The 143,056-nt window shown below is 46.9% G+C and overlaps 4 protein-coding genes and 1 non-coding gene across 12 annotated transcripts; 1 reads left to right on the top strand and 4 right to left on the bottom strand.

The window, feature by feature from the left end:
- Window positions 1–293: 293 nt before the first annotated feature.
- On the bottom strand, window positions 294–19,759 carry LOC119930968 (C4b-binding protein alpha chain-like). 3 transcript variants are annotated; one of them, XM_038749792.1, is made up of 7 exons: window positions 19,556–19,759; window positions 17,118–17,289; window positions 15,123–15,314; window positions 14,736–14,835; window positions 7,650–7,741; window positions 2,779–2,954; window positions 294–815 (listed from the first exon to the last, which is right to left on the bottom strand). In XM_038749792.1, exons 2-7 carry the CDS (start codon window positions 17,233–17,235, stop codon window positions 600–602), a joined length of 894 nt encoding a protein of 297 aa, XP_038605720.1. In that variant the 5' UTR covers window positions 17,236–17,289; window positions 19,556–19,759; the 3' UTR covers window positions 294–599. The 3 variants fall into 3 exon arrangements, with proteins under 3 accessions (XP_038605720.1, XP_038605719.1, XP_038605721.1); XM_038749791.1 differs by having other exon boundaries at window positions 19,551–19,759; XM_038749793.1 differs by lacking the exon at window positions 19,556–19,759 and having other exon boundaries at window positions 17,118–17,306.
- A 7,056-nt stretch (window positions 19,760–26,815) lies between these two features.
- Window positions 26,816–50,044, bottom strand: LOC119930661 (C4b-binding protein alpha chain-like). Of its 2 annotated transcripts, none has more exons than XM_038749214.1 (12): window positions 49,871–50,044; window positions 47,755–47,948; window positions 42,046–42,237; window positions 40,703–40,802; window positions 38,563–38,648; window positions 38,161–38,373; window positions 36,522–36,704; window positions 34,200–34,427; window positions 33,420–33,614; window positions 31,980–32,135; window positions 28,654–28,829; window positions 26,816–27,307 (listed from the first exon to the last, which is right to left on the bottom strand). In XM_038749214.1, exons 2-12 carry the CDS (start codon window positions 47,849–47,851, stop codon window positions 26,987–26,989), a joined length of 1,947 nt encoding a protein of 648 aa, XP_038605142.1. In that variant the 5' UTR covers window positions 47,852–47,948; window positions 49,871–50,044; the 3' UTR covers window positions 26,816–26,986. The 2 variants fall into 2 exon arrangements, with proteins under 2 accessions (XP_038605142.1, XP_038605141.1); XM_038749213.1 differs by having other exon boundaries at window positions 47,755–47,951.
- A 3,175-nt stretch (window positions 50,045–53,219) lies between these two features.
- On the bottom strand, window positions 53,220–60,477 carry C4BPB (complement component 4 binding protein beta). Of its 3 annotated transcripts, XM_038749387.1 has the most exons (7): window positions 60,017–60,467; window positions 58,823–59,042; window positions 57,988–58,158; window positions 56,358–56,540; window positions 56,035–56,128; window positions 54,330–54,438; window positions 53,220–53,440 (listed from the first exon to the last, which is right to left on the bottom strand). In XM_038749387.1, the coding sequence occupies exons 2-7, from the start codon at window positions 58,878–58,880 to the stop codon at window positions 53,300–53,302; spliced, it is 756 nt and encodes a 251-aa protein (XP_038605315.1). In that variant the 5' UTR covers window positions 58,881–59,042; window positions 60,017–60,467; the 3' UTR covers window positions 53,220–53,299. The 3 variants fall into 3 exon arrangements, with proteins under 3 accessions (XP_038605315.1, XP_038605316.1, XP_038605313.1); XM_038749388.1 differs by lacking the exon at window positions 58,823–59,042 and having other exon boundaries at window positions 54,363–54,438; window positions 60,017–60,477; XM_038749385.1 differs by lacking the exon at window positions 58,823–59,042 and having other exon boundaries at window positions 60,017–60,464.
- Window positions 60,478–73,255: 12,778 nt separating this feature from the next.
- PFKFB2 (6-phosphofructo-2-kinase/fructose-2,6-biphosphatase 2) lies at window positions 73,256–111,055 on the bottom strand. 3 transcript variants are annotated; one of them, XM_038748702.1, is made up of 15 exons: window positions 110,982–111,055; window positions 108,523–108,669; window positions 101,492–101,617; window positions 100,747–100,843; window positions 100,237–100,303; window positions 100,006–100,080; window positions 99,643–99,699; window positions 97,182–97,306; window positions 93,116–93,323; window positions 89,810–89,956; window positions 88,662–88,766; window positions 86,713–86,842; window positions 84,721–84,783; window positions 84,278–84,342; window positions 73,256–74,109 (listed from the first exon to the last, which is right to left on the bottom strand). In XM_038748702.1, the coding sequence occupies exons 2-15, from the start codon at window positions 108,611–108,613 to the stop codon at window positions 74,086–74,088; spliced, it is 1,380 nt and encodes a 459-aa protein (XP_038604630.1). In that variant the 5' UTR covers window positions 108,614–108,669; window positions 110,982–111,055; the 3' UTR covers window positions 73,256–74,085. The 3 variants fall into 3 exon arrangements, with proteins under 3 accessions (XP_038604630.1, XP_038604627.1, XP_038604628.1); XM_038748699.1 differs by lacking the exon at window positions 73,256–74,109 and adding an exon at window positions 82,041–83,647; XM_038748700.1 differs by lacking the exon at window positions 73,256–74,109 and adding an exon at window positions 83,401–83,652.
- A 13,785-nt stretch (window positions 111,056–124,840) lies between these two features.
- On the top strand, window positions 124,841–124,913 carry TRNAR-CCG. Its single transcript has one exon. It is a non-coding gene; the product is annotated as a tRNA-Arg (tRNA).
- Window positions 124,914–143,056: the final 18,143 nt, after the last annotated feature.

Below are 143,056 nucleotides of genomic sequence, written 5' to 3' on the forward strand. Positions count from 1 at the left end.
CAATAGAACAATGTAAAATTATCTGTCAGCTATTAGTGTGCTGCTTCTCTCTGGGATCCTTGGAGTTTGTGCCTGATTGATAGCTTGACTGAATGATTGCTAAACAGAGTGGGTTAAAGCAATAGAGTACGGGCCCGGGAGTCAGGACCTGGGTTCTAATCCCGGCTCGGCCACTTGTTTGCTGTGTGGCGAGTCAAGTCACAAGGCAAGTCAACTTCTCTGAGCCTCAGTTACCTCATCTGTAAAATGGGGATTAAGATTGTGAGCCCCATGTGGAACACGGTCCAATCTGATTGGCTTGACCCCAGCACTTGGTACGGTGCCTGGCGCATAGTAAGCTCTTAACAAATACCTTAAAAAAAAATTACATAGTGAGAAATAGCTACTCCTTCTCGGCCTTTGAGGCTGTACCCCCTGCAATAAGTAAGACTACGCCCGGGGAAACCGGAATGTATTTCTGATCCAGGGAATCTCCCAAATGATGTGAGTAATTGCCTCGAATCTTTGCTTTGTCTGTGGAGGCCTTGGTTAAAAAAGATCATGAAAATCCATCTCCAGCCCTCTGTTAGACAGTGCCCTCTGGCGGGAAAGAGAGGATATTACTGTTTTATTGGTCTGTCCCTCTCAGGATCAGGAATCTCAGCGCTTACATGTCCTTTGACATGATTTTTCTTCATACTTTCCAACTCCAATTCCAGTTTCTCAATCTCCAGTGACATCTTATACACTTCCAGAGCTGTTTTCACGCGTTGCCTGTCGGGATCACATTTCAAAATATCGCCACCGAGCTGTAGACTTTGGCAGCTCAAAAACTCCTAAGAGGCAAAATAGAAATAATAGCAATGATAATAATAGTATTTGCTAAGCACTAATTATGTTCCAAGCGCTGGGATGGATACAGTACAATCAGATCAGACAGTATCTATTCCACAAAGAGCTCACAGTTGCGGCGGGGGAAAAGAGAAAAGGTATTGGGGACTGCTAAACAGAGCGGCTTAGGGAATAGAGTATGGGCCTGGGAATCAGAAAGACCTGGGTTCTACAGATAAGGAACTTATCTGCTGGGGAGGCTGCTGAGGGCCCTCAGGAACACGGGACAAGAAGTCACATGTGATGTCATAGGCTTTTCACCTGGCACAGGGCAGACCGTGATAACAACACACCCACTACTTTTGTGGGAGGAGGATGATTTCTTGCAATCCCTGAACATTCCTCACTGATAAGGAAATTTAGATAAAGAGAAGCCAAGTGACTTGACCAAACACTTGCACCAGGCAAGTGGCAGAGCCGGGATTAGAAACCCAGGTCTCCTGACTCCCAGCCCTGGGCTCTTTCCACTACACCACACTATTTCTGCTAGAAATAATAATAATAATAATAATAATAATAATAATAATGGCATATTAAGCACTTACTATGTGCAAAGCACTGTTCTAAGAGCTGGGGAGGTTACAAGGTGATCAACTTGTCCCATGGGGGGCTCACAGTCCTAATCCCCATTTTACAGATGAGGTAACTGAGGCGAAGAGAAGTGACTTACCCAAAGTCACACAGCTGACAATTGGCAGAGCCGGAATTTGAACCCACGACCTCTGACTCCAAAGCCTGCACTCTTTCCACTGAGCCAACCGTGGATCTGGGCTTTCTACCCACAGTGCATATCTGCTCAGACTTTTTAAGTTTTCCTTCTGACAGTGACTTTATTTTCACTGCATCCAGACCTTCTAATGGTCCTTGAGTATTATAGTCTAGGTGAGGAGATAGGGCCTAGATTTAGGGGACAGGATACCTAGATCTGCCCCTGTCTTGCTGTGGGACTCTGGACAAGTCACTTGTATTGTTGTACTGTACTCTCCCAAGAGCTTAGCACTGTGCTCTGCACAAAGTAAGCCCAAAATTGTCTTAAGGCTCTTCCTGAAGAATCCTCCCTGTTCTTCCCTCCCTCAGCAAGAGGTTGAAGCTGCAATGAGAGACATGGGATTGGAGTCAGCGGAGAGATTTTTAATGATAATAATAATAATGATGGCATTTATTAAGCACTTACTATGTGCAAAGCACTGTTCTAAGTGCAGGGGAGGTTACAAGGTGATCAGCCCATGGGGGGATCACAGTCTTCACCCCCATTTCACAGATGAGGTAACTGAGGCCCAGAGAGGTGAATTAACTTGCCCAAAGTCACACAGCTGACAAGTGGTTGCGCCGGGATTTGAACCCAGGACCTCTGACTCCAAAGTCTGTGCTCTTTCCACTGAGCCACACTGCATCAGCTCCTAGGGATTAACTCTCCAAATGAACCATATATATTCTCCATTTCCCTGACTCAAGACTATAGTGCTCTCTTCTGATACCCTGACCACTCCTCCTTTGATCTCCTGAAGAAAACGGACAAGAGAAGCAATGTAAGAAGAAGCTTGGCCTAGTGGATAGAGCACAGGCATGTGCGCCAGAAGGACCTGGATTCCAATCCCGGCTCTGTCATGTGTCTGCTGTATGGCCTTGGGCAAGTCTATTAATTTATCTGTGCCTCAGATACTTCATCTGTAAAATGGGGATTAAGACCGTGAGCCCTATATGGGACGGACTATGTCCAACCTGATTACCTTGTATCTGTCCAGCACTCAGTGCTGGCACATAGTAAGCCCTTCACAAATACCACGATTATTATTATTACTATTTAGCTGCTCCTTGCCATAAGATGAAATGGATGGGAGCAGAGAGAAGAGAAGGGGAGAAGAAATAAGTTGGCGGAGTTTGGGTTTATTCTCCAGCTCTACTCACTTTCTTGCAGGTGGGTAACTCGGGCTCCCAAGAGCCTCTCTCTGAGCAAGTGACAGTCTGAGGTCCGGTCAGATGGAATCCAGGATTGCACTGGATGGTGACAGTGTCCCGAGGGGTGTAATGACTGCTTATCGTTGTTGGACTTCCATTTGACACAACTGGCTTTGCACAAGAGACTGAAGAGAAGGCAGAACATCAAAGTCGTATTAAGGTCACATCTCCTCCAAAAGGATTTCTCCAACTAAGCCCTCTTTTCACAGCTCCCTCTCCCTTCTGCATCACCTATGCACTTGGAACTGTACCCTGTGGGAGCTTGGTATTCACTCCACTTTCAGCTCCACAGCACTCATGTACATATCTGAAATTTATTTTTACAAATGTCTGTCTTCCCCCTAGACAGTAAGCTCCTTTAGGGTAAGGAAAGTATCTGCCGACTCTGGCATATTGTACTCTCCCAAGCGATTTTTAGTTTTCATTCATTCAATCGTATTTTTTTGAGCACTTACTGTGTGCAGAGCACTGTACTAAGCGCTTGGTAAATTCAAATCGGCAACATATAGTGACGGTCCCTACCCAACAGTTGGGACCATTGCTATATGTTGCCAACTTGTAGTTCCCAAGCACTTAGTACAGTGCTCTGCACACAGTAAGCGCTCAATAAATACAATTGATTGATTGATTGATTGATAGAAGGGGGGACAGACAACAAAACAAAACAAGTAGAGCGGTGTCAATGCCATCAGAATAAATAGAATTATAGCTATATACACATCATTAATAAGAGTAATGAATATGTACGAATAAAATAGAGTAATAAATATGTACAAATATATACAAGTGCTGTGGGGATGGGAAGGGGGTAGGGAAGAGGAAGGGAGGGGGAGTGATGGGGAGGGGAGGAGAGGAAAAGGGGGGGGCTCATCAGGGAAAGCCTTCTGGAAGAGGTGAGCTCTCAGTAGGGTTTTGAAGGGAGGAAGAGAGCTAGTTTGGAGGATGTGTGGAGGGAGGGCATTTCAGGGCAGAGGTAGGATGTGGGCCAGGGGTCAATGGAGGGACAGGCAAGATCGAGGCACAGTGAGGAGGTTAGCAGCAGAGGAGCAGAGTTTGCGGGCTGGGATGTAGAAGGAGAGAAGGGTGGTGAGGTAGGAGGGGGTGAGGTGTTGGAGAACTTGTCTGATTGATTTATCAAATGATGGAGGGTTAGTAGAGATCTCTGCACACAGTAAGTCCTTGATAAATACCCCAATTGACTGATTGATTGATCCCATCAATCAGTCCCCCCATCAGTAGTACTTATTTGGAAACTACTGTGTTAAGGATACTGTTCTGAATTCCTGTGATTTCAAAAGAGTAAGAGGACACAATTCCCGCCCTTCAGTAGTTTATAGACTAGTGGGTGGAAAAGAAACAAAATAACTGGCAGAAAGAAGAAAATAATGCACATGTAGATGAGTGAGTGCCCAGATGGAAGGAAGTGAAAGTTGCTGTGAACAGAAATGCTACCAGTGGATGTGAGTGTACTAAGAAAGTAGTTGGTACAGAAAGGTTGAGGGAATTTTCCTGGGGATGTCACCTGGGGAGAAGAAAAATCAATCAGAAAAGGTCTTCTGGAAGACAGGTGACCTTCACAGTTTGAACTTGGGAGTTCCAAGCAGAAAGAAGTGGGGGTGAGCAAGGGGTCGGATCAGGAGAGGCAAGGAGACAAGAAGGAGTAGGTTAACTTGAGAGGAAGCTGGGCAGCAGCATGGCCTAATGGAAGGAGCACGGGCCTGGGAACCAGAGGACTTGGATCTAATCCCAGCTCCACCACTTTTCAGCTGGGTGACTTTGGACACGTCATTCAACTTCCCTCTGGCTCAGTTTCCTCAACTGTAAAACAGGGATTTCTTTCCTATTCTCCCTCCTACTTAGAATGGGAGTCCCACGTAGGACAGGGACTGTGTCTGAGCTGATGAACTTGTATCTACCCCAGCGCTTAGTACAGAGCTTGACATGGTCAGTGCTTAACAAAAATGAGTGTCTTCGCCCTGGGGGTGGGGCTGGGTGATGAGGGATGTTCTAGACTGCGAGCCCGCTATTGGGTAGGGACCATCTCTATATTGTACTTCCCAAGCGCTTAGTACAGTGCTCTGCACACAGTAAGCGCTCAGTAAATATGATTGAATGAATGAATAAATACCATAAAAAATCATATTTATTGAGCACAATATACAATAGAACATCTTTTACCTCATCTGTAAAATGGAGATTGAGACTGTGAGCCCCACATGGGACATGGACTGTGTCCAACATGATTATCTTGTATCTACGCCAGCACTCAGTACAGTGCCTGGAACACAGTAAGTGTTTAACAAATATCATAAAAAAATAATGAGAGATGCTGCAGTGCCTTGAAGCCAGTGGTCAGAAGAGATCACCAGCTCCTGACTGGGACCTAAAGAAATCAGGCAAGTTCACCCCTCATTTTCTATTCCTCATTTACTCTACCATGAAACAGCTACCAGCACCCACGGCTCTTGAGCCACATGGAGCTCTTCTCTAGATTGTAAGCTCTCATTCATTCCTTCGATTGTATTTATTGAGTGCTTACTGTGTGCAGAGCACTGTACTAAGCGCTTAGCGGGCAGAGATCATGTCTACCATCTCTGTTGTCTTGTACTCTCCCAGGTGCTTTGTACATTCATTCATTCCTTCAATCGTATTTATTGAGCACTTACTGTGTGCAGAGCACTGCACTAAGTGCTTAGCGGTTAGAGATCATGTCTACCAACTCTGGTGTATTGTACTCTCCCAAATGCTTTGTACATTCATTCATTCCTTCGATCATATTTATTGAGCACTTACTGTGTGCAGAGCACTGTACTAAGCACTTAGTGGGCAGAGATCATGTCTACCAACTCTGGTGTATTGTACTCTCCCAAGAGCTTTGTACATTCATTCATTCATTCCTTCAATCATATTTACTGAGCATTTACTGTGTGCAGAACACTGTACTAAGCGTTTAAGTCAGCAACATATAGAGAAGGTCCTTACCCAACAACGGGTTCACAGTCTAGAAGGGGGAGACACACAGTAAGTGCTCCATAAATAATTGATTAATTGATTGACGGATGGATTCTTGAAGCCAAATATGACTCTGCAGCAGGGCCTTGGACTTGTAGAGAGGGAGGGGGAGATGCAGAGCTCACAACGTGTGGTGCAGCTATCAAACACAGCACCACAGCTGCAAGCTACTGTCTGACCCATTACAAACACACACACACACACACACACACACACACACACACACACACACACACCCCACCCCACACGCCCCCCCGTCCTTTGGATTCAAAGGTCACCTGCTAACATCCCACTGCCAGGTCCTGCTGTAGAGGGTCATTGAAGGCCAATGGAATTGCGGAGTATCACCGCATTTCCATCAGTTGAAAAGCATAAGCTCCTTGTGGGCAGGGAACGTGTCAAGCAACTCTGTTGTCCTCTCACAGGCACTCAGTTCAGTGCTCTGCACACAGTAAAGGCTCAATAAAGGCCACCAATTGATTGACTGACTAGGAAGATGCTCTAACTCAACAGCCCCGTTGACAGTGGGTTGCCCCAGATCCCAGATCATACGCCTTCGGTCAACTCAGCCAAACGAAATGATGGAGGTTTGAGGTGAAGAAGACCCCTGTTTCTCAAACTCATCCCAACTTGGTCTCAAAGTCCAGCATTTTTTCAGTATTCTCCACAGGGTTGTCATATTTCAGCCCAGAAAAGGGCAATTTTTCAAACTTTTAGAGGACTTGGATATTAAACAAGAAATCCCACAAAGTGAGACTTTCTTACTCACTTTAAGTGATCATCATCATCATAGGTATTTATTGAGCATTTACTATGTGCAGAGTACTGCTCTAAGCTTGGGAGAGCTCAATGTAACAGAGGTGGCAGACATAGTCCCTGCCCACAATGAGCTTACAGTCCAGTGCTGCCACTGATATTGAGGGCAATTTTTCAAACTTTTAGAAGACTTGGATATTAAACAAGAAATCTCACAAAGTGAGACTTTCTTACTCACTTTAAGTGACCAGCATCATCATCATCATCATCATCATCAAAAGTATTTATTGAGTGCTTACTATATGCAGAGTATTGCTCTAAGCTTGGGAGAGCTCAATATAACAGAGGTGGCAGACATATTCCCTGCCCACAATGAGATTACAGTCTAGTGCTGCCACTGATATTGAGGAAAGGGCTTTTCCCAAGTTTTGTGTGACCACCTCAAGCTCTTTGTGGGAAGAGAACATATTTAACAACTCTGTTTTATGGTACTCTCCCAAGCACTTAGTACACTACTTTGAGCACAGTAAGTGCTCAATAAATGCTACAGAGGTTGATTTGCCCTCCAGCCTCTTTACAAACCAATCTAAACTCTGAGAAAGGAAACTATCAGTGTTTCAAGGATGGCCAAAACTATAAAGTTTGGCTAAGAATCAGATTAAAATCAGCTTGGACCATTCTAGGAAGTCTATAAATCTTGCCCAAACTTACCTAAAAATGGTATTTATTAAGTGCTCATTATGTGCCAAGTAAGAGCTAGGATAATCAAGATAATCATTTTAGACACAGTCCCTGTCCCACACGGGATCATAGTCTAAGTAGGAGGGAGAACAGGTGTTTCATCCCCATTTTACAGGTGAGGAAACTGAGGCATAGAGAAGATAAGTGATTTGCCCAAAGTCACCCAACAGGCAAGTGGCAGGTCTTCTGACTCCTAGGCCCGTTCTCTTTTTTCTAAATCATGCTATTTCTCTCAAAAGAAGTCTCTTCCAGTAGAGAAGGGGGATAGAGCCGCCAAGTATTCTCTTTTTGGTACATAACCAACTACTTACCCACGCATTGTGGTTGTTCAGGACTCCAGTGAACAGTCTTCTGCAAAGGCACAACCTTGCACTGACTGGTCGATGAACCTATTAATTGAAAACTTCACAACAGAGAGAAAGGTTGAGATTTCTTTTTTTATGATATTTGTTAGCATTTATCATGTGCCAGGCACTGTTATAAGCGCTGAGGCGGGTACAAACTAATCAGGTTGGACACAGTCCATGCCCACTTGGGACTCACAGTCTTAATCCCCATTATACAGATGAGGCAACTGATGCACAGAGAAGTGAACTGACTTGCCGAGGTCACACAACAGACGAGTGGCAGAGCCGAAATTAGAACTCAGGTGCTTCTGACTCCAAGTTCTGTGCTCTAGCCAGTGGGCCATTGTGGAAACCAACTCTTAACCAGCCTTACTCCATTTTGTTTTCAGTCCCCATTTTGCGTTTATCTACCTTGTTTTCCTAAATCATGCTTCAGGCACACCCTTCCCCTGTCATCAATTTCAGCCATATCCTCCCTTCAGGCCAATTTCAGTCCCACCCTGTTGTCGGTTAAGAAAACGGGAATCATACTTGATTGGATTGTTGTTGGTGTGAAGGAATACCACGCCCACCATGGACTACAGCTGCCTCTCCCGCCTTTCAGTGATGAGGTTGAGCCCAGTTTTAGGGCAACATTTATTCATTCAGTTGTATTTACTGAGGGCTTACAGTGTGCAAAGCACTGTACTAAGTGTTTACAGACTCTGTCTTGTCCTTACCAATACAGATCTGTATTAATATTGCAATTTAGAAAAACTCCTGTTCTGTGTTTTTGCGACTTGATTTTTTTTTTTTTGGACTCGATATTTGGGGGCTCGTCCAGGGTCCACGTGAGTTCCTGGGAAAGACCTGTTTGGGATTTGCTGGACCGAGGACTCTCTCCGGCGCTCACCTACGTTAGGGAGCCTTTTGAAATCCCTTGGCAAACCTCTCCAGTCCACCAGACCCCTGGCTGGGCATGTCCCTGGGCACCCATGGATCCCATTCTGTCCAGCACAATGAGAAAAGGGGGAACAAATTTTTTTCTTTGGGGTGGACCCCATGAGAACTATTTTTTTTTCCTTGGGGGCAGGCCCCCGTAGGAATGGAAAAAGGGGTGGACCCCGAGACAACTGAAAAGGAGGCAGACCCCTAAAGAATCGAATAAGGTTCCTAGGGAATAGGGGGAGTATACTGAGCTGCTTGCCCTGACCCCACTTCAGTGTATATGTGAGTGTGAAAGCTTGTTGGCCAAGCACGTGAGTGGAAATGGGGGAATATGCTGGGCTGCTTGAACCCACCCCATTTAAGTGTGCAAGTATGAAAGTTGCCCTGAGTGTCTGAATATAAATCACCGCACCAGGTCTGGGACTATACCAGTGGTCAAGATGCCCAGATCCCGTCTGCTAGCTACAGCCGTGACCGGCGGGAACTCTAATGCAAGTGGGTCACTGTGAACCCCATGACTCCGGTGATTGTGTGGGGCTGTGAGAAGACCCAGTGGGTACCTTTCATCTGGCTTGCCCAGAGAAAGACTCCCAGCTGTCCCCTACATTAAGCTGCTAAAATCCCTTGATACCCCTAGACAATAAGCCCCTTTCCCTTCTTGACCATGTCTTGTCATGTGTGTGTGTGTCTGTGTGTGTGTGTGTAATGGGAGCAGGAAGCCCTGAAGAGATGCCCCCTAAGGGCTTACCAGCTCAGTTTATATAAACCCATTCGGGGCCTAAACAGTGTAGCCATCTAGAGAGTCGGCACCATTATACCAGGGATGATCCGGAGAAACAGTTTCCAGGAGAAGGATCCTTTGACATCAGGGTAATAGCGCACTTAAGAGGAGCGTTACAATGGCGAGGAAGTCGAGTGGTGCAGCCACAGTGGGATGTCGTCTTCGATTGTTATGAGGAAGCATCAAAATGAAATTAAAATTTAGTTTTAGGAGGCTCATAGATCCTAATTCAAAACTTAAAGAGAAATTAAAGGTAGTTAAAGATAAGGGGTCTTGACAGTCTTCTTACCCCTAGACTGTTGGCCCTCCCCAACAATCTTCAATTCCCAAACCTGAAGGACAGTGAGGCCCAAGACCAGGAAGATGCTCAGGACACTATCCTCCTGATTCCACCATCTCCTTATTATAAACCCATGTCCTCTTCCTCCTCCTCCTTGAGACCCAAAGGAGGCATTGTGTAGAAGGAGAACCAGAAGCCAGCCCTTCTCAGACTCCTCGCAGCTGCACTGGACTTGGCTGTGGGATACCAATAAAGGCAAGAGACAGAGGCTCTCAGGAAGAATGGAGAGATTACCGCAAAGCAAGGTGTATTCTTCTCAGAAAGAAAGCATTTTGGTCGTGTCACTGTGCTCTGCCTACTTTCCTACCTCTGTCCATCCGATTGGCAAGTCACCTCGAGCACCTAACATCCGTTTCAAATGGCCAGGCACAGGACCCTCCGTGTACCAGGTGCAAAACACTTGGATGGTGCATTTTATTCACACATTTGACTCTGCCCTAAACTTCTTTATCATTTATGCTAGATGTGTGCCTGAAAGAAACTCACAGCTCAGTATTAAGCTGCTTGCGAGGCAGCGTGGCTCAGTGGAAAGAGCATGGGATTTGGAGTCAGAGGTCATGGGTTCAAATCCCACGGGGCTCTGTCAACTGTCAGCTTTGTGACTTTGGTCAAGTCACAACTTCTCTGTGCCTCAGTTACCTTATCTGGAAAATGGGGATTAAAACTGTGAGCCCCCCATGGGACAACCTGATCACCTTGTAACCTCCCCAGTGCTTAGAACAGTGCTTTGCACATAATAAGTGCTTAATAAATACCATTATTATTATTATTATCATTATTATTAAGCCTACCAATTGGCTTAGATCAGTGTTAGGTGTCAGAAAGAAAGGGGCTCAGTGAAACCTCAGAGCAAATAACCAAACTCGTTGGGGAATCTTTCTTTGTATTTACCTCATCTGGACTCCTGTCTTCCCAGAGTGCAAGGCACAAAAGTTGTGAAATGGGAACCCCTGATATTGAAGTATATGGTTAAACCAGCACTAGCCAAGTTACCATAATCAGCCTCACATGAGACCAGTGTCTGAGAGCTGGGATGTCCCTTATGTCCCTTATGATGACCTGAGAACATCTCCCCATCCTGTTTTCTCAACTCATCATGCCCCACTTAGCCTCCATACCAAACTACCCTCCCTTGATGATCAAATAGACACTTTCAACACCACCCTCTCTACTGAACTCAACTGACTCGCTCCACTAACCCTCCATCGATCTCGTACCACTAACCCACAGACCTGGATCACCTGCACAGTCCCCACTCCTTCACTCTCATGTTCGAGCTACAGAGCACCACTGGAAGAAATCTAAATAACAGGTTGCCTTCATCCACTTCAAGTTTATCCGAGCATGCTTTAACTCTGCCTGTTCCTCTACCCAGCAAAATTATTTCTCCACCCTTATTGACATCCATGCCCATCACCCTCGCCGGTTGTTCCAGACACTTAACTCCCTCCTCAAGCCCCCTGACCCCCCACCTCCCCCACCCCTTGCCCCGAGTGAGCTGGCCACCTACTTTATTAAGAAAATTGACACTATCAGACGAGCTCCCTAGTATCGTGCCTGCCCCTCCTCAGTCCCTCCTGCTTCCAGCCTCCTCTTCAACTCTCCCATCCTTCCCAGCAGGATCTCTAGAGGAGAGCTCCTAACTCTTCACCCCTGCCTCCTGCACATCTGACCCCATTCCTTCGCATCTCATCAAAACTCTCACCCCCTTCCTCCTTCTCTCCCTAAAAGTCATCTTCAACCGTTCTCTCTCCAATGGCTTCTTCCCCACTGCCTTCAAACTTGCCCATGTCTCCCTGATCCTAAAAAAAAAAACCACCCTTAACTCCACAGCTCCCTCCAGTTATCACCCCATCTCCCTTCTAACCATTCCTCTCCAAACTCTGAGTCATCTACACCTACTATCTCAAATTCCTCTCCTCCAATTTTCTCCGGAATCCCTTCAATTTTGGCTTCCCTCACCTTCATTCCGCAGAAACCACCCTCTCAGAGGTCACCAGTGATCTACTTCTTGCCAAATCCAGTGGCCTATACTCCATCCTAATCCTCTCTCCCCTGCCTTCGACCCTGTGGACCACTCCCTTCTCCTGGAAACATTATACAACCTTGCCTTCACTGATTCTGTCCTCTCTTGGTTCTCCTCTTACCTTTCTGGCTGTTCATTCTCAGTATCCTTCGTGGGCTTCTCCTCTGCCTCCCACCTCCTAACTGTGGGGGTCCCTCAAGGTTCAGTTCTGGGTTCCCTTCTATTCTCCATTTACACCCATTCCCTTGGAGAACTCAATTGCTCCTATGACTTCAACTACCGCCTCTATGCAGATGATACCCAAATCTATATCTCCAGCCCTGATCTCTCTCCCTCTCTGCAGTCTTGCAATTCCTCTTGTCTTCAAGACATCTCTACCTGGATGTCCTCCCGTCATCTCAAATTTAACATGTCCGAAACAGAACTCATTCCCTTCCCTTCCAAATCCTGTCTTCTGCCCTGACTTTCCTGTCACCGTAGCTGGCACCACCATCCTTCCTGCCTCACAAATCCTTAACCTTGGCATTATCCTTGACTCCTCTCTCTCATTCAACGCACATATTCAATCCATCACTAAATCCTGTCTGTTCCACCTTCACAACATTGCTAAAATCCGCCCTTTCACCTCCATCCAAACTGCTACCACGTTAATATAGTCATCCTATCCCACTTGGATTACTGAATCAGCCTCTTTGCTAACCTCCCAGCCTCCTGTCTCTCTTGACTCCAGTCCACACTTCACCACTGCCCAGATCCTTTTTCTACAAAAACAATCAGGACACGTCACCCCGCTCCTCAAAAAACACCAGTGGTTGCCCATCCACCGCCACATCAAATAAAAACTCCTCACTATTGGCTTTAAAGCACTCCACCACCTTTCCCCCTCCTACCTCATTTGGCTACTCTCCTACTACAACCCAGCCCACACATTTCACTGCTCTAATGTCAACCTATTCAATGTGCCTCAATCTCACCTATCTCATTGCTGACCTCTTGCCCACATCCTGCCTCTGGCCTGGAATGCCCTCCTTCCTCAAATCTGACATTTACTCTCCCCCTCTTCAAAACCTTAGCGATGGCACATTTCCTCCAAGAGGCGTTTCCAAACTAAGTGCCCCCTTTCTTCTTCTCCCACTCCCTTCTGTGTCACCCAGACTTGCTCCCTTTGTTCTTCCCCCTCCCAGCCCCACAACACTTATGTACCCATCCGTCACATTTATTTGTACTGATTTCTGTCTCTTCCCCTCTAGACTGTAAACTCTTATAGGCAGGGTATGTGTCTGTTTATTGTAGTATTGTACTCTCCCAAGCATTTAGGTCACTGGTCTGCTCAGAGTAAGTGATCACTAAGTTCCACTGACTGATTAATTGATTGACTGATTATCCACTTTGCAATTCAATACCTGATGATTCGCCTGCCCTAATGTGGATTGTATTATTTCATATCCCTATAGACCTTAAACCCCTTCTCAGAGTCGCACCTGAAGAGTTTCCAGTCCTCTACCAGTCTCGATTACAGGAGGGAGAGTAAAGCAGAGGCATAACCATTCCATCCCTAGCTTGGCCAGTGGCTAGCGAGTGGAAGCAATCTCTTATAAGTCAAAACTCACCTGGGCTGGGCAGCAGTGGCATGGGAAAGAGTCGAGGGCAGAGACTTATTTACTGAGTGGAAGGAGGCGATGGTAAACCACTTCTATATTTTTACCAAGAAAACGCTATGGATGCACCACCAGAATGATTGCAGATGGAGGTGGGGCATTCTGGGAGAAATGTGTCCATGGCTTCACTATGGGTCGGGCATGACTCGACAGCATAAAACAACAACAACAACATAGCCTTTAAGACCTTTTGGGCAGGGGTCATGCCTACCAACTTTGTTGTACTGTACTTTCCCAAGTGCTTAGCACAGTGCTCTGCATCCAGTAAGTGCTCAATAAATATCACTGACAGATGGATTGAGTGATTTGCAGGATATCTCCTGGGAGGATTAGGGAATGGGAAAGAAATCAGAAGTAGGCAATATTTGGTGCTTATTCCCAAGGCTGGTTTCCCGACTGGATTACTGCATCAGCCTACTCTCTGATCTCCCATCCTCCTGTCTCTCCCCACTTCAGTCTATACTTCACACTGCTGCCCGGATCATCTCTGTGCAGAAACGCTCTGGGCATGTTACTCCTCTCCTCAAAAATCTCCAATGGCTACCTGTCAACCTACGCATCAAGCAAAAACTCCTCACTCTCGGCTTCAAGGCTGTCCATCACCTTGCCCCCTCCTACCTCACCTCCCTTCTTTCCTTCTCCAGCCCAGCCCGCACTCTCCGCTCCTCTGCCGCTAACCTCCTCACTGTGCCTCGTTCTCGCCTGTCCCGCTGTCGACCCCCGGCCCACGTCCTCCCCCTGGCCTGGAATACCCTCTCTCCACACATCTGCCAAGCTAGCTCTCTTCCTCCCTTCAAATCCCTTCTGAGAGCTCACCTCCTCCAAGAGGCCTTCCCAGACTGAGCCCCCTTTCTCCTCTCCTCCTCCCTATCCCCCCCACCCTACCTCCTTCCCCTCCCCACAGCACCTTTATATATGTTTGTACAGATTTATTATTCTATTTATTTTAATTGTACATATTTACTATTCTATTTATTTTGTTAATGATGTCCATTTAGCTTTAATTCTATTTGTTCTGATGACTTGACACCTCTCCACATGTTTTGTTTTGTTGTCAGTCTCCCCCTTCTAGACTGTGAGCCCGTTGTTGGGTAGGGACCGTCTCTATATGTTGTCAAGTTGTACTTCCCAAGCGCTTAGTACAGTGCTCTGCACACAGTAAGTGCTCAATAAATACGATTGAATGAATGAATGAATGAAAAGTTCTTGTGAAACTAGAAGTTTGGCAGATTCCTTCTAGGGGAAGAGAGAGAAGTGAAGGAAGAAGGAAACGCCAAACTGATCTGACACTCGTTGGCCTTTCCTTTGGAAAACATACCCTTCATCACAAACAAAACTCATTTCCGATCCAAACAGGTTTCCATCTGTTTGAAAAAATCTGCCATTGGCGAACTCTCCTGGATCCGGACATGACATTTCTAGACAGGAATGAGACTGACGTTAGTGCACTGTGTTCAAAATAGCAGCTGGAGAAGGGGCTTGTCTCAGATATCCCGTAAAGCTTGTCCCAGCCCTAAAGAGGGTTCTCCGGGGAAAATGTCATATTCCAACTTTGTAGGTTAAGGAAAAAGCTGGAAGAATGCCTCTCAGGGACAAGAAAATGAAACGGAAGCCCTGAAAGTGCCTAACAGCTTGTCTCATGGGCACTCATGGGCTCCAAAGGGACCATCGCTGGGTAGAGTCGGGGTGGGGGGCAACTACTCACGGGTACAATATTCCTCGACCAATGACCAGGTTCCAGTAGATCGGCAATTCGCATGGCGGATTTCATGCTGATTAACACTGTAGCCTGGACGACATTCATAGCTCACACTTTCTTTCCAAGAGAAAGTTTTCTTGTTTCTGAATTGCTCCAGGAGCTGAACAGTCCTAAGCTCTGGAGGGGGACGACAGTTACCTGGAATTGATGGAATGTTCACAATCACAAGGACTGCACACAGCTCTCACAGTCCGCTCCCTCTAATGCCAACATACTCACTGTACCTCCTTCTCTTCTATCTCACCACCAACCTCTCGCCCACATTTTGCCTCTGGCCTGGAATGCCCTTCCTCCTCAGATCCAACAAACAATTATCCTCCCCACCTTCAAAGTCATTTAGGATGGACTGATTGATTGTTACTGTTTTAATCCTATTAATAATAGCCCTAACACAAAATGGTTCCATCCAGACAGCTACCCCATTAATACAATCACTCAACCTAACCTGCCTTGATTACTGCATATCAACCTTCTTGCTGACCTCTCTGTCTCTTGCCTCTCCCCACTCCAGTCCATACTTCCCTCTGCTGCCCAGATCTTTTTTTTTACAAAAAATGGTCAGGACATGTCATCCCACTCCTCTGGCCTGGAATGCCCTCCTTCCTCAAACTAAGCCCTCCTTTTCTCTTCTCCTACTCCCTTCTGCATAACCCTGAATTGCTCCCATTGTTTTTCCCCACTCCCAGCACCTAAGCACTTAGGTACATATCTGTAATTTATTTATTTCTATTAATGTCTGTCTCCCCTTTTCTAGACTGCAAACTCATTGTGGGCAGGAAATGTATCTGCTTATTGTTGTATTGTACTCTCCCAAGTGCTTAGTGCAGTTTTCTGCCCCCAGTAAGTACTCAATAAATACAATTGAATGAAGTCTAATAAGAAACCAAGCCAGCAGCCTTTGGTCTCAACTTAGGGGAAAATTTCCTAAAATGCATCTATCCATCAATCAACCAATGGTATATAATGAGTGCTTACTGTGTGCAGAAAACTGTACTAAGCGCTTGGGAAAGTACAATACAATAGAGTTGGTAGATATGATACCTGCCCACAAGGAGCTTTCAGTCCACAGGTCAGACAGATCATCAGTTACGAACCCAGGGATTCAACCATTCACATTTGACAACTAGTTCATGTGGAGCATTGTGCTAAGGGTTGAGGGGAATTCTAAAGAAAGCCAATGACATGATCTCTTCCCTTAAGAGGCTTATAGTCTAAACGGGAGGGGGAAGATCATTTTATGCACAAATGATGGAACTATGCAAGCAGACATAATTAATTGCCGTTGCACAGAAATATATTGGGTGTCAGGAGGCTTGGCTCCTGGCTCCACTACTTTCGTGCTGTGTGACTGTGGGCAAGTAGCTTACCTGCTCTGTGCCTCAGTTTCCTCATCTAAAATAATAATAATAATTTTGGTATTTGTTAAGTGCTTACTAAATTAGGGAAGGAGGGAAGTCTCCCTCCTTCTTAGATCATGAGCACCATGTGAGACAGGGGCTGGGTTCAACCTGATTATCTTCTATCAGCCCCAGAATTTAATACAGTGCTTGGCACATATTAAATGCTTAAATACTATTATTATTATCTTTGTCATAATTATAATCATGATTACAGGAAATCATCAGGGAAGTACAAAGGATAAAAAGAGTTGAGGATGGAGTGGAAGTCACATGGGGTAAGGCAAGAAGGGATGACTGGAATGACTGAAGCCAGTGAGGTTAAACCAGGAAAGCTTCATGGAGGAGGTGAGTCATCAGGAGGAGGAGGAGGAGAAGGAAGGAGGAAAGGGCAGATTTGGTGTTCAGCTTGCTCTAAAATTAACTCTGAAATTCCCCAAGCTCAACCCAGGTGCCGTTTAGAAAGAAGGAGGATTGGAGATGAGATTTCCCTAACCACGCAAGCAGGCTCAGGCTGGTTAGACCCAATTTTCAGGTGACTCACCAGGAACAGAAGCCACCAGAGCAGGTAGTATGAACCCCAGGCTGAGCAGAACTGAGGGGCCGAGTCTTCCTAACCCAAGGCTGGACCAAGCCTCCAAGTGCCTTCTTCTGCAGGTCATCCTCTGTGCAGTCCCCAGAGGGGCAGAGTCCAGACTCCTTTGATGAATGCTTTACTGTCGGAGGAAGGAAAAGGCAAGGAAAAGACTTGCAAGGAATTCTGAGCACAGCCCTGTCTGAGAAGGGAAGAAACAGAAAAATCTCTGGAATAAAGCATTAATGACTTCACTTTAAATTCCAGGCAAACACTGGAAAAGGAAACACTTAAATACCATTATTACTATTATTGTGGTAATTAATAATAATAATTGTGGTATTTGTTAAGTGCTTACTATGTACCAGACACTATACTAAGCACTGGGGTGGTTCCAGCCCTGGCTCTACCACTTGTCTGCTGTGTGACCTTGGGCAAGTCACTTAATTTCTTGGTGCCTCAGTTACCTCCCCTGTAAAATGGGGATGAAGACTGTGAGCCCCAAGTGGGACAGGGACTGTGTCCAACATAATGAACTTGCCTCTATCCAGTGCTTAGAACAGTGCTTGACACATAGTAAGCGCTTAACAATTACCATTATTATTATTAATAATAATAATACCATTGATTGACTGAGTGATGGTGGGGAGTGGCCAAAAGCAGACTTCCCTGTGGGAGAAAGAAGGGTGGGGGGTGGTCGGTGAGTGGCAATGAGGTGGAAGAGAGAACTAGGGGTGAGCGGCTGGGGGTGAGGGGCCGGGGGTGAATAATCGGGGGTGAAGGGCCAGGAGTGAGAGGTGGGGGGATGAGGGGCAGGGAGTGAGGCGCTGGGAGTGAGAGACCCCGGGGGTGAGGGGCCGGAGGTGAAGGGTCAGCGGTGAGGAGCTTGGAGTGGGGGCCTGGGGTGAAAGGCCAGAAGCGAGGGGCCAGGGGTGAGGGTGGGAGTTGAGGGGCTGGTGGTGAGGGAATGGGGGTGAGGGGTGGGGGTGAGAAGCTGGGAGTCAAGGCCAGGGGGATGAGTGCTGCACCCCTTCTGCCCAGACTGAGCCCCTTCCTTCCTCTCCCCCACGCCCCCCTCTCCACCCCCCCATCTTACCTCTTTCCCTTCCCCACAGCACCTGCATATACGTATATATGTTTGTACATATTTATTACTCTATTTATTTATTTATCTTGTACATATCTATTCTATTTATTTTATTTTGTTATTTTGTTTGGTTTTGTTCTCTGTCTCCCCCTTCTAGACTGTGAGCCTGCTGTTGGGTAGGGACTGTCTCTGTATGTTGCCAACTTGTACTTCCCAAGCGCTTAGTACAGTGCTCTGCACACAGTAAGTGCTCAATAAATACGATTGATCGATTGATTGATGTAGGAGAAGGCACCGCTGATGTTGCCAGAACAGATGGAACATCAGGAAAATAAATCAGTAACAGAAGCTCAGTGCGTGAACCCCGCCCCCGGCCATTAAAAGAGAGCTGCGGCATGATTAAAGTCCCTTCCATTTCCCTTTCCTCTGCTCTCAACTCCTTTCTCACTGTTGTTACTTTTCTGAGCTTTCATAGTATATTAGGCTGAAGGCCACTGTACTGAATATAATAATGATGGCATTTATTAAGCGCCTACTATGTGCAAAGCACTGTTCTAAGCGCTGGGATACAAAAGAGTCAGCTCACTTACCTTTTTCAGCAATGACAAGACATACATCTATAACCTCAAGAAAAATTTAAAGAACAACTGAACAACAAATGTTGGAAACACTCGATTTTTAACTTGCTTAGCAGAATCAGAGTGGGTTGCAAAGGAAGACAATATGACTGGGAGCTAGAACTCCTGTGTTTCTGTCCCATAACTTAGCCATAATAATTACTATGGTATTTTTAATAATAATAATAATAATAATTCTGGTATTTGTTTAGCTCTTACTATGTGGCACGTACCGTTCTAAATGCTGAGGTAGATACAAGTTAATCAGGTTGGACACGGTCCCCATCCCATATGGAGCTCACTATCTGAGAGGGAGGACATTAAATCCCCATTTCACAGAAGAGGAAACTAAGGCACAAAGAAAGTGCAGAGACTTGCTCAAGGTCACACAGCAGGGAAGTGGAGGAGACGGAATTAGAACCCAGGTCCTCTGACTCACAGGCCTGTGCTCTCTCCATTAGGCCACAATACTTCCAAGAGTAGGACAGGGGGATGACAAATCCTCAGTCATTTGGATCTCCACTTCTCCCTGGGGAAAATGGCCAAACAATCCCTGAGGTACCCAACCCCCCCAGACACCGAACTCCTCCCTGGACCTGGGCTTAGGCAGGTCTGCCTCTCTCTCCAAATCATTTTCCCCAAATAGTGATTTCCTTCTTTTGTGCCTCTTGCCCAGAAGCTTTCCTAACCCTGGAATACCTTGCCTGTAATCCCTTGTCCAAACGCCTCTCCCTGGCTTTTTGCAGAGTTCCTCTTCACCTGCGGTGGCTACTTCAAAAATCAAGTTGGTGTCCAGCAGCAACAGGGAGGAAATCGAGCCGAGCTGATATTTCCCAACCTTGTCCCTCCTGACGCAGCGCTAAGAGGCCAGAAAACTTGGCCACAAGTATATGTACATACCCACTCCACCTCCCAAATCCTGGTTAACAGAGAAATGGAGAAGAGATTTCGTTTCTGAGAAAGTGGAGAGTGGATTTGCTTCTCTATAAATGATTAACTCCACAATCTGGCACTAATAAATTTTGTTAGAGGAGCTACCACCCTCCCCATCCCATCCTCATCTCCACCCACCAGTAGGGTGGCTGGGCACTACATGTCGCAATTGTATATTTTCTGTTTGGCTAGTTGTTTCCCCAAAGTGATAGGGTATGGAGGTTTTTTTGTTGTTGTTTTTTTAAAATGGCATTTGTTAAGCACTTACTAGATGTCTGGCACTGTACTGAGTGCTGCAGTAGACACAAGCTCTTCAGTTTGGACACAGTCCATGTCCCACAGAGGGCTCACAGTCTTAATCAGCGTGGCCTAGTAGGAATAAAGTGTGGTCTAGTGGATAGAGCATGGGCATGGCACTCAGAAGAACCTGGGTTCTAATCACAGCTCCTCCACTTGTCTGCTGTGTGACCTTGAGTAAGTCATTTCACTTCCCTGTGACTGATATTTCACCTGTGAAATGGGGATTAAAATTGCGAGCCCTATATGGGACAGGGACTATGTTCAACCTGGTTACCTTGTATCTACCCCATTGCTTAGAATGGAGCTTGGCACATAGTAAGCACTTAACACCATGAAAAAAAAATCCCCATTTTACTGATGAAGGAACTGAGGCACAGAGACATGGTGCTGAGCTGGTCGTTTGCCTCACAGGCCCTTGCTCTTGCCACTAAGCCAAGTGGCTTCTCCCATACACAGCTTTGAATTGGATGCGGCCATTTATTTGGCTTTGGAGGAAACACAGAGCGGGGACAGCTCAGAGAACAGCAGGCAAGGGAGTCTTCAGCCTGAATGGCCCAGAATCTTCACCTCTTCCTCTTCTTCCTCCCTAGTTGAGGTTTTCTGTAGAAATGCATCCATTTCTGGGGCATCTGATGCCCCAGTCATTAAGAATAAACATGTTAAGAAGCAGTGAGGCCTAGAGGAAAAAGGATAAGCTTGGGAGTCTTACGATCTGGGTTCTAATCTCCACTCTACCACTCTGAACTTCACTCTGCTGCCTGGCTTATCTTTCTACAGAAACAGAAATGATTGGACTAATCATTTAACTTCTGTGACTCAGTTTCCTCATCTGTAAAATGGGGATTCAGTACCTGTTCTTCCCCATACTTAGACCATGTCGTTCAGCGGCTGTGTCTGACCTTATTATCTTGTAACTATTCCAGTGTTTAGTTCAGTGCTTGGCACGCAGGAGCACAACAAATTCCACATTGATTATTGATTATTTTGCCGCTTTCCAGATAATTATGGTCATCGTTGCCTGGCCAGTCCATTTCTATAAGAAACAGCCTTTCCTTTCCTGCTGCTACTCTGCGTGCCTGTCACTTGCCACACTGAAGGTTCTTGAAGAAGCAGCAGAGTTTAGTGAATAGAAGCCGAGCCTGGGAGTCAGGAGGGCTTGGGTTCTAATCCCGGGTCTGCCACATGTCAGTCACATGTCTGCTGTGTGACCTTGGGAAAAGTACTAAACTTCTCTGGGCCTCAATTACCTCATCTGTAAAATGGGGATTAAGAATGGGAGCCCCTTGTGGAACAGGGACTATGTCTAACCTCCAGCCCCCTGTCCCTCCCCTTCCCCCATCCCTCACCCCCCATCGATCTGGCCGCCTATTCATTAGGAAAATTAACTCCCTCAGGTCTGAGCTCCCCAAAATCACCCGTCTCCCTCCTCCATTCCCCGCTCCTCTCGACCCCCTCTTTTACTTTCCCATCCTTCCCAGCAGTTTCTTCAGAGATCTCCACCCTCCTCTCAAGTGCCACCCCCTCCACATGCACATCAGACCCCATTCCCTCCCACCTTATAAAAACTCTCGCCCCTTTCCTCCTCCCCTCAACTTCCATCTTCAACTGTTCACTCTCCAATGGCTTCTTCCCCTCTGCCTTCGAACATGACCACATCTCCCCCATCCTAAAAAAAACCCTCCCTTGACCCCACTCCTGGAGTGAGATGTTGACGCTTGCTGCCTCAAATTCCTCTTCTCCAACTCTTTCCTGGACCCCCTCCAATCTGGCTTCCATCTCCTCCACTTCACTGAAACTGCCCTTTCAAAGGTCACCAATGACCTCCTTCTTGCTAAATCCAATGGCTCGCACTCCATGCTAATCCCCCTCGACTTCTCAACTGCCTTTGATATTGTCGGCCATCCCCTTCTCCTCAACATGTTATCCAACCTTGGCTTCACTGACTCTGTCAACTCTTGGCCATTTATTCTCAGACTCCTTCGAGAGCCCCTCCTCCCCCTCCCATCCCCTAACTGTAGGTATTCCTCAAGGGTCAGTTCTTGGTCCCCTTTCTTTCATTTATTTAATCATATTTATTGAGTGCTTACTGTGTGCAGAGCACTGTACTAGGTGCCCTTCTATTCTCCATCTACACTCACTCCCTTGGTGAACTCTTTTGTTCCCACAGGTTCAATTATCATCTCTTCGTGGATGATACCCAAATCTGTATCTCCTTCCCTGTTCTCTCTCCCTCCCCCCAGGTTCGTATCTCCTCCTACCTTCAGGACATCTTTCCTCGGATGTCCTCCCACCACCTAAAACTCAACATACCCAAGACAGAGCTCCTTATCTTCCCTCCCAAATCCTGTCCTCTCCCTGACTTTCCCCTCACTATGGATGGCACTACCATCCTACCCATCTCACAAGCCTGCAACCTTGGTGTCATCTTTGACTCCTCTCTCTCATTCACCCCACACATCCAATCTGTCAACAAAACCTGCCAGTCTCACCTTCACAACATCGCCAAGATCCTCCCTCTCCTCTCCATCAAAACTGCTACCTTGTTAGTACAATTGCTAATCATGTCCCAACTGAATTACTGCAACAGCATTCTTTCCGATCTTCCAACCTCCTGTCTCTCCCCATTCCAGTATGTACTTCACTCTGCTGCCCGGCTTATCTTTCTACAGAAACTCTCGGGGCATGTCACCCCGCCTCCTCAAAAATCTCCAGTGGTTGCCTATCAACCTCCATATCAAACAAAAACTCCTCATTATTGGTTTCAAAGCTCTCTATCACCTTGCCCCCATACCTCACTTCCCTTATCTCCTACTTCCCAGCCCACACATTCCACTCTTCTGGTGCTAACCTTCTTATTGTGCCTTGTTCATGCCTGTCCCGCCATCAACCCCTGGCCCACATCCTACCTCTGACCTGGAATGCCCTCCCTCCTCAAATCCACCAATCTTGCTTTCCCCCTTTAAAGCCACCCTGAAGGCTCACCTCCTCTAGGAGGCCTTCCCAGACTAAGTCCCCCTTTTCATCAGCTCCCCCTCCCCTCCCCATCACCCCGACTCACTCTCTTTCCTCTACCCCACACCACCCGCTCACAGCACTTGGTATATATGTACATATCTATAATTCTATTTATTTATATTAATGCCTGTTTACTTGTTTTGATGTCTGTTTCCCCCTTCTAGACTGTAAGCCTGTTGTGGGCAGGGATTGTCTCTATTGCTGAATTGTACTTTCCAAGTGCACAGTACAGTGCTCTGCGCACAGTGAGTGCTCAATAAATATGATTGAATGAATGAATAAATGAAATGTCATATCTACTCCAATGCTTAGTAAAGTACTTGATACATAGTAAGAGCTTAACAAGTACCTTAATTATTACTATTATTATTTCACTGAAGGAATTTTCAAATTCCCTACAGACTCCTTTTAGAAACCCAAGTTAGTGGATCACAGTATATGACGGACCACCCCAGAGTCCACTTGGCATGCAAATATAGAGTGCAGCCTGGCCCAGTCAGTCAGTCTTCATATTTATTGAGCACCTACCATTTGCAGAGCACTGTACTAAGTGCATGGGAGAGTACAATACAAAAATAAACAGACACATTCCCTGCCCACAACAAACCTAGTCTTGATGGGGAGACAGACATTAATCTAAATAAATACATTACAAATAGGTACATAAATGCTGTGGGGGTGGGAAGGGAGATGAAGAAAGGGAACAAGTCAGAGTAATGCAGAGGAGAGAGGGAGAAGAGGAAAGGAGAGCTTAGTGAGGAAGGCCTCTTGAAGGAGATATGCCTTCAATAACGTTTTGAAGTGGGGGAGAGTAATTGTCTTTCGGCTATGAGGAGGGAGGGAGGCATTCCAGGCCAGAGGCAGGACATGGGCGAGAGGTAGATGGTGAGATAGATGAGATGGAGGTACAGTGAAAAGGTTAGCATTAGAGGAGTCAAATATGGGACCCTAGAGGTGTTGGGGAGCAGTGTGGCCTCATGGAAAAAGCTTGGGCCTGGGAATCAGTCAATCAGCATTTATTGTGCACTTACTATGTGCAGAGCACTGTTCTAAGTGCTTGGGAGAGTACAGTACAAGGAAATTAGGAGACATGTAACCTGCCCATAGAGAGCTAACAGTCTAGAGGAATCAGAGGATCTGTGTTCTCATCCTTGCTCCGCCACTTGCCTGCTTTGTGACCTTGAGCAAGTCACTTCACTTCTTTGTGCCCTACTTTCCTCATCTGTAAAATGGGAATTCAATGCCTGTCCTCTCTCCTACTCAGACTGTGAGCCCCATGTGGGACAGGAACTGTGGCTGACCTGACTATCCTGTATCTGACCTGATTAGCCTGTATCTACCCCAGTTGCTTAGTACCATGCCTAATGCATAGTAAGTGCTCAACAAGCATAATATAATATAATAATAACACTGACTGTTGAGTGGAAAAGCCAGGGCCAATGACGAGACAAGAAGATATGGAAAGCAAAAGATACAAAAGAAATACATAAATGTTCGAGAAATAGCCCATGCACTTTGTGCAGGTGGGACAAACCCTCCCAACTCCCGCATTCACACACATACACACGCTCACGCGCACACACACACACACACACACACACGTTCACATAAAAAAACTCATATATGTACTCACATCCACAGAGGTGGGAAAGGTGGTTTGAAGAGGAGGAGGAGCGGAGAGGAAACAAGGAAAACGGAGGCCTCAAAGTGGGCCAGTTACGAACCTTAAGAGTCAGGGACCTGCTCCTTTTCTTATGGTATTTACTCAGCACTTACTATGTGCCAGGCAGCATACTAAGTGCGGGAGTAGTGAGAAGCTAATCAGGATGGACACAGTCCCTGTCCCACCTGGAGCTCCCAGTCTTAATCTCTATTTTGCAGATGAGGGAACTGAGGCACAGAGAAGTGAAGTGACTTCCCCAAAGTCATACAGCAGATAAGTGGTGGTGTGGGGATTAGAACTCAAGTCTTCTGACTTCCAGTCCATGCTCTTTCCACTAGGCAACGCTGCTTCTCAGCCAAGCCATCACCTAAGGCTGCCTCTGCAAAGGGCTTCCTCTCTGCTCCTCCGAAGGCCCACACTTCTAACTGGCCCTCACCCTTTCTGGCCTCTGTCCAACTGTGCTCACATCTTCCTCCTCACCAGGAATGTCCTCCCCCTCAGCCCCATCAGATCACATCCCACCCGTCCTCCAATGCTTCCTAAAAAGTCCCTCCTTTTCTTGTCTCCACCTTCCCATCATGCCAACCCATCGACAGACACTCAGCCATTCTATCATGAATGTTTTCCCTTCATAGTTTGTGTAGACTGTGGTGGCAGAATTAGGAAATGTCTTCCCGACAACCCGTGTCTGGTTACAAGCAATGCAGTGTTGGGATCAATCAGTGGTAGTTATTGAGCTCTTACTGTGTGCAGATCACTGAACTAAGTGCTTGGGAGAGTGCCATATAACAGAGTTGGTAGAAATGTTCCCTGCCCACAGTGAGCTTACCGTCTAGAGTGGGACACAGACATTAATATAAATAAATTATGGATATGTACTAAGTGCTGTGGGTCTGAGGGAGGGGAGACTAAAGACTGCAAATCCATGTGCAAGATAAATACTTGTGCAACTTTGAGAGGGTTGGTCATGAGGTGAGTACAACAGCATGAATTTTCCTTAAGCAGGGGAGGGTTCTACCCCATTAGACTGTTTGAGGGCAAGGATCATGTTTACCACTTCTCTGAGACTCTCCCAAGAAGTTAAGACAGTTTCCTGCACTTGATAAATGCTCAACAAATACCACTGATTGATTGATTCTGCAAAAACACAACCCCTGTGTTTTAGGAGACTGTAAGCTCGTTGTGGGCAGGGAATGTGACCAATATATTGTACTCTCCTAAGGGTTTAGCGCAATACTCTGCACACAGTTAAGTGCCCAATAAATATGATTGATTGAACTGGAAGGACTTATTTGTTCATTTATTCTTTTGTGCCTATTACTCTATTCTCTCTCTCTCTCTCTCTCTCTCTCTCTCTCTCTCTCTCTCTCTCTCTCTCTCTCTCTCTCTGAACTATGGAATATTTGCTAGCTTGTTTCTGCGGTTTTTCCTATTAGATGGCAGTTGTTTTAAGGACGGGTTTAAATGCCTTTAACTTCTTTTGTAAATTCTTCAGGGGTGTAATATCATGCTCTGCATTGTAGGCACTCAACACTATTGAGACTACTGATTAACAGGATTGAGGCTATAAAAATGAGGAGAGAAAAACACAAACGGACAGGTGCAGAAATGGCAAGCAAATCAACCTAATTCTGATCAAATGTGTCAGAGACAGTTCAAGAAAAAAATAAAATAAATTATGGTAGTTGTTAACTGCTATGTGCTAAGCACTCGTTAATGCTGGGGTTGATACAGATTAATCAGGTTTGACGTGGTCCCTGTCCCACATGGGGCTCCCAGTCTTTATCCCCACTTTACAGATGAGGTGACCGAGGCCCAGAAAAGTGAAATGATTTGCCCAAGGTCACACACAGCAGACATCTGGCAGAGCTGGATTAGAACCCAGGTCCTTCTGACTCCCAAGCCCACACTTTACCCACTATACCACACTGGTTTTCAGAGGCAAACATGATGTAAAACATCTTCTGGGGTGGGCCACACAGCCCGACAGGAAATGAAGAAGCCCTCCTAGCCTCAGTCAGGAAACTGAAAGAATGACAAGGTCAGCCCAGGCTCTCGCAGCCAAGTTTTTATTTCATCAGCCAGACTTCCAGAGTCCTGAAAAGCAGGTCTAAACTGAGCCATTATGTCAGGCTAACTATTAGCAACTCCCTCTAAGCACTAAGTGCTCATTTACATTTACCCACCACCAAAAAGGAGTCATGAGTTCAAGCCTAAGGGACTTTTAGTGGTGGGGTTGAAATGTGGACGCGCGGTGCGGGTGGCGAGTGGCAGGGGCGGTGTCTGGCTGAGGTGCAGAGATGAGGTCCCGGGGGGCCGTCCCACCCGGATGTTCACCTGGTGGGGTCCTGTCTTCTGCTTCCTCTTTCAAGGAAGATAGTGGCTGAGCGCATTTGTTCCTCAGACGGTCAACCTCCAGCTCCAGTTTGGCGATTTCCAAGGACAGCTTATACGCTTCCAGGGCCTGGATCACGTCCCGCGGATTTGGCAGGCACCTCAGGATAGCTTGGCCCGCCTGCACCTGCTCACAGCCTTCGGGGATTATCTAGGGGATACAGGCAATGGGATGGTTGAGGGCACCCCTTGGATAGGGTTGGGGAGGGAGGTCTAGGGGCACCCCAGAGAGGGCTAGGGCCACACAAGGAGAGGAGGCTAGAAGTGCTTCCAAAGGGAAAGTGTGGGGAAGGGGGAACCCCCTGGGAGAAGGCTAAGGACACCCTCAAGGGGAGACTATGGGGAACCCCTGGGGAAAGGGCCAAGGGCATCTCTGGGGAGTGGAGTAGGGGAACCACTGGGAAGAGGGCTAGAGGTATCCCTGGGAGGAAGTAGAGACATCCTAGGGGGAGGATATGAGGCACCCTGTACCATGGGATTGGGGCACCCCTGTGGAAAGGGCATAAGGCACCCTGGGAGAGAGGGCTTCCTTGTGCAAAGTAAGTTGGAGATTCTCCCAACCTCCAGCTTTCCTGAGGATGGATGGCTTGGATTGGCAGGCTCTTAGCCCTTAACAATAATTCCTCCCTTCCCCTGTGAGTTGGCACCCAGATTGGTTCTCAGATAGAGGGACCATACAGCAAAGCAGGAGAGCACACAGGCCTCTGCTCCAAGCTCTCAGTCTCTCAGAGACTGTGTCCATCCCAGTTTGCTTGTAATAATAACAATAATAATGATGATGGTATTTGTTAAGCGCTTACTATGTGCAAAGCACTGTTCGAAGAGCTGGGGAGGTTACAAGGTGATCAGGTTGTCCCACGGGGGGCTCACAGTCTTAATCCCCATTTTACAGATGAGGTAACTGAGGCACAGAGAAGAGAAGTGACTTGCCCAAAGTCACACAGCTGACAGTTGGCGGAGCTGGGATTTGAACCCATGACCTCTGACTCCAAAGCCCATGCTCTTTCCACTTAGCCACTCTGTTTCTCATCCACCTCTTGTATCCACCTCTGTGCTTAGTACAGTGTCTGGCACACAGTAAGTCCTTAATAAATGCTATTATTATTATTATTATTATTATTATCACAATCTTCATTTCCCCCACCCCCAGTCCTGGAGGGAGTCAGGGCTGGGGTATTGCAGTAGAAGCTAAGGGATGAGTCCTGTGGGGGCCCTCCCCCACCCCGAGAGGATGACAGTAAGCCCACAAAGAGCTCTGAGCCTCTCATTACGACTCAGTCCAAATCCCCGGCCTTGTTGGTGGTACCATGGAGATCTTTTTCCTCAAGATGGCTCACTTGGTTTGCAGAAATCACTCTTTTGCTTTCATCTGAGTTCCCTCTAGATGCCAGCATTCACCTCCATTTTATTGAGGAAAACGTGGCTTTGGGGTTGTCAGAGAAGGAGCTGTCATGGGGAACTGAGCACGATGAAGTTCAAAACCCGGGCATCACTCACCCATTCGCACTTGGGCAACTCCGGACTCCAAGTGCCATTCTCTGAGCAGGAAGAGTTGGGAACTCCGATGAGCTTGTAGCCGGAGTTACACTTGACAGAGATGGTGACTGCGGCCTGGTAGTTGGTCTTGTGCGGGGTTACCACTCCATTCTCAACTATGGGTTGCGGGCACAGGGCTGGGTGAGAAACAGATTCAGCATCATCATCATCAATGGTATTCACTGAGTGCTTACTATGGGCAGAACACTGTACTAAGTGCCCTTGGGGAGTACAATTCAAGAGATGGCAGACACGTTCCCTGCCCACAGTGAGAGGGAGGGGCAGGGACAGTTTGCAGGGGCAGCATTGAAAAGAATCATCTGGCAAGGAGTAAACAACAGGGATGCGTGTTTTAACTCCTGCCCCGATGAACCGTGCAGAGCACTGCAAATCAATGAGATGGGTTGAGACGGCTGAAAATAACCACTTCTTGTGGACTGAAGCTCCTTGTGGTTAGGGATCATGTCTATCTTCTCTACTGTACGCATCTAAGCGCTTAATACAGAGCTCTGCACACTGTAAATGCTCAATAAATACCCCTGATTGATTGATTCTGGGAAGCACTTTTCACTGGGCAGATAAGGCAGCCCTAACACTGACTCAAACAGCCCAATGTTCTGCCCAGCGGAGCCCATGACAGCCAGGTGGTCTGAGGGCAGCAGTCTCTGGAGCTTGAATCTGAGACACCTGACAAAGTGTCCAGGTGGGCCTCAAAAATCCCAAATCCCTTTGTTTGAAGCTTTTTGTCAGATCTGCACTAGCCTGTCACAGAGTCTGATGTTGTTCGTCTAGACTATAAACTCCTGGTGGGCAGGGAACATGTTGGGACCGTCTCTATATGTTGCCAACTTGTACTTCCCAAGCGCTTAGTACAGTGCTCTGCACACAGTAAGCGCTCAATAAATATGAATGAATGAATGTCTACCAACTCTGGGATATTCTGCTCTTCTGAGCACTCAGTGCAGTGGAGCACACTGGAAATGCTCAGTAAATACCCTTGATTGATTGATTGATTGTTTGGGTGGCCAGGAGTCCGGTTGTCTACCAGACAGCCCATTTTCCGTATAGCCTGTCCCCTGCCTGGTATTGATCATGTGTTCCACATCTATTGTACTGTACTCTCTCTAGTGCTAAAGATGGGCTCTGTACACTGCATGTGCTCAATAAATGCGCCTGATTGATTTACCAATTGAGAGATAGACACCAGAGGACTTTATGTCCGAAAGTCTTATTTGTAGTGTCCGGTCTCCCTCAGTCCCGGCTTCAGTGGCCTGGTCCCAGCTTGGACTAGTGGATAGAGCAAGGGCCTGGGATTTAGAAAGACCTGGGTTCTAGCCTCAGCTCTGCCGTTTGCCTGTTGTGTGACCTTGGGCAAGTCACTTAACTTCTCCTCAGTTCCCTCATCTGCAAAATGGGGATTAAGACTGTGAGCTCTATGTGGGACAGGGACTGTGTCCAATCCAATTTGCTTGTATCCACCACAGAGCTTAGAACAGTGCTTGGCACCTACTAAGCACTTAACAAATACCACAATTAATTATTAATTATTATTAATTCCCTTCACAGGGGAAGGGGCCCAGGAGAGGAATATAAAGGCACTGAGGTAAATGTGGGGGCCAGAGACTCTCCTCAGACACCCACCCCAGAGAAGCACTTTAGGTATGGGGGGGGCTGGAACGGACTTCTGCAAAAGAAGAGTATGATGTCATTATGGTATATTGTGTACCTGAGGTAACACAGGTTACCTCACACCATTCTGTCTGCTCTCGATCTGTGAGGCCTATCAGTGGCCACCTTCTGCACTGGTGGGAAAATGCCCCCACCCCCAATCCCTGGGCTCTTGTGGGAGGAACCCATGCCTGGGAATCAGGAGACATGGGTTAAAATCCCAGCTCTGCCACTTGCCTGTTGGGTGACACCGGGCAGGTCACTTAAATTCTCTGGCCTCAGTTTCCTCCTCTAGAAAATGGGAATGCAACACCTCTTCTTCACCCCTCTTGGACTGTGAACCCCATAGGGATCAAGGACTGTGTCTGATTTTATTGTGTCTACTCTAGTGCTTAGTACTGTGCTTGGTACATAGTACTTACTTAAATGCCACAAGTTGTACTGTGATTATCACATCATCAACACCATCATCATCACTTTTTGTTCTGGCTCAGACGGGGGCCAGCAGTGGAGTGAAAAATCAGGAAAGGTATTAAACTGGAAGAGCTCAGCACCAAACCAAGAGTGGCTAGGAGTTCACTTCTTGGGGCTTGTGAGGTGGTGCCAAATGTTGAAGGATGGGTCTGGGTTAGCCCAGCCTCCCTTGAGGCCCCCGCGCAAGCCCCCATGATATTTCTGTTGACTCACATTGCCAAACAATGGTGGCCTTCATGTCACTGTGCCCCCCATCCTAAAATGGGAGTTTGCGAGCCTCTGGGAATTGGAGGGCTTCACTAGCCCAACCAAAACCAGTCTTTATAATAATAATGATAATAATAAGATAATAATAGTAGTAACCGGTAGTGATTTTCATACTTATTAAGCACTTACTATGTGCCAAGCACTGCACTGAGTCCAGGGGTAGATATAAGATAATCAAGTTGGACACGTAACAGAATGTGTCTGTTATATAGCTATTTTGCACTTAGTACAGTACTTTGTACCCATTAAGTGCTCAATAAATACAATTGACCGATTGGCTGACAATTCTAAGGCAGAGGGAGAACAGGTAGAGAAGCAGCATAGCTCAGTGGAAAGAGCATGGGCTTTGGAGTCATAGGTCATGGGTTCAAATTCCGGCTCCATCAATTGTCAGCTGTGTGACTTGGGCAAATCACTTCACTTCTCTGTTCCTCAGTTACCTCATCTGTAAAATGGGGATTAAGACTGTGAGCCCCATGTGGGACAACCTGATCATCTTGTAACCTCCCCAGCACTTAGAACAGTGCTTTGCACATAGTAAGCGCTTAATAAATGCCATCATTATTATTATTATTAGGTATTTTATCCCCATTTTGAAGATGAGGAAACTGAAGTCTGGGGAGGTGAAGGAACTTGTCCAAGATCACACAGCAGACAAGTGGCAGAGCCAGGCAGGATTAGAACCACGTCTTCTGAATCTCAGGCCTAGGCTCTTTCTACTTAAAGTGCTAGAGTTGGTCCAGTATAGGGCTCAGGTTCTGTTGTGCCCTATCTGGCCCACTGAGAACTGTGGCCAGTAGCAAGAGTAAGGAAGAGGCTCTGCCCAGGATCTCCCTCCGGACTTCTCCTCCCAACCAGGAGAGTCACTGAATTTTTACCTTCACATCGAGGAGCCTGAGGAGAGGTTAACTCTTCACATGAGATGCGAGATTTTCCAACCAGAATGTAGCCCTCATTACATGTGACTGTAAAAGTTTTACTCCAATATGGACCGGCTACAGTTGTCCCGTGGTCAATCTTGGGAGATCTACAGTCTAAGGCAGTGAAAGAAAGGGTGAGAGGGGTGGGGGAGAGAGAGAGAGAGAGAGAGAGAGAGAGAGGAGGTTGTTAGATGAGTTTGCAGATTCTCTCTTAGGATAACTAAATGGGACAATGTTAAGTTTGTTTATTTTAATGTCTTTCTTCCCCTCTAGACTGTAAGCTCATTGTTGGCAAGGAACACTTCTACCAACTCTGTTGTACTGTATTCTCCCAGCGCTTAGTACAGTGCTCTGCACACATTAAGCATTCAATAAATATAATTGATGATGACGACGATGATGATGAAGTCCTACCACCCTCAGCCCAGACCTCCAGCACACAGCCAGCATGCCCTGTCCAGGCTTCCACCAGCATGGGGAATTCTCAATCCCACCAGCTGAATACGCCCCTCCCCTTGAACCAGACAGAGGGGCTGCAGTCTCTGAGCTCAAGAGCCAGACCTCAACCTGAGAGCGTGGGTTGGGTCATCGTGAAATTAACGTTCACCCAATTTCACCTCATCAGGACCTGAGGACGCCCACTGCAGCTTGAAGGATATATAGGTTCATGATAAACAAAAGGAACCAGCCCCTGGCATCTGTTAGCACTGGAGGTGATCTGTCCAGAAAATAGTAATAGGTTCAAGAAAGCTAAGATACATTTCTGGACCAAAAGTCCATAATGGGTTATTTGTCAGGAAAATTACATCAGAGTTAGAAGACTCAAGAAGGGTCAAAACCGTCATCAGTATCAGGTCCGGAGTAGGTTTCTAGGTGATGTCTCCCTCTGAGCATCCTGAGGTCACAGGTCCTGCTAGACTGTAAGCTTGCTGTGGGCAGGGACTGTGTTGTTGTATTGTTCTCTCCCAAGTGCCTAGTACAGTGCTCTGCATGCAGTAAGTGCTCAATAAGTACAATCGACTGACAGACTGACAGTTGGGGTGGAAAACCAACGGATCATTGTTCTGCTAGTTTAACATAGTTTTTTCAGAAATAAGATCTTTGAGACTGAACCGGACACCTAGATTGGGACTGCTCACTGCTGAATCCCTGAGAAACTATGTCCGGGAGAGCAGCAAGCTGTTCTTTGCTGTCCCTGGGTAATGGCCTCAGGCTGAGGGATCAGAAGAGGCAAGTTCTCAGCAATTTTCCCCACAAAACTCTGTCTCCATGGAACTCTCTGGGGAATGGAGTTTCAGCTCGCCCACCCTCCAAGAGACGATCTGTAGGAAATCCTTCTGGATCCCCTTTGCTCGTCTAGGTCCCCATGCCACCAGGTTTCCCCAGGTTTCTACTCACCTGGAATACAAGATGACAAAGCGGGTTCCCAGGCACCAGTTTCCTGGCACTGATTTGTGTCATCACCAGTCAAGGTATAACCAGAATTACATGAAACCTTAATTGTATCTTGAGATCCATATTCACAACCCGGGAAGGAACTGAAGATTTTGATGATTTTTCCATGGTCAACATCTGGTCTTGGACAGCAGATTCCTGAGGAGAGAAATCTCTGAAGGGTGAAATGCTCAGGGTTTTGATGAATTCCAAAATTGGGAGAAATTGCCCTCCTGACTCTCCAAGAATCTTCTCATTGGATCCCTGTGCTCTCCACAACTTTAGAGAAGTCACCTTCATTTTACAGGAGAGAGGGAGATTTAGTGAAGCAGGGACTGGGACAATTAATTCTACTTGCAGCTCTGCTCCCAATTGCCTGAGAGATTTTTGACCTAAACACTTCTCAACCTTGGCTTCCCCTTAATAGTGCCAGAAAAAAGGACTGAGATGAATATCAAATTCAACACAGACTACTTAGCTGACCCCTGAGTCCCTTCTGCTTCACTTACCTCAGAGTGAGTGGTTAAACCTGTATTACTGATGATTATGGGCTCCGTTGTCCCTTTTCCCATGATTTCAATGTCATTTAGAGGAATAAGAACTTCCAGCAATGAGAGTTCAATGGAGAGGCAATCCAGAAAATCAACAGCATTTGCAAATGATGCCACAATTTGATGAATAAGCACCCTTAAGGACCTAACTCAATATTGATGCTCAAAAGCTAAGACACTGAAAAGCCCTTACTTTCACAAAATCCATCATTCACGGACCATGTGAAGTTTGCCTGGCATGTCACGGATCTGGGCTTGTATTTCTGGGCCCGGAAGCCTTTCACACATGTGTACTGCAGTTCCGTTCCAACCAAGAACACCTCCGGCTCTCGGTACTTATAGTAGCCGACATTCCAGTCCTCTGAGCCCGAACTCCTGTCCCGTTGAGCAAGTGGGATCGTCGGGGGGTTACTGCAGCTATCTGCCAGAAGGGAAACACAATCTGAGAGTCATGTAATCCTAGTTCTACAGAGGTTCTCTCTTCATACTCTTAATGGACCAAAAGGGGTTAGCTGTTCCAGTCCCCAGCTGGCAGGCATTGCAAGTCCCCAGGAAACCATTTCAGTGGCCGGGAACTCTGCCTGTTTTGTTCCAGGTGACAAGAAACCTGTCTGCCAATGAACCCTGTGCCAATGACACCAACGCAGTCAACCCAATCACACAGCAGGCTGGGTACTGCTGAAGGAGGATTAGGACTGAAAAGGGCCAGTTGCTGCATATGTTGCACATCCTAGAGAAGAGACTGGCTCTCCTCTTCTGTCCTGCTCCTCTGCTTCCTGTTGGCTCATCCCCAGAAACTTCACCACCTGTGGGAAGGGACGGAGCCATGCTGGGCTCCAGTGGGCCAGACGAAGTGGAAAGGATATGAGATACAGGTATGAATTGCCTAAGGTACATTTGATGGGATTATGGCCATCCCCATGTGCATGTATTCATTCAGTCATACTTATTGAGCGCTTACTGTGTCCAGAGCACTGTACTGAGTGAGCTATCAGAAAGTACAATTAGGCAACAGATAGAGACAACCCTTACCCAACAATGGGACAGTATCAGATCACCCTCCACTGGGTCGATGGGGTTGATTGATTCATTCTTTCAATCGTATTTATTGAGCTCTTACTGTGTGCAGAGCACTGTACTAAGTGCTTGGAAAGTACAATTCGGCAACAGGTAGAGACAATCCCTACTCAACAATGGGTTATGACATGCTCATGAGCCGCACTCCCTGATTGGTCCCTGCAGATGGGATTTGACTGATCAGAAGAGCTGCCAATCTTTTGATGTAGGGAAATCACAGTGGGACACAGCGACCGAGAGAGAGTCAGAGAGAATGTTTTTGAAAAATCAAAATCAGTACTCTTCCCCTTCTCCATTCCCAGCCCTTTCTCCTCATCTCTTCCTGGCACTTTGCAAGGGCGTGGATGTCATGGTTGATGCTATCACCATCGCCCCTTGCAAGCCTCACAGTGCCGTGTCCTGTCTCCTCAGGGGCATGAGGGGAAGAAAAACTGAGGCAGTTTTGACCTGGCTTCTTGGGAGAGGTTCATTCTTGCCTAGGGCATTTCCCTCCCAAACTCCTAGCCTCCATGATTCTTTCTACCCCACAGCACTTATGTATATATAATATATCTATAATTTCTATTTGTTTATATTGATGTGTATATCTACATATCTATAATTCTATTTACTTTATATTGATGCCTGTTTACTTGTTTTGATGTCTGTCTTCCCCCTTTTCTAAGCTGTAAGCCCGGTGTGGGCAGGGATTGTCTCTTTATTGTTGAATTGTACTTTCCAAGCTCCTAGTACAGTGCTCTGCACACAGTAAGTGCTTAATAAATATGTTGAATGAATGAATGAATGAAAGAATGACTATCATCCCTCAGGGGGACAGAGAGGAGGAAGAGGGAGGCTTTTGGAGAGGTGATGGTGGTGGAAGGGGACAGAGAGGTTGCTATGGGAGGGGAAGAAGACAGGTTCAGCAGAATGTCCTTTCTCTGGCTCTGCCCCTAGAAGCTAGGCCAGTGGCTAAAGTAGTTTAAACCACTTAAACAATGGATGAAGTGGCAAGATGCTGCAGTAGGTGACTGCTCATCTTGGAAGACTTCACCAGACAAACATGCCATAGTTCAAAATGAAAATAATCCTTCTTGGAACCCCCTTCTGTTCAGTTTGGTACGTGGCCAGCAAAATCCTTACTCTCCATCTCTTCAGTCATGGGTACTAAAACCAGTAAGACCTGGTGATGCACTGACTCCCACCCCAGACTTCTGGGCTCGTATTTTTCAGGTGCTGAGGTTCGAAGGAGAGCACCCTCCTCTTCCATGTCCTCTCCATCATCCAAGAGGATTAATGAAGTCGGGCGTTGTCCTGCTGGGGAACAGAATGGAATCCAAGCATGCTGCAACCAAAGTGATGTCTGCTTGGAAGAAGGAGTCTCTGTGTGTGTGTGTGGGGGGGGGGGGGCGGAGGGACCAGAAGCTTCCAGGTGAGGGTTCATCATTTCTATACTCACTGAGCTGGCAGGTGGGGACAGCAGGATACCATTGGTTGTCACTCTCACAGCGAATTACGTGACTGCCATTGAGGAGGTAGCCTCTCTTGCATTCAAATATAGCCGTGTCTCTGTACGAATAGGTATGCCCAAATCCACTGGTGATCCTCCCCTGTGGAACATCTGGCTGAGGACAGGTGATCACTAAGGAAACACAAGAAAACACTGGAGTCTCCAGGGACTGCTGGATCGGGGTAGTGGGGAGCATGAAGTAAAGGCTTGGAGCCGGATCCTGAAAAGACAGTAGCACTCTTGGGGATTTTTTTACATATGGACATACCAGAGGACTCAGGAATCACACTAAGAGGGCTGGGGCAAGTCACTTAACTTCTCTGTTTTCTCCTCTGTACAGTGGGGGTTCAATACCTGTTCTCTCTCCTACTGTGACCTCCCCCGTGGAAAAAGGACCAACTCCAACCTGATTATCTTGTATCTATCCTAGTATTTAGTACAGTGATTGCCATTAGCTCTTAACAACAAATAAATGAATAACAAATAACAAAATATTATTAGTAATGACAATAATCATGATCAGAACAATAATAATAACACCACCGGATCTTCCCAGTGCCCTCTGATGAGGCATTCAGACCATTTCTTTCCCTCATCTCCTGGAAACTGGGAGCAGATGCGGACAGGAGTTTGGCTCCTTGTTCACAGTGGAGGAGGGAGATAGGAATGATGGAAGGAAAAAGAAGCAGCATGGCCTAGTCAATAGCATGGGCCTGAGAGTTAGACCAAGGTCCTAATCACAGTTCTGCTGCCTGTCTGCTGTGTGACCTGGGGCAAGTCACTTAATTTCTCTTTGCCGCCATCACCTCATCTGTAAAATGGGGATTGAGACTGTGAGCCCCATGTAGGATAGAGATTGTGTCCAACCCGATTATCTTATATCTACTGCAGTGCTTAATACAGAGTCTAGTACAAAGTAAGCATTAAACAAATACCACATAAATCATCCTCATAGAGAACAGAGAGGGTTATACAAGGGCCAGGGTAAGAGATGACTCATGAGGCAGCATGGCTCAGTGGAAAAAGCACGGGATTTGGAGTCAGAGGTCATGGGTTCTAATCCCGGCTCCATCACTTGTCAGTTGTGTGACTTTTGGCAAGTCACTCAACTTCTCTGTGCCTCAGTTACCTCATCTGTAAAAAGGGGATTAAGACTGTGAGCCCCACGTGGGACAACCTGATCACCTTGTAACCTCCTCAGCACTTAGAACAGTGCTCTGCACATAGTAAGCACTTAATAAATTCCATTATTATTATTATTATTATTATTATTATTATCATTATTATTATTCGGCAAGAACAGGATATATGACCCTCTCTGAAAACTTTCTGAGCTCACAAAGAAAGGGAGGGTGGGAATAATCCTCCTGAAGCCATTTAATTGTAAGCTCCTTGAGGGCAAGGACTGAGCCTTCCTTTGTTCCAATCTCTGCTGGGACAAACATTTCACGAAGAGTAACTGAATAAAAGAGTGGATGAATGTTATGAGGCAATGATTGGCTCACATTAGCCCTTTTCACCTTTCCAGCTCCTTCCTTTTCCATTTGAGAGTCCCCCTGGGAGACAGCCACCCAGACCAGCAGTTCACCTTGGCACTTGGGCGGCGGGGGCTTCCAAACGCCAGTGGTCTTGTTCTCCACTGCACAGGAGATGGAGGCGTCCCCGATGAGTGAGAACGGGGAACTTCCCTCTGGGACCGTGTTGCAGCTGTAGGTCACCGATGAACCGTAGGTGAAGAAATCATCCTCATCGCCACTGTGTTTCCCATTGGGGATGTTCGGGGGTCGTGGGCATGATACAACTGGATCCCGGGAGGGAAGGAGACACCGAGAGGGGAGGGAAGCTCACTTCTCTGAAGGATACGAGGTAACCCCCCCCCTCCCCTTCACCTCCAGCGCATCCCCCCAAAACAGCGTCATCGGAAGGATACACGGTTGAAGGAGGATGAGGCCGTAGTTTCTCGGACAAGACGGACAAGAATTTTACTCACTCTCACAGTTGGGAAGATCATTACTCCAGGAGATTCTGGATTCTAAAATCTCACAACTACTGGTTGAATGCCCAATTAAAGAGTACCTGGATGAAACAAGAGCACTGGGGTTAAGGTATGTCTTCCCTGACCACTGGCTGGCCAGTGGTATTTCTAGGATTCAGGTCTTGAGCCCAGGCCCGACAGAACAAGTAACATAGCATTCTTCCCTCAGATTCCCCAGCCCAGCCAGTCCTGATCTGGAGCACTGGTACAAGACTGTCCCTTCTAGACTGTAAGCTCTTTGTGGGCAGGGAACTCATTATAGGCAGGGAACTGTGTCTGCTAATTCTGGTGTACTGTACTCCCCCAAGCACTTAGTACAGTGTTCTGCACATAGCAAGCACTCAATAAGTACCACTGATTGATTGATTAATTACCAACACTGTTATATTGTATTCTCCCAAGCACTTAGTACCATGTTTGGCCCACAGTAAGTGCTCAATAATACATGTGATTGATAGATTGATTGGTAATGGCCTCAAAACTCTGGTCCAGGTTTCCAGTGAACAGTTGTCTCAGAAGGCAAGTGCCATTGACAATTTGTCTGGGAACATTTCAAGTTCTTTTTTTAATGGCATTGGTTAAGCACTTATGTGCCAGGCATTATGCTATGCACTGGGGTGGATACAACATAACTGGGTTGGAATCAGTCCACATCCCACAACGGGCCTCACAGTCTTAATCCAGTATAAATACAGTACAATCCAGTACAGTCCAGTACAAGTCTTAACTTGTACTTCCCAAGCGATCTGCACATAGTAAGCGCTCAATAGATACGATTGAATGACTGAATGAATGAATCCCCATTTACAGATGATGTAACCAAGGCCCGGAGAAGTCAAGTGACTTGTCCAAGGTCACACAGCAGGTATGTGGCCGAGCCAGGATTAGAATCCAGGTCCTCTCATGCCCAGGTCCATACACTTTCCACTAGGCCATGCTGCTTCTCTACAGTCTCTTCAAACATTTTTAGCAAGGCCTCCTAATCCTCCAGCAAGAAGAAGTACTGGATATGATCCCAAAAAGGAAAGTCCAGTCTTTCCAGAGAGGTAAGACAGTGCTGTGGTCCTCTGACTACGTCAATGAAACATGGACTGGAAGTTCCTTGAGGGCAAGAACCACATGTCCTCTTCCCAAGGGCTTAGAACAGTGCTCTACCCACAGTTAGCTACTACCGATTGATCATTTGGTTGAGCCTCTCTCTGTATCTCTACCAGGACTCACTAAGTGCTAGGGATGCAGCAGATATGGAACAAATAGGATGATGAGGATAATGATGACAGTGATGATGCTCAATCCTGAAGTTACTAGAGTAACTGATCAAGTCATCATTTCCCTTCTTGTTTGTGAAAACTCATTAGTCCCAGCCCAGTGAATTAGAACTTCCATTCCTAGTCATTGGCAGAATTGGTGGTAGAACATATTCAACAATAACAATAATAATAATAACATTTGTTAAGTGCTAACTATATGTCAAGCACTGCACTAGGTTCTGGGGTAGATGTGGACAGGGAACAGGTCTACCAACTCTGTAATACTGTATTCTGCTAAGTGCTTAGTATAGTGCTCTGCACAAAAGAAGTTCTCGATAAATACCACTGACATCAATTGATGGATTAATTGATAAATACAAGATGATCATGGCAGACACAGTCCCTGTCCCACATGGAGCTCAGAATCTAAGTCGGAGGGAAAACAGGTATCGAATTCCATTCATTTAATCACATTTATTAAGCGCTTGCTGTGTGCAGAGCACTGCATAAATGCTTGGGGAAGTATGATACAATAATAAAGAGTGACAATCCTTACCCACCACGAGCTCACAGTCTAGAGCCAGGGTGGGGAGGGGCAGGGGGAGCCATTTTACAAAGGATGAAACTGAAGCCCAGAGAAGTTAAGGGACTTACCCAAGGTCAAAGAGTAGACAAATGGAAGAGCCAGGCTTAGAACCCAGGCTTCCTGTCTCCTGGGCCCATGCTCTATCCACTAAGCCACACTGATTCTCGTGAATAAATGAGGAAAGCGAAACAGGGTATTCATTTTGCCCTCCCCTGCAAGCCGCAGTCCCGGCCACCTCCTCCCTTAACCGGCCACTCACCCCTCGTTGCAGCTGAATTCTATTTTGGACCCTAAAGAAAGATCTGTCTTGATGTCCACGTGACCGTTAACCAGGTCTCCTGGATGAGGACATGATTTCACTGGAAGGAAAATGAAGCAGGACTAAGATTCAGCCATGCAGACTTCACCGATGGGTGACTAGCCTCAGCTTTGGCTCAGAGCACTTTTTTTTTTGAGACAAGCCCTGGGAAAGCTGTTGTTTCTTTCCATCCCAAACCTGGTGCGTAGCTGCAGAAGAAAGAGTCTGAGGAGTTGGGTGGAGCGGGACCTCTCCTTTGCCCCCAGAATCCCACCCACCCCATCAATCTTGACCCAGGGGGAATATTGAGAATCCAAATTCATTGGGAACTCCTCTCCTCTCCCTCTCGTCCCCCTCCCCATCCCCCCATCTTACCTCCTTCCCTTCCCCACAGCACCTGTATATATGTATATATGGTTGTACATATTTATTACTCTATTTATTTATTTATTTATTTATTTTACTTGTACATTTCTATCCTATTTATTTTATTTTGTTGGTATGTTTGGTTCTGTTCTCTGTCTCCCCCTTTTAGACTGTGAGCCCACTGTTGGGTAGGGACTGCCTCTATGCGTTGCCAATTTGTACTTCCCAAGCGCTTAGTACAGTGCTCTGCACATAGTAAGCGCTCAATAAATACGATTGATTGATTGATTGATTGATTGATTGATTGAACTGAAGCTCAACAGCTCGGAAAACTCCGAAGACCATCTCCGGTCTGTCAGCCGACAGAGGGGACTTTGATCGCTGACTCAGAAGCCACGGCCATGTCGAGCTAATTGTCACCTACTGACCAACTCACAGGCAGCTTTGAACAGCAATGATTCCTTTGCGCTTATCGTTTTCAGATTAATTTTGATGCTCCTAATGAACAGGGGTAGGGCAGGGCGGAGCAGGATAGGGTGTGGAGAGAGCATCTCTGGACGGACAGCAGGGTCCACTCCAGCCAGCACGGTCAGCCCCTCTCCTCCACAGGCCAAATCAATTCTCTCCCAAAGAGGCTTATATGCCACTGTCTTCTGTCCCAGATCGCCTCAGCGACCACCTAGCTACCACCATTTCCCCTGGAGTCAAAGGCCTGGGTTCCAGACCCGCTCCTCTCCCCCAGCCCCACCCTTCTCTCTGCATCCCCCAACCCAGCCACCCCCGGCTCCTTCACCGTCAAGCAACATCCTGAAGGAGGTACCACACTGTTCCCGGCTGGCCTGGTTAGGGATTACCGAGGCCCCCGACCCTGCAATGACGTTTCCCCTCATGAGACCGACAATCAAACCAAAGACAAAAATCAAATGTCGAGTACTCACCAACACAGAACGGAGAGGTCAAGCCGTCCGGAAACCATCTCCCATTATTACAGGAAATGTACAAAGACGAACGCTTTCGGGTGTACCCGGGTCGGCAGGAATATTTCACTGTCTCTCCTTCTTGGTAGACTTCCTTATTCACAAGTTTGTCTGGGATTGCAAATGGGTACCAAGGAGGGGCGCCACAATCACCTGGTGGGTGAAATCAAAGGAAATTATTATCATTATTATTATTCATACCTTATAGTAATAACATTTGGTAAGTGCTTTCTTTGTGCCAAGGACTGTACTCAACACTGGAGCAGAAACAAGATAATCAGGTTGGACACAGCCCTGTCCCACATGGGGCTCACAATCAAAGTTAGAGCAAGAAGTTGAGCGCTTTGGCCAAGGTCACACAGCAGGTCAGTGGCAGAACTAGGATTAGAGGCCAGGTCCTCCGAGGGTATGGATCATGCTATGCTGTGCTGTGCCAGGCCTGTGTTCTTGCCACTAGGCCTGGCACAGGTGACTGGTGTGACAGGTTGAAGCTCTGTTAATCAAGAAGATTGTCAGCTTCTTGAGGGCAGGAAACTTATGTCTTCTGTTGCATTGTCTCAAGAGATTTGCATTTATCAATGAATCAGAGAACGGCATTTACTGAGTGCTTACTAGAGATGCAATCTGGCCTACTGGATAGAGCATGTTCCTGGGAGTCAGAAGGACCTGGTTCTAATCCTGTCTGTTGTATGGCCCTGGGCAAGTCACTTAACTTCTCTATGCCTCAGTTTCCTCATCTGTAAAATGGGGATTAAGACAGGGAGTCCCATGTGGGACAGGGCCTGTGTCCAACCAGATTAGCTTGTATCCTCCCCAGTGCTTAGTTCAGTGCCTGGCAAGCACTTATCAAATACCGCAATTATTATTATTATTTCTATGAGCAGAACACTCAGGAGCGTACAATACAATTAAGTCGGTAGACACGTTCCCTTGCCCACAATGAGCTTACAGTCTAGAGACAGTGCTCTGTGCTCAGTAAACATCACTGGAGGATTACTAGACCAAATGATGGACTGTGAGGAGTTGGAGAGGAAGAACAAGACACAATTCTTGTCCTTAAGGGGCTAATCAACCAACCAATCAATCCATCCAGGGTATTTATTGATCATTTATTGTGTGCAGAGCACTGTATCAAGTGTTTGGGAAAGTACAGTAGAATAAGAAGACACAATCCATACCCTCAAGGGCCTTACGATTTAGCTGGGGAGACAGACCCAAAAAGAAATTGCAGGAAGGGGAGGCTATCTAGTATAAAGATATCTATGTAAGTGCTGCGGGACTGGGCGAAGAGTAGTGAGGGGAAAGGGGGCTAGGAAGTGGAGATGAGGGATTAGTCAGGGAAGGCTTCCTGGAGGAGATGGTATTTTAGTAGGGCTCTGAAGATGGGAAAAGAGGTGGACTGTCAGAAGTGAAGGAGGAAGACACGCTGTTCTCCGGCTAGGCCCGTCATTCTCTGGCTAGGCCCATGGTTGGGTGGAGGAAACGCCAAGGGTTCCTCAGGGCCGGGAATCCCGCTCTGGTCTCTCCTCGCATGCTCCCATGTCCCTCCTTCTAGAGGAGGTCTTTGGCTGGCTCCCAGCAAGACAGGGCTGGTTTCTGGTGTGTGTTTTCCGTGACTCTTTCCCAGCGCTTCCCAGGTCAAGTAAGAATGGGGTGGGAGGTAACCTGTCCCCTTGAGGGTTAGGCAGCTTCTAAAATCCAAGGAGGAGGCTTTGATGGATACCCAGGTGTTTTCTTGACCAAAAAAGAAGAGAGGAGCAGAGGGGGATAAGGAAATGGTCTGTCCTGCTCTCGTGCCAACCTACTCACCGGGACTCATTCTCACCTCACCCCGGATGTTGAAGCTCCTTATTCATGCTCTCCCTCCTGCTTGCAACACCCCCTCCCCCCATCCCCTTTTCCTTTTTATTGTTTTTGTTAAGCACTTACTATGTGTCTGGCACAGTTCTAAGCCCTGGGATAGATACCAGTTAATCAGGTTGGAAACAATTCCTGCCCAACATAGGGTTCACAGTGTAAGTAGGAGGGACAGGATTTCCTTTTACTTCCAACAGAACACAGCTCTCCCCATATTCAAAATCCCATTTCCTCCAGAAAGCCTTCCCTGGCTAATCTCTCATCTCATCTCCCATGAATTCATTCATTCAATCGCATTTATTGAGCGCTTACTGTGTGCAGAGCACTGTACTAAGCACTTGGGAAGTACAAGTCAGCAACATGTAGAGACGGTCCCTACCCATCAATGGACTCACAGTCTAGAAGGGGGAGAATGATGATGTGCCCCCTTCCCATTGGACTTCAGTCCTCTCCATATGATAATAATAATTATAATAGTAATATCTAGTATTTGTTAAGCACTATTGGCCAGGCACTGTGCTAAGCACCTTTGAAGCCCTCCTACAATCCCACTTCCTCCAACATGCCTCTCCTAGCAGGTTTTCCCAATTTTTTGTGGCATGTTAATAATAGCAATAATAATAATAATAATTGTGGTATTTGTTAAATGCTTCATATGTGGCTGGCACTGTACTAAGCACTGGGGTAGATACAAGCTAGCCCACATTGGACACAGACTATGTCCCACTGTGAGGCACATATTCTTAAACCCCATTTTACAGATGAGTTAACTGAGGCACAGAGAAATGAAATGCCTTGCCCAAATTCACACAGCAGACACATGGTAGAGCTGGGATTAGAACCCAGGTCCTCTGAATCTCAGACATGTGCTCTTTCCACTTGGCCATGCTGCTTTGATCAATTGATTAATCTCTCCCCTGTACCCACCCCCCAAGCAGTAATATGCGTGTCTCCAAATCAACGAATCATATTTCAGTGCTTTCTCTGTGCAGAGCATTGTACTAAGCATTGGAGAGTAGAACAGAGTTAGTAGTCACGAATTCTGCTTCAAGGAATTTACAACCAACTCTGTAACCAACTCCAAGGAACCAACTCCAAGAGGCCTTCCCAGACTAAGCCCCATTTTTCCTCATCTTCCACTCCCTTCTGTATCACCCTGACCTGCTTCCTTTGCTCTCCACCCGCCCCCCACACAGCCCCACAGCACTTATTTTTATATCTGTAATTTTATTTACTTGTATTGATGTCTGTCTCCCCCCATCTAGACTGTGAACTCATGGTGGGCAGGAAATATAACTGTTTATTGTATTGTACTTTCCCAAGCACTTAGAACAGTGCTCTGCACATAGTAAGCGCTTAATAAATACGATTGAATGAATGTATGAATGAGGAAGTTCAAGGCAGGAGGAAGGAGTAAGAAGGGGTCAGTTGGAAGAGAGATAAAATAATAATAATAATAATAATGGCATTTATTAAGCACTTACTATGTACAAAGCACTGTTCTAAGCTCTGGGGAGGTTACAACATGATCAGGTTGTCCCACATGGGGCTCACAGTCTTAATCCCCCTTTTACAGGTAACTGAGGCACAGAGAAGTTAAGTGACTTGCCCAAAGTCACCCACCTGACAATTAGAGGAGCCGGGATTTGAACCCATGACCTCTGACTCCAAAGCCCATGCTCTTTCCACTGAGCCACGCTGCTTCTCAAAGTGATGCGCATCACATAGATCCCACAACCTAAGCGAATGGGCTTACCGTTAAATAGGGAAGATGGGGCAATCACAGCTGCCTTGACAGCCAAATGAATATAAAACACACACTACAGAACCAGAAGCCTAAGAGAATTAGCTAAGAATGGAAACAGTAACATGTTTTATATGTTACTCGATTAGCTGTTCCCTTCTACCTTTCCTCGCTGATCTCTTACGACAAACCAGCCTTCATACTTTGCTCCTCTAACCTCAACCTACTCCCTGTACCTCGATCTCATCTGTCTCACTGATGCCCAAGAGCTCCCTTTGGCCTGGAACTCCCACCTCTTCCATAACTGACAGGTCACCACTCTCTCTTCCTTCAAAATCCTCCTAAAATCACAGTTCCTCCAAGAGGCCTTCCCTGCCTAAGCCCTCCTTTCCCGTAATTGCCCTCCCATTGCACCTTTGCACTCGTATCTGCACCACTTCAGCACTTGATACTCACCCCAGTCTCATCCCCACATCAGTTATGGAGAGATGCAGCGTGGTTTAGTGGAAAGAGCCTGAGCTTGGGAGTCAGAGGTCATGGGTTCTAATCCCGGCTCTGCCTCTTGTCAGCATGTGACTTTAGGCAAATCACTTAAACTTCTCTGTGTCTCAGTTACCTCAACTGTAAAATGGGGATTAATACTGTGAGCCCCACCTGGGACAACTTCATAACCTTGTATCTCCCCTAGCACTTAGAACAGGGCTTGGCACATAGCGCTTAACAAATACCATCACTATTATTATCCAAAGACTCCCATTTTCCCTATCTCTAATTTAATGTCTGTCTCCCCTTTCAGATTGTAAACTCCTGGTGGACAAGGATTATGGCTACCAACTCTATTGTACTGCACCTCCCAAGACCTTAATACTGTGTTCTGCAAACAGTGAACGTGTATTATATATATACCATTGATTGATTGATTGGTTATTTTTCTGTAAATTATGGCTGAAAATGTGTTTGGGGTGATGGGAGCCAGATGGGATTAGTAAAATTCTTGTGGGCAGGGAATGTGTCTACCACCTCTGTTTATTTTATTTAGCCCAAGCACTTAGTACAGTGCTCTGCACACAGTGAGCACTCAATATATAACATTGATTGATTGATTGATTGAGGTGTTATTAAGGGAGGGATGTTAACAGTGGAATTTTGAAAGAGGAGAGAACCATGATTTGGAGACGATGGGCAAGGCCATTTGATGTAGGATGAATGATGTGGGCTGTGTCCCCAATGTGGGATGGGGACAGAAAGTAGGTTTATTTGACTGCCTGCTCCTCCGCTGGACTATAAGCTCCTTTTGGGCAGGGAATTTATCTACCAAATCCATTATATTGTGCTCTCAAGCAATTAGATTAGATTAGATATAAACAGGTGTTTAAGTCTAAATACCAGGCCAACTTTGTTCACTTTAAATTTACCTTTTCTTGCCTTAACTCCGCCCTCTCCTCTGCCAGGCAAAACTATTTCTCTTCCCTTATTGACACCCATGCCCATCACCCCTGTCAGCCGTTCCGGACATTTAACTCCCTCCTCAGACCCCCTGTTGTAAACAGTCCATGTCCCACTCGGGGCTCACAGTCTTAATCTCCATTTTACAGATGAGATAACTGAGGCCCAGAGAAGTGAAATGACTTGCCCAGGGTCACACAGCATACAAGTGGCATACCTGGGATTAGAACCCAGGTCCTTCCAACTCCCAGGCCCGTGCTCGCTCCACTAAATTCCCAGGAAGGATTCGGGAGGCAGAGAGTGCAAAGGGGTGGGGGAGGACTGAGAAAATGGTCGCAGTGGATTGCCAAAAGATTTGGGCCCTTTGTGATTTTGAAATCTTGTAACCAGGGAATGGAAATGACCGTGGAAAACTGCCCTTTGACTCAAAGTAGTAGTGATTCTTTAGTCTCTGCCGGTCAGGGTGCCGGTACTGTCTAGGAAACACTTGGGAGAAAGCAGTGTGCCCACCAGCCAGCCTGTCTTCCAAAGCCGGCCTCTCCGCTGCCAACCAAGAAGCCTGGAGAGGAGGCCGGTCGTGTGGTGCTGATTGACCTGACTCGATTGTGTCCCCTGCGACTCACCGTGAACTGTCACAACCAGGGCCGCCACCAGCGCCAGGAGGAGCAGGAGAAGTGGGGGGCCACCCCTTCCAGGCCCAGGGTGGGACCCAGCCCCCATTGGCCCTCCGCTGTGGTGATCCTCCAGATGGCCCTCCGGCTGGGGTCGAGGTGGGGGGCCACGGGGCAGTATCCGGGCTCCTCTTCCTCACGGGTCTCTGCTGTCAGAGGGAGGAAAACGGTTTCTGAACCCCCTGCCTGGCCCAGGCTGAGAGAGGGAGAGAAGCAGCTAACTGAGAGTAGCAGGAAAATGAAAACATTGTGAAATTTGTGGGTGCCTCTTGGTCCTCTGGGTAGAAGAAGGGAGGGAGGGAGGGGGACAAGGAGGGATGTGGGGCGTAAGGAGGAAAGAAGGAGAGGGTGGAGAGGGAGAGTTTATCGTGGCCTCCTGCACCTACAGATTACAGTTTTCACCAGCAAACTGCGTATCTAATTACTCGTCCCCCCGACACACACACAAATACCCTTCCCTCCCCGCCACCTCCTTGGGGTAAGGGGACACTGATTTAGAACAAGTTGCCTGTGGGTACATCCTGAACTCTCCAGTTTCTCCAATAATAATGATAACAATAATGGCATTTGTTAAGCACTTACTACGTGCCAGGCACTGTCCTAAGCATTTGAGTAGACACAATGTAACTGGGTTGGACACAGTCCCTGTCCCAAATAGGGCTCACAGACTTAATCCCCATTTTACAAATGAGGCAACTACAGCAGAGAAGTGAAGTGACATGCCCAAAGTCACACAGCAGACAAGTGGCAGAGCCAGGATTAGAACTCAGGTCCTTCTGAAACCCAGGCCTCTGCTCTAACCACTAGACCTCACTGCTTCTCAGTAATGGCTCTTCCTCTCTCCCTACTTCTTGATTTTGCTGACTGAGATGGATGGGCTGCCTGTTTCTGTTTTTTCTTGTCCAGATCAGCACCAAGCAGTCATGATTGGAGGGCCACCTTCCTCCCCCATTACTGTGGCCCAAATTCTTTTCTCCAGAGGGCCTGGGCACCTAAGGCAGGGTTCCTCTGGGGAGGGATCCCATGACTAGCCACTGTGATAGAACAGTGGATAGATCCCAATAGGGCTGGTTTCATTTAAGCATCACATTTGTTTCTGCAGAAACAAGGAAACAACGTTCCTTCCTGAACATTCATGCAAACTCCGACCGGAACCTGAGGCCGGATGTCAGGATTCCCAAGGTTTCCCAGCGGGGCCGCTTCACCCCTCTGAGCCTTGGCTCTTCAGACCCAATACTTCCTGTTCAGCCTTGGTTGGCCAGCCTGGGCACCATTTGGGCCACTACTGCAGCTCTACCCCCCAAATTCTTTTTTGTGTGTGTTATTTGTTAGGCACTGTACTAAGCACTGGGGTAGATACAAGGTTGGCCACAGACCATGACTCATGTGGGGCTCAGCAGCATGGCTCAGTGGAACGAGCATGGGCTTTGGAGTAAGGGGTCATGGGTTCAAACCCCAGCTCCACCAATTGTCAGCTGTGTGACTTTGGGCAAGTCACTTCACTTCTCTGGGCCTCAGTTACCTCATTTGTAAAATGGGGATTAAGACTGTGAGGCCCCCCCGTGGGACAACCTGATCACCTTGTAACCTCCCCAGTACTTAGAACACTGCTTTGCACATAGTAAGCACTTAATAAATGCCATCATTATTATTATTATTATCCCCATTTTACAGATGAAGTAACTGAGGCCCAGAGAATAATAATATTGGTACTAGTTAAGAGCTTACAATGGGCCAAGCCCTGTTCTAAGCGCTGGGGTAGCCACAAGTTAATCAAGTTGGGCACAATTTCTGTCCCACAAGGGACTCTAGTCTTCATCCCCATTTTTACAAATGAGGTAACTGAGACCCAGGGAGGTGAAGTGATTTGTCACACAGGAGACAAGAGGCAGAGCAGGATTAGAACCCAGGTCTTTCTGACTCCTAGGCCCACGCATTATCCATTAGGCAACACTGCTTCTTACCTACTCCACACCCCCGACCCAATCATCAGTGCCTGGAGAATCCAGTTCCTGTGCCTTCCAGTGGCTCTGCTGAACTCCCCCGGATCCCCTCGGGTGGCACTTACCTTCAGTTCGCTGGGTTAGAGGCAGAAAACCGAACCGAGCAGCGGGTGAAGTCTCCGTGCTTTTTCCCCTTTCCCGGCACAATTTACCAGAACCAAGAACAAATTGGTACAGGGTGACTCCTCTTCCCCAAGCCCTAAGATACTGTCAAATGGAGAGATTTCATTGTGGCCAGCCTGTGTGGGTGGGTGATGGGGGGGCGGGGGGGGGGGGTGTTGTGCAGTGTGCGTTGTGGGGGTGTTAACTGGTGTTTCAATCAATGATTAACAGAGAATTGAAGTTTACTTTCCTCATCCCCCCCCACCCCCCCACCACTCCTTAGCTGGCCAGCACCACTGGTATCAGATGTTGCAATATTATTATTTTCCCCCTAGCCAACCCCTTCCTGAAAGTGACAGGATGCTTTGAAATCGGTGCCAAAGAGCTTGTTTTCTTTTGGTAAACCCTTCTGAAATGGACTGTTGAGTACTGCTCAGAATGGCTGGGGGGTTTCTTGGGGATCTTCTGCCACTTCTGGGGTTCGAGCCCCCCTCCCACTCCACTTTTTCCCCCTCCAAAACATGCTTGAAAGCGATGTAAGACCACTGCCTCCACCCAGAAAACCTAGGAAAAGCTCCAGGATATCGGGCAAAGCTTCCAGTCCATCAACCGATCACTGGTATTTATTGAACACTTACTATGTGCACAGCACTGTATTAAACACTTGGGAGAATACAAAGCAACAGAATTAGCAGACTCATTCCTTACCCATAAAGAACTCACAGTCATCCAAGGTTTTTGAAGATTGATGGTTAAGACTGTAAACTCCTCAAGGGCAGGGATTATGTCTGCCTGCTCCACTGTTCTCACCCAAGCTCTTAGTACAGTGCTTTGCACACAGTATGCACTCAATAAATACGATTGAATGAATGAATGAATGAATGAATGCACTGCAAACAGTAAGTGCTCATCCATACCATTGACTGATTCATTGATTGATCAGACTGGCATATTTATTTATTTTATTTATTTATTTTATTGGTACATATTTATTCTATTTATTTTATTTTGTTAATATGTTTTGTTTTGTTGTCTGTCTCCCCCTTCTGGACTGTAAGCCCGCTGTTGGGTAGGGACCGTCTCTAGATGTTGCCAACTTGTGCTTCCCAAGCGCTTAGTACAGTGCTCTGCCCACAGTAAGCGCTCAATAAATATGATTGAATGAATGAATGAATAGTGGATAGAGCACAGGCCTGGAAGTCAATCAATCAATCAATCAATCATATTTATTGAGCGCTTACTGTGTGCAGAACACTGTACTAAGCGCTTGGGAAGTACAAGTTGGCAACATATAGAGACAGTTCCTACACAACAGTGGGCTCACAGTCTAAAAGTCAGAAGGACTTGGGTGCTGTTTGACCTCCGGCAAGTCACTTGACTTCTCTGTGCCTCGGTTCCCTCATCTGTAAAATGGGGATTAAGACTGTGTGCCCTGTGTAGGACAGGAACTGTGTCTAACCCAATTATCTTGTATCTACTCCAGCACTCAGTACAGTGCCCGGCACAGAGTAAGTGCTTAATAAATACCATAGTTAACTAGGAAGTGGGGTTAGGACAGACTAACTCTCTTCCAAACTAGCTTGCTTAATAAATACAATTGACTGACTGACTGACTGACTGACTGACTGAATGAATGAATGACTAGCATACGGTGCTGTAAATTATAATAATAATGATGGCATTTGTTAAGCGCTTACTATGTGCCAAGCACTGTTCTAAATGCTGTGGGGGGGGGGGGATATAAGGTAATCAGGTTGTCCCACATGGGGCTCACAGTCTAAATCCCCATTTTACAGATGAGGTAACTGAGGCCCAAAGAAGTTAAGTGATTTGCCCAAAGTCACACAGCTGACAAGTGGTGGAGTTGGGATTAGAACCCAAGACCTCTGACTCTCAAGCCTGTGCTCTTTCCACTGAGCCACGCTGCTTCTCTCAGAAATCAGACCTACAGTCTAACACCAGCTCTTCTCTGACTTGTTGTGTGACTTTGGGCAAGTTACACAACCTCTCTGAACCATATTTTCTTCATCTATACAAGGGAGAGTTTTCCCTCTGAGATCCAAGGAAGTCAAGAGAGAAAGCTGCATCCCAGGCCAAACCCGTGGGCCCCAGTAGAGCTCAAACACAAAGCATCAAAGAAGTAACAGAGAAGAAAGGGTCTGGAAAAATTGCTGGTCTGTTATGAACTTCACCAACTTCACCAACCTAGCTCTCTTCCTCCCTTCAAAGCCCTACTGAGAGCTCACCTTCTCCAGGAGGCCTTCCAAGACTGAGCCGCCACTTATCTTCTGCTCCTCCTCCCCTCCCCATCGCCCACACTCCCTCCCGCTGCCCTACCCCCTTCCCCTCTCCACAGCACTTGCACATATTTATTACTCTATTTTTTAAATGATGTTTTATATCTATAATTCTACTTATTTTGATGGTATTGACACCTGTCTACTTGTTTCATTTTGCTGTCTGTCTCCCCCTTCTAGACTGTGAGCCCGTTGTCGGGCAAGGGACTGTCTCTATATGATGCCGAATTGTACTTTCCAAGCACATAGTACAGTGCTCTGCACACAGTAAGCGCTCAAAAAATACGATTGACTGACTGACTGACTGAATGAATGAATGAATGAATGACAGAGCTGGGGCAGGCAGACCATAATCTCCTGGAGTGTGGGAATCTCGTTTGCCAACTCTATTGTACTGTGACCTCCCAAGCACTCAGTACAGTGCTCTACACAAGGTGAGTGCTCAATTAAAACCATTGATTGATTGGGTGGAGCAGATGATCTCCATTCCTTCCTCAGTTTACCGCTCCCCAGCTACTGAGCAAATGCCCTGGTTACCTCCATGTTTTGGGGAAAGTCAGTTTGCCTGTGAACCCTTGGGTTGTCTTCAGTCTATCTGAGGACATATTCTGCAGGAGTATGGGAGCAGGAGTCCAGGACTTCAAGAAAGAGAAACAAAGAATTTGAACAGTGGTTTGCACACAGTAAGCGCTCAATAAATACGATTGACTGACTGAATGAATGAATGAATAGCATATTGAGCTGTAAATCAGACCTAGAGTCTAACACCAGCTCTTCTCTGACTTGTGTGACTTTGGGCAAGTCACAGAACCTTTCTGAATGACGTTTTCCTCACCTATGCAAAGGAGAGTTATCCCTCCGAGATCCAAAGAAGTCAAAAAGAGAAAGCTCCATCCCAGGCTAAACCCATGGGTCCCAGTAGAGCTCAAACACAAAGCATCAAAGAAGCAACAGAGAAGAAAGAGTCTGGAAAAACTGGTGGTCTTTTATGACCTTCACCAAGTTAAGCCATTGAGTTTTTCAGATCCAAAATGGAAGTTTATTCAGCGGATGAGTTTTTTTCAAGGGACTGTCTCTCCACTCCAATTACTCGGCTCAGCTCTTTTCCAGTTGCAGCTTCTCATTTTCCAGATGAAGTTTCTTTATCTCCAGGGAAGATTTTAGTTCCACCCACCTTGGCTGGCACTTCTGCAGCTGTGTCCCTTCTTTCACTACCTCACAGATGTTCCTCTTTAGCTGAAAAACATATGCAGAGAGGAGAGAAGGGGGAGGTTGGATTATGAGGACCTAAGTGGGGAGAGAAATCTGTGAGAGCAGCTGTGCAGTTATGAACAATGTTTTACGGTACTTGGGAAGTGCTTATAATGTTCCAGGGACTGTATACTAAGCTCTGGAGTAAATACAAAATAATCAGGTTGGACACAGTCCTTGTCCCACATGGGGGGCGTGGTTTTAATTGGAGGGCAGATGAGGGAACTGAGGCACAGGGAAGTGAAGTGGCTTGCCCAAAGTCACACAGCAGGTTGGTGAAAGAACTGGGATTAGAACCCAGAACCTCTGACTCCCAGAACCATAGTCTTTCCTGTAGACCATGTTGTTTCCCTACTTATCTACACCTTCCTTGATTTAGATCTTCCTGTCTGTTTTCTTTATTTTTGACCTCTCCAATTTTATCTTGATCCCCTCCGTTAGAGAGGAAATTCCTTGTGGGCAGGAGATGTGTCACCTCTTTATTCTGTGCTTTCCAAGAACCTAGTGCAGGGTCCCTCACCAAATGGGTACTCAATACTACCACTACCACTACTACTGAGTCCACCCTGAGAAAGAAGAAAGCGGGTAAAACCGAATTAGCAGACATATACCTTATCCATAAAGGGCTCACAGCCATCCATGGCTTTTGAGGATTGGTGGTTAAGACTGTAAATGCCTCAAGGGTAGGGATCATGTCTGCCTGCTCTACTGTTCTCACCCAAGTGCTCAGTACAGTGATTTGCACGCAGTAAGCGCTCAATAAATATGATTGAATGAATGAATGGGAGGCCTGGGGACTCCTGGGGACACCCCCGCTTTACCCCTCCCCTGCCCCACCACACACCCCCACAAGACCAATGAGTATCTTCTCAACCTGAAGTGAAGTCTGTGTGTGAGCTACGCACACCTCTTCACAAATGGGTTCCTTGCCGCTCCATTCCCCATCCACACATTTCCGGGAGGGTCTGCCCACCAGCTGGTACCTGAGAGAAGAGTTCATTCATTCTTTCATTCATGCAATCGTATTTATTGAGCGCTTACTGTGTGCAAAGCACTGGACTAAGCGCTTGGAAAGTACAATTTGGCAACATATAGAGACAATCCCTACCCAGCAATGGGCTCACAGCCTAAAAGGGGGGAGACAGACAACAAAACAAAACAAGTAGACAGGCATCGATAGCATCAATATAAATAAATAGAATTATAGATATATATGCATCATTAACAAAATAAACATAATAATAAATATGTACGAATATACAAAAGTGCCATGGGGCAGGGGTGGAGGGGGTCCTAGATGGACCTAAGCCCCAGCCGGGGTAGCCTCTACCCTGGGCTCCTCCTCCTCCAGATCACCAGCACCTCAAGGGTGACGATGGCATTTGCTCCTTCCTCTGTCATGCTCCCAGTAGTTAGTGTCCCTCTCAGGGCTACTGAACTCCCCTCCCTACTCCCTTCACCCTCACCCCAGGAGAACAAGCTAGTAACAGGCTCTCTGCACATCAGAATGGCTTTGGGTGTGCTGGTTTGGTTTCCAGAGCGAGATCTATGAATACTTAGAAGGAAGAGAAGGAGGAGGAGGAGGTGAACGAGGAGAAGGAGAGGGAGGAGCAGGAGGAAGAGGAGGAGAAGGAAAAAGGAAGAGAAAGAGAAGGAGAAAGTGGTGAAGAAGGAAATAGGAGGAAGAGCAGAAGGAAAAGAGGAGAAAGAAAAGAGGAGCAAGTGGAGGAGGAATGAGATAATAATAATAATAATAATAATAATAATAATAGCATTTATTAAGCACTTACTATGTGCAAAGCACTGTTCTAAGCGCTGGGGAGGTTACAACGTGATCAGGTTGTCCCACGGGGGGCTCAAAGTCTTAATCCCCATTTTACAGATGAGGTCACTGAGGCCCAGAGAAGTTAAGTGACTTGCCCAAAGTCACACAGCTGACAATTGGCAGAGCCGGGGAGGAGGAGGAGAAAACAGGAGGAGAAGAAAACTGGGGAAGAGAAGAAGGAGGAAGTAGGAGAAGAGGAAGAGACAAAAGAGGGGAAGGAGAAGAAGGATGAAGAGAAAGAGGAGGAGGAGAAAGGTGAAAAGAAAAGGAAGGGAAGGAGAAGGAGAAAGTGGTTAAGAAGAGAAAGGAAGAAGAGAAGGAGGAGAAGAGAAGGAAAAGAGGAGCAAGAAAGAGGAGGAGGAGGAGAAAAGGGAAAAGAAAGACAAGAAAGGGAGGAGAAAAGGAGAAGGAGGAGTAGGGAAAAGAGGAGGAAAAGAAAGATGGGAATGCGAAGAGGAGAAAGATGAAAAGAAAATAAGAAAGGGAAGGAAGAGGAGAAAGTGGTGAAGAAGAAAGAGGAGGAAGAGGAGAAGGAGCCGGAGGGGAAAAGGGCAAAAGGAGGAGGAGGAAGGAGCAGAGGAGGAGGAAGAGCAGAAAGAGGAGGAGGAGAAGAAAGTGGAGGAGGAAGAGGATAACGACGAGGAGGACAAGGAGGAGGAGGAAGAAGGTGGAGACCATTGCCCCATAGCCTAGACTTGAGCCTCCTCCCGCTCATCATTTAGGAATCCCGCAGAAATTGTCTGGAAGCACTCACCCCTCCTCACAGTGGTAAGTGACAGTAGAACCTGAAGTCAAGTCGCTGGCTGTGAAATGGCCATGAGCTGGCTTCTTGGGACTGGGACAATTGGCTAGGAAGGACAAGAACAGTGTGAGTGGCAGGGCCCAGCTGCAGAGGCAAGACAAGACCCCAGAGGTGGACTGTTGCCCGGGAGCTGCCCTGGCCCAGATGCTTTCATCCTCATCGAGCTCCGCACTGGGCGGGAAAGGTTCCTCTTGCTGGACAGGAGTTTGGCAAGGCAAAGAGCCGAGTCCTAGTGCCAGGCTCCCCGTGCCCGCCGGAGGATCTAGAGAACTTACTGGTTCTGCAGGTGGGCAGAGGCGGGGACCATGTGTGGTTCTCCAGGCACTGGCTCGAGCCACTGCCCTTCAAGACATAGCCATCGTCACAAGTAAAAAAGACCGTATCCCGCTCAGCCACGGGCCCTTTCTCTGGTGGACTCCTCCGGCCATTCGCCACCAACGGGTTGGGGCAGTGGCCCGCTGCAAAAGGAAACAGGAAATAGTAGAAGTAGTAGTACTAGTAATAATAATAATTTTGGTATTTCTTAAGCGCTTACTACTGTGTCCAACCCGACTATCTTGTATCTACCCCAGTGCTTAGAATAGTGCTCGACACATGGTAAGCACTTAATAAATACCATTATTATTATTATTATACTGTTGTTTGTCAAGCTCATACTACGTGTCAAGCCATGGTCTAAGGGCTTTGGTAGATATAAGATAATCAGGCTGACAACATTCCCTATCCGACATGGGAATCCAGGAGAGAGAACAGGTATTGAATCCCCATTACACAGGTGAGGAAACTGAAGTACAGAGAACTTAAGTGATTTGCCCAAGGTCACACTGTAGGTAAGTGACAGAGCCAGGATTAGAACCTAAGTACCCTGTCTCTCAGGCCTGGGATCTTTCCACTAAAATGATGATTCAATTCCTGTTCTCCCTCCTACTTAGACTGTGAGCCCCATGCGGGACAGGGACCATGCCCAACCTGATCATCTTGTCCTTCCCCCAGTGATTAGTGCAATGCTTGGTTTTATTAATAATAATTCTTTTCATAACCGAAGTGGAAATGAGCCCCAGAGTAGTTAAATGACTTGCCCAAGAATATGCAACAGGCAAATGGCAGAGGTGGGACTAGAACTCTGTTCTCTGTTCTCCAGTGGCTGCCAGTCAACCTACGCATCAAGCAAAAACTCCTCACTCTCGGCTTCAAGGCTCTCCATCACCTCACCCCCTCCTACCTCACCTCTCTTTTCTCCTTCTCCAGCCCAGCCCGCACCCTCCGCTCTCTGCCGCCGCTAACCTCCTCACTGTACCTCGTTCTCGCCTGTCCCACCGTCGACCCCCAGTCCACGTCCTCCCCCGGCCTGGAATGCCCTCCCTCCGCACCTCCACCAAGCTAGCTCTCTTCCTTCCTTCAAAGCCTTACTGAGAGCTCACCTCCCTGAGTAGGCCTTCCCAGACTGAGTCCCCTTTTTTCCTCTCCTCCTCCCCATCCCCCCCCGCCCTACCTCCTTTGCCTCCCCACAACACCTGTATAAAAATTTGTACAGATTTATTACTCTATTTTACTTGTACATATTTACTATCCTATTTATTTTGTTAATGATGTGCATCTATCATTATTTCTATTTATTCTGATGACTTGACACCTTTCCACATGTTTTGTTTTGTTGTCTGTCTCCCCCTTCTAGACTGTGAGCCCGTTGTTGGGTAGGGACCATCTCTATATGTTGCCAACTTGTGCTTCCCAAGTGCTTAGTACAGTGCTCTGCACACAGTAAGTGCTCAATAAATATGATTGAATGAATGAATGAATGAACTAAGGTCCCCTGATTCTCAGGCCCATGCTCTTTCCATTAGGCCATGCTGCTTATTAATGCTCCTACGCATCAGTTTGTCTGAACCAAGAGAGGAGACTCACGGAGGCAGGTGGGGGCTGGTCTGTCCCACTCGTGAGAAGCGTTGCAGGAGAGCGTTTTCTTCCCCACAAGATGGTAGCCTTTGGTACAGCTGTAGGTCACCCAAGTCTCATATTCCTTCTCCTCCACTACGAGGATGTAATAATTCGTTGCAGGGGGCTCTGAACAGTTCCCTGCCAGAGGAAAGAAGTTAGGATACATATGGATGGATTCAACTTCCTTTCTTCTTTCCCTTCCCCTGGCTGCATCCCACCCCACCCTCAGCAGGAGGGAAAGAAAGATACATTTTATAAGGAGGGAGACCTGTATTACAGCAAGAGATGGTTTGGTTGGCCAGAAAAGAGGACTTTCTGACAGTTGGGGGACTAAACACTAGAACCGATTACTAAGTGAGATGAGGTAGCCTCCATTTCTGGTGCTCTTTCCACTGACCCACGCTGCTTCTTATTCCCCATTTTACAGAAGTGGCAAAGGGAAGTGAAGTGACTTGCCCAAAGTCATATGGCAGACAAGTGGCGGAGCTGGGTTTAGAAGCCAGGTCCTTTTAACTCCCAGGCCCAGGCTCTGTCCACTAGACTATGCTGCTTCTGGATCACAAGATTTGCCCCAGGGGCGGAGTTAGGCCTAGAATGTAGTCTGGTGGACAGGGACTGTGTCTTTTTACTGTAGTCACTTCTAGACGTGAGCCCGCTGTTGGGTAGGGACCGTCTCTATATGTTGCCAGCTTTTACTTCCCAAGCGCTTAGTACAGTGCTCTGCACACAGTAAGCACTCAATAAATACGACTGAATGAATGAACGAATGGTGATGCTTAAAAATAGACGATCTCATTCTGACCTGGGTGTTTTAGATGTTGGCCTGCTTGGAGACAATGGACTGGATCAGATGATCTCATGAGTTTCCTTCCTTCTTCTGGTTCTATTCTGCAACTTGACCCTCCAGCTTTCCCATCATGTGGGGTTTGGGGTGCTGGTTCAAACGTGTTCAGGTGCCACCTGTGTCTTCCCCTCCTCTCAACCACCCCTCTACCACCCCAATAGTTTCCCGCAGCTGTCACCTGTAGGAAGACCCAAGGGAAAACATGGAGCTCACCCAACCCAGCTCCTTTCAAGACCACCCTCCTCCCTCCCTCCTTCCCCAGGAGATGGGCCCTGTGGTTGGAATCAGGTGGGATCTCTCACCAACTTAAATTTGTTATCTTCATCAGAGGGAAAAAAGAAAGGTGGGGCAGGGTGGGTAGAGTGAGAGCTGTGAACTCGTTATGGGCAGGGAATGTGTTGCTGTATTTTATTCTCCCAAGCACTTAGTACAGTGCGTTGCACACAGTAAGTGCTCGATAAATATAATTGAATCAATCAATCAATCAATCAATCGTATTTATTGAGCGCTTACTATGTGCAGAGCACTGTACTAAGCGCTTTGAATGAAATAGTGGTGGAGACTGTAGGCTCCCTCTAGACGATAAACTCCCTCTAATAATAATTACTATTGTAGCATTTGCTAAGCACTTACTGTGTGCCAGGCACTGTACTAAGTGCTGGGATAAATACAAGCAAATTGGGTTGGACACAGTCCCTGCCCCATGTGGGGCTCACAGTCTCAATCCCCATTTTACAGAAGAGGTAACTGAGGCACAGAGAAATGAAATGACTTCTGCAAGTTCACACAGCAGACAAGTGGCAGAGCCAGGATCAGAACCCATGACCTTCTGATTCCCAGGCCCGGGCTGTAGCCACTGAGCCACGTTGCTTCTCTAGAATGCAAGCTTACTGTGATCAGGGAACGTGTCTACCAACTCTGTTGCACTGTACTCTCCCAGGTGCTTAGTACAGTGCTCTTCACATAGGAAGTGCTCAATAAATATGATGGGGGGGGGCAGAGAAAGGGAGAGTGCGAGAGAGAAAGGGAGAGATACTCCTGTTGCTACTAATGAGCCTTTAGCCAATGGCAATGTGCCCATCCTCTGGGAACTAGAAGATTACACAAGCAAGGAAGACAGGCTCCCTTTCCACCCCAACCCAGACGACTTACCCTCTACTGAAGGAATCAGCAACCAGATGGCTCCAATGTAGCTGACAAACCAGAAATTCATCTCTCCTGACACCTCTGGCAGGCCCTGCCTACTTCTTAAGAAATCACACTCATACCACTACCCAGAATCAATCCTGCAGCCCGCTCCAGAGAGGAGGGCTGTGGGGATCCCAGAAGACTGGTGGGAAGAAAGGGAAGGAGGCTCGGGAGCAGAACACCCTAGAAAATGTCCTCTCGGGGAAGCAAAGAGGTGGGAATTCAGAGCAATGAAAGGGAGGAGTCCCAGGTGGGGGGCTTGGGGGAAGATGTGGGCCAGGGAGAGGGCTTGCAAGGCTCGGAAGGAAATTAAAATCTTTGCACTCTCATTTTCAGGGAAATATTTGAGTTCAGGGAAATTGAAACCGACCAGTAACAGTCCCCTCAGACTTCAAACCGGCCAGGAGTGACAGAGTCCAGGCACCAGCCCCCACAGGCCATCGACCCCGGTCAATTTTGGCTGACACATTGATCCAGTTTCCTCCTCCCGCTCCTCTCTTGCTCTGCTCTCCACACCTGGTTTCTCACAGTGCAGCAAGCAGTTCCCAGGGAGGCAAGGTGGAGTCAGCATCCGCCTGGCTGGGAATGGACTATCTCCACTGTTTGTTTTTATTTTACGGTATTTGTTAACCGTTTACTAAGTATGCCAGGCACTGACTAAGCACTGCGGTAGATACAAATGTATCGGGCTGGACCCAGGCCATGTCCCACATGGGGCTCACAAGTCTTATCCCCATTTTAAAGATGAGGTAACTGAGGCCCAGAGAAATGAAACGATTTGCCCAAGGTAACACAGCAGACAAGTGGCAAAGCCAGGATTAGAACCCAGGTCCTTCTGACTCTCAGGCCTGTGCTCTATGCGCCAGGCCACACTGCCTCCAGAAGTACATCTGGCAAATGGCCTCTGGCACTACTGAGCGTCTCCTCATGGAACAGGGCCGAACTCCTCCGGTAAAAGATTACTCACTCCTTTTCAGGGTCCTTCAGATTAGCCCGGACCAATCCCACAGCTTTCTCCACTTTCTCATTCATTCAATCGTATTTATTGAGTGCTTACTGTGTTCAAATGACTGCAGGCGTTGAGCTAGATGGTCCTCAGTCAGTCAATTGTATTTACTGAGCATTTATCATGAGAAGCAGCGTGGCTCAATGGAAAGGGCCTGGGCTTGGGAGTCAGAGGTCATGGGTTCTAATCCCGACTCTGCCACTTGTCAGCTGTGTGACTTTGGGCAAGTCACTTCACTTCTCTGTGCCTCAGTCCCTCATCTGTAAAATGGGGATTAAGACTGTGAGCCCCATGTGGGACAACCTGATTACCTTGTATCCCCCCGGTGCTTAGCACAGTGCTTGGCACGTAGTAAGGGCTTAATAAATGCCATCATCATTATTATTATTATTATCATGCACAGAGCACCGTACTAAGTGCTTGGGAGAGTACAATATATCAATAAACTGACACATTCCTTGTCCACAACGAGCATACTGTCTAGAGGGGGAGACAGGCATTAATATAAATAAATAAATTACAGATATGTACGTAAGTACTGTGGGGCTGGGAGGGGATATGAATAAAGGGAGCAAGTCAGGGTGATGCAGAAGGGAATGAGAGAAATGAAAGGAGGGCTTAGTGAGGGAAGGTCGGCCTCTTGGAGGAGATGTGCCTTCAGTAGGGATTTGAAACTGGGTAATTGTCTGTCAGATATGAGGAGGAAGGGTGTTTCAGGCCAAAGGCAGGGTGTGGGCAAGAGGTCGGAGGTGAGATAGAAGAGATGGAGGTATTCAGCCGCTCACTCTGCATGTTATCCAATTCTCGGACCCCCACGTAAAATGGGGATTAAGACTGTGACAGTGGACGGGCCTGTGTTCAACCCGATTAGTTTGTATCTACCCCAGTGCTTAGTACAGTGCCTGGCACCTAGTAAGTGCTTAACAAATACCAAAGAAAAGCGATATTGATGATTAATACATTACTACTCTTGAAAAGCTTGAGAGAACTGGGCAGCAAGTGGGAGGTCATGGGGGTGGACCCAACTGGACCCTGAGGGCTGAGTTGTGCAGGGCTGGCTGTCCAGGGTGGGGGATGTCCAGACAAGCCTGGTGGGGCCAGGGGTGGCTAAGAGTGGGGGTGTGAGGGCCGGGGAGAGAGAGAGAGAGGAGCGAGAGAGTGAGTGAGCAGGAACCAGGAGAATCATGACAGAGAAGCAGACAAGCTCCCGTAAAGAGAAACAGTGAGCCTGGTTCTGGGGTTCTGACTTGGGGGTAACTGGGGAGGGGGAGTCTTCTAAGGTCTTATGGGTTTACATTCTTTCATTTCTAACAGGGACCACAGCCAGACCTTGCCAAGATTATCCAAGGAAGGTTAGTCTAGTCAGAGGAGTAAGAGAAGGCTCTGAAGTCTAAGGTGGAAGGAAGGGGTAAGTTGTACCTGCATCATGGCCTAATAGGTAGAGCATAGGCCTGGGATTCAGAAAGACCCAGGCTCTAATCCTGGCTCAGCCACTTGTCTGCTGTGTAACCTTGAGCAAGTCAGTTCATTTCTCTGGGCCTTGATTACCTCATCTATAAAATGGGGACTATGACTGTGAGCCCCACATGGGATATGGACTGTGTCTAATCTGATTAATTTTTATATACCCGAGACCTTAGTACAGTACCCGGCATATAGTAAGTCCTTAACAGATACCATTAAAAAAAAAACCTGCTAGGAATATGGCCCTGGATTAGGCTCTCAAGGAGAGTGACTCCAATATCCAGCTGTGGGAAGGGAGGGAGTCAGGTAGATTGCAAGCGCCTTGAGGGAAGGGACTATGTCTACGAACTCTAGGGTACTCTCCCAAGTGCTTAGTTCAGGGCTCTGATTAATTGAAAGTGACAATGTCCCCGAAGAGCAGATGAGTCATGCCTGCTGAGAAGGGAACTCTAGAGATGAATCAGTTCACTGTTAAAAGTGAAACTTTCTCTAAACTGTAAGTTCCTTGTGGGCAGGAAACATGTCTACCAACTCTGTTGTACTGTACTCTCCCAAGTACTTAGTGTCATGCTCAGCACACAGTAATGATCAATAAATATGATTTTTTTAAATCAGTATGAAACGCTGGGGTAAATACAAGATAATCGGGAAGGATACAATCCATTTCCCACATGGGACTCACAGTCTTAATCCCCATTTTACAGATGAGGTAACTGAGGTACAGAGAAGTAAAGTGACTTGTTCAAGGTCACACAGCAAAGTGTCAAACCTGGATTAGAATGTAGGTCCTCTTTCCCCTAAACCATGGTGCTTCTCATCAACTGATTGATGGGATTTTTGAAATATATCCCTCAGAAGGGAGAGTCAGGTACTGAATGTTACCCTCCCCTTTGTCAATTATGCACTTGGCTGTGAATCTCCTAAGCACTCTAATAGCTTAAGCCCCTTCCTTCCTCTCCCCCTCATCCCCCTCTCCATTTCCCGCATCTTACCTCCTTCCCTTCCCCACAGCACCTGTATATATGTATATATGTTTGTACATATTTATTACTCTATTTATTTATTTTTCTTGTACCTATCTATTCTATTTATTTTCTTTTGTTAGTATGTTTGGTTTTGTTCTCTGTCTCCCCCTTCTAGACTGTGAGCCCACTGTTGGGTAGGGACTGTCTCTATATGTTGCCAGCTTGTACTACCCAAGCGCTTAGTACAGTGCTCTGCACACAGTAAGCACCCAATAAATACGATTGATTGATTGATTGATTGATTGATTAATACCCTCCTCAGGCCTACAGCGCTTATGGACAGAGCCTTAAACTCTATTATACTCTACTATATACTCTATGGGGTGAGAAGCAGCGTGGCTTAGGGACAACAGCACAGGCTTGGGAGTCAGAGGATGTGGGTTCTAATCCCAGCTCTGCCACTTGTCTGCTGTGTGACCTTGGTCAAGCCACTTCTCTTCTCTGGACCTCAATCAACCTCATCTGTAAAATGGGGATTAAGACTGTGATCCCCACGTGGGACAACCTGATTACCTTGAATCTACCCCAGCGCCTAGAACAGTGCTTGGCACATAGTAAGTGCTTAACAAATACCATAATTGTTATTATTATTATTTCCCCTATCTGTAATTTATTTTACTATCCATCTGTAGTAACTACCTACCAACTACACTGTATTGTACTATCCCAAGTGGTTAGTACAGTGCTCTGCACATGGTAAACACTCAATAAATGCCATTCATTGATTGATTGGCTTGGCTGTGGTGGAGGTTGTAATAAGGTCAGGAGTGTGAGAGGAGTCAAATAGTGTGAAAAGGAGGAAGGCGAGGAGAAAGAGGCAGGAAATAAGGAGAGCCCACATTTGTCCATCCAAAGGACTGTACTTCTGCCATTCTTTAGTTTTTTAGTTGAACAATTTTAAAGAGATAAAGTTAAATAGAAAAATGTTGATTACATTATGCACTTTGATATTTACACAGAATGTTTCACATTCCTTCCAATATTACTGCCACAGAAGATGGATGACACTAATTCCATTACAACACATCCTTATCACACTTTTCTTAAGCTTATTTATTATACTCACCTCCACACAACCTTTCCCTTCCCACTTTTTTTTTAAGACCTCTGACTTTCTCATGTGATTATGCTACTTCTGAGGCGAGCTCCATTCTGGGCCACTGCGTTCAGACAAGAAGCTCCTGAGTTGGTTATCGAGTTGCATTTCCTCATACAGTTTATGGGGAAATATGTATGAGGAAAGGGTTTTAATTCTTCTTCTGAAAAACTGCCTCACACTTCCCGCCACACCCTCAGAAAAATAAAAAACCTTTTTAGATCAGACGCCTATTGGAAATCTGCCACTGGGAGAGACAGGGATAAAACGGAGGAGACAAGAAATAGAAGGAAAAAGTCAGAAGGTAGGAAAGTAGCAAAGACGGAGGTAGGAAAGGGTAAGATTGACAAGCTGGGGAGATGGAGATGGGGAGAAATCTGGGCTCCAGCTAGAATACATCTAAATCATGAGAGAAACACTAGGGACATCTGGATAAACTGGAACAGGACCTAGGGGGGATTAAACTGAGAATCCCAGGACTCTTCCAGAGAGCTAAAGTAATCCAACTTCCTGCCCTGGTGTTTACCTCCTCCCTCTCCACAGCCTCCTCCCTTTATTCTTGGCTAAAATTACTGAGGGAGGAGGACAGGAGCGGGGAGGCTGACTTCAAACTACAAGGCCACAGGGTGTGAAAGTTCAGGCTTGGGAAAGAGTCAGACACACCCCAAGCCCCAAGTTTTTGACTCGCCTTTCCTGAAGCACTGTCATTCGGGTCATTATGGGCTTTGCCAAGGGAAACAACTCCTGCCTTTCAGGGAGATATTTAGAAGGCCCCAAAGATGGTTCTAAAGAGGGGACTCCTTTTTTTGTCCTGGCCCTCCCGACTCCCAAATAATAATAATTGTGACAATTAAGTGCTATGTACGAAGCACTAGGACAGATATAAGAACAGATACAGTCCCTGTCCCTCATGGGATTCACATATATGGGGGAAGGACAATAGATATTCATTCAATCGTACTTATTGAGCTTACTGTGTGCAGAGCACTGTACTAAGCGCTTGGGAAGTAAAAGTCGACAACATATAGGGACGGTCCCTACCCAACAGCGGGCTCACAGTCTCGAAGGGGGAGACAGACAACAAACAAAACATGTTAACAAAATAAAATAAATAGAACAGTAAATATGTACAAGTAAAATAGAGTAATAAATCTGTACAAATATATATACAGGTGCTGTGCAGAAGGGAAAGAGGTTGGGTTGGCGGGATAGGGAGGGGGAGAGGAAGGAGGGGGCTCAGTCTGGGAAGGCCTCCTGGAGGAGGTGAGCTCTCAGTAGGGCTTTGAAGGGAGGAAGAGGGCTAGCTTGGCAAACGTGCAGAGGGCGGGCATTCCAGGCCAGGGGGAGGACGTGGGCCGGGGGTCGACGGCAGGACAGGTGAGAATGAGGCACAGTGAGGAGGTTAGTGGCAGAGGAGTGGAGGGTGTGGGCTGGGCTGGAGAAGGAAAGAAGGGAGGTGAGGTAGGAGGGGGCGAAGTGATGGAGAGCCTTGAAGCCGAAAGTGAGGAGTTTTTGCCTGATGCGTAGTTTGATTGGTAGCCACTGGAGATTTTTGAGGAGGGGAGTAACATGCCCAGAGCATTTCTGCACAAAGATGATCCGGGCAGCAGTGTGAAGTATAGATTGAAGTGGGGAGAGACAGGAGGATGGGAGATGAGAGAGGAGGCTGATGCAGTAATCCAGTCGGGATAGGATGAGAGATTGAACCAGCAGGGCAGCGGTTTGGATGGAGAGGAAAGGGCAGATCTTGGCAATGATGCGGAGCTGAGACCGGTAGGTTTCGGTGACAAACTGGATGTGAGGGGTGAACGAGAGAGCAGAGTCGAGGATGACACCAAGGTTGCGGGCTTGTGAGATGGGAAGGATGGTAGTGCCGTCAACAGTGATGAGAGAGGGCAGGCTTTGGGAGGGCAGATAAGGAGTTCAGTCTTGGACATATTGAGTTTTAGATGGTGGGCAGACATCCAGATGGAGATGGCCTGAAGGCAGGAGGAGACACGAACCTGAAGGAAGGGAGAGAGAGCAGGAGCAGAGATGTAAATTTGGGTGTCATCAGTGTAAAGATGATAGTTGAAGCCGTGGGAGCGAATGAGTTCACCAAGGGAATGAGTGTAGATAGAGAACAGAAGGGGACCAAGAACTGACCCTTGAGGAACCCCAGATATTTCATCCCCATTCTACAGGTGAAGTAACTGAAGCCCAGAGAGGGTAAATGACTCACTACCAAGTGGCGGGCAAGTGGCAGAGCTGGAAATAGAACCCAGGTCCTCTGACTCCCAGTTCTATGCTCTATCCACTAAACCACAATGTTTTGCAGCTGACTTGCTAACATCCCATTCAAGACCTAACGGACCCCTCCCTCAAAAATCTCCCCAGTGGGGGGGGGGGGGGGGGGGGGAAGAGAGAGAGAGAGAGAGAGAGAGAGAGAGCATGCGCACCAGGAACCAGTCTGTTCTAGTGATCCTTTATTGCAAAAAACCCTTCATCAACAGCTAATGCAAGACAAATCAGCAGAGGATAGGGGAGTTGGGATATACACTGTTCTCTTGGATGAAAATATAAAACTGACCCTAGTCCAAGCTTCTTTAGCAAGAATGGTATTTATTGAAAACCTACTAAATGCTAAGCACTGGGCCAAATATGAGAGAAGCAGCTCTGATCCAGCTCTTGAAAAATTTTAAGGTCAAACTCCTTTTCTGCTCTTGACCAGGTCAGCTAACCAATCAACTAATCATATTTATTGAACATTTACTGTGTGAAGAGCATTGTACTAAGTGCTTGGGAGGGTAAAATATAATAGAGTTGGTAGACTCTTTCCCTGCCTGCAATGAGCATACAGTCTAGGGGGAATTGTACTTCTTAATTTCTTCTTCCCTCTCCCCACACATCCTCAGTATGGACGATACTCCAGAAGTAGCAGCAGTAGTAAAAGTATTTATTAAATGCTTACTGAATGCTGAATTCTGTAATCAACCCTATTTATTGAGTACTTACCGTGTGCAGAGCACTTTACTAACCATTTGGGAGACTGCAATATAACAGATTTGGTAGACATGTGGCTAGACCACAAAGAGCTTAGATTAAGTGGGGAGACAGACATTAATATAAATTACAGATATGTACATAAGTGCTGTGGGGCTGAGGGTGGGGTACAAATCCAAGTGCAAAGACCACACAGAAAGGAGAGGGAGGAGGGGAAATGAGGACTTCCATCAGGAAAGGCCTCTTGGAGATGTGATTTTAATAAGGCTTTGAAGGTGGGAAGAGTGATTGTAAAATAAGGGGGAGGAGAGAGTTCCAGGCCAGAGAAAGGATGTGAGCAAGGATGGGGTGGTGAGATAGATGAGACTGAGCTACAGTGGATAGGTTGGTGTTACAGAGAAGTGAGCATGCTGAGTTGCAGAAGGAAATCAGTGAGGTAAGATAGGAGGGGTTGAGTTGAGTGAGTGCTTTAAAGTCAATGGTAAGGGGTTTGTTTGATGTGGAGGTGGGTGGGTTCTTGAAAAGTGGAGAAAGATGGATGAAAGGGTTTTGTAGAAAAACGTTCTGGGCAGCAGAGTGAAGTATGGATTGGAACGGGGAGAGACAAGAGTCAGGGAAGTCAGAAGGAGGTTGATGCAGTAATCAAGGCGAGATAGGATACATACTTGGAACAACATTGTAGCAGTTTGGATGGAAAGGAAAGGGAGGACTTTAGTGATGCTGTGAAGTGATAGGTTGAATATGTGGGTTGAATGAGAGAGATGAATTGAGGATAATGACAAGGTTATGGACTTGTGAGCTACGGCAGATGATGTTGCCACCTACAGTGATGGGAAAGTTAGGGGGTTTGGGAGGGAAAATGAGGAGTTCTGTTTGGGACATGTTGGTGGGACATCCAAGTACGATTGTTCTGAAGGCAGTAGGAAATACAAGACTGCAGAGAAGGCGAGAAATTGGGCCCAGAGATGTAGATTTGGGAATCACTCACAAAGGAGTTGAAACCACGGGAATGAATGAGTTCTCCAAAGTAGTGGGTATAAATAGAGAATAGAAGAGGACCCAGAAATGAACCTTGAGGGACTCCCAAAGTTAGGGGGTAGGAAGCAGTGGAGAAGCCTGCAAAAGAGACTAGGAAGGAGCAGATGGAGATAGCAGGAGAACTAGGAGATGACAGTGTCAGTGAAGACGAGACTAGTTAATGTTTTCAGGAGAAGGCCGAGGCAGTCCACAGTGTTGAAGGTAGCCGAGAGGTCAAGATGGATTAGGATAGAGAAGAGACCATTAGCTTGGCAAAAAAAAAATCATCAGTGATCTTTGAAAGTGCAATTTTGCTGGGAATTAAACACAGTGCTTGTCCTTCAGGGAGCTTGCAATCTAAGTCCCCTTTCTCCTCTCCCCAGGACATGCTTAAGTCTGGAGTCATGGACAAACACAGGATGGAGACTACTCCAACTGGTGCCAGATCTGCAACTGAAGATTTCAACCTGTAAAACCAGCTCCAACTCCCTAACAAAAAGGCCAAGAAAAGGGTCAATTCCCTGCCTGTAAAGGGCCTCTAGACAGTCAGCTGGAGGAGGGGGCAGCTGGAGGCAGGATGAAAAATGGATGAGTTCCTGCCAAGGCAGGCAGGGAATCCCTCCCCAAAGCAAGCGAGGTACAGGAGGAACTCCTTCAGGCCCCAAGAGCTTCAGTAACATCCCAGACCAGTAAATGATGTGGATAACTCTATCCAGAGGGCAGGATATCACAGCTCCAAAATCAGGGCAGTTCCTTTTCAGAAGCAGTTTCCTCTCGCAGAACTGGGACCTCTTTTCTGGTTGGGGGCAGTGAACTGTGAGAATCACAGGAATGAAGATTTCAGTTTCCATAAATGCTTCTGGGTATAATATGATGAAGGGTCACTTAAGGCAGAACAGTGTACTGTATGATATGCCTGTCCTCTGGAAATAAAGGGCTTGGATTTCTCTGGAAAGAGCCCAAGAAAAACGGAAAGCATTTACTACTCCCTTCAGTAATGTGGATTGTTTATGCTGTCTCTAGAAACTCAGAGAAGTTGAATACTCTCTTACCTAATTTAACATCTGGCTCCCCCGCTTGACTGTAAGACCTTAGTGGCAACTATCATGTCTACCAACTTTGTTGTTGTGTACTCTTCCAAGTACTTAGCATAGTGCTCTTCGCAGTAATTGCTCAATAAATGAGAAGCAGCCTGGCTTAGTGAATAGAGCATGGGACTGGGAATCAGAAGGACCTGGGTTCTAATCCCACTCCGCCACGTTTACGTATGACCTTGGGCAAGTCACTTAATTTCTCCGAGCCTCAGTTACCACACCTGTAAAATGGGGATTGAGTGTGAGCCTTATGTGGGACAGGGACTGTGTCCAAACTGATTAACTTGTATCTACCCCAATGCCTAGAACAGTGCTTGGCACATAGAAAGCACTTAAGTACCAGAATTATTATTATTCTCTGGGCCTTAGTTTCCTCAACTGCAAAATGGGGATTCAATACCTTTTCTTCCTTCTACTTAGACTCTGAGCCCCATGTGAAACACGTAAAAGGGAGTCTGTCTGACCGGATTAACTTGAATCTACCCCAGGGTTTAGAACAGTGCTTGTCACATAGTAAGCTCTTATCAAATAACACAAAAAAAATAGACAGGGAGCAGATATCGACCCGAGTAATTTATCATTGAGGCCCCAGAGGAAATCCTTCCAGTAGTAATATAAGTGAGAATCAAGTCTGAAAGAGGACCCAGACCCTGGATCTTGAAATTGCATTAAAATAATAATAACTCTTGAAATTTCATTAACAATAATAATGAAAATTTATGGTATTTGTTAAGCACTTAATATGTGACAAACATTGTACTAAGAACTGGAGTAAATACAAGATGATCAGGTCAGACAAAGTCCCTGTCCCACATCTGCACACAGTTAGTGCTCAATAAATACGATTGAATGATTGGAGGCTCACAGTCTACGTAAGAACAATAATCAGATCCCCATTTTACAGATGAAGAAACTGAGGCTCAAAGGAATTAGGTGACTTGCCCAAGGTCACATACTAGGTGGCAAAGCTGGGATTAGAACACAGGCTTTCTGAGTCCCAGGACGGTGCTCTTTCCACTATGCCATGCTGCTTCTCTATGTGACATGATGATGGTGATGCTTTTTATTTATTTGTGCTAAGTGCTGGGGCAGATACAATGTAATCATATTCGGCCCATTTAATAAATCTTCTTTCTGGGGCAGCATTACCTGAACCAAGGCTCAGCAGATCAGCTAACGTTGCTATGAGGCAATGTTCTCTTAGAATGTCAAAAATCTCCGTCGATATGCTGCCGTACGGTCTAGCGAACACAGAACGGTGGGTTGCGTGTTTGAAAACTGGGCACTGAATTCTATAGCATTCGGCAGATTCTCCCTAAATGCCATTACTAATCAGTCAATTAATCACTGATATTTACTGAGTGCTTCCTGTATGCAGAGTGCTTTACTAAGCGCTTGGGAGAGTACGATATGAGTTGGTAGACATGTTCCCTGCCCATAAGAAGCTTACAGTCTAGAGGAGCTACAACCTCCACTAGCTGACCCTGTACAGATCATTTCACCTTTCTGGGTTTCAGCCTACCCTTCTACATAATAACCCTCATCCTTGCCTGGAGATGCTGTGTGAGGGTGAGTTCATCAGTGGGTTAGCGCTTAGAAATCTTGGGATGAAAAGTAAATTACAAAATTCCAAGTGGCTAATTCATAACAGCAGTGTTGAAATGCAACTCTGCCAGAACTGTAACCATTCTGGCACTAGAGTATTGCTTCTTGTGCAAGTGTTACATAGCCTGGCTTGTTGATCTGCATTTGAGGGACAACCAAAAAAGAAAAAAAAAACCAAAAAATAAAACACCACCACTGTAGGGGTAACTTCAGCACAAGCTCCTGATGCCAGATTTTCTACCATAGCTTGCTCCAGCATCAAGCAGCTCCAGCACCAGGCAGGTTCCAGAAGAAATGGTTGCAAACGCTGACATGGGAGCAGCTACAGTCAAACATCCAGATAGGAGCTAAAGTAAAATGACCAATAACAAGCCTCCAAGCACCAAGAGAAACCAGATGCACAGGAGGAAGGCAAGAGTGGTTGATGGTAACGTGAAAATGGAAATCACACCATGGGCGAGTCTGTTGAGGGGGAAAACAAGGTTTGGGCAAGGGAGAGGGAAGGGAGAGAGGAAGAAGCATTTGGATGCAGGTTTGCATGTCTAAAATAAGCTCATTTTGCACTTGGCTGAGCCACCTGTGGCTCAGATTTTCACATATTGGGATTCAGAGACCCTGTGCCTCCCTAAAAATGGGAGAGATGCCCAGGAAAGATGACATTCCACCCATTTTCCAGAGAAAGCCCCTGGCAGGGTGAGACAGAGACCATGAAGGGGGGTCACATTTAGAAGAACAGACAGACAGCCTTTTCAATTCCCTTTTAGGGCCTCTGCTCCCTCCTCCCCTGTTCCTGCTGTGTCTACCCCTTGCAAACCTTCAGCCAATGGAAGCCAGCCAAGGATTCCAGCTCCCTGTCTCACTGTTGTCCCCTCAGCCCCTCTGTCTCCAGCCCTCAGGCAAGGTAAAATGGACAAAAAGAGGCTGGAAGGAAGATGATTCCAGATGGGAAAGTTGGTGGCAGGGGGGGGGGACACACTAGACTTCTACAGAGAAGCAGCGTGGCTCAGTGGAAAGAGCCCAGGCTTTGGAGTCAGAGGTCATGGGTTCAAATCCCAGCTCTGCCAATTGTCAGCTGTGTGACTTTGGGCAAGTCACTTAACTTCTCTGTGCCTCAGTTACCTCATCTGTAAAATGGGGATTAAGACTGTGAGCCCCCTGAGGGACAACCTGATGGCCTTGTAACTTCCCCAGCGCTTAGAACAGTGCTTTGCACATAGTAAGCGCTTCATAAATGCCATCATTATTATTATTATTATTATTATTACAGGGGATGTTCCTAAGGTAGAATGACTTGTGTTGCACGCGCTTTTCCAGCTTCCAACACAAGGGGTCGGATCTGCCCCAGAAAAGAGAATTCTGATTTAAAACTCTCCCCAACTCTTCATCAGTCGGTTATTATTACTATGGAACTTGTTGAGTGCTATGCGCCGAGCACCGTACTTAAGGCTAGGGTAGATACAAGATCACCAGGATGGACACAATCCCTGTCCCATACGGGATTTAACCTCCCCCACCTTTTAACATATGAGAAAACTGAGGCACAGAGAAGTTAAGTGACTTGCCCAAGGTCACATATCAGGCGAGTGGCAGAACCAGGATTGGAAAACCAGGTCCTCTGATTCCCAGGCCCGTATTCTTTCCACTAGGCCACGAGAAGCAGCGTGGCTCAGTGGAAAGAGCCTGGGTTTGGGAGTCGGAAGCTCTTAGTACAGTGCTCTGCACACAGTAAGTGCTCAATAAATACGATAGAACGAATGAATGAATAATCCCGGCTCCACACATGTCTGCTGTGTGACCTTGGGCAAGTCATTTAACTTCCCTGAGCCTCAGTTACCTCATCTATAAAATGGGGATTAAGACTGTGTGCCCCACATGGGACAATCTGATCACCTTGTATCCCCCCAGCGCTTAGAACAGTGCTTTGCACATAGTAAGTGCTCAACAAATGCCATCATTATTATCAACTGCAAATCAGACTTTGGGAGTTCTCCCAGTCACTTTAAGGCACAAGGTCTGTGGGTCTTCCTTGGGAGAGTTTCTATCAACATTGGACCGATTCCCTGAAGGATTGGAGCTAACTTGTTCTAGACTTTTTTTATCAGGTCATATGTCAATCAGAGGACACGGCTCAATAGCATGTGGTATATGAAAACCTTCAACTAGGTGGAGGTAGATCAGATAGGGGCACAACCATATTCTAATCATACACCTCAAGTGCACAGCTGGGGATTCCCTCTCTTCCTCAGGGGCCAAGCTGGACACCAGTACATTCTAAGGAATGATACAACATAGTCACATTTGCACATTAGATAGAGGAGGCAGCTAAGGGTGCCAATGTGAGACAAGGAAGGTCAGAAAATGGACCACGGAAAGGAAAGTCGGAGAGACTGTTCCCAGGGGAGATGCCGCTGTGGGACGGGGGTGGGGTAGGATGAGACAGGATGGGGTGGAGATGCAGGGCCTCGGGCCCTGAGGTTTGGAGTGCTTCAGTCTGTGTGAGAGCTCGCTTTATGATGGGGGGAGGAGTAGGAAGAAGGGGAGAAATGGGGTTTTGGGTTCCAGGCACCAGCTCTGGGCCTCCAGGGACCCACTGGCTCCTTCTCTGGGGCCCATCCGAGTGAAGGTGCCGACATCCTGAGCTCCACGGTGAGTCCCCGTCCCCGGAAAAGGTCTGACCTCGGCCTCCTTGTCATCAGCAACCCGGTGGAGGGTGGAAGCGGGGGAGAAATGGGGACGCGGCCCCTTCAAATGGCCAGCCCGGCCGTCACCTAGGAGCCAGAGAGGAAGAGAACACGAAGTTATTACTACCACCTACAAAAAACCAGCAGAGGCACTACACAAACACACAGAAACACACAGAAACACACCCCACTGGCCAGTTCTCTGTTCTCACCACTAAGTAAATCATGTCAATGGGACAAGTGAATGACCTAGGAAATCAGTGACAACTTCCCCCTACTCTGAGCCCAATCTCGCCTCAAGACCCTGACTCCTGGGTGGAATCCTTCCTGGACCTCGCATCAGGACCACCCCATCCCCGCCCAACCATCCTCTCCCAGACGTAAAGCAGGGGTTTAAAGGACCGTGGTACCAGAAGGAGGAGGAGATCAGACCTAGCCTGGGGCTGTCAGTAAGTGAAGGGAGGCAATAAGGGAATCTGCTCAGCCTCTAACAGAGGCCAGACCCTCTGGGTGAGTTCAACTCAGTCCCCTTCAGTTCCACAGAGGCTGAGCTTCTTCTGCTCTTAACCCCTAAGCAAATCCCTTCAGTATGAGTGAGTGACCTAGGAAACCAATGTCGACTTCTCCCCGCTCCAAGCTCACTCACTTTCTGATGTTAATGTTTCAACTCTTAGGAGTCGCTAACCCCTGGCTGTGCGGGAGACCCCGAGGATCTCCTACATCCCCAGAAATGAGCGGGGCTCAGCATCTCCCCTTCCCCATCGGAGCCTTTTCCAGCAACTGAGTTCATCATGTTAGATGGGCAGACGACAAGTGTGGACGGAGTTTGGCTGACTCTCTTGGCACTAGTAACCTCTTCAGACTCCTCCCATGGAGGTATCAGACGTGGAGATACAGAGATCAAGGCAACCCTTAGACCAAAAGGCCTGCCTGGCCACCCTACACACAACCAAAATGCTGCTTTCCAGATATTTGTGACCCTTCCCCTGAAGATGGCAGGAGAGCATTGTATCGAGCATCCAATACAAACCGGGTGTGTCAGCCCTGGCAGCACAATGAGGCCGGAAGGTTGGTAAGGAAAGAAAACAGAAGCCGTCAAGAATTTTCAAGTCACTTGGTTTTATTTGTTTGATTCCATAAGTACGTACAGCTCTCAAGTACAGATACGCACACCTCAAAACCACGGATCAGAGAGGCGCGTGAGGAACAAAGTCGCTCGACTGAACAATGAACCTTTTTTCTTATTTCCAGAGAACAGGTTTCCGTCACTATGGTATGTTTTCCCAGAGGACTAAAGGCCGCCCACCAGATAGCTTTGCCAATCATTCGCTGGAAATTTGGAAAAGTTGGAACTGGGTGGCAGGGGAGGAAAGAAAGGAGTGTTTTTCCAAGCAGTTTTGCTTATAGTAAAACCAACCCCCATCAGAAGCAGCAGAATGGATGGTAAGTAAAAACGCATTCACGAGTCAGTTAACAGACATAGGCCAGTAGTGATGTGAGAGATTGTTAAACACGCCAAGAAGGTGTGTGCAAACTCAATGCGGAAAATTAGCGGAAAGAACAACTGTCCTATGAATCATTTTATACATCAGCAAAAAACAGACCAAATACAAGGCATTCTGGATTTAAATAGCAGCACAATTCCTAATGTCACAATCTCACCAGCTGGTTCCAACACAAACAGCCACAGCTGATTTACGGGAAGCAAGACTGGAGAACAGTTTACAGTCATAGCTAGATGGCCCTGGCCTGGAGGCAGGAGGATGGATGAAATGACTTCTAAAAGGTCTAGAGTACTGGGACTCTAGAAGTATCAGGGTTTCAGACTCAGATGGTAAACATTCCCTAAACTGTATAACCCCCATCCTTTAATTTGGAAGAATATTTCACTGCTCTCTTAGTTCTAAAATAATAATACTGTCATTTTTTAAAGCATTTATTAAATCATTCATTAAATCGTATTTATTGAGGGCTTACTATGTGCAGAGTACTGCATTAAGTGCTTGGAAAGTACAATACAGCAATAGAGAGAATCCCTGCCCATAACGAGCTAGTAAGTAAATACTGTATGTCAAGCACTATACTAAGCGCTGGGGCAGATACAAGATAATCACGTTCCACACAGAGCTCACAGTCTAATTAGGAGGGAGAACAGGTATTGAATTGAGGGAACTGAGGCAAGGAGCAGTTAAGTCACTTGCCCAAGGTCACAGAGCAGACAGCTGGCGGAGTTGGGATTAGAACTGTCCTCTGATTTCTAGACCTGTAATCTTTCCATTACGCCACACTGCTTCTACGTGGCCTAAAAGAGATGATCTTTTAGGTTTCTAGGTGAACAACATCCCTGCACCAATTTTGCTTGAGACTTTTTTTTTCTCTTCCCCCAGGGACACATGCATAATGGATAGAGAACTACAATACACCGGACGGTGGATTCCAATTGGTTCAAGTCAGTGGACAGTACAAGGCTCAAAGCCAGGCAGTCATAGGGGCTATTTTTGCAAAGTTGCTTTTCCTGCCAGTTGCACCGTGTGAGTGTCCTTGAGTTATATACTGGATAATATGTGGTTTCTAAATTCTCTTCTCCTTGGCTCTCCCCGCCCCCTAAGCCTCACTCCCTCCTCAGCTGGGAGAGAACTAAACAAAGACCTTCAATATGTAGGTACAAAGCAGATCCAGTGACAAAGTTCTGGTACTATCAACAATCCAAGATGCAGCCCTGCCCAAGATCTAACCCTCACTTCCGCTCAATCAATCAATTAATCAATCGTATTTATTGAGCGCTGTGTGCAGAGCACTGTACTAAGCACTTGGGAAGTACAAATTGGCAACATATAGAGACAGTCCCTACCCAACAGTGGGCTCACAGTCTAAAAGACTGTGGAAAGCAGAGCCGGGGCCAATTCAGTAATAGCTCTTAGGTGTCATAGCCCCTGTGATCTCCAAAACCCTAAAAATTCCCAGCTCTTCTCTCTTGGGAGCACAGTTTCCCATTCCATGGACAGCCACCCTTCCCCAAGTTTCTCTGGAATTCGGAGAACTCCTCAGCTTCAGAAAAACAACAATGCTCTGCCCAGAGTAAGCGCTCCAAAAATACAATTGATGGATTAAACAAATCTCCCTCCTCACTAAACTCCAGAACTTCCACTTGTTACCTTCAAAGAAACAGGTTTGGGAAGTTTAGAAGACCGTCGCGAACAAGGAGGCTGTTGGAGTTCTGTTTTTCAGGATGGGGATGGGGCCGCCATTCAGCCCCTGAACCATCCTACTCCAAGAAGAGTACAAAGGTAAACAGAGCAGTCCTCAAGTTCACCATCTAGCAGTTTGGGAAAAGATGGGTCTCAGTTTCCTCATCTGTAAAATGGCGATTTAATACCTCATCTCCCTTCTACTTCGACTGCGAGCCCTCTGTGGGACACGAACTGAACCTGATTATCTCGTATCTACCCCAGCGCTTAGTACAGTGTTTGGCACATGGGAAGAGCTTAAGTACCACTAGCATTATTATGGCTTGCCAGCAGCAGGGTCCTCGCCTCCAGAGGGAATGTGTTCTGAGGTGCTGAGTTCCAATTTCAGGGAAAAGAAGAAATCAGAACCCTTTAGTTTGGAAACTGCTTCGCCCTCTAGGTTCGGACACTAGGAGGGTGGAAATGGGTTTCCGCCCCACCCACATCTCTTCCAGGGGGCTTCATGGTACAGTCAACAGGGGAGGCCCGTGCATGGATCCCTCCTACTCCCACAGCTACAGTCTCGGCAAATGCTTAGAACGGTGTTTGACACATAGTAAGGGCTTAACAGACACCATTAAAAAAAAAAAGACAACTGGGGATGTGTTACTCCACCTAGCTAGACAGTAAGCTCCTTGAGGACAGGGATCATGTCTACTAACTCTAGTGTACTCTCCCCAAGCGTTTAGCTCAGTGTTCTGCAAGGAGTATGCAATCAATAAATGAGCGATAGGGCTGCTTCACGGAGCTCCTTGAAGGCAAAAACGCATTGGAGGGGTAGGCTCCTTAAGGGCAGGGATGGCATCTTGTACAACATTTATTGTACATTCTCAAGTGCTGAGTGCCTCAATCAATGCTAATTATTGATTGGTTTCTGTTCTCCTTCAGGGGCCAAGTGCCCCCACAAGGTGTAAAGGACGGGCCTTGGAGTCAGAAGGTCATGGGTTCTAATCCTGGCTCCACCACTTGTCTCCTGTGTGACTTTAGACAGTCACTTCACTTCTCTGAGCTCAGTTACCTCAACTATAAAGTGGGGAGCCCCATGTGGGACAGGGACTGCGTCCAACCCAATTTGTTTGTATCCACCCCAGCACTTAGTACAGTGCCTGGCACATATTAAGCACTTAGCAAATACCATAATTATTATTATTATTAATGTGACTGACAGGGATAGGTCCAACAAGCAGGAATGGAGGTGGAGGGCTGCCAGTCCTGGCAAGCTTTCTTTCCCAGAAACCACCCTCAGTGGTGCCAGTACACAACTAATAGATCATATCTATCAACTCCGTTGTATTGTGCTCTCCTAAACTCTCTGCACACATTAAGCGTTCAATAAATACCATTAATGGTTTGGGCAGCTGTGTTCTCAGTGTCCTGACAAGGCCTTTCTCAGTCCTGTTCTAGCAGGATTGTGGTGCCTGAACTGGGGGCACGAGGGCAGGGGATGGGGAGAGGGGATAAGGGACCCTCTCAAACTACTCTGCCTTGGTCAAGGTGCCATCTGAGTATAATGGGGGCTCACGGTCTCTATCTTCTCCCTCTGGGAAAGGGGTACCAAGAAGGAGTACTTAAAAAAAAATTAATGTGAACTCAAGATCTTCTCAAACCCTAAGGTGGGAGAATGCTTTGTTTAGTTTTTTGGAAAGGGGCTCTTATGTGACTGTTTTTCCAAAATAACTCAGTTCTAGGAGAATAGGAAACCGTATAGGGTTTCCAGGGTAAGGTATGGGTGGGAAGGAGAGGTAAGAAAAATCAACAGAACAGATGACTAGGAGAAAACTGAAATGACTATGACTCTTCCGGCTATAGAGATGACGATGGCAATTTACAGAATCATGAAAGCCGTGGACAGGTCAAACATAGAATGGCTAATAGTCCGTTAGACTGTAAGCTTCTTGAGGGCAGAGATCATGTCTACCAACTCTATTATATTGTACTCTCTCTAGCACTTACAAACACTCAATAAATACCCACCGAACCCCACAATAATAAGGGGATGGGCCCCCACTGAACCTACCACCTTCCAGTTTTAAAGAAAGACAAGAGGAAACTTTTCTTCAGCAGTGAGTGCTAAACATAAGGAATGGGTCACCACAGGAAGGCATACAGTTGGTTCAGGAGGGGAAGACGACAAATTCCTGGACAACAGCCCAAAATGGGCTCTTTGAGAAAAACTTTGGGTAGTAGAGGGCCAAGGTAAGATTTTCTGTTGTTGTTGTAGTTGTGGGTTTTTTAATGGTATTTGTTAAGGGCTTACTATGTGCCAGGCACTGCAATAAGCGCTGGAGTTGATACAAGATAATCAGGTTAGCCATAGTCCACGTTCCACGTCTTAATCTCCATTTTACTGGTAACTGAGATGCTTAGTGACTTGCCCAAGGTCACACAGCAGACAAGGGACAGACGAGGGATAACAGCCCAGGTCCCCACACTTCCAGGCCTGTGGTTCTATCCGTTAGGCCATGCTGCTTCCCAGACAGAACATCCCTAACTATGCAAGGGGCTGCCCAGGATGACAGTTATCTAACAGCCTGTCAGCAGCAGCATGGAAGGCAGGGGCTGGGCGATGGGTCCGACCCAATAACAGTACTGCACATACTCTCAGTGGCATGGCCCTTCAGAACGGGGCTGGAGTAGGAGGAGGCTCTGGAGGAGCAGGAGAGAGGACATGTCCCCTGTGGCTCAAGGGCCAGGAAAGCTGGGCCGCAAGCCAGAGGCAGCAGTTTCGTGGCAACGCTCCAGACTCAGGGTTGACCACAAGCCAGTGGATCTCGGTGCCTTTCCAAAGTGCCCCTTTCACCAAAGCCAGGGAAAATAGGCTGGCGCCTCCTCTCCGCCTCTGGCCTGGATCGCCCACACTTATGCCAGGGCTCTCCTCAGAACAGAGCTCCTCGGTCCCCTTCCTGAAACACGGCCCCTCAAAATCTCTTCTCTTCCTGAGGGGAGAGCTCCCAGGCTAGCAGAGTCACACCCCTTGACATTCCCGGAAACAAACAGCAGGTTTAGGTCTGCCTCCCCTGCTAGAGTGTAAGCTCCCTGTGGACAGGGAAAGTGTCACTTTGTTGTTCTGTACTTTCCAAGGGTCTAGAAACAGTGCACCGCATTGAATGTATAGTCACAAAACGCTACTGCTATTACTTCCACCTTAGGACAAGACATCCTTGGCCAGCTAGGATGTCCTTCCATCTTCAGCCCATCTGAGCACAGGGGGAAGGGCCCAAGGGGAGAGGCACTCATCTCCCTGGCCCACAGGAGAAGGGCACAAACCCAGAGACATGAGGCCTGGCGGCAGCAATGGTCCCACTGCCTAAGCCTTCCACTCCGACACTTCCAGTGCCAATTCTCAGCCGGCACCTCCCTTTGAGGAGCTAGAAACGCTTTGCCGACACGATCCACTGAGGCCTTTGACCAATGAGAGGGGAGCTGAGGTGGTCCTCCCCGTTTTATAGAGGAGGAAACTGAGGTCCAGAGGGGTTCGGTGACTTGCCTTTTAGACTGTGAGCCCACTGTTGGGTAGGGACTGTCTCTATGTGTTGCCAACTTGTACTTCCCAAGCGCTTAGTAAGTGCTCTGCACACAGTAAGCGCTCAATAAATACGATTGATTGATTGCCCAAGATTTTCCACTCAGTGCAAAAATGGCAGAGCTGCAACTGGAATACAGGTGCTGTATCCCTTAGGCCACACTACCTCAAGTGCTCAGTCGACCAACCAGCAGTCCTCTGGGATATCCTTGTCACCTACTTGGTCCTTGCCATGGAGCCTCCGCCCACCAGCCCTCCTGCTGCCTGACTAAAAACCCCGGAAAAGACCGAGAGGTTCTTTCCCCTGGTCACTCATTGATAAACATTTCCTACCTGAGACTGCAAAGACAGACAGAAGTAGCACAGGGGTTTGGCCAAAAAGTCCCCCCAACCCTACCTTCTTCCCTTCCCCACAACACCTGCATATATATTTGTATAGATTACTCTATTTTACTTGTACATATTTACTATTCTATTTATTTTGTTAATGATGTGCATATAGCTTTAATTCTATTTGTTCTGAGGATTTTGACACCTGTCTACATGTTTTGTTTTGCTGTCTGTCTCCCCCCTCTAGACTGTGAGCCCGTTGTTGGGTAGGGACCGTCTCTATACGTTGTCGACTTGTACTTCCCAAGTGCCTAGTCCAGTGCTCTGCACACAGTAAGTGCTCAATAAATACGATTGAATGAATGAACAAAAGGAGGCAACAGCAGAGACCAAGGCATTTGGGAGGGTAAAATGTCTCAGAAACAGCTGCTCCTTGAGACCCAGAGTACCTGCACTGGAAATTGAAGTCCTGAGGGCTGGGGGGGACCAGGTTCTCTCCCCCTGATTCCCTGGGACCTCTTTGCCTTTAGAATTGTTTCTTGTTTGGAGGGATGGTCTGGAATTGGCCGGCCTGGCTCCGAGGCCACTACTCACCTACCACCCAGCCCAAACACTTCACGCCTCTAATGCCAACCTACTTCCTGTACCTCAATCTCGTCTAGCTCGCCTCCAACCCCTTGCCCACATCCTTCTTCAGGCCTGGCATTCCCTCCCTCTTCATAAACAACAAACCTCCACTCTCCCCACCTTCAAAGCCCTCCTAAAAATCGTACCTCCTCCAAGAGGCCTTCCCCAACTAATTCCTCATTTCCCCCATTCCCTCTCCCTTCTTAATTACCTATGTATTTACATCTCTATCCTTTTAAGCACTTATTATTCACTCCACCCTCAGCCCCACGGCACTTATGTTCATAGCCATAATTTACTTTAATGTCTGCTTCCTTCTGTAGACTGTAGGCTCCTTGTGGGTACGTAACCACCAACTCTGCTGTACTGTACTCTTCCAAGTACATAGTATGCTCTCGATAACGATTTTTGATTGATTACTGACCACACATCTTCCAGGGTTAGAATCCTGGGCTGGAAAATACCTGCTACAACTGTCCCTGATTGATTTTTGCAATGCAACATATGCATTAGTTTACTAAATAAATGATTTTAATCAACACTCCAGGAAAACACTGATCCCAGGATTTACTGAGAAGAATCCGGAAACCTTGACTAATGGGGTTAAACGCCCGTAAGCCTGTCTTCTACGCGGCCAGGATCCCAGATTCCACACCACACCCTCCTCTCCTGCCCCACACAATGGGGACACTGGAAATACGTGGAAGCTCGTGAATCTGGTTGTATCCCGGTGAGATTGCCAGCCGGGAAACCGCTGTTGGTGCCCCACTGGCGAAGGCCCCGGGAGCTAACAGGATCAGAGACGTTGCCCAGCAACGAAGGGCTAAGGGGCTGAGGCCCACTGCTGGGTTACCTCAACAATGGCTTCCCACAGACTGACACATAAAACTCATTTTCCCCCCCAACAGAAGAAATAAAACGGGATTGAGAGTAAGGTCAAGGGCGTATCCCAGCTCTGCAGACTCTATCCATGCAAAGGTTTCAGAACGATGGGAAGTGGGGGCTAGCCTGCCAGGTCTCCACCTTAGGAAAGGGGGTGGATGGCAACTCTGACCACTTTTACCCCATTGTCCAGCCCAAGCCCCCGAGCTGGAACCCACATGACTCCAGGCTAGACTGTGAGTTTGTTTGGGCAGAAATGTGTCCATTTATCGTTGGATTGTACTCTCCCAAGCACTTAGTACAGGGCTGTTCATGCAGTAAGCACTCAATAAATACGATCAACTGACTGAATGACTGTTTTCTTAGACCCCGTGGCTTCCGAGCATCAGCCGTCAAGGGGAAAGGAGAGGAAATGTGAAGCAACAAGCTAAACAGAGCAAGAAATGACCAAGGGAAGTTAGGGGAAAAGGAAAAGCGGGGTGTACACACCACCTACACACACACACAAATATAGTGTCAAGAAATGGAGAGAGAAACCAAGTGTTTGGGAAATGCTTCTCAGAACCATTTCAACTCTACTCCAGCTGCATAAAATAGCTTCCCAGGTCAGGAAGCTATTTCTCCATCTCTTCCAGAGTTCCCAAGCCCCAGCCCGTTTTGGCTAGAAGAGGCTGTGAGCTTGGGCAGATTTGGGCATGGTTCAAGCAGCTGATTTAGAAACACATGGCCCCATGCTCGGAAACAGAATGAACAGGCGGGCAGAGGGGTGTTACGTGATTCGTGTCAGGGGAAGGAACGGAAGAGGGGGGTTGGGGGAAGGGGACGGGGGAGGCAGGGGGGTTACACCACCGGAATGCTGACTTGGGTCTTCGGCTGGTCGGCCCCTTCTTGAGGGTCCAGAGAACGGAGCGGGCTGAAGGGCTTGAGGGGCCGGCTGCCGACGCTGTAATTGCGTGGGCGTTTTATTGATTCCGAACTGGACAGCGGCGTAAAGCTGTTCCTTCTCATCCTTACAGGGGTTTGGTTCTTGGGGCAGCTGTTCTGATTGGAAACGGAGGGACATCACAGTGCATGAAAGCTGGGCCCGGATGGGGAGAGGGGCCCCAAAAGGTCAAATGCCCATAACCTCACTGCCCCTCCACCCCTCCCTGCCCTGCAGGGCTCTCAGATACACCTGTCCCGCAGGGATCCAGGTCAGGCTCACAACACCCCTGGGAGATGAGCACCTCCCTGCTTTTCTCTGGGCCTCAATACTTCCCTCTGGAAAATGGGCAGAACCGCCTATGAGCACTTTCAGCCAGGAGACATCAACAGGGATGGGATCCAGGTGGCCGCTGCCACTCTGCCCTGATAAGCAGGAAAGCTGATCTGACCCGGACGGAAATGCCCCTCTGAGTTCGGATTCTTCCTTGACTTAAACCGGGATTTTGGAAATCTACTCTCTTGCTCCAAACCAGAGACCAGAGCCACGAAAAACCAGTACCGGCGTCTAACGCGTCCACGGCCAAGCAGCGGATAAGTGACCTCAGCCCTCCAATCCGATTAGCATCAGAGTCGCGGGGTGGACTTGGTGGGCCGAGCGGCCCAGTTGCCCGGGGATCCAGCCCTAGCGCTGCTCAGAAACCCCGGGCTCAAGGACAAGATTTCCTAGAGGAAGAAGACTTACGGTTGGTTTGTCACGATGAGTGTTCACAGCCTCCACGTTCAGCTTAATCACCTCCACTTTGCAGCCTGCCGGAGAGAGGTGACCAGAGGAGAGGCCCTTAGCGAGGGTGACTCTGGGAGGTCCTGACCCTGACCTCAAGGGCTGGCTCTCCCCTGAGCACAGGGCCACTTCTGATTTCTGTTTCTCTTTTACCAAAAAGATGGGACAGAATTTCCCCATGCAATCTGGGGGTAAAAATCTAGACTTCTAGACCGTGAGCCCACTGTTGGGTAGGGACTGTCTCTATATGTTGCCAACTTGTACTTCCCAAGCACTTAGTACAGTGCTCTGCACACAGTAAGCACTCAATAAATACGATCGATTGATTGATTGATTAAAAATCCAAATATTCCCAGTCCTCTCCCTCCCCACCAACAGCACCCAGGTCCAGAGCGGATAAATACCATAGGCCACGGGGGTCAGTTTGAAGATGGCGTGGAGTGGGCAATGCAGGTAGGGCAGTTCATCTGAAAGCAGAGAAGCAGAGTTACCATCTTTCTAAAGACAGTGGGAGGGGTCAAAGAAACTCTTGGGAAAATAATAATAATTATAGTACTTGTTATGCCTTTACGAAGTGCCAAGCACTGTTCTAAATCTTGGGTAGACATAAGTTAATCAGGTTGAAAACAGTCCCTGTCCCACATGGGGCTCCCACTCTTAATCCCCATTTTGTGATGAGGAAACTGAGGCCCAGAGAAGTGAAGTGTCTTCACTTCAAGGTCACAGACCAGACATGTGGCGGGGATGGGATTAGGACCCAGGTCCCTCTGACTCCTAGGTCCAACGGTGGGCTGGGGAATCATGTGGCTTCTCCCTTCCCAGCCCAGCTTGCCCCATTCATTCATTCATTCATTCATTCAATTGTATTATTGAGTGCTGTGTGCACAGCACTGTACTAAGCGCTTGGGAAGTACAAGTCGGCAACACAGTAGTAGGAGGAGTAATAGTAGTAGTAATAGCAATAGTATTTATTAAACAACTACGGTGTATAGAGCTCTGTACTAAGCACTGGGGAAAAAATACACAAGTGAGAGTCAGACATGATCCCTGGCCCTCCAGGGGCTCACAATCTTAGAATAAAACACAAGGATGATAAGGATGAGGTGGTTAAAAAAAAAGAGGAAATCTGCATGTGGGTCATATTTCCTTTAACTCCTCAAATGTTCTTTTTGCAGGCCTTATAGGCCATAGGTAGAGAAACAAATGAGAGGGTTTTTTTTTTTTTTGGCATGAACCATATTACTCCTTGTCCCTCTTATACACTGAATACACTGACTCTGCAGGTCTTGAAAAGTTTAGGTAAGAGTACTTAAAGTCTGGAGATTATTTTGCATGAGGCAAATTTCTCCTTTTTCACCTCAAATATTCTCCTTGGAGGCCTGGGTGACCTTAGGTAAATACAAGCAGGATATTCTTTTTGCATCAAGCCAATTTCTCCCTTTCCAGCTCCTATATTTTGTCTTCAGGTCCTGAAGACCTGTGGTGGACAAATTAATGGGATAATTTTGGCAAGAAGCATGTTTCTCCTTTTGCACTTCAAATATTCCTTTTTTCAGGCACTGAAGACCTGGGGTAGTGACCCCACCACGGATCCCCCCGCAATCACTCTCAAAGGCCTGGGAACTCCAGAAACTGGAAGCCTGGGAGGCAGGTGGGGGAGGGAGCCTTGACCATCCCCATCTTTGGGCCCCACAGGAAGGAGAATTGGGGCCCAGGAAGCTCCTTTTCAGAGCTTGCAGTCAGAGAGAGACTCAGGAGAGGGACAGCAATAGCCCCTTAATTTTAACTTCAACAATAATTGTGGTATTTGTCATGTGCTTACTATGTGTCAAGTGCTGCGCTGAGCACCGGGGTAGATATATTCAGATCAGACCTCACACTCTAAGCGAGAAGGAGAACAGGTATTGAATCAATACAGGTGAGAATACTGAGACACAGGGAAGTGACTTGCCCAGGGTCATTCGGCAAGTAAGGGGCAGAGCAGGGGTGAAAACCTAGTTTTCCTGACTTCCAGTTCTCTGCCCTTTCCAGTGTCTATCATCCCATTTCATCATTCCTCCCTCCACTCACTTATGCCCCTGCTCCATCCACACCCCGCCTTTCCAAGGGCCTTTGAGACCTCCCCTTCTCTCCTGGCCAGAGGGAGGGAGGTGTAGGGGGAAACTGTCAAACAACAGGCCGGGAACAGACCGTCCATTTCCCATTCTCGCCCAGCTGAGCCCTTTCAATCCGACACGCGCCCGACCAGACGGGGCCAGGGCTGCAGGTCTAGGCTGGGAGCGGGGCTGCCAGGAAGCTGGGGCCGCGTCCTGAGGAATGTTTCTGAAGCCGGCCCTGGAGATGTCCCCGTCCCCTGCGCCCATTGGTAACCGCCCCTTCCCCTCCCGCTCTGGCACCTGCACCCTTGTCGAGAAAGTAGGCCAGGAGGCAGCGCATGACGGCCTGATGGGAGATGACCAGCACGTTGCCCTGGCGTTCCAGCTCCATGATGACCGGCTCCAGCCGCTGCACCAGATCTTGGTATGACTAGAAAAGGAAGGGAAGAAAAGGACAGGGCAGGGCTGATCAAGGCTGGCTCCGGGCCTCCTTCCAGTCAGCTGGCCAGCCGCCACGACTCCACATTCGGCCCTCCCCTCCCCACCCCACAGAGGCCCCGTATTGTCTGTCGGTCTTGAGGGATGGGAAATGGAGGGCGAGAAGGGAGGGAAGCGCATTTCCCAGGAAAATTGCATTCTCAGAGATCCCTCTAGAAAAGGATTCAAACCGGAGACACGGGGCAAGGAATGAAGGTTCCACCTTGCTCCGTTTTTTTCCACCGCGGTTGGGTCTTTGTGCGTCACTGACCCATGGGGCTTAAGCTCCAGCGGCGACGGCGAAACCTGCCTCGAAAAGAGCCTCTTGTGTCTAATCACCCGTAGTAATTAAAATTTCCACCAGGCGAGGGTGCAGAAATGAGGATGGGATGTAATTGGGCTTCTTAGTGGAAAGCAGCACATTAGAACAAAAACAAATGTGAACGGAGCAGTGACATTCTGTTGTTTATTTAAGGTATTAGTGCTTACTATGTGTCAGGCACTGTACTGTATGCTGGGGTAGATACGTAGCCCAGGTTCCATGTGGAGCTCACTGTCATAATCCCCATAGTACAGATGAGGTAAGTGAGGCACAGAGAAGTTAAGTGACTTGCCCAAGGTCACACAGCAGACAAACTGCAACTTCAGTTGGAGGGGTAAAGTCACATTACAACTCTAACTCATGTCTGCTAATTCTGTTGTACTGTACTCTCCTAAGTGCTTAGTATAGTGCTCTGAACATAGTAAGCACTCAATAAATACGATTAATTGAAATGCCTCCCAGAGAATAGTATTACTGATGGCATTTGTTAAGCGCTTACTATGTGCAAAGCACTGTTCTAAGCGCTGGGGAGGTTACAAGGTGATCAGATTGTCCCACGGGGGGCTCACAAGAAACTTCTTGTAATAATAACGATAATAATGATGGCATTTATCAAGAGCTTACTATGTGCAAAGCACTGTTCGAAGTGCTGGGGAGGTTACAGGGTGATCAGGTTGTCCCATGAGGGGCTCACAGTCTTAACCCCATTTTACAGATGAGGTAGCTGAGGCACAGAGAAGTTAAGTGACTTGCCCAAAGTCACACAGCTGACAATTGGCGGAGCCGGGATTTGAACCCATGACCTCTGACTCCAAAGCCCGTGCTCTTTCCACTGAGCCACGCTTCTTCTCTGTAGGGCAGGGATAATGTCTTCCAACTTTAATGTAGTGTTTTCCAGTGCTCTGCACATTCATTAATTTATTCAATTGTATTTATTGAGCGCTTACTATGTGCAGAGCACTGTACTAAGCGCTTGGGAAGTATAAACTGGCAACATATAGAGACGGTCCCTACCTAGCAATGGGCTCACAGTCTAGAAGCAGAAAACACTCAAATATTATTGTGGGCAGGGAACATGTCAACCAGCTCTGTTATGTTATACTCTCCCAAGTGGCTAGTACAGTGCTCAGCACACTGTAAGTGCTCAATAAATATGACTAATTGATTGATTGACTCAGGGACAGTCAGTCCTGGGTGCTCTTTAAAATTCCTGGAGACCCTTTTACACATCCCATCTGGAGGCAGAGACAGATACATTGACCTTCCAAGACTAACGAGCCTATGGAAGCTGATCCACTGCCCATGAGATGATAAGCAAATCCTCAGAAAAGTCTGACCAGAAGCCTAAGCGCTTCTGTTGGACATGGCCAGCTGAGGTTTAAAGACCCAGAATTCCCATTCCGACTCTCTGCAGGGTCATGGCGGGACCGGACCCCACACGACTTCTCACCTCCCCGCCGGGATAACGATAGAGGTATTTCTCTTGATCCCGCAGAGCGAACTCCTCTGGGAACTGCTTGGCGATGTCCTCATAGGTCATCTCCTCGCACACCCCCTGCAGAGATTTGGGGTTGCAGGAGGTCAACGGCCTCCCCACCACCAGCCCAGCGCAGCTCCCAGGACCACCACTCATCTTAGCCCATTTGGCAAAAAATGCTCTCCAGCTTTATTTCTCCACCTTACCTATACCTTCCCACCTCCCCTTGCTGTTACAAATTTTGGCTCCTGGAGGAGAATCCCTGACTTCCCCCGACCACAATTTCCCCCAAGGGAGACCCCGAGCCAGGAGAGGAAAGAAAACGAAAATGAGGAAAAGAAGGAAAGTGCCAAATACTGTAGTTAGTCTGAACACCCCGGCGGAGGGACACTTGGGAATTAAGTAAGCCCTTCCCCAAACATAGTCAAGAGTTAGCAGGTGAGGAGAACAAACTGCTGCAGGAAACAGCAATTAAATCCCGTCTTCTGTGGAACCAAACTTGACCTCTGACCTGCCATGGAGCAAGCTTCACTTGGGCTAGGAATTCACTGCATGATGACCTCAAAGGAGCTGCAAGTGAGTTTTTTGATCTCCCATTCCTTCCACAACTTCACCTTCCCCGTTTCCACCTCCTACTTTTTTGTGTGGTATTTGCTAAGCACTTACTATGTGTTAGGGACCATACTACATGCAGCGGTAAATACAAGCTCATCAGGTTGGACATAGGGGGCTCAAAGTCTTCATATCCATTTTACAGATGAGGTAACAGGCGCAGAGAAGTTCATTCATTCATTCAATCGTATTTATTGAGCGCTTACTGTGTGCAGAGCACTGTACTAAGCGCTAGGGAAGTACAAATTGGCAACATAAAGAGACGGTCCCTACCCAACAGCAGGCTCACAGTCTAAAAGTGACATGTATAAGGTCACACAGCAAGCGAGTCTCGGGGCCAGAACTAGAACCCGGGTCCTTCTGAATCCCAGACCGATGCTCTATCCATTAGGCCACACTGTATCTCAGGTCACTTCTTCTTCCCCCCCACCTCCCACAGCGACCCCCTTCCTGTTGTCTCTCTACTCACTGGACTTTCAGAATAGGGAGGGTCCCCACCCCCTACTCACGGCATCAATTTCGTTCAGGATCTTCCACTGCTCATAGGTGACGCCCAGAGACTCGGCAGTCTGGATGGTTCTCTTCAGCTGGCTTGTCCACACTTTCAGGTCAGCGATCTCCTGCTCCTCTAGGAACTTCCGCAAGGCCTGGGCAAACTGTGGGGGACAGACAGGGAGGGAGGGGCCCTGTCAGTTGACCAGATTTTGGCAGGCTCTAAGGGACGTGGATGGCGTGAAAGGGCAGGAAAGGAAAATAGAGAAAGAAGAAAAAGGTGGGGGTTAGGGTCAGATGGGGTCAGAAGTCAGAGAAAGGACAGAAGAAAAAGGAGATCACACCCAAACTCCTGCAGGACAGATACACACCTATTTCCCTCCCAGCCACCCTGAAAAAAAAACACACCAAAAAAAACAAACCATGAAAAAAAACCAAAAACAGTCTATTCTGCAGGGCATTCACTGTGGACCAGGGCAGAGGGGCAGAACATCTGTGGGTATAGCTTGGGCATGGCTGAGGCAGTTGAAGGTGGGCACTTGGGGGCTGGTAATCTGAATAATAATCACAGTGATATTTGTTAAACGCGTACTCTCTGCCAACTACTGTGCTTTAGAAGGAAGGCGCATGGTGTAGTGGAAGAGGGCCAGTTTGGAAGCTGGAAAACCCGGGCTTGAGTCCAAAGCTCCATCCCCTGCCTGCCCTGTGACATGGGCAAGCTACTTAACCTCTTGATACCTCGGGTTCCTCATCTGCAAAATGGGGATAACAATCCCTACTTTTCCAGCTACCTCACAGGGTTGTTGAGAGGTCAAAAATGAGAGGAGTCACGTGAGCGCACATTGGGAATAAAGTGCTACATGAATAAAGGTATTATTATCCAATTAATTCAGGCCAAGCAGAGTCCCTGTTCCACAAGGGGCTCATGGTCTAGGAAGGAGTAGCGTTATTTTATCCCTATTTTACAGAGGAGAAAACTGAGGCCTATAGAGGTTAGGTGATTTGCCCAAGGTCAACCAGCAGAAAAATGGAATAGTTATAATGATGGTATTTGTAAAGCATTTACTATGTGCTAGACACTGTACTAAGCACTGGGGTGGATACAAGCAAATCAGGTTGGACACAGTCCCTGTCATCCATTCATTCAATCGCATTTATTGAGTGCTTACTGTGTGCAGAACACTGTACTAAGTGCTCGGGACGTACAATTTGGCAACAGATAGAGACAATCCCTACCCAACAACGGGCTCACAGTCTCCAGGTGGGGCTGACAGTCTGAAGCCCCATTTTATTCTTTGATTCAATTGCATTTATTGAGCGCTTACCTGTATGCAGAGCACTGTATTAAGTGCTTCAGAAAGTACAATATAACAGAGTTGGTAGACACCTTCCCTGCCCACAGTGAGTTTACAGTCTAGATGATTCAATCCCATTGCAGACATCTCACTGAAACCAAGCTCTGCCAACATACTGAGATCTAATCCTGGCTCTACCACTTGTTTGCCGTGTGACCTTGGGTAAGCGACTGAACGTCTCTGTGCCTCAGTTTTCACAACTATAAAATGGGGATTTGATACCTGCTCTCCCTCCTCCTTAGCCTGTGAGCTCCATACAGAAGAGGGAATGGGTTGGACCTGATTACCCTGTCTCAACCCAGCGCTTAATACAGTGTTTGGCACGTAGTACAGGCTTTACAAATACCACAATTATTATTATGACTACCAAAGCTGAGATCCTCTCCCCCTTCCTCAGACGAAAGCCGGACTCTTAACTGGTCCTGTCCACCTTTGGTGAGGGGACTTCATTGCCCCTAATGCAGGACAAGGCCCAGTGAGGGAGCAAGAAGTTGGACAACAGTTGTTGTCATGAAGACTGCAATGGGAAGGAAATTAGTCTAGAATGCAAAGGCTAGGAGACGGAAGTTCAAGGGACCAGCTGCTTTCCGAGGGAAAGCGTGTCATTTCTCTCCTGGAGAAAATGGTCACTATTACAATTATAATATATTGATATATAATAATAATAATGATGGTACTTGTTAAGTGCTTACTATGTGCAAAGCACTGTTCTAAGCGCTGGGGAGTTACAAGGTGATCAGGCTGCCCCACGGAGGGCTCACAGTTTTAATCCCCTTTACAGATGAGGTAACTGAGGCCCAGAGAAGTTAAGTGACTTGCCCCAAGTCACCCAGCTGACAGTTGGTCGAGCCGGGATTTGAACCCATGACTTCTGACTCCAAAGCCCAGGCTCTTTCCACTGAGCCACGCTGCTTCTAATATTATATTAGTAATAATAAGTGTGGTACTTGGGTTTTTTATGGCTTTTGTAAGTGCTCACTATGTGCCAAGACTGTAGTAAACGCTGGGGTAGAGACAGGACAAGTCCATGTTCCACTTGTGGCTCACAGTCTAAGAAGGAGGGGGTTCCGGTACTGAATCCCCATTTTACCAGTGAGGAAACTGAGGTCCAGAGAAATTGACTGATTCGTTCATTCAGTTGTATTTAGTCATTCAGTTGAATTTACTGAGTGCTTACTGTGTGCAGAGCGCTGTACTAAGCGCTTGGGAGAGTACGATATAACAATAAACAGACACATTCCCTGCCAACAATGAGCTTCCAGTCTACAGGCAAAAACTCCTCACCCTCGGCATCAAGGCTGTCCATCACCTCGCCCCCTCCTACCTCACCTCCCTCCTCTCCTTCTACAGCCCAGCCCGCACCCTCTGCTCCTCTGCCGCTAATCTCCTCACCGTGCCTCCTTCTCACCTGTCCCGCCGTCGACCCCCGGCCCACGTCCTCCCCCTGGCCTGGAATGCCCTCCCTCGGCACATCCGCCAAGCTAGCTCTCTTCCTCCCTTCAAAGCCCTACTGAGAGCTCATCTCCTCCAGGAAGCCTTCCCACACTGAGCCCCCTCCTTCCTCTCCTCCTCCCCATCCCCCCGCCTTACCTCCTTCCCCTCCCCACAGCACCTGTATATATGTATATATGTTTGCACGTATTTATTACTCTATTTATTTGTACATATTTATTCTATTTATTTTGTTAATATGTTTTGGTTTGTTGTCTGTCTCCCCCTTCTAGGCTGTGAGCCCGCTGTTGGGTAGGGACCGTCTCTATATGTTGCCAACTTGTACTTCCCAAGTGCTTAGTACAGTGCTCTGCACACAGTAAGTGCTCAATAAATACGACTGAATGAATGAACAGAGGGCAAGCAACTCGCCCAAGGTGACCCAGCAGACAGGAGGTGGATCGGGATTAGAACCCAGGTCCCCTGACTCCTAAATCAGGGGTCCTTCCACTAGGCCGAGCCGCTAGGCCCACGCACCTGCTTCCCCCGAGGCGAGAGGCCGGAGTCGCCCCCGATCTTGCCCGAGAGGTTGAACTGGCTCTCCCCGTGGCGGCACAGGTAGATAGTGCGCGGCTGCACGTGGATGTTCATGAGGTAATAGACGATCTTGCTCTGGATGTAATCCTGCACCCGGTTCACCAGGAACCGCTGCCCCACGTTCATGACCTTGATGAAGGACAGGTCCCTGTGGGGCAGCCACAGAAAACCCTTCGTTAGCTCCAAGGCTGGCAAACATCCCGTCAATCCTATTTATTGAGCGCTTACTTTTTGCAAAGCACTGGATTAAGCACTTGGGAAGAGTACGAAATAACAACGGACACATTCCCCACCCGCCGCTGTGCTCCTCCCATGCCAATGCCTCTGGACCTCTGGCCTCATCTATCCCCCCAGTGACCCCTCGCCCTCAGCCTCCCTCTGACCTGGAACTCCCTCCCCCTTCATATCTATCAAGCTGTTGCCAACTTGTACTTCCCAAGCGCTTAGTACAGTGCTCTGCACACAGTAAGCGCTCAATAAATACTACTGAATGAATGAATGAATGAATCTATCAGACCGTCACTCTCCCCACCTTTAAAGGCCCCCTAAAATCACATCTCCTCCCAGAGGCCTTCCATAACTAAGCCCTCAGGTTCTAATCCCAGCCCCACCACTTGTCTGCTCCGTGACCTTGGGCAAGTCACTTCATTTCTCTGTGCCTCAGTTCCCTCATCTGTAAAATGGGGATTAAGACTGTGAGCCCCATATGGGATGACCTGATGACCTTGTATCTGCCCCAGTGCTCAGAACGGTGCTTGGCACACAGTAAGCGTTTACAACTACCATTATAATAATTATCATTAACTTCTCTGTGCCTCTGTTACCTCATCTGTAAAATGGGGATCGAGACTGTGAGCCCCCCACGGGACAGAGACTGTGACCAACCTGATTAACTTGTATCCATCCCAGCCTTAGTGCAGTGCCTGGCACATAGTAAGCACTTAAACACCGTAATTATTATTGTCTTCATTATTATTTATTACTCCTCCTTCCTTCTGTATCACAGACTTGGATCTGTTTCCTTTAAACACTTGATATTCACTCCACTCTCAGCCCCAGAGCACTTACATACACATCTGTAATTCATTTTAGTGTCTGTCTCTTCCTCTAGACTGTAAGCTCCTGGTGAACAGAAAACACTTCTACCAACTCTGCTGTACTCTCCCACGTGTTTAGTACAGTGCTCTGCACACAGTAAGTGCTCGATAAAGATCATTAATTAACTGATTGATTTCCTTAGGCACTAGGGAGAGGTGCAAGCTTTGTTGGGGAGGTGGAGGTAGGAAAGGGAGGCAGAGCGGATGGAACTAGCGTCCTTCTTCCTCCGTCTCCCCCCGCTCGCAGAAATTGTCCCCCACAAAGTGAGGGCCTTGGGTGAGGAGCAGGGTGAGGAAGGGCAGAGAAAAGGGATCTGAAGCAGACTCCTCCATGGCTGCCGCCTTAATCGCTTCCGCTGACTACCCCGGGGTCTCCGACCAGAAGTCCGAGTGTGGAGCCAGCCAAATGCCATTCCCGTGCTCGAACTCACCTCCGCCTGCTCCGAGCTGGCCATCCTGCTACCACTAGGGCTCAGGTTTGCCGCGGCTGCAGCTAGGGCCAAATCAATTGTGTTTACTGAGCACTTACTTTGTGCAGAGCACTGTACAAAGCTCTTGGGAGATCACAATACAACAAAGCTGGTAGACGCATCCCCTGCCCGCGACGAGTTTACAGTCTAGAGAGCCGAGGTGGATTTTTGGAGTTCCACTGGCTGTCATGGGAGGGCAGGGTTGCCAACCAGGCTTCAATTCTGGCAGCTGCAGCATCAGTGCACTGATGCTCTGGGGAAGCAGCGTGGCGCAGTGGAAAGAGCCCGGGCTTTGGAGTCAGAGGTCATGGGTTCAAATTCCGGCTCCGCCAGTTGTTAGCTGTGTGACTTTGGGCAAGTTACTTAACTTCTCTGTGCCTCAGTTCCCTCATCTGTAAAATGGGGATTAAGACTGTGAGCCCCACGTGGGACAACCTGATCACCTTGTAACCTTCCCAGCGCTTAGAACAGTGCTTTGCACATAGTAAGCGCTTAATAAATGCCATTATTCAAGCGCTTAGTACAGTGCTCTGCACATAGTAAGTGCTCAATAAATACGATTGTTGTTGATGCTCACCACCACCAAGGCACTTGAGAGCATCGATAGATTTTTATGGGCTTCCCAGAAACTACTGATAGCTTCTATGTTGCCAACTTGTACTTCCCAAGCACTTGGTACAGTGCTCTGCACACAGTAAGCGCTCAATAAATACAATTGATTGATTGATTCTACTATCACCCACCCTGCACAGTTCGCTCCTCTAAAACCTCGATCTCATCTACCTCACCGCCGACCTCTCACGCACATTCTGCCTCTGGCCTGGAACGCCCATCCTCCTCATCTATGACAGACAATTACTCTCCCCACCTTCAAAGCCTTATTGAAGGCCCATCTCCTCCAAGAGGCCTTCCTTGACTAAGCCCTCCTTTCATCTTCCCCCACTCCCTTCTGTGTCACCCTTACTTGCTCCCTTCATTCATCCCCCCACCCCCCGCAGCCCCACAGGATTTACGAACGTATCTGCAATTTATTTCTGAATATTAATGTCTGTCTCCCTCTCTGGACTGTAAGCTCATTATGGGCAGGGAATGCGTCTGTTATATTGTTACAGTGAACTCTCCCAAGCACTTAGTACAATGTTCTGCACACAGTAAGCGCTCAATAAATACAACTGACTGACCGACCGTCCGGGGTCCTGTGGATGGTTGGTGCCACAGTTTCAACGCTGCAGGCACAGCTCCTCCAGTGCCTCTGGCAGTGGCTCGACTACATAAATTCCCAGACAGTTGCCACCTCCTCGGGGTGGCACAACAGCAGGACAAATTTCAGGATTTTTCTGCACGATGAAGGACTCTGCATAATCCAGGGCCTTACAGCTGATTCCAAGACTTCTCCGTGTGGAAGATGGGAGAGGTAAATGCCCAAACCGCCTGGGTATTACAGAACGTGTTCCCCAGAGTGTGAGCCGCTCGCTGCCTCCCTATCCCGCCCACCCTATCTCCTTCCCCTCCCCACAGCACCTGTATATATGTTTGTACAGATTTACTGCTCTATTTACTTGTACATATTTACTATTCTATTTATTTTATTAATGATGTGTCTATAGCTATAATTCTATTTATTCTGATGGTATTAACACCTGTCTACTTGTTTTGTTTTGTTGTCTGTCTCCCCCTTCTAGACTGTGAGCCTGTTGTTGTGTAGGGACCGTCTCTATATGTTGCCAACTTATACTTCCCAAGCACTTAGTACAGTGCTCTGCACACAGTAAGCGCCCAATAAATACAACTGAATGAATGAAATCACGGTAGCACCTACCATCACCGCTAGGTCTGGGCTGAGGGACTGTTTTGCAACATTCAAAGAGTAAAGACCACAGTTCGTGATCAGGCAGAACCCACCAACCTTGTAGTCTCCCAAGTGCTTAATACAGTGCTCTGCACACAGTAAATACTCAATAAATACCACACTGACTAACAAAGGAACAACTCCCATTTCCTCTACCCTAAATGTCACAGACGGGACATCTAATTGACCCTGTGAATCAAGGAGTGGCTTAAGGGGGTGGGATGATGATAATAATAATAGTAATGGCATTTATTAAGTGCTTACTATGTACAAAGCACTGTTCTAAGCGCTGGGGAGGTTACAATAATAATAATAATGTTGGTATTTGTTAAGCGCTTATTATGTGCAAAGCACTGTTCTAAGCGCTGGAAGGTGATCAGGTTGTCCCACTGGGGACTCACAGTCTTCATCCCCATTTTACAGATGAGGTAACTGAGGCCCAGAGAAGCTAAGTGACTTGCCCAAAGTCACACAGCTGACAATTGGCAGAGCCAGGATTTGAACCCATGACCTCTCACTCCAAAGCCTTTGGGTGGTCCCAAAGGCTTCCCCATTCCCCGCCAGGCCCAGTGGGACCCCACATGTCTTACTTGTCATAGTTGTCGGGGTCAAGGGGCTGGTAGGTGACCTTGTAGCACTCAATCCTCTTCAGGAAATCTTCCATCACATTCTCCCGGTTCCTCTCGGGGTAGTCGGGGCTGGACACCTTCACTTCCTAAGGGGGTGGGAGTTGCATTATAGCTGGGGGGGAGGGGGTTGAGGAAAGGGGTGTGCCTCATGGAAACCACCCCCACCCTTTGAACCAGCAGCCTTCCTCCCCGCACCCTTCACCGTCCAGCAAGGAGTCTCCTCCAAGAGGCCTTCCCTGACTAAGCCCTCATTTCCTCTTCTCCCACTCCCTTCCTCTTCCTTCCAGCCCCGCAGCACACATGTACATTTCTGTAATTTATATTAATGTCTGTCTCCCCGCCTCTACACTGTAAGCTTGCTGTGGGCAGGTACTATGTGTTTATTGTTATAGTGTACTCTGTACCGTGCTCTGCACACAGTAAGTGCTCAACAAACACGACTGAATGAATAAGTCTGCTCCTGGCAGCAGGGACAAGGAGCAGAGGTTGGCAGGAGACAGGGAAGACAGTAAATTCCCTTCAGCTGCGCCCTGCCCCCATTTCTGACACCTTTTCTTGAAAATACGGTTGCATACAAAGGTCAGACCCCTGGCTTTTATTGCGGTTGTGCTCAGAGCAGAACAAACCAGTCTCCATTGGCCCAGCCCAAGTGGCAGAATGCCCTCTGGATCCCTAATAATAGTGGCAGCTTGGCACAGTGGATAGAGTTGCCTCATCTGTGGAATGGATATTGAGACCGTGAGCCCCACGTGGGACAACCTGATCACCTTGTAACCGCCCAAGCGCTTATAACAGTGCTCGGCACATAGTAACCGCTTAATACATGCCATTCTTATTCTTATTATTATAAATACCATTGATTAATTGATTGATTTGGGGCAACTACTGCTCTGAAAAAAGGAAAGTCCTCATGCTTAGATGCCTAGCATATGCATAGCCAGAAAACTGGGTTACCAAATTTTTGGTTGTGATAAACATTTAGAAGGATGAGCTATTTATATTCAAGTCACTATGTATATATGTTTGTACATATTTATTACTCTATTTATTTTACTTGTACGTATTTATTCTATTTATTTTATTTTGTTAATACGTTTTGTTTTGTTGTCTGTCTCCCCCTTCTAGACTGTGAGCCCGCTGTTGGGTAGGGACCGTCTCTATACGTTGCCAACTTGTACTTCCCAAGCGCTTAGTACAGTGCTCTGCACACAGTAAGCGCTCAATAAATACGATTGAATGAATGAATGAACGAATAGAGATTGAGCCTGGGAGTCAAGGTCAAGGGCTCTAACTCCAGCTTCGCCACTTGTCAGCTGTGTGAACTTGGGCAAATCACTTCACTTCTCTGGGCCTTAGTTACCTCACCTGTAAAATGGAGATTGAGACTGTGAGCCCCACATAGGAACGGAACTATGTCCAATCCAATTTGTTTGTATCCATCCAAGTGCTTAGTACAGTCCCTGGCACATAGGAAGCATTTAACAAATACCATAATTATTATTATTACCCGTTCAGGGCTTACAAGGTGCCAAGCCCTGTAGTAGTATTAGTATTTATTAGATGCTTACTGTGAACAAAGCACCTGTAACCTGTAGACTGTAATGTGAGCCCACTGTTGGGTAGGGACTGTCTCTATATGTTGCCAACTTGTACTTCCCAAGCGCTTAGTACAGTGCTCTGCACACAGTAAGCGTTCAATAAATATGACTGATTGACTGATTGATTGTAAACTTGTTGTGGGCAGGGAACGCATCTATCACCTTTGTTATAGTGAACTCTCCCAAATAAAGGTAATAATAATAATAATAATAATGGCATTTATTAAGCGCTTACTATGTGCAATGCACCGTTCTAACTGCTGGGGAGGTTACAAGGTGGTCAGGTTGTCCCACAAGGGGCTCACAATCTTAATCCCCATTTTACAGATGAAGTAACTGAGGCACAGAGAAGTTAAGTGACTTGCCCAAAGTCACTGGCGGACAACTAGGGGAGCCGGGATTTGAACCCATGACCTCTGACTCCAAAGCCCGGGCTCTTTCCACTGAGCCATGCTGCTTCTCAATTTGTTAAACGAGAAACACAAAGAGAAGTGCGGTGACTTGCCCAAGGTCATACAGCAGACAAATGGCGGACCAGGGATTAGAGCCCAAGACCTTCTAACTCCCAGGCCTGCAGGGTGTTCTGCACACAGTAAACGCTCGGTAAATATGAACGATAGATTGGAATTAGACACAGACCCTATCCCTCCAGGAGCTTCACAATCTACTCTACTAAGCATTGGGGTAGATTTAAGATAATGAGGCTGGATGAAATTCTAGTCCCTCGTGGAGATCACCGTCTCAAAGGCCTCATGCAATTCTATTGGTGTCAACTGCGCCATGCAGCCAGCCGGCCCACAAGAGAGGGGGAGGAAGCCACCCACCAGGATGTTGGCAGCAATGACATCGGGATCGTCGCAAACAGATTCCACAAAGAACACCTGGAAGCCGGAAGGAGGAAACAAGGTGAGGAGGTGAGGGTGGGGAGTGGAAGGGAGGCGAGAGGAAGAGAAGATGGGCTTTTGGAACCTGGGCCCCTTCTTCCCTCCAGACCCCAACCTACCACGAGCAATTCAGAAATGGGGGAGCCTTGAAATCAAAAGTGTCAGAAGGCCTTCCCCAGTGTAGACTGGGCCGCCCCCCCCACCAAACACGCCCAAGTAGACACAAAGGGAAAGGGCCCAGGGTGAGTCGGTGGGATGGCACTGGGCACAGGGCGTGAGATCAGCCTCACTCCCTTCTCCTACCTTGAAAGCATTCTCCTGGGCAAAATTCAAGATGAGGTCTCTCCTCTCTCGGGTGGTATTGGTGGCATCAAACACCTGGAAGGGATGATAAGAATGGGTGAGGTTGGAGAGGGAGGGAGAGGGGAGAAAAGGAATGAAATTGGGGGAGAGGGAGTGGGAAATGGGGGGAAGGGAAGTATGGGGGTAAATGCTGCCTGAGCCAGGCCCAAGGTGGGAGGGGGCAGGGCTCACCGCAATCTGCCCGCAATCGTCAGTGAAATATGCCTTCACGTCCTCCAGAGCCACCAGGGCACACTGCCTGAAATGAGAGGGGCAAGGGCAGAGGGACGGCAGCCAGGGCTGGGGTTCAGAGATGGCCCACTGGCTCCCCTAGACCCACTCAAATCTCACAGGGGCCTCTTCACCTGCTGCCTCCCCAACCTGTTCAGCCCTCAGGTCAGATCCCCTGCACTCACTCCCTTCCCACCCTTAAAGCCTCTGTAATCCTGCCCGTTCACCCGTCTGTCCACCGTTCCTCCGTTGGCTAGTCCAGGACCCATTTGGCCTTCACTCCATCCCAGGCCAGCCCACGGTTCTTTCCACCTGCCCCAGCACCACGAGACGAAGCTAGGAGGAGTCCCCCCACTTCAGCCTCACTCCTGGGCCCCGGGTCTCTAAGAAGCCAAACTTCCCACCAGCCCGGCTGGATCCCCTGTGGCCTGCCCAGCCCTTGATTTCTTGGCCCTCCTGGGATGGACTCACTTTCGGATCTTCATGGCCTCTGTGTTGTCATGCCGGAAGAAATCGTAGGACTTGTATGACTTCACCGCTTGGCGCCGGTACACCCCCAAGTTGAACACTGTAGGAGACACCGACCCTCCAAATAGTATGACCGCTCCACTTCCCCCAGCGTCCCCAGGGACAGGAAGCACCTGCCAGCTGGCCAGGATGTCAAGTCTCTGCCACGGAGGCTGCACGGGGCTTACGTTCCCGCATCCTGAGGGTACCTGGAAGACCTGGTCTAGTGGGTCTGCCCCCTTGGGCCTTTGGAAGTAGACTTTCCTACTCAGAGAGGATTTCTCCAGGTACCAGAGAGGGGGAAGGGCCCACCCTCACAGTATCCTGTCCTCCCTTCTCATCCAAATGGGCGAGGACAGAAGGCCCTGGAAGGAAGGCAGAGGCCAGGGATCACGGGAGTCACCACCAACCACCATCATCTGGGAGGGTGATTTTCATTCAGCTCTCCCCCACTACAGGCATCCAAACTGGTCCATGACTGGTCTCACTTGGAATCAACAGGGATACCTCCTCTCCATCACTTGACTCAGCATGTCTTCAACGACCCCCCCACACACACAAACCTTGGCTGAGGGGCTTTGATGACTTACCCCGCCACACTGCCAAGTCTTGGCGATGGCGGGGCAGCCTCCCCAGTGAGCCAGCTTTAAGCCCTGCCCCCTCCAGATATCTGGCCCATCTTAACCTCCCCCAATACCCCCAACCTCACCTTTGGTGGGCACACCAATCCAGTTGAGGTAGCGGGTAAGCTTCTTCGACATGTAGGTCTTGCCCCGGGCGGGCAGGCCGATCATGACGATGAGAGTTGGGGAGTTGGTCATGTAGGATGCCCATGCTGTGACAGGGAGAGGAGGGAGATAAGGAAGGGTGGGGTCAGAGGGCCTGGGAATGAAGGCAGTGGGTCCCAGAGGGACCCAAGGCTCAGCCTCCAGATACAGTGAGGCTCCACGGGACACCACCAGGCATGAGAGATGTTCCCAAGAGACCCCTCTTCCCCTCCTCCTACCCGTGACTTCTGCACAACCCTCCACTGCAAAATTGAAAAGGAAGAAGGATGTCCTCTTGCAGGCAGGGATCAGGGCTAGTCTACTGTCTTCTCCCAAATGCTTAGTACAGTGCTCTGCACACAGTAAGCACTCGGTGAACACCGCTGATGGATCGGTTGATCATGGCAACTCTTGAAAACCTACCAACCCCAACCTGCTCACTGAGAACCACATGCTGAGCCTCTTAGAGTCCACCTCAGTGCCCTGTGGCCACCAAGCTCACCAAGAGTCCTCTCAGAACAAAGAGACCCCAGTCCCAGAGTAACGATAGTCCAGTCCCAGAGCCCTTCTTTGGGAATTGTCCCCCCATCTCTGTGCCACTGCCCAACAGCTGAGATCTTACTGATTCCAGAGCTCTCTCCCTCAGAAGCTACCAAGTTTCTAGATTGCTATATGCCCCACCCCAGAAAAGGCTGCATGTAGAAGCAGCATGACTAAGTGGATAGAGCGTGAGCCTAGGCGTCAGGACCTGGGTTCTCACTTCAGCTCCAGCACTTGACTGCTGAGTGACCTTGGCAAAGTCACTTCACTTCTCTGTGCCTCAGTTACCTCACTTTGTAAAATGGGGATTAAGAGTGAGAGCCCCATGTGGGACAACCTGATTATCTTTACCTACCCCAATGCTTACAATAGTGTTTGGCACACAGTAAGCACTTAACAAGTACCATTATTATTATTGTTGTTATTATTATTATTATTATTGTTGTTGTTAGAAGTGAGTCTCAGTCACCTGGCATAGAACAAGGCACAATGGCTCCTAAAGCAACACACCCAACATCTGGCTCAGTCTGTTCACATCGCTAAACCTTTGCCTTCCAAAGAGTTTTATATCAATTATTTCGTCTTTCCAAGATTTCCAGGAAACTCAAGGATGACCTGTTGTCAAATCTGTTGTACCGTAATAATAATAATAATAATGATGGCATTTATTAAGCGCTTACTATGTGCAAAGCACTGTTCTAAGCACTGGGGAAGTTACAAGGTGATCAGGTTGTTCCACGGGGGGCTCACAGTCTTCATCCCCATTTTACAGATGAGGGAACTGAGGCCCAGAAAAGTGAAGTGACTTGCCCAAAGTCACACAGCTGGCAATTGGCAGAGCCGGGATTCGAACCCATGACCTCTGACTCCAAAGCCCGGGGTTCTTTCCACTGAGCCACGCCATACTCTCCCAAGCTCTTAGTCCAGTGCTATCAATCAATCAATCAATCAATCAATCGTATTTATTGAGCGCTTACTATGTGCAGAGCACTGTACTAAGCGCTTGGGAAGTACAAATTGGCATCACATAGAGACAGTCCCTACCCAACAGTGGGCTCACAGTCTAAAAGGGGGAGACAGAGAACAGAACCAAACATACCAACAAAATAAAATAAGTAGGATAGAAATGTACAAGTAAAATAAATAAATGAATAAATAAATAGAGTAATAAATATGTACAACCATATATACATATATACAGGTGCTGTGGGGAAGGGAAGGAGGTAAGACGGGGGGATGGAGAGGGGGGTGAGGGGGAGAGGAAAGAAGGGGCTCAGTCTGGGAAGGCCTCCTGGAGGAGGTGAGCTCTCAGCAGGGCCTTGAAGGGAGGAAGAGAGCTAGCTTGGCGGATGGGCAGAGGGAGGGCATTCCACACTATGCTATGCACACAGAAGGCACTCAAATACCATTGATCAATCGATGGATTGATTTTTTTGATCACATAGAGATGCTTCAAGGAAGAAATGAAGATTGGTGCACCCTCAAAGATCATTAATGGGGCTGAGGGTTTACCTCATCACATGCAAATTCCAACTCAAAAGTCACGATAGCTAAAGTGGGCCCCAGGGATGAGCCCCTCTTCTCTGCCGGATTCAGAAGGTGCCCCTTCCCACAGCCAAACCTGGGTCAGATCATTCCTCAAGGTCCCTTACTCTAAACTTCCTTCAGCTCAGAGGACCATCGCCCCCTCCCCACTCCCTTCGATTTACTCTGCTACTTGTCTGCTGCCTGACCTCAGGCAAGTCACTGAACTTCCCTGGATCTCGGTGACCTCACCTGTAAAACGGGGATTAAGACTGTGAGCTCCATGTGGGACAGGGTCTGTGTCCAACTCAATTTGCTTTTATCCACCCCAGTACTTAGTACAGCGCTTAGGCCATGGAGATAGCACGGTCTAGTGGCAAGAGCGCAGGCTTGGGAGTGAGAGGACATGGGTTCTAACCGTAGCTCCGCCACTGTCTGCTGTGTGACCCTGGGCAAGTCACTTAACTTCTCTGTGCCTCAGCTTCCTCACCTGTAAAATGGGGATTAAGACTGTGAGCCCCACGTGTGACAGCTGGATTACTTTGTATCCACCCCAGCATTTAGAGCAGTGCTTGGCACATAGTAAATGCTTAAGGAATACCATGATAATAATGCAATGTGCGGCACATAGTAAATACTTAAACACCACAATTATTATTATTATTAAAGAAGTAGCGTGGCTAAGTGGAAAGAGCACGGGCTTGGTAGTCAGAGGTCATGGGTTCTAATCCCAGCTCTCCCACATGTCTGCTGTGTGACCTTGGACAATCACTTAACTTCTCTGAGCCTCATCTGTAAAATGGGGATTAAGACTGTGAGCCCCATGTGGGACAACGTGATCACCTTGTATCCCCCCCAGTGTTTAGAACAGTGCTTTGCACATAGTAAGCACTTAACAAATGCCATCATTATTATTATTATTATTAGCCAGGCCAATTTTCCCAACTCTTCCAGCCCATTAAATGTCCTACCTGAGCCCGGCTCACCCAAGTGTCAGAGCAACAGAGTGTCCGGGAAGGGACCACAGCCGAGACCGGCAATGGGCTGTAAGTAACTCTTCTTGCTCACCATTCCGGAAATTTACCTAATTAAGTGGAGGGTGAGGACAGAGGGAAAACAGTGTCCCCTCTCTCTTTCCCCAGATCCGTCACTGGGTGTTCTGCACAACAGCCTGAAGCAATAAACAGTGTTTCCTCCGGCGGGCTGAGGCAATCACATCTGGAAGCCTGAAACCCACAGCTTGAGTAACAAATGCCCCCAAAGACTCAGGGCTCTAGTTGTTGCACAGAAGATCATACGGCCCTCACCGCATCCGGGACTCAACAGCTCCCAAAGCCTGGGCTCCTATAACGCCACCCCTTCCCCGTCTGCAGCTTCCTTCCTCTTCATGAAGTCCCCGCAAGATGGGGGCAGGAGCAAGTGTGAGTCTCCTGAGTTTAGAGGGAAACCCAAGGCCCACAGAGGTTGAACAACTTGCTCGAGGTCACCCAGACTTGACCAGAATCCCGGGTTCTAATCCCGGCTCTGCCACTTGTCTGCTGTGAGACCTTGGACAAATCACTTAACTTTTTTGTGCTTCTGTTACCTCATCTATAAAATGGGGATTAAGACTGTGAGCTTCATGCGGGACAGGGACTGTGTCCAACCTGATAACTATATATCTGCCCCAGCACTTAGTACAGTGCCTGGCACGGAGTAATAATAATAATAATGATGGCATTTGTTAAGCGCTTAGTATGTGCGAAGCACTGTTCTAAGCGCTGGGGAGGTTACAAGGTGATCAGGTTGTCCCACAGGGGGCTCACAGTCTTAATCCCCATTTTACAGATGAGGTAACTGAGGCACAGAGAAGTTAAGTGACTTGCCCATGGTCTCACAGCAGACAAGTGGCAGAGCCGGGATTAGAACCCGGGATTCTGGTCAAGTCTGGGTGACCTCGAGCAAGTTGTTCAACCTCCGTGGGCCTTGGGTTTCTGATAATTGATAACTGACAGCTGATAATTGGCAGAGCCGGGATTTGAACCCATGACCTCTGACTCCAAAGCCCGTGCTCTTTCCTCTGAGCCACGCTGCTTCTCTATCTACCCCGGCACTTAGTACAGTGCCTAGCATAGAGTAAGCGCTTAAATACCATTTTAAAAAAAAGAGTCCCATGTGGGACACGGACTGCATCCAACCTGATTATCTTGTACCTACACCAGTTCTTAGGACAGTTCTTGGCACATAACCCCTTAACAAATACTATAATTGCAAGGGAAAGAGAGAACAAATCCACGTGGAATTCCCGTTCTTCAGCTTCATTTTCCTTTGGACAGTGACAGCATCTCAGCTGCCCTCTCCAGGAGGCTTTACTTGTGGGAGAAAGCAAGGCAATCTCCAAGAGGGAACCACGCAGCTACAATGGGAGAAAACAGTGTGGGTAAGTAAACAGAGCACGGGCTTGGGAGTCAGAAGGTCGTGTGTTCTAATCCTGGGTCCACCGTTTATCTGCTGTGTGACTTTGGGCAAGTCACTTAACTTCTCTAGGCCTCAGTTACCTCATCTGTAAAATGGGGATTAACAGTGTGAGCCCCATGTGGGACAGGAACTATGTCTATCCTGATTAACTAGTATCTACCCCAGTGCTGAGATGAGTGCCTGACACATAGTAAAGGGCTTAACAAGTACCGTGGCTCAGTGAAAAAGAGCATGGGTTCTAATCCCGACTCCGCCACTTGTCAACTGTGTGACTTTGGGCAAGTCACTTAACTTCTCTGTGCCTCAGCTACCTCATCTGTAAAATGGGGATTAAGACTGTGCGCTCCACATGGGACAACCTGATCACCTTGTAACCTCCCCATCACTCAGAACAGTGCTTTGCACATAGTAAGCGCTTCACAAATGCCATCATCATTATTATTATTAGTGGAAGGACAGAAGGGAAGGTGACTGCGTCACTTTTTTCTCGACTCCGACAGCTCTCGGGAGGTAAAGTCAGGGGGAACTGAAGTCCTCCCAACCGTGCAGGGGCCAAACCAAGTTGTCTTTAACCAAAGGGCAGACTGCCCTGGGAGCACTACACAAAGGTGGGGGCTTCGGGAGAGAGGACCCCAGGAAACCTAGGCAGAAAAGCTGTGCCAGCCTCCCCTTTCATGAGGGAAACAGCTGGCAACTCTAGGGAATGAGCTGCTTCAAACATCCCACTCCAACAGCCTGTGGCCACGGTTTCGGCACCGTGGTCCGTCTCCATTTCCGTTTTGAGATGAAATCTCCTCACGGGTGAGGAGAAAACCACTACAGAGGACAGAGCTTGTACCGGGGCCCCAACCCGACTGGGGCACCACTCCCCACAAGAACCTTGATTGACTCAGAGCCGGGGGATTAACATCATCAATCACGAGATGGCCAAGGGCTTTTGCTCAACGTGAAGGTCGAGGCCCAGGAGGCGGCTCTGAGCGGAATGCTTCCCAGACTGTCTGCCAGCTGCTTTCACCTGCTGATATTAATAACCGCTCCAGTGCGAATGCCAATGCTGTAAACTGGCCCCGCTCCACGGACGGAAAGGCAAGACCACTGGGGCCCGAAGTGATCTGTCCTCCTGAGTTCCCTGGGTGGACATCAACGCCAGGCACAGATGGGGACCCAGAAATAAGGTGCAACGAGGCAGCAGAGACAACTCTCCGGAGAGGACACGTGAATTCGCCAGGCCTTGGCTGCGGTCTAGAGAGTAGGCCTGGCCGGTGGGACAAAAAGACCAAAAATGTTACCCTGCTTCCCTGGCCCAACTGCTCCATTTCTGGCCAAACACCTGCCCTGCTGCCAGGGAAACATCCTTCTGAATCCTATGTCAAGCCATGGAGACAGGAGAAGCAGCGTTGCCTAGTGGGTAGAGCACGGGCCTGAAAGTCAAAGGACCTGGATTCAAATCCCGGCTCCGCCCATTATCTGCTGTGTGATCTCCAGCAAGTTACTTCTCTTCTCTGTGCCTCAGTTACCTCATCTATAAAATGGGAATAAGACCTTTGAGCCCCGTGTGAGGCAAGCACTGTGTCCAACCTGATTTGCTTGTATCTATCTCAGGGCTTAGTACAGTGCCTGGCACATAGTAAGGGCTTAACAAGTACCATTTTAAAAAACATGCAAAAGGAGAAGGAAAGTCTACACCAGGAGAGAAACGGAGCACCTGCAGACACCAAAGGAAAGGCTGATACTTCTCAAATTTCAACAAACTGGGGCACGGAAGGGGGAGGAATCCTTTTTCTCAGTTGGCATGCAGCCTCCACGCCAATTACTCTAGACCCAGGCAAATAGATAAATTCCAATGTGTACCTCCCCACCAGAAAAGCTTCAGTGAGGAAACTTAGTAAGGTCTGCATTTGTAAGCTCGCTACGGGCAAGGAACATGTCCAGTAACTCGGCTGTACTGTACTCTCCCATGCACTTAGTATGCAGTAAGTGCTCAGTAAATACCACTGACTGACTAATTAACTGTTCCACCTGCCCAGCCTGGACAAGGTCTTATGTGCAGGGCTGACTGAATATTAGTCAGCCACTTTGGCCAGAAAGGGGCTCAGAGTGACTAAGGCCCATGAAAGCTCAGTCTACTCTGCACTTTCCACAGGTGGGGTTCCCAACGTGCCCGACTCCGGGAAGTTGTCCATGAACAAGCTTCCTGCTGATGAAGATGGGTGTTGCTCATTTTGTTTCATTTCTGGACACTTCGCAGAATGGGACACATTGTTCTAAGTTCTGAAGGCCAGCTCAGCCACTTCCCCAAGTTCCTCTCCATCCCTCCCTCCCCACCTCCCCCCACCCCTTGGGGCATAAATCCCAACCAGTTGGAGCAGTGGAAGGGAAGTGTGAGGGATGGCTAAAGTCCCATCCCCACAACCCACTGGTCTCCATTTCTGTCCCCCGTGGGGGCACTCACAGCACTTCTTCTCCGACGTTCGCAGATTGGGGGCCTTGTTTTCCTGGCTGCTGTTGTTTTGCTCTGAGGCAACATTCGGATTTCCAGACATGATCCCCAGACTCCCGCTTGCTCTGCTGCCCACGATTTTCAGGAGGTCTAGCCAAACTGAAGGAAAGGTGAAAAAGATGGGAGAGATGGAGAGGAGGCTAATCACTCAAGGACGATTTATCATCCTTTTGTTAATATGTTTGGTTTTGTTCTCTGTCTCCCTCTTCTAGAATGAGCCCACTGTTGGGTAGGGGCCGTCTCTATATGTTGCCAACTTGTACTTCCCAAGCGCTTAGTACAGTGCTCTGCACACAGTAAGCGCTCAATAAATATGATTGATTGATTATCACCTCCTATCATTCACCAGGGAATTACATTTAACCGGTCCCCCATCTCTCGAAAGACAAGGAAACTTAGCCACGAGAAAAAGCGAATTAGAAAAATCTTTTAAGTGAGAAAGGATTCCCACCGCCCAGAAGACCAAAGTCAAACCCTTCCCATCCCTACCATTTTACAGCTCAGGTTTCCTTCCCTTTCACCGCCCCTCTCTGAGCGAGCTGTCTTCTCATTTAACAGAGGAACAGTCTGAAGGGACCCAGAAGGGACATGTGAATTGTGCAAAGCCACACTGCAAAAGAGGGATGGTGGTGAATCTGGGACCCAGGCTCCCTGCCACCCAGTCCCCAGCTCATTTCACTAGCTGTGGAAGCAGAAGGATCTTAAAATGAACTGCATTGCCTCAAACCGTAACCCCTGTTTCCTTGCAGGAATTGGGGGGTGGCGCTTGGAGGGCCGGGCACCCCCAAACCCACCATCTCCGGCCTCTCTGCATCAGCGTGGCTTGGTGGAAATGGCACCAACTTGGTAGGTCGTGGGTTCTAATCCCCGCTCCACCACTTGTCTGCTGTGTGACCTTGGGAAGCAGCGTGGCTCATTCTTTCAGTCGTATTTATTGAGTGCTTACTGTGTGCAGAGCACTGCTCAGTGGAAAGAGCTCGGGCTTGGGAGTCAGAGGTCATGGGTTCGAATCCCTGCTCTGCCACTTGTCAGCTGTGTGACCTCGGGCAAGCCACTTAACTTCTCTGTGCCTCGGTTACCTCATCTGTAAAATGGGGATTAAGACTGTGAGCCCCACATGGGACAACCTGATCACCTTGTACCCTCCCCAGCGCTTAGAACAAGTGCTTCATACATAGTAAGCGCTTAATCAATCAAACAATCAATCGTATTTATTGAGCGCTTACTGTGTGCAGAGCACTGTACTGAGCGCTTGGGAAGTGCAAGTTGGCAACAAATACCACCATTACTATTATTATTAAATCACTTCACTACGCCTCAATTCCCTCATCTGTAAAATGGGGATTAAGACTGTTATCCCCACGTGGGACAATCTGATTACTTCGTATCCCCTCCCAGGGCTTAGAACAGTGCTTGGCACATAGTGGTCTCTTAGCAAATACCTTTATTATTATTATTTGTTACTATCCTCCCCTGGGGACCTTGAGCCGCTACCATAGGCTGCGGGGAGCCTCCCTCCTCCTCCTCCCCATCAGTCGATGAGTTCTCCCCATCCCCCGAGGAGTTCCTGATCCCCCCAGGAGTTCCTAATCCCCGGGGGATGAAGCGGAGGCTGAGGGTCATTCTCTGACCTCAGGGCTTCCCCGGCCCTGCGACCACCGGCCCTGGGCTCTCCCCTACACGCACTTAAACCACCGGTCGTGGGGCTCCCTATGCTGCAAGCATCGGTCCCGGAGCACTTTCTGTCTCCATGTACCAGCTCCGGAGCACCCTCCCTCTCCATACACCGGGCCCGGGGCACCCTCCCTCTCCATGTACCGGCACCGGGGCACCCTCCCTCTCCATGCACCGGGCCTGAGTATCCTCCCTCTCCATGCACAGGCTACGGAGCACCTACTGTCTCCACACACCGGCCCCGGAGCACCCTTCCTCTCCATACACCGTCCCCGGAGCACCATCCCTCTCAATGCACCGGCCCTGGGCACCCTCTCTCTCCAAGTACCGGGCCCGTGCATCCTCCCTTTCCATGCACCGGCCCCTGGGCATCCTCCCTGTCCATGCACCGGGCCCAGACATCCTTCCTCTCCATGCACCGGCCCCTGGGCATCCTCCCTGTCCATGCACCGGGCCCAGACATCCTTCCTCTCCATGCACCGGGCCCGTGCATCCTCCCTCTCCATGCACCGGCCCCGGAGCACCCTCCCTCTCCATGCACCGGCCCCGGAGCTCCCTCCCACTCCATGCACCGGCCACGGAGCACTCTCCCTTTCCATGCACCGGTTCTGGAGCAACCTCCCTCTCCAAGGACCGGCTCCGGGGCGCCCTCCGGACTCGAAGATCCCCTCCTTCCACCATGCAACTAGCCCAGGGGAATCGTCCCTTAATAAGGACTGATCCCAGAAATCCCGTACCTCTTAGCCTTCAGCACCAGATTGCAAAAGGAGCAGAAGGAAGAGGAGCAGCTGCAGCTGCAACAGCTCGGCGCGCGGAGCTCCCGGAGACAGCCCAGCTTCCCCCCGCGGTCCCCAGCGGGAGGAGGGCGGGCATGCAAATCACATGCAAAGCACATGCAAATAGCATGCAAATCACGCAGCCGACCTTCACCTGGAGGGGGTCCGTTGGCCAATCACGTGCCTCCGGCGCTCGGGGGGCGGGGCTCCCGCGGGAAGCAATGAGACCCGCCGGAGGAGACGGTGGGAAGGGGCTGGTCACGTGCCTCCAGGTTGCCGGGGCCTGTGCCTGATTGGCTGCTCCGTTACCGGGCAACACGAGAGATTGGGCTGGAGGGGGGGGAAGAGAGCGCGTCGCTCAAAGTCTCGCGAGATGTGGAAGCATCTCAACGACGGCAGGGGGCGGGAAAGGCGGGTTTAACGCATTCATTCATTCATCGTTCGTTCGTTCATCGTATTTATTGAGCGCTTACTGTTGCAAAGCAATCAATCAATCAATCAATCGTATTTATTGAGCGCTTACTGGGTGCAGAGCACTGTACTAAGTGCTTGGGCAGTACAAGTTCAAGTTGGCAACATATAGAGACAGTCCCTACCCAACAGTGGGCTCACAGTCTAGAAGGGGGAGACAGAGAAGAAAACCAAACATACTAACAAAATAAAATAAATAGAATAGATAGGTACAAGTAAAATAAATGAATAAATAGAGTAATAAATATGTACATACATATATACATATATACAGGTGCTGTGGGGAAGGGAAGGAGGTAAGATGAGGGGGATGGAGGGGGGACGAGGGGGAGAGGAAGGAAGGGGCTCAGTCTGGGAAGGCCTCCCGGAGGAGGTGAGCTCTCAGTAGGGCCTGTACTAAGCGCTTGGGAAGTACAAGCTGGCAATGATAAATAATAATAACAATAATGATGGCATTTATTAAGCTCTGACTATGTGCAAAGCACTGTTCTAAGCGCTGGATAATATTAATGATGGCATTTATTAAGCGCTTACTATGTGCAAAGCACTGTTCCAAGCGCTGGGTAATAATGATTCATTCAATCGTATTTCTTGAGTGCTTACTGTGTGCAGAGGACTGTACTAAGCGCTTGGGAAGTACAAGTTGGCAATGTTAAGTAATAATAACAATAATGATGGCATTTATTAAGCTCTTACTATGTGCAAAGCACTGTTCTAAGCGCTGGATAATACTGTACTTCCCAAGCGCTTAGTACAGTGCTCTGCACACAGTAAGCGCTCAATAAATATAATTGAATGAATGAATAATGAGGGCATTTATTAAGCTCTTACTATGTGCAAAGCACTGTTCTAAGCGCTGGATAATACTAATGATGGCATTTATTAAGCGCTTACTATGTGCAAAGCACTGTTCCAAGCGCTGGGTAATAATGATTCATTCAATCGTATTTCTTGAGCGCTTATTGTGTGCAGAGCACTGTACTAAGCGCTTGGGAAGTACAAGTTGGCAATGTTAAGTAATAATAACAATAATGATGGCATTTATTAAGCTCTTACTATGTGCAAAGCACTGTTCTAAGCGCTGGATAATACTGTACTTCCCAAGCGCTTAGTACAGTGCTCTGCACACAGTAAGCGCTCAATAAATATAATTGAATGAATGAATAATGAGGGCATTTATTAAGCTCTTACTATGTGCAAAGCACTGTTCTAAGCGCTGGATAATATTAATGATGGCATTTATTAAGCGCTTACTATGTGCAAAGCACTGTTCCAAGCGCTGGGTAATAATGATTCATTCAATCGTATTTCTTGAGTGCTTACTGTGTGCAGAGGACTGTACTAAGCGCTTGGGAAGTACAAGTTGGCAATGTTAAGTAATAATAACAATAATGATGGCATTTATTAAGCTCTTACTATGTGCAAAGCACTGTTCTAAGCGCTGGATAATACTGTACTTCCCAAGCGCTTAGTACAGTGCTCTGCACACAGTAAGCGCTCAATAAATATAATTGAATGAATGAATAATGAGGGCATTTATTAAGCTCTTACTATGTGCAAAGCACTGTTCTAAGCGCTGGATAATACTAATGATGGCATTTATTAAGCGCTTACTATGTGCAAAGCACTGTTCCAAGCGCTGGGTAATAATGATTCATTCAATCGTATTTCTTGAGCGCTTATTGTGTGCAGAGCACTGTACTAAGCGCTTGGGAAGTACAAGTTGGCAATGTTAAGTAATAATAACAATAATGATGGCATTTATTAAGCTCTTACTATGTGCAAAGCACTGTTCTAAGCGCTGGATAATACTGTACTTCCCAAGCGCTTAGTACAGTGCTCTGCACACAGTAAGCGCTCAATAAATATAATTGAATGAATGAATAATGAGGGCATTTATTAAGCTCTTACTATGTGCAAAGCACTGTTCTAAGCGCTGGATAATATTAATGATGGCATTTATTAAGCGCTTACTATGTGCAAAGCACTGTTCCAAGCGCTGGGTAATAATGATTCATTCAATCGTATTTCTTGAATGCTTACTGTGTGCAGAGGACTGTACTAAGCGCTTGGGAAGTACAAGTTGGCAATGTTAAGTAATAATAACAATAATGATGGCATTTATTAAGCTCTTACTATGTGCAAAGCACTGTTCTAAGCGCTGGATAATACTGTACTTCCCAAGCGCTTAGTACAGTGCTCTGCACACAGTAAGCGCTCAATAAATATAATTGAATGAATGAATAATGAGGTCATTTATTAAGCTCTTACTATGTGCAAAGCACTGTTCTAAGCGCTGGATAATACTCATGATGGCATTTATTAAGCGCTTACTATGTGCAAACCACTGTTCCAAGCGCTGGATAATACTAATGATGGCATTTATTAAGCGCTTACTATGTGCAAACCACTGTTCCAAGCGCTGGATAATAACGATTCATTCAATCGTATTTCTTGAGCGCTTACTGTGTGCAGAGCACTGTACTAAGCGCTTGGGAAGTACAAGTTGGCAATGATAAATAATAATAACAATAATGATGGTATTTATTAAGCGCTTACTATGTGCAAAGCACTGTTCCAAGCGCTGGGTAATAATGATTCATTCAATCGTATTTCTTGAGCGCTTACTGTGTGCAGAGCACTGTACTAAGCGCTTGGGAAGTACAAGTTGGCAACATCTAGAGACGGTCCCTACCCAACAGCGGGCTCACAGTCTAGAAGGGGGAGACAGAGAACAAAACAAAACATATTAAGAAAATAAAATAAATGGAATAAATATGTACAAATAAAATACAGTAATAAATACGTACAAACATATATACATACATACAGGTGCTGTGGTGAGGGGAAGGAGGCAAGGCGGGGGGGATGGGGAGGGGGAGGAGGCATTTATTAAGCGCTTACTATGTGCAAAGCACTGTTCTAATCAATTAATCAATCGTATTTATTGAGCGCTTACTGTGTGCAGAGCACTGTACTAAGCGCTTGGGAAGTACAAGTTGGCAACATAAAGAGATGGTCCCTACCCAACAGTGGGCTCACAGTCTAGAAGCGCTGGGGAGGTTACAAGGTGATCAGGTTGTCCCATGTGGGGCTCACAGTCTTAATCCCCATTTTACAGATGAGGTAACTGAGGCCCAGAGAAGTTAAGTGGCTTGCCCAAGGTCACACGGCTGACAATTGGCGGAGTCGGGATTTGAACCCATGACCTCTGACTCCAAAGCCTGCACTCTGTCCACTGAGCCTGAGTTCCCACAACGAGCTTACAGTCTACAGTCCCTTGGGAGATTTCCAAACAGAGAGTAGTGGGGGGCAGGGAGGCATGCAATAATAATAACAATAACAACTGTGGTTTTTGCTAAGTGCTTACTATATGTCAATCAATCAATCAATTGTATTTATTGAGCGCTTACTGTGTGCAGAGCACTGTACTAAGCGCTTGGGAAGTACAAGCTGGCACTGTACTAAGCACTGGAGTAGATACAAGGTAATTGAGTTGGATGTCCCTGTCCCACAAAGAGCTAACAGTCTTAATCACCATATGACAGAGGAAACTGAGGCACAGAGAAATGAAATGGCATGCCCAAATAATAATAATAATAATAATAAATATATATGTTTGTACATATTTATTTCTCTATTTTATTTGTACATATTTATTCTATTTATTTTATTTTGTTAATACGTTCTGTCTTGCTGTCTGTCTCCCCCTTCTAGACTGTGAGCCCGCTGTTGGGTAGGGACCGTCTCTATATGTTGCCAACTTGTACTTCCCAAGCGCTTAGTACAGTGCTCTGCATAAGCACTTGCTATGTGCACAGCACGGTTCCAACTGCTGGGGGGACACAAGGCAATCAGGTTGTCCCACATGGGTCTCACAGACTTAATCCCCATTTCACAGATGAGGGAACTGAGGCCCAGAGAAGTGAAGTGACTTGCCCAAAGTCACACAGCTGGCGAGCGGCAGAGCCGGGATTAGAACCCACGACCTGACTCCCAAGCCTGTGCTTTTTCCACTAAGGCACGAGATTAGCACCCCATCCTCCCTTCTGATACCCTGCCGGGGTCCATCACTTAAGAAATACCCCCAATTATTATTGGCTGAATTTTCAATGGCTGAATTTTCACTTGTTTTCACTGTTGTTTACTGGATTACATTCTTATTGCTCGGTGGTTCTGTTCTCTATTTAGCCCCTTCTAAAGACTGTATGAGACGTCATTGCCCAGTGGGAAGTGCAAGGACAGGAGAGTCAGGAACTCTGAATTTGAAGCCCGGGTTCAGCAGGGCTGCTGAGTGACCTTGGACAAATCACTTGACTTCTCTGGGCCTCAGTTTCCTCAACTGTAAAATGGAGGTTAACTACCTGCCCTCTCTTCTCCTTAGAGTGTAAGCCTCTCGCAGTGGGGCAGATATTGTGTTTAACCCAGTTATAATGTGTCTACTCTGGCGCCTAGGTGTAATAAGCACTTAATAATAACAATAAGGATGATGGCATTTATTAAGTGCTTACTATGTGCAAAGCACTGTTCTAAGCACTGGGGAGGTTACAGGGTGATCAGGTTGTCCAACGGGGGCTCACAGTCTTCATCCCCATTTTACAGATGAGGGAACTGAGGCCCAGAGAAACAATCAATCAATCAATCAATCAATCGTATTTATTGAGCGCTTACTGTGTGCAGAGCACTGTACTAAGCACTTGGGAAGTACAAGTTGGCAACATATAGAGACAGTCCCGACCCAATAGTGGGCTCACAGTCTAAAAGGGGGAGACAGAGAGCAAAACCAAACATACCAAGGAAATAAAATAAATAGAATAGATATGTACAAGTAAAATAAATAAATAAATAAATGAATAGAGAAATAAATATGTACAAACATATATACATATATACAGGTTGTCCCATGTGGGGCTCACAGTCTTCATCCCCATTCTACAGATGAGGGATATGAGGCCCAGAGAATCAATCAATCAATCAATCGTATTTATTGAGCGCTTACTGTGTGCAGAGCACTGTACTAAGCGCTTGGGAAGTACAAGTCGGCAACACACAGAGACAGTCCCTACCCAACGGCGGGCTCACAGTCTAGAAGGGGGAGACAGAGAACAAAATCAAACATACTAACAAAATAAAATAAATAGAATAGATATGTACAAGATAAATAAATAGATAGAGTAATAAATATAATAGAGTAATAAATGTAATAAATAAATATAATAAATAAATATAATAAATATATAAATTTATAATAAATAAATAAATAATAAATATGCTTCTCCACTTAAGAAATACCCCCAATTATTATTGGCTCAACTACTGCCAGTTTCAATGGCTGAATTTTCACTTGTTTTCATTGTCGTTTACTGGATTACATTCTTATTGATCGACAGTTCTGTTCTCTATTTAGCCCCTGAATTGATTTTCCAGTCCCCTATCACTCAGTAGAGCCTTGTGTACACACGATAAACACTCAATAACTTCAACTCTCACCTCCTATTTTTGTGTTCGATGGTTTTAATCGTAGTGGGATTATCACATTCCCTTCATGTGCGAAAAGTCTCCCGAATGTAATGATAGCGGTATTTGTTAAGGGCTTATTATGTGCCAAGTAATAATTGTGGTATTTGTTAAGGGCTTATTATGTGCCAAGCACTGAGCCCTAAGGTAGATATAAGGTAATCGGATGGTGCACAGACCCTGTCCCAATGGGGCTCACAGAATAAATATGAGGAAGAGCAGGTACTTCATAGTAGTAGTAGTAGTATTTATTAAGCACTTAATGCACACAAAGCACTAAACTAAATGATTGGAAAGTATATACAGCTGATAATTAGACAGGACACCCAGTCCTCAAAGGGCTCCCAACCTAAAATGTACCCAGGAGGGGACGGATGTTTATTTTCTCGTTCTCGCCTGTCCCGCTGTCGATCCCTGGCCCTGTCCCAATGGGGCTCACAGAATAAATATGAGGAAGAGCAGGTACTTAATAGTAGTAATAGTAGTATATATTAAGCACTTAATGCACACAAAGCACTAAACTAAATGATTGGAAAGTATATACAGCTGATAATTAGACAGGATACTCATTCCTCAAAGGGCTCCCAACCTAAAATGTACCCAGGAGGGGACGGATGTTTATTTTCTCGTTCTCGCCTGTCCCACTGTCGATCCCTGGCCCTGTCCCAATGGGGCTCACAGAATAAATATGAGGAAGAGCAGGTACTTAATAGTAGTAATAGTAGTATATATTAAGCACTTAATGCACACAAAGCACTAAACTAAATGCTTGGAAAGTGTATACAGCTGATAATTAGACAGGATACCTGTTCCTCAAAGGGCTCCCAACCTAAAATGTACCCAGGAGGGGACGGATGTTTATTTTCTCGTTCTCGCCTGTCCCGCTGTCGATCCCTGGCCCTGTCCCAATGGGGCTCACAGAATAAATATGAGGAAGAGCAGGTACTTAATAGTAGTAATAGTAGTATATATTAAGCACTTAATGCACACAAAGCACTAAACTAAATGCTTGGAAAGTGTATACAGCTGATAATTAGACAGGATACCTGTTCCTCAAAGGGCTCCCAACCTAAAATGTACCCAGGAGGGGACGGATGTTTATTTTCTCGTTCTCGCCTGTCCCGCTGTCGATCCCTGGCCCTGTCCCAATGGGGCTCACAGAATAAATATGAGGAACAGCAGGTACTTAATAGTAGTAATAGTAGTATATATTAAGCACTTAATGCACACAAAGCACTAAACTAAATGATTGGAAAGTATATACAGCTGATAATTAGACAGGATACTCATTCCTCAAAGGGCTCCCAACCTAAAATGTACCCAGGAGGGGACGGATGTTTATTTTCTCGTTCTCGCCTTTCCCGCTGTCGATCCCTGGCCCTGTCCCAATGGGGCTCACAGAATAAATATGAGGAAGAGCAGGTACTTAATAGTAGTAATAGTAGTATTTATTAAGCACTTAATGCACACAAAGGACTAAACTAAATGCTTGGGAAGTATATACAGCTGATAATTAGACAGGATACTCATTCCTCAAAGGGCTCCCAACCTAAAATGTACCCAGGCGGGGACGGATGTTTATTTTCTCGTTCTCGCCTGTCCCGCTGTTGATCCCTGGCCCACGTCCTACCTCTGGCCTGGAATTCCCTCCCTCCTCACATCTGCCAAACTGGCACATTTCCCCCCTTCAAAGCCCTACTGAGAGCTCACCTCCTCCAGGAAGCCTTTCTAGACTAAGCTCCCCCTTTCCTCTGCTCGTCCTCCCCTTCCCATCGCCCCCACTCCCCTCCCCGCCCCACAGCACTTGTGTCTATTTGCACATATTTATTATTCTATTTATTAATGATGTGTATACTTCCCAAGCGCTTAGTACAGTGTTCTGCACACAGTAAGCGCTCAATAAATACGATTGAATGAATGAATGTATATATCTATAATTCTATTGATCTATTTTGATGCTATTGATGCCTGTCTAGTTGTTTTGTTGTCTGTCTCCCCCCTTCTAAACTGTGAGTCTGTTGTTGGGCCTCTATCTGTTGCTGAATTGTACTGTCCAAGTGCTTAAGTACAGTGCTCTACACACAGTAAGCGCTCAGTAAATACAATTAAATGAATGAGTGAATGAATTTTCAATTTCTCCCCATTTTCTATCCCCAACTTTGCCCCCCAAGAACATCCTGAGGGTTTTTTTTTTCCCTCTATAGCCGATCAGACCCTGAGACCGAGAGAGCTGGGGGAGTTGAGGTTTGAGGGAGACCCCAAATCCGTTATCTTGGGCCTTGGCCACTTCCTCGGGGAGCCGGACTACCTATCCCTAAAGACTAATAATAATAATAATAATTCTGGTGTTTGTTAAGCACTTACTATGTTCCAGGCAATGAAAGAAGCACTGGGGTGGATACAAGCAAATCAGGTTGCGCACAGTCCCTGTTCCACATGGGGCTCACATCCTTCCCAGCTCCGCCACTTATCGGCTGTGTGACTTTGGGCAAGTCACTTAACTTCTCTGAGTCTCAGTTACCTCATCTGTAAAATGGGGATTAAGACTGTGAGCCCCACGTGGGACAACCTGATCACCTTGTATCCCCCCCCAGTGCTTAGAACAGTGCTTTGCACATAGTAAGCACTTAACAAATGCTATCATTATTATTACTAATAATAATAATAATCCCTATTTTACAGATGAGGAAACTGAGGCCCAGAAAAATCAATCGTATTTATTGAGCGCTTACTGTGTGCAGAGCACTGTACTAAGTGCTTGGGAAGTACAAGTTGGCAACATATAGAGACAGTCCCTACCCAACAGTGGGCTCACAGTCTAGAAGGGGGAGACAGAGAACAAAACAAAACATACTAACAACAAAATAAAATAAATAGAATAGATATGTACAAGTAAAATAAATAAATAAATAGAGTAATAAATATGTACAAACATATGTACATATATACAGGTGCTGTGGGGAAGGGAAGGAGGTAAGACGGGGGGATGGAGAGGAGGACGAGGGGGAGAGGAAGGAAGGGGCTCAGTCTGGGAAGGCCTCCTGGAGGAGGTGAGCTCTCAGAAGGGCCTTGAAGGGAGGAAGAGAGCGAGCTTGGCGGATGGGCAGAGGGATTGGGGGCATTCCAGGCCCGGGGGATGACGTGGGCCGGGGGTAGATGGCGGGACAGGCGAGAGCGAGCTACTGTGAGGAGATTAGCAGTGGAGGAGCGGAGGGTGCGGGCTGGGCTGGAGAAGGAGAGAAGGGAGATGAGGTAGGAGGGGGCGAGGGGATGGACAGCCTTGAAGCCCAGGGTGAGGAGTTTCTGCCTGATGCGCAGATTGATCGGTAGCCATTGGAGGTTTTTGAGGAGGGGAGTCATATGCCCAGAGCATTTCTGGACAAAGACAATCCGGGCAGCAGCATGAAGTCTGGATTGAAGTGGGAAGAGACACGAGGTTGGGAGATCAGAGAGAAGGCTGGTGCAGTAGTCCAGACGGGATAGGATGAGAGCTTGAACGAGCAGGGGAGCGGTTTGGATGGAGAGGAAAGGGCGGATCTTGGCAATGTTGCGGTGACTTGCCCAAGGTCACACAGAAAGCAAGGGGTGTGGCGGAGCTCAATAGCGAAACCCCCCAATTCGGGAAGTAAAAAAGCTGAGAAAGGGAAATTTAAAATTTTTAAATTATTATTATTAATAATAATGGTATTTGTTAAGCGCTTACTATGTGCCAGGCACTGGCACATGTCCTTCCCCTGGCCTGGAACGCCCTCCCTCCTCAAATCCGCCAAACTAGCACACTTCCCCCCCTTCAAAGCCCTACTGAGAGCTCACCTCCTCCAGGAGGTCTTCCCAGACTGAGCCCCCCTTTTTTCCTCTCCTCCTCCTCCTCCCCTCCCCATCGCCCCCACTCCCTTGCCCTCCCCACAGCACTTGTGTATATTTGTACATATTTATTATTCTATTAATTTTATTAATGATGTGTGTATATCTATATATCTATATCTATATCTACATATAGATATAGATATATATAAAGCAGCTGGTTCAGTGGAAAGAGCCCGGGCTTTGGAGTCAGAGGTCATGGGTTCAAATCTTAGCTCTGCCAACTCCCAGCTGTGTGACTTTGGGCAAGTCACTTCTCTTCTCTGGGCCTCAGTTACCTCATCTGTAAAATGGGGATTAAGACTGTGAGCCGCCGCACGTGGGACAACCTGATCACCTTGTATCACCCCAGTGCTTAGAACAGGGCTTTGCACATAGTAAGCGCTTAATAAATGCCATTATTAGTATTATTACATCTATACCTATATCTTCTCCCCCTCCTTCCCCTCCCCATGACCCCCGCGTTACCTCCATCCCCTCCCCACAGCACCTGTATATATGTTTGTACGTATTTATTACTCTATTTATTTATTTTACTTGTACATATCTATTCTATTTATTTTATTTTCTTACTATGTTTTGTTTTGTTGTCTGTCTCCCCCTTCTAGACTGTGAGCCCACTGTTGGGTGGGGACCGTCTCTATAGGTTGTCAACTTGTACTTCCCAAGCGCTTAGTACAGTGCTCTGCACACAGTAAGCACTCAATAAATACGATCGAATGAATGAACGAATGAATCTATAATTCGATTTATTTAAATTGCTGCTACTGCCCGTTGTTGGGTAGGGCCCGTCTCTATATGTTGCCGACTTGTACTTCCCAAGCGCTTAGTCCAGTGCTCTGCACACAGTAAGCGCTCAATAAGCACGATTGAATGAATGAATGTCTGTTGACTTGTTCTGATGTCTGTCTCCCCCTTCTAGACTGTGAGCCCGTTGTGGGCAGGGATTGTCTCTCTTTGTTGCTGAACTTGTACTTCCCAAGCACTTAGTACAGTGCTCTGCACACAGTAAGCGCTCAACAAATACGATTGAGTGTGTGAATAATAAGCACTGGTGTGGATACAAGCAAATCCAGTTGGACACAGTCCTTGTCCCACAGGGAGCTCACAGTCTCTATCCCCATTTTACAGATGAGGGAACTGAGGCCCAGAGAATGAGGTGACACGGTGATGATTCATTCATTCATTCATTCATTCAATCGAATTTATTGAGCGCTTACTGTGTGCAGAGCACTGGACTAAGCGCTTGGGAAGTACAAGTGGACAACATCTAGAGACGGTCCCTACCCAACAACAGGCTCACAGTCTAGAAGGGGGAGACGGACAACAAAACAGAACAGGCAGGTACAGGTGTCAATACCATCAGAAAACATAAAATCAGGAGAAGCAGCGTGGCTCAGTGGAAAGATCCGGGGCTTTGGAGTCAGCGGTCACGGGTTCAAATCCCGACTCTGCCGATTGTCAGCCGTGTGACTTTGGGCAAGTCACTTCACTTCTCTGGGCCTCAGTTCCCTCATCTGTAAAATGGGGATTAAGACTGTGAGCCCCCCCGGGACAACCTGATCACCTTGTAACCTCCCCAGTGCTTAGAACAGTGCTTTGCACATAATAAGTGCTTAATAAATGCTATTATTACTATTATTATTAATTAGAGTCATATACATATTAATAATAATAATAGCCCCCTTGGGACAACCTGATCACCTTGTAACCTCCCCAGCGCTTAGAACAGTGCTTTGCACATAGTAAGTGCTTAATAAATGCCATTATTACTATTATTATTAATTAGTCATATACATATTACTATTATTATTAATTAGATCCATATACACATTGATAATAGTTACTATTATTCTTAATTAGAGCCATATACATATTACTATTATTATCAGAGTCATATACATATTAATAATAATAACAGCCTCCCCGGGACAACCTGATCACCTTGTAACCTCCCCAGCAGTTAGAACAGTGCTTTGTACATAGTAAGCGCTTAATAAATGCCATTATCACTATTATTATTATTAATTAGAGCCATATACATATTACTATTATTATTAATTAGATCCATATACATATTAATTATTATTATTTGGAGTCATATACCTATTACTATTATTAATTAGAGCCATAAACATATTAATAATAATAATAGCCCCCCGGGGACAACCTGATCACCCTGTAACCTCCCCAGCGCTTAGAACAGTGCTTTGCACATAGTAAGCGCTTAATAAATGCCATTATCACTATTATTATTAATTAGAATCATATATGTAACTAATATTATTATTAATTAGATTCCATATACATATTAATTATTATTAATTAGAGTCGTATACATATTATTATTATTAATTAGAGCCATATCCATATTAATAATAATAATAGCCCCCCGGGGACAACCTGATCACCTTGTAACCTCCCCAGCGCTTAGTATAGTGCTTTGCACATTGTAAGCACTTAATAAATGCCATTATTACTATTATTATTATTAATTAGAGCCATATACATATTACTATTATTATTAATTAGAGCCATATACACATTTATTATTATTATTATTAATTAGAGCCATATACATATTACCATTATTATTAATTAGAGCTATATGCATATTAATAATATGCCAATTGTCAGCCGTGTGACTTTGGGCAAGTCACTTCACTTCTCTGGGCCTCAGTTCCCTCATCTGTAAAATGGGGATTAAGACTGTGAGCCCCCCCTGGGACAACCTGATCACCTTACTATTAATAATTAGAGCCATCTACATATTACTATCATTATTAATTAGAGCCATATACATATTAATAATATGCCAATTGTCAGCCGTGTGACTGGGCAAGTCACTTCACTTCTTTGGGACTCAGTTTCCTCATCTGTAAAATGGGGGTTAGGACTGTGAGCTCCCCGGGACAACCTGATCACCTTATTATTAATAATAATTAGAGTCATATACATATTACTATCATTATTAATTAGAGCCATATACATATTAATAATATGCCAATTGTCAGCCGTGTGACTTTGGGCAAGTCACTTCACTTCTCTGGGCCTCAGTTCCCTCATCTGTAAACTGGGGATTAAGACTGTGAGCCCCCCTGGGACAACCTGATCACCTTATTATTATTAATAATTAGAGCCATACACATATTACTATTATTATTAATTAGAGCCATATACATATTAATAATTATAGTAATAATGGCATTTATTAAGCGCTTACTATGTGCAAAGCACTGTTCTAAGCGCTGGGGAGGTTACAAGGTGATCAGGTTGTCCCACGGGGGGCTCACAGTCTCACAGAGCTCACAGAGCCATATACATATTAATAAAATAAATAGAGTAATAAATATGTACAAGTAGAGTAATAAATCTGTACAAATATATAGAAGTGCAGTGAGGAGGGGAAGGAGGTAGGGCAGTGGGGGGGGGCGATGGGGAGGAAGAGAGGAAAAAGGGGGCTCAGTCTGGGAAGGCCTCCTGGAGGAGGTGACATCATGATGATGATGATGATAAGCGCTTAGTACAGTGCTCTGCACATAGTAAGCGCTCAATAAATACGATTGATGATGATGATGATGATGATGGTATTTGTTATTTTCCAAGCACTGACTTGCCCAAGGTCACCCAGCAGACAAGCGAAGGAGCCAGGATTAGAATCAATCAATCAATCAATCAATCGTATTTATTGAGCGCTCACTGTGTGCAGAGCACTGTACTAAGCGCTTAGGAAGTCCAAGTTGACAACATCTAGAGACGGTCCCTCCCCCCCAGTGGGCTCACAGTCTAAGCAAACCCTTCTGGTTTTTCTGCTTCCAGAATCGACCCCCGATTCTTCCACGGGAATTCCGCCAAGAAACACAGGGGAGGGACCAAAGAGGAGGACCGGGATGTTCTTTTTTCCAGGCTGGAGCCGGGAACAGCTTGGCATTCCCTCTAGGCTCGTTGGGAAACAGCCTTCTCCCAGCGACCGCGTGGCCTAATGGATAAGGCGTCTGATTCCGGATCAGAAGATTGAGGGTTCGAGTCCCTTCGTGGTTGAATTCTTTTCCTTTGAAATTCAGAAAACCTTCCGTTTTCTCCCTAAAGCCCTTGCAAGCGTCCAGTACAGTGCTCATCACACCGCCAGCGCAGAAGAAATACCACTGATTGGCTCCTCCGGCAGAGAGCATCTCTCCCTCTTTCTCTTTCTCCCTGAAGTCCTTCTAAGCGATTAGTACAGTGCTCTTACTGTGTGCAGAGCACTGGACTAAGCATATCTCTCGCTCTCTCTTTTGCTCCCTAAAGTCCTTTCGGGCGTTTAGTACAGTGCTCATCACACCACCAGCGCAGAAGAAATACCACTGATTGGCTCCTCCCGCAGAGAGCATCTCTCCCTCTTTCTCTTTCTCCCTGAAGTCCTCCTAAGCGCTTAGTACAGTGTTCATCACACCACCAGTGCAGAAGAAATACCACTGACTGGATCCTTCCACAGACAGCATTCATTCATTCAATCGTATTTATTGAGCGCTTACTGTGTGCAGAGCACTGGACTAAGCATATCTCTCGCTCTCTCTTTTTCTCCCTAAAGTCCTTTCGGGCGTTTAGTACAGTGCTCATCACACCGCCAGCGCAGAAGAAATACCACTGATTGGATCCTCCCGCAGAGAGCATCTCTCCCTCTTTCTCTTTCTCCCTGAAGTCCTTCTAAGCGTTTAGTACAGTGCTCATCACACCGCCAGCACTGAAGAAATACCACTGACTGGATCCTTCCACAGACAGCATTCATTTATTCAATCGTATTTTTGAGTGCTTACTGTGTGCGGAGCACTGGACTAAGCATATCTCTCCCTCTTTCTCTTTCTCCCTAAAGTCCTTTCGGGCGTTTAGTACAGTGCTCATCACACCGCCAGCGCAGAAGAAATGCCACTGATTGGCTCCTCCCGCAGAGAGCATCTCTCCCTCTTTCTCTTTCTCCCTGAAGTCCTTCTAAGCGTTTAGTACAGCGCTCACCACACCGCCAGCGCTGAAGAAATACCACTGACTGGATCCTTCCACACACAGCATTCATTCATTCAATCGTATTTATTGAGCGCTTACTGTGTGCAGAGCACTGCACTAAGCATATCTCTCGCTCTCTCTTTTGCTCCCTAAAGTCCTTTCGGGCGTTTAGTACAGTGCTCATCACACCGCCAGCGCAGAAGAAATACCACTGATTGGATCCTCCCGCAGAGAGCATCTCTCCCTCTTTCTCTTTCTCCCTGAAGTCCTTCTAAGCGTTTAGTACAGTGCTCATCACACCGCCAGCACTGAAGAAATACCACTGACTGGATCCTTCCACAGACAGCATTCTTTTATTCAATCGTATTTTTGAGTGCTTACTGTGTGCGGAGCACTGGACTAAGCATATCTCTCCCTCTTTCTCTTTCTCCCTAAAGTCCTTTCGGGCGTTTAGTACAGTGCTCATCACACCGCCAGCGCAGAAGAAATGCCACTGATTGGCTCCTCCCGCAGAGAGCATCTCTCCCTCTTTCTCTTTCTCCCTGAAGTCCTTCTAGGCGCTTAGTACAGTGCTCATCACACCGCCAGCGCAGAAGAAATACCACTGACTGGATCCTTCCACACACAGCATTCATTCATTCAATTGTATTTATTGAGCGCTTACTGTGTGCAGAGCACTGCACTAAGCATATCTCTCGCTCTCTCTTTTGCTCCCTAAAGTCCTTTCGGTCGTTTAGTACAGTGCTCATCACACCGCCAGCGCAGAAGAAATACCACTGATTGGATCCTCCCGCAGAGAGCATCTCTCCCTCTTTCTCTTTCTCCCTGAAGTCCTTCTAAGCGTTTAGTGCAGTGCTCATCACACCACCAGCGCAGAAGAAATACCACTGATTGGATCCTCCCGCAGAGAGCATCTCTCCCTCTCTCTTTCTCCCTGAAGTCCTTCTAAGCGCTTAGTACAGTGCTCATCACACCACCAGCGCAGAAGAAATACCACTGACTGGATCCTTCCAAAGACAGCATTCATTCATTCAATCGTATTTATTGAGCACTTACTGTGTGCAGAGCACTGGACTAAGCATATCTCTCGCTCTCTCTTTTTCTCCCTAAAGTCCTTTCGGGCATTTAGTACAGTGCTCATCACACCGCCAGCGCAGAAGAAATACCACTGATCGGATCCTCCCGCAGAGAGCATCTCTCCCTCTTTCTCTTTCTCCCTGAAGTCCTTCTAAGCGCTTAGTACAGTGCTCATCACACCACCAGTGCAGAAGAAATACCACTGACTGGATCCTTCCACAGACAGCATTCATTCATTCAATCGTATTTATTGAGCGCTTACTGTGTGCAGAGCACTGGACTAAGCATATCTCTCCCTCTTTCTCTTTCTCCCTAAAGTCCTTTCGGGCGTTTAGTACAGTGCTCATCACACCACCAGCGCAGAAGAAATACCACTGATTGGGTCCTCCAGCAGAGAGCATCTCTCCCTCTTTCTCTTTCTCCCTGAAGTCCTTCTAAGCGTTTAGTACAGTGCTTATCACACCGCCAGCGCTGAAGAAATACCACTGACTGGATCCTTCCACAGACAGCATTCATTCATTCAATTGTATTTATTGAGCGCTTACTGTGTGCAGAGCACTGGACTAAGCATATCTCTCGCTCTTTTTCTCCCTAAAGTCCTTTCGGGCGTTTAGTACAGTGCTCATCACACCGCCAGCGCAGAAGAAATACCACTGATTGGATCCTCCCCGCAGAGAGCATCTCTCCCTCTTTCTCTTTCTCCCTGAAGTCCTTCTAAGCGTTTAGTACAGTGCTCTTACTGTGTGCAGAGCACTGGACTAAGCATATCTCTCGCTCTATCTTTTTCTCCCTAAAGTCCTTTCGGGCGTTTAGTACAGTGCTCATCACACCACCAGTGCAGAAGAAATGCCACTGATTGGCTCCTCCCGCAGAGAGCATCTCTCCCTCTTTCTCTTTCTCCCTGAAGTCCTTCTAGGCGCTTAGTACAGTGCTCATCGCACCGCCAGCGCTGAAGAAATACCACTGACTGGATCCTTCCACAGACAGCATTCATTCATTCAATCGTATTTATTGAGCGCTTACTGTGTGCAGAGCACTGGACTAAGCATATCTCTCGCTCTCTCTTTTGCTCCCTAAAGCCCTTTCAGGCGTTTAGTATAGTGCTCATCACACCGCCAGCGCAGAAGAAATACCACTGATTGGGTCCTCCCGCAGAGAGCATCTCTCCCTCTTTCTTTTTCTCCCTGAAGTCCTTCTAAGCGCTTAGTACAGTGCTCATCACACCACCAGCGCAGAAGAAATACCACTGACTGGATCCTTCCAAAGACAGCATTCATTCATTCAATCGTATTTATTGAGCGCTTACTGTGTGCAGAGCACTGGACTAAGCATATCTCTCGCTCTCTCTTTTTCTCCCCGAAGTCCTTTCGGGAGTTTAGTACAGTGCTCATCACACCACCAGCGCAGAAGAAATACCACTGATTGGCTCCTCCCGCAGAGAGCATCTCTCCCTCTTTCTCTTTCTCCCTGAAGTCCTTCTAAGCGCTTAGTACAGTGCTCATCGCACCGCCAGCGCTGAAGAAATACCACTGACTGGATCCTTCCACAGACAGCATTCATTCATTCAATCGTATTTATTGAGCGCTTACTGTGTGCAGAGCACTGGACTAAGCATATCTCTCGCTCTCTCTTTTTCTCCCCGAAGTCCTTTCGGGCGTTTAGTACAGTGCTCATCACACCACCAGCGCTGAAGAAATACCACTGACTGGATCCTTCCACAGACAGCATTCATTCATTCAATCGTATTTATTGAGCGCTTACTGTGTGCAGAGCACTGGACTAAGCATATCTCTCGCTCTCTCTCTTTCTCCCTAAAGTCTTTTCAAGCGTTTAGTACAGTGCTCATCACACCACCAATGCAGAATACCACTGATTGTATCCTCCCACAGAGAATCTTTCTCATTCTCTCTTTTTCTCCCTAAACTCCTTACAAGCGTTTGGTACAGTGCTTATCACACCGCCAGTGCAGAAGAAATAGCACTAATTGGATCCTTCCACAGAGAGCATTCATTCATTCAATCGTATTTATTGAGCGTTTACTGTGCACTGTGCTAAGCATCTCTCTCTCTAAAGTCCTTTCAAGCGTTTAGTACAGTGCTCATCACACCGCCAGTGCAGAAGAAATACCACTGATTGGATCCTCCCACAGAGAGTCTCTTTCTCTTTCTCCCTAAAATCCTTTCAAGCGCTTAGTACAGTGCTCTGCACACAGTAAGCGCTCTCTATAATTCTATTTATCTATTTTGATGAAACTGACAGCCGTCTACTTGTTTCTTTTGTTGTCTGTCTCCCCCTTCTAGACTGTGAGCCCGTTGTTGGGTAGGGACTTGGTTGCCCAATTATCATCATCATCATCAATCACATTTATTGAGCGCTTACTGTGTGCAGAGCACTGTACTAAGCGCTTGGGAAGTACAAGTTGGCAACATATAGAGACAGTCCCTACCCAACAGTGGGCTGACAGTCTTAAAGGGGGAGACAGAGAACAAAATCAAACATACTAACAAAATAAAATAAATAGATTGTACTTTCTAAGCGCTTAGTACACAGTAAGTGCTCAATAAATACGATTGAATGAATGAATCCTCCCACAGAGAAAATCCCTCTCTCTCTCTGTCTCTCTCACTCACACACACATGCATCAGCGCTTAGAACAGTGCTTGGCACATAGTAGGTGCTTAAGAGTGCTTAGAGAAGTGGCGTGGCTCAGTGGAAAGAGCCCGGGCTTTGGAGTCAGAGGTCATGGGTTCAAATCCTGCTCCGTCAGCTGTGTGACTTTGGGCAAGTCACTTAACTTCTCTGGGCCTCAGTTCCCTCATCTGTAAAATAGGGATGAAGACTGTGAGCCCCCCGTGGGACAACCCGATAACCTTGTAACCCCCCAGTGCTTTGCACATAGTAAGTGCTTAATAAATGCTATCATTGCTATTATTATTAACAAATACCATCATAATCATTATTATTATCTCCCTCATCTCTCCGACACGTCCTTCAGCCTCCAATACGGAGTGACTAATCAATCATATTTATTAAGGTGCTTACTGTGTTCAGAGCACTGTATTAAGCGCTTGGGAGAGTGCCATAGAACAAAACCCCCTGCCCACAACAAGCTTTCAGTCTCACCCTTGTCCTGGACGTTTCCTCCCTAGTGTGCAATGCAAGTGAAATAGAAAAGCCTAGGCTAAAATGCTATTGGAGCCCACAACCCTGAAATTAAGGGGTTTGATGATGATGATAATAATAAAAATAATAATGTTTCAATCTCAGCCCTTGTCCAGGACGTTTCCTCCCTAGTGTGCGATGCCAGTGAAATAGAAAAGCCTAGGCTAAAATGCTATTGGAGCCCACAACCCTGAAATTAAGGGGTTTGATGATGATGATAATAATAAAAATAATAATGTTTCAATCTCAGCCCTTGTCCAGGATGTTTCCTCCCTAGTGTGCGATGCAAGTGAAATAAAAAAGCCTAGGCTAAAATGCTATTGGAGCCCACAACCCTGAAATTAAGGGGTTTGGTGATGATGATGATGATAAAAATAATAATGTTTCAATCTCAGCCCTTGTCCAGGACGTTTCCTCCCTAGTGTGCGATGCAAGTGAAATAGAAAAGCCTAGGCTAAAATGCTATTGGAGCCCACAACCCTGAAATTAAGGGGTTTGGTGATGATGATGATGATAATAAAAATAATAATGTTTCAATCTCAGCCCTTGTCCAGGACATTTCCTCCCTAGTGGGCGATGCAAGCGAAATAGAAAAGCCTAGGCTAAAATGCTATTGGAGCCCACAACCCTGAAATTAAGGGGTTTGATGATGATGATGATGATGATAATAATAAAAATAATAATGTTTCAATTTCAGCCCTTGTCCAGGACGTTTCCTCCCTAGTGTGCGATGCCAGTGAAATAGAAAAGCCTAGGCTAAAATGCTATTGGAGCCCACAACCCTGAAATTAAGGGGTTTGATGATGATGATAATAATAAAAATAATAATGTTTCAATCTCAGCCCTTGTCCAGGACGTTTCCTCCCTAGTGTGCGATGCAAGTGAAACAGAAAAGCCTAGGCTAAAATGCTACTGGAGCCCACAACCCTGAAATTAAGGGGTTTGATGATGATGATGATGATAATAATAAAAATAATAATGTTTCAATCTCAGCCCTTGTCCAGGACGTTTCCTCCCTAGTGTGCGATGCAAGCGAAATAGAAAAGCCTAGGCTAAAATGCTATTGGAGCCCACAACCCTGAAATTAAGGGGTTTGATGATGATGATGATGATGATAATAAAAATAATAATGTTTCAATCTCAGCCCTTGTCCAGGACGTTTCCTCCCTAGTGTGCGATGCAAGTGAAATAGAAAAGCCTAGGCTAAAATGCTATTGGAGCCCACAACCCTGAAATTAAGGGGTTTGGTGATGATGATGATGATAATAAAAATAATAATGTTTCAATCTCAGCCCTTGTCCAGGACATTTCCTCCCTAGTGGGCGATGCAAGCGAAACAGAAAAGCCTAGGCTAAAATGCTATTGGAGCCCACAACCCTGAAATTAAGGGGTTTGATGATGATGATGATGATGATAATAATAAAAATAATAATGTTTCAATTTCAGCCCTTGTCCAGGACGTTTCCTCCCTAGTGTGCGATGCAAGTGAAATAGAAAAGCCTAGGCTAAAATGCTATTGGAGCCCACAACCCTGAAATTAAGGCGTTTGATGATGATGATAATAATAAAAATAATAATGTTTCAATCTCAGCCCTTGTCCAGGACGTTTCCTCCCTAGTGTGCAATGCAAGTGAAATAGAAAAGCCTAGGCTAAAATGCTATTGGAGCCCACAACCCTGAAATTAAGGGGTTTGATGATGACGATGATGATAATAATAAAAATAATAATGTTTCAATCTCAGCCCTTGTCCAGGACGTTTCCTCCCTAGTGTGCGATGCAAGTGAAATAGAAAAGCCTAGGCTAAAATGCTATTGGAGCCCACAACCCTGAAATTAAGGGGTTTGGTGATGATGATGATGATAATAAAAATAATAATGTTTCAATCTCAGCCCTTGTCCAGGACATTTCCTCCCTAGTGGGCGATGCAAGCGAAATAGAAAAGCCTAGGCTAAAATGCTATTGGAGCCCACAACCCTGAAATTAAGGGGTTTGATGATGATGATGATGATGATAATAATAAAAATAATAATGTTTCAATTTCAGCCCTTGTCCAGGACGTTTCCTCCCTAGTGTGCGATGCAAGTGAAATAGAAAAGCCTAGGCTAAAATGCTATTGGAGCCCACAACCCTGAAATTAAGGGGTTTGATGATGATGATAATAATAAAAATAATAATGTTTCAATCTCAGCCCTTGTCCAGGACGTTTCCTCCCTAGTGTGCGATGCAAGTGAAACAGAAAAGCCTAGGCTAAAATGCTACTGGAGCCCACAACCCTGAAATTAAGGGGTTTGATGATGATGATGATGATAATAATAAAAATAATAATGTTTCAATCTCAGCCCTTGTCCAGGACGTTTCCTCCCTAGTGTGCGATGCAAGCGAAATAGAAAAGCCTAGGCTAAGATGCTATTGGAGCCCACAACCCTGAAATTAAGGGGTTTGATGATGATGATGATGATAATAATAAAAATAATAATGTTTCAATCTCAGCCCTTGTCCAGGACGTTTCCTTCCTAGTGTGCCATGCAAGTGAAATAGAAAAGCCTAGGCTAAGATGCTATTGGAGCCCACAACCCTGAAATTAAGGGGTTTGATGATGACGATGATGATAATAATAAAAATAATAATGTTTCAATCTCAGCCCTTGTCCAGGACGTTTCCTCCCTAGTGTGCGATGCCAGTGAAATAGAAAAGCCTAGGCTAAAATGCTATTGGAGCCCACAACCCTGAAATTAAGGGGTTTGATGATGACGATGATGATAATAATAAAAATAATAATGTTTCAATCTCAGCCCTTGTCCAGGACGTTTCCTCCCTAGTGTGCGATGCAAGTGAAATAGAAAAGCCTAGGCTAAAATGCTATTGGAGCCCACAACCCTGAAATTAAGGGGTTTGATGATGACGATGATGATAATAATAAAAATAATAATGTTTCAATCTCAGCCCTTGTCCAGGACGTTTCCTCCCTAGTGTGCGATGCAAGCGAAATACAAAAAGCCTAGGCTAAAATGCTATTGGAGCCCACAACCCTGAAATTAAGGGGTTTGGTGATGATGATGATGATAGTAATAAAAATAATAATGTTTCAATCTCAGCCCTTGTCCAGGACGTTTCCTCCCTAGTGTGCGATGCAAGTGAAATAGAAAAGCCTAGGCTAAAATGCTATTGGAGCCCACAACCCTGAAATTAAGGGGTTTGGTGATGATGATGATGATAATAATAAAAATAATAATGTTTCAATCTCAGCCCTTGTCCAGGACGTTTCCTCCCTAGTGTGCGATGCAAGTGAAACAGAAAAGCCTAGGCTAAAATGCTATTGGAGCCCACAACCCTGAAATTAAGGGGTTTGATGATGATGATGATGATAATAATAAAAATAATTATGTTTCAATTTCAGCCCTTGTCCAGGACGTTTCCTCCCTAGTGTGCGATGCAAGCGAAATACAAAAGCCTAGGCTAAAATACTATTGGAGCCCACAACCCTGAAATTAAGGAGTTTGGTGATGATGATGATGATAATAAAAATAATAATGTTTCAATCTCAGCCCTTGTCCAGGACGTTTCCTCCCTAGTGTGCGATGCAAGTGAAATAGAAAAGCCTAGGCTAAAATGCTATTGGAGCCCACAACCCTGAAATTAAGGGGTATGATGATGATGATGATAATAAAAATAATAATGTTGGTATTAAGCACCTTCTCTGTGCCAAGCACTGTGATGATGATGATGATGGTATTTGTTAAGCACTTACTATGTGCCCAGCACTGTCCTAAGCACTGGGTTAGATACAAGAAGATTAAGAAGGAGCGTGGCTTAGTGGAAAGAGCACGCATGAGCTGGGGAGTCAGAGGGCATGGGTTCTAATTCTAAGCTGACACAGCTTCTCAGCTGTGTGACCTTGGGCAAGTCACTTAACTTCTCCGTGCCTCAGTTACCTCGGATCTGTAAAACGGAGATGAAGACTGTGAGCCCTATGGGGGACCACCGATTACCTTGTAAGAGAAGCAGCGTGGCTCAGTGGAAAGAGCCCGGGCTTTGGAGTCAGAGGTAATGGGTTCGAATCCCGACTCCTCCACATGTCTGCTGTGTGACCTTGGGCAAGTCACTTAACTTCTCTGAGCCTCATCTGTAAAATGGGGATTAAGACTGTGAGCCCCACGTGGGACAACCTGATCACTTTGTATCCCCCCTGCACTTAGAACAGTGCTTTGCACATAGTAAGCGCTTAACAAATGCCAACATTATTATTATTGTATCTACCCCAGCTCTTAGAACGGTGCTTGGCACATAGTAAGTGCTTAACAAATACAAACATTATTTTATTATTATCATTGTTATTATTACAAGGCTAGTGCCCCTCACCCCCGGACTGGTTTTCGAGACCCCCATCTCCGACAGTCTTCGAAAGCCTCAACCCGTCCTTCTGCTGATGTCATAAAGGTGGTCCAGGTCACTGCCTTAAATGAGATTCAGCCCCTGCCTCTTTGGGAGACGCTGCCCCCTCTGAATGGTCCCTATTTGGGGGCCGGGGTCCCCGCCCTCCCGAGGAACATCTTGCACTTGGTTCAAATGAGCCTCCATGGGCTTGGCCCGGCTGGGACAAAGGACAAGAAGAGCTCCTTCTTTCGGTTTTCAAATCGGGTTTCAAATCCTAAAGCAGAGGAGCCGGGAAGAAGTCACCGACTGTCACCTACCATCTTTAACATCGACACGTATGTATAGTTGTCCGTGGGAATAGAGGACCACCTCTGACAATACAACTCAAAAGAGGCGGAATGGGGCCCAGTGAATCTTCTGGTGGGATTAGGTATCTGGAGATTTGAGTTTTAATCCCAGTTTTGCACCTGCTGGGTGCCTTTAAACAAATGATTTAAATCTCTCTGGACCTCCGTTTGCTCATCTTTAAGATAATAATAATAATAATGGCATTTATTAAGCACTTACTATGTGCAGAGCACTGTTCCAAGCGCTGGGGGGGGATACAAGGTGATCAGGTTGTCCCACGTGGGGCTCACAGTCTTCATCCTAATTTTACAGATGAGGTAACTGAGGCTCAGAGAAGTTAAAAGACTTGCCCAAGGTCACACAGCAGACATGTGGCGGAGTCGGGATTCGAACCCATGACCTCTGACTCCAAAGATAACTGGTCTCTATTAGAATGTGAATCCCTGAAGGGACAGGGACTGTGTCTCATCGCTTATCTACTGTTTTTTGCCGTCCAAAACCCTACACTGATTTATCCCAGGAAAGCAGCGTGAAGCAACGTACCTAGTGGATAGAGCACTGGCTCTAGGAAGTCAGAAGGACCTGAGTTCTAATCCTGCCTCCACCACTTGTCTGCTGTGTGACCTCGGGCCAGTCACTTAACTTCTCTGCGCCTCAGTTACCTCATCTGTAAAATGGGGATTTAAGACTGTGAGCCCTCTGTGGGACAGGGACTGTGCCTAACCAGATTAGCTTGTATGTACTTCAGGGTTTAGTACAGTGCTTAGCACATGGTCAGCAATTAACACATACCATTTAAAAAAAAAAAGAAAGGGGAGTGGAGAAGAACCCTGGAGAAGCATAGTTCTTCTGCCTTCTAAGCCCATTGTTGGGTAGGGACCATCTCTATGTGTTGCCAATTTGTACTTCCCAAGCGCTTAGTACAGCGCTCTACACACAATAAGCGCTCAATAAATACGATTGAATGAATGAAGTCTAAAGTGTAACATGTATGCATGTACCCCACGTATCTTAAATTCATGGTTTTGCTTTCCCCTTCTTTCATTAGATGCAATTGGCACCTCCATTATTGAACTGATTTAACTGCCAATATTCTTTATTTACCATTTTTAATTGGCTGAACGTTTACACACCGGATCTCTTTTCAATATCTTCTTCCATTGGTCCAGACGAGAAAGAAGGCTTCTGGGGAAGCGTGGTTGTTTACAAGGGGTTCCTTTTGTTTTTTTCCTGGCTTTTACAAGACAGTGGCAAAGATTCCCCCAAACTTTACCAATCCACTGTGAGAATCATACTCCAAAATAGATGAGGGTAGGTGATTGCTGTTAAGGTACAGAGCTCTGGGACAGAGATTGTATCCTATCTGATTAACATGTATCTACCACAGTGCTTAGAATGGTGCTTGGCACATAGTAAGCGCTTAAGTAGTAAGGACTCAATAAAGACCATTGATTCATGGATTCATGAAGGTCCCAATCAATTAATCATATTTATTGAGTGCTTACTGTATGCAGAGCACTGTACTAAGAGCTTGGAAAAGTCCAATACAACAGAATTGGGAAGTGCAACCCCTGCCCACAAGACATCTGTCTCCCCCTTCTAGACCGTGAGCCCGTTGTTGGGTAGGGACCGTCTCTATATGTTGCCGACTTGTACTTCCCAAGTGCTTAGTACAGTGCTGTGCACACAGTAAGCGCTCAATAAATACGATTGAATGAATGAATGAATAATAGTCTATGCAGGGGGGTGGGGGAAAGGTAGACATTAAAATAAATTGTGGATAGGGGAAATAGTAGAAGATAAGGATATTAATATGTGGGGCTGAGGTGAGTATTAAAATGCTTTAGGTAGCCAGTCAAGCATATAAGTGACAAAGAGAGCAGGGGCAGATTAGGGGAAATGAGGGCTTTAGTTAGGGAAGCCCTCTGGGGAGAAAAGTGATTTTAGAAGGGTTTTGAAGGTGGGGAGAGTTGTGGACTGTTGGATACGAAGGAGAAAGGAGTTCCGGGCCTGAGGGCAAACACGGGCAAGGGGTCGGTGGTGGGATAGATGAGATCAAGGTAATGATAATAATAATGGCATTTATTAAGTGCTTACTATGTGCAAAGCACTGTTCTAAGCACTGGGGAGGTTACAAGGTGATCAGGTTGCCCCACGTGGGGCTCGCAGTCTTCATCCCCATTTTACAGACGAGGGAACTGAGGCACAGAGAAGCGAAGTGACTTGCCCAAAGTCACACAGCTGACAAGTGGGGGAATTGGGATTTGAACCCATGACCTCTGACTCCCAAGCCCATGCTCTTTCCACTGAGCCACGAGTAGGTTGGCAATTGGAGGACCGGAGTGTGCAGATTGGATCCTAATAGTAAAGCCTCACTAACCCCCTCGCCTCCCCCAAATTCTAAAATTCTGAACTTACATTTTCTTCTCAATCTGGAGTAATTTAAATAAAATCATGTCTCCTCCAGGAAGCCTTCCCTGATTAATCTCTCATTTCCCTCCCTTTTTGCTCTCCCTTCTCCATAACGTATGCACTTGGGCCTGTACCCCTTAAGTACTTTCTTACCCCACTACCATAGCATGTATGTGCATATTCTTCTACTCTGACGCTTCCTCTATTTGTAATTTATTTTCATGTGTCTCCTTGAATAACCTATACATTCCTATGGGCAGGTATTGCTGCTTTTTCTTATGGTATTTGTTAAGTGCTTACGCCGCCACATGTCTGCTGTGTGACCTTGGGTAAGTCACTTATCTTCTCTGAGCCTCAGTTACCTCATTTGTAAAATGGGGATTAAGACTGTGAGCCCCACATGGGACAACCTCATTACCTTGTTTCCCCTCCCCAGCGCTTAGAACAGTGCTTTGCACATAGTAAGCGCTTAACAAATGCCATTATTATTATTATTATTGTTATTATTATTATGTGCCAGGCACTGTACTAAGCTCTGGGGTAAATACAAGCTAATCAGGCTGGACATAGTTAATATCTCAAAGGGGCCCACAGACATCATCCTCATTTCACAGATGATAATAATAATAACAGTTCATTCATTCATTCATTCAGTGATATTTATTGAGGGCTTACTGTGTGCAAAGCACTGTACTAAGCACTTGGGAGAGTACAATATAATGTCAGACACATTCCCTGCCCACAACGATCTCACAGCCTAGAGGGGGAGACAGACATTAATATAAATAAGTAAATAAATATATGCCAACAACTGGTGACCTGTTCTGATTATTAATCTCAGGTCTGGCCATTTTCATACCGAGGGCATTCTAGAGGAGGCAGGGGAGATAGGAGCAGAGTAAACAATGAAAGCTGATTTTTTTTTCTTTTCAATTTTCTAGCGAACGAGTTTTGGGTGCAGTTATTAGCCCCAAGTATTCAGCATTTTAATCAATCATTCTATTGTATTTGTTGGGTGTTTACTGTGTGTAGAGCAATCAATCAATCAATCGTATTTATTGAGCGCTTAGTTTGTGCAGAGCACTGTACTAAGCGCACGGGAAGTACAAGTTGGCAACATATAGAGACAGTCCCTACCCAACAGTGGGCTCACAGTCTAAAAAGTGGGCTCACAGTCTAAAAGCTATATCAGCCACAGAACTTCTCTTTGCCTGTTTCTTATAGACTAGTGAGTGGATTAGTACAGTGCTCTGCACACAGTAAGCGCTCAATAACTACGATTGAATGAATGAATGGATAGAGCATGGACCTGGGAATCAGAAGGACTTGTATTCTAATCCTGGCTCTACCACTTGTCTGCTGTGTGACCTTGGGCAAGTCACTTAGCTTCTCTGTGTCTCAGTTACCTCATCTGTACAATGGGGATTAACCCATGTGTCCAACCCGATTTGCTTGTATCTACCCCAGCGCTTAGTGCAGTGCCTGGCACATAGCACTTAGTAAATACTATAATTATGATTATTATTATTACTAAATGCCTGGGGGAGTACAATACCACAGATTAGTAATAATAATAATAATAATGATGGTATTTTTAAGCGCTTACTATGTGCAAAGCACTGTTCTAAGTCCTGGGGAGGTTACAAGGTGATCATGTTGTCCCACAGGGGGCTCACAGTTTTAATCCCCATTTTACAGATGAGATAACTGAGGCCCAGAGAATCAATCAATCAATTGTATTTATTGAGCGCTTACTGTGTGCAGAGCACTGTACTAAGCGCTTGGGAAGTACAAGTTGGCAACATATAGAGACAATCCCTACCCAACAGTGGGCTCACAGTCTAAAAGGGGGAGACAGAGAACAAAACCAAACATACTAACAAAATAAAATAGAGTAGATATGTACAAGTAAAATAAATAAATAAATAGAGTAATAAATATGTACAAACATATATACAGGTGATATACATATATACAGGTATATGTAGAGAAGTCAGGTGACTTGCCCAAAGTCACCCAGCTGACAGTTGGTGGAGCCGGGATTTGAACCCATGACCTCTGACTCCAAAGCCCATGCTCTTTCCACTGAGCCACGCTGCTTCTCATAATACTGATTATGGCATTTATTAAGCGCTTAGTATTTGCAAATCACTGTTCTAAGTGCTGGGGAGGTTACAAGGTGATCAGGTTGTCCCAGGGGGGCTCACAGTCTTAATCCCCATTTTACAGATGAGGGAACTGAGGCCCAGAGAAGTGAAGTGACTTGCCCAAAGTCACATGGCTGACAATTGGCAGAGCCGGGATTTGAATCCATGACCTCTGACTCCAAAGCCCGGGCTCTTTCCACTGAGCCACCCTGCTTCTAGACCTGTTCCCTGCTCATAAGGAGCTTATAATTTTTCTCTGCCATTTTGTCAGAGATTGATACACCTATAACTTTTTCTTTGTCTGGTTCATTGCCTTACAATTTGTTTTTTAGTGTTTTTAGTTTTTTGTAATTAAAAAAAAATTCCACATCAACGAAACTTAAACTGGCATTCATGCCACTGTAACAGGATTGGAATTTTAAAAATCAAAGGACAAATAGCAATGATAGATCGGATGTGTGTGGTTAGGGCATGATGATGATGATGGTAATCATCATCATCAATGGTATTTATTGGGCGCTTACCTGGTGCAGAGCACTGTACTAAGCACTTGAGAGAGTATTGTACAACAGAGATGATATACATGCTCCCTTTCCTCAGTGAGCTTACAGTTTAGAGGGGGAGACAGACATTAATAGAAATAAATAATTCATTAGATTGTTTATGATGAACAGAAATCTAAAAATGGGGTAAAAACCCTATACAATAAAGCACAAGTCATTGTAAAGGATGCCTCTTTCTTCAGGGCTTAGAACAGTACTTGGCACATAGTAAGCACTTAACAGATACCATCATTATTATTAACGATGCTTCTCTAAGTAAGCGCTTAACAAATACTCAAATTATTATTAGATCGGTAGCTTTTGAGTGTCGAGGGGTAAATCGGTTTTCCTGGTTTGTTTCCGGCCGATTGGCATTCGCCCTCTTAATTTTAGGGTATTCATTCAATCGTATTTATTGAGTGCCTACTGTGTGCAGAGCACTGTACTAAGTGCAGCGTGGCTCAGTGGAAAGAGCCCGGGCTTGGGAGTCGGAGGTCATGGGTTCAAATCCTGCCTCCACCACTTGTCAGCTGTGTGACTTTGGGCAAGTCACTTCACTTCTCTATGCCTCAGTTACCTCATCTGTAAAATGGGGATTATGACTGTAAGCCCCACCGTGGGACAACCTGATCATCATCAATCATCAATCGTATTTATTGAGCGCTTACTATGTGCAGAGCACTGTACTAAGCGCTTGGGAAGTACAAACTGGCAACATATAGAGACAGTCCCTACCCAACAGTGGGCTCACAGTCTAAAAGGGGGAGACAGAGAAGAAAACCAAACATACTAACAAAATAAAATAAATAGAATAGATATGTACAAGTAAAATAGAGTAATAAATATGTACAAACATATATACATATATACAGGTGCTGTGGGGAAGGGAAGGAGGTAAGATGGGGGGGATCACCTTGTAACCTCCCCAGGGCTTAGAACAGTGTTTTGCACATAGTAAGCACTTAATAAATGCCATTATTATTATTATTATTACTATTATTATTGCACCAACACGGCATGAGAATGACGTCTAATGTTACATTCTGCCCCATGATCACAACCTGGGTTTCAATCCTTTTTTATGCGTCATCAAAACCACACCTTAGAAATGCGTGTTTAAATACCTTAGTATTTGTGAGGCAGTTGTGTGGACTGGATACACAGGCCAGGGGATGGGGTTGTTATTGGGGGTGTTGGGAAGGCCTGACACCCTGCAGTCGGTCAGTTGGTTGGTCAGTTGTATTTTTTGGGCGCTCACCGTGTGCAGCCTTGTAGGGGAAAGAATAGGGATGACAGTGAAACGTATTGGGGAACAAAATAGCAGCAGCCATCATCTTTAGTTTAACTAGGTTAATGCTATCATCATCATCATCAATCGTATTTATTGAGCGCTTACTGTATGCAGAGCACCGTACTAAGCGCTTGGGAAGTACAAATTGGCAACATATAGAGACAGTCCCTGCCCAACAGTGGGCTCACAGTCTAAAAGGGGGAGACAGAGAACAAAACCAAACATACTAACAAGATGGGGGGGATGGAGAGGGGGACGAGGGGGAGAGGAGGGAAGGGGCTCAGTCTGGGAAGGCCTCCTGGAGGAGGTGAGCTCTCAGTAGGGCCTTGAAGGGAGGAAGAGAGCTAGCTTGGCGGATGGGCAGAGGGAGGGCATGCCAGGCCCGGGGGATGACGTGGACCGGGGGTCGATGGCGGGACAGGCGAGAAGGAGGCACGGGGAGATTAGTGGCAGAGGAGTGGAGGGTGCGGGCTGGGCTGGAGAAGGAAAGCAGGGAGGTGAGATAGGAGGGGGCAAGGTGATGGAGAGCCTTGAAGCCCAGGGTGAGGAGTTTCTGCCTGATGCGCAGATTGATTGGTAGCCACTGGAGATTTTTGAGGAGGGGAGTAATATGCCCAGAGCGTTTCTGGACAAAGATAATCCGGGCAGCAGCATGAAGTATGGATTGAAGTGGGGAGAGACACGAGGATGGGAGATCAGAAAGAAGGCTGATGCAGTAATGCTACTAATGAGTGCTATAGGAAAGCCAAGGCGACGCCTCTTGAAAGAAGATTTCTGGGGAATTTGTGACATAAAATGAGGCGCTTTTTTCCTTCGTGCCTTTCAAATCCACTGTTTGACGCTATTAATTTGGGTGTACAGATCTTGAGTGGCCACAGGGCACTGAACACCATTGAGAACAAATTATTATTATCGTTGTTATTATTATTATTATCACATCTGGTAAGTTCTTACTGCCCTCTCAGGGTCACACCTGGAGAGTTTCCAGTACTCTACCAGTCTCAACTACGGAAGGGAGAGTCTATTTATTTATTTATTTATCTTACTTGTACATATCTATTCTATTTATTTTATTTTGTAAGTATGTTTGGTTTTGTTCTCCGTCTCCCCCTTCTAGACTGTGAGACCGCTGTTGGGTAGGGACTGTTTCTATGTGTTGCAGACTTGTACTTCCCAAGCACCTAGTACAGTGCTCTGCATACAATAAGTGCTCAATAAATATGATTGATTGATTGATTGATTGATTGGGCAGTGGCTAGAGAGTGGAAGACAATCTGCTACAAGTCAAAACTCTCCTGTGCTGGGCAGCAGCAGCAGGGGAGAGGCTCGAGGACAGAGACTCAAGTTTACTGCGTGGAAGGAGGCAATGGTAAACCAATTCCATGTTTTTACCAAGAAAACTATGGATTCACTACCAGGACAATTGCAGATGGAGGTGGGGTGTTCTGCGAGAGATGCATCCATGATGTCGGTATGGGTCGGAGATGACTGGACAGCATAAGGCAAGACAAGTTCTCATTAAGGCACAGGTAAGGTACTGTTCTAAGCGCCGAGGCAGTTACAAGTTATTGAGGTTAGACACAGTCTCAGCCCCAAATGGGGCTCAGAATCTAAGTATGAGGGGAAATAGGTCTTTAATCCCCTCTCCTCAAGAAAATGAACCAAGAGAAATGCTCACACAATACTCAGCCTACAAACAAAGAGCAAGTTTTAAGTCTATAGTAGAGCAGTGACGTCAGGCCTTTTATGTTTCGCGTAACACACTGCAGATGCTTTGTAGATGTTTATAATAATAATAATGACTCGTTTAATCCACTGATTGGGCTCTATGGTGACAGGCACCACACAAA

The sequence above is a fragment of the Tachyglossus aculeatus genome, chromosome 7, assembly GCF_015852505.1.
Source record: "Tachyglossus aculeatus isolate mTacAcu1 chromosome 7, mTacAcu1.pri, whole genome shotgun sequence".
NCBI classification, from domain to species: domain Eukaryota; kingdom Metazoa; phylum Chordata; class Mammalia; order Monotremata; family Tachyglossidae; genus Tachyglossus; species Tachyglossus aculeatus.

Coding starts and splice junctions, on each gene's coding strand:
- LOC119930968 (XM_038749792.1), bottom strand. CDS start 17,235: ATGACCTGCAGAAGAAGGCACTTGGAGGCTTGGTCCAGCCTTGGGTTA. Junction 14,836..15,122: donor GGTCGAGGAATATTGTACCC/GTGAGTAGTTGC, acceptor ATTCCTGTCTAG/AAATGTCATGTCCGGATCCA. Junction 2,955..7,649: donor TGAACAACCACAATGCGTGG/GTAAGTAGTTGG, acceptor CCTTCTCTTCAG/TCTCTTGTGCAAAGCCAGTT.
- LOC119930661 (XM_038749214.1), bottom strand. CDS start 47,851: ATGGGGGCTGGGTCCCACCCTGGGCCTGGAAGGGGTGGCCCCCCACTT. Junction 42,238..47,754: donor CCTGGTTGTGACAGTTCACG/GTGAGTCGCAGG, acceptor TTCACCCACCAG/GTGATTGTGGCGCCCCTCCT. Junction 38,374..38,562: donor TGATCTTCCCAACTGTGAGA/GTGAGTAAAATT, acceptor CCCGGGATCCAG/TTGTATCATGCCCACGACCC.
- C4BPB (XM_038749385.1), bottom strand. CDS start 60,077: ATGAATTTCTGGTTTGTCAGCTACATTGGAGCCATCTGGTTGCTGATT. Junction 56,129..56,357: donor TCTGCCCACCTGCAGAACCA/GTAAGTTCTCTA, acceptor TGTCCTTCCTAG/CCAATTGTCCCAGTCCCAAG. Junction 54,439..56,034: donor ACTTACCACTGTGAGGAGGG/GTGAGTGCTTCC, acceptor CTCTTCTCTCAG/GTACCAGCTGGTGGGCAGAC.
- PFKFB2 (XM_038748699.1), bottom strand. CDS start 108,613: ATGTCTGGAAATCCGAATGTTGCCTCAGAGCAAAACAACAGCAGCCAG. Junction 100,081..100,236: donor ACGATTGCGGGCAGATTGCG/GTGAGCCCTGCC, acceptor CATCCCTTCCAG/GTGTTTGATGCCACCAATAC. Junction 83,648..84,277: donor CTCATCGTGACAAACCAACC/GTAAGTCTTCTT, acceptor CAATCAGAACAG/CTGCCCCAAGAACCAAACCC.